The 144,179-nt window shown below is 39.0% G+C and overlaps 2 pseudogenes; both read right to left on the reverse strand.

The window, feature by feature from the left end:
- Window positions 1–1,120: 1,120 nt before the first annotated feature.
- Window positions 1,121–1,784, reverse strand: LOC119544853 (annotated as a pseudogene).
- A 31,121-nt stretch (window positions 1,785–32,905) lies between these two features.
- On the reverse strand, window positions 32,906–72,902 carry LOC119543853 (annotated as a pseudogene).
- Window positions 72,903–144,179: the final 71,277 nt, after the last annotated feature.

The following is a 144,179-nucleotide window of genomic DNA, read 5'->3' on the forward strand; positions in this document are numbered from 1 at the left end:
TCCACAATTCTGTCTTTTGGATTTTATGTATCATATCTTATTTTTTCTCTCTCTCTCTTTTTACTCTTACTGATAGTCTTCATTTACATACTCTTCTCCAAACCTCTCTCTCCTCTCTTTTCTTATCTACCTGTAGGGCTCCCTTTAGTATTTCTTGTAGAGCAAGTCTTTGTTCACAAACTCTCTCAGTGTCTTTCTGAAAATATTATAAACTCTCCCTCATTTTTTTCTAGTTTTAGCAAAGGATTTTATTTGCTAATACCCAAAAAAGTAAAATTCAGAAAATAGTCACTTACTACAAGAACAGTTCTATAATAAAATATTTAAAATCATCCTTTCCTTTCTTCCCAAGGTGTGCTCTTTTATGTATATCACATTTTAGAGCAGAGTGATGCACAGAAATAGTGTGAGGAACACATGGCACTTGTTACAGGAGCTCCAACTTTCTGATACAACTTTTTTTTCCTGTTGCTTCCCCTTTTGATAGAAATTTATTGCAAAATTTTCTTTTCTTTATAGCAAATATTTTAAAAATCCCTCCTCCCACTTTCCCACTTAGGCTGGAAAAGTACAGAATTGAAAAGTCCCCCCCCCAACCCCACCACCAGCTGAGGCTAAAACACTGAATGTTGAAGAATATCTGGGTTTCTCTACGTCCTTGGCTTATACACTTAGGCATTCACAGAGAAAGTTGAATTTCAAGTTCTGTTACTTCCCAAAATGGCTAACAGAAGAGAGGATTTGATTAGGACAGCTGAAAAGCTGAGCCATCCTATGATGGAGCAAAACAGGCCTTTTCAACCATCAGTGATACTTACACTTGTTGATCACAAGCCCTGAAATGAGATTCCAGCCCTGAATAGAAAATATACTCAGAAATAGCCAGCAGAGTGCTGAGATATAGGAACAGAACAGATAACTGGTGAAGGCACAAAGTAAAGAATCCCAGAATAATTTTAGTGCCATTTTCATTTAATACAGTATAGCAACTTAAAGACGTTGGCTGTGGTCACACTTGGATATGTTTATGGGATTGTTGCAGGAAAATATGATTGGCAGGTGGCAAATTCTGGCTCATTGTGCTAAGTGAGCAACTCCTGCACCAACTTCCTAGAGAGACTTAAGGCTGGGGAGTGTACTGGAGGTATTGCTTGCCAGATGGAGGTATTGTTTTGGTGAAGACTCCTTTAGGGAAAATTCTTTTGGCTTCCTCTTCAGGGCTGGTTGGAAGGACCATCACACTACCTCCATCCTTCCAATCAACTGGGGTAGCAACCCTCTTTTCTGCTGTCAGCTGGAGATAACTACTCTAAGAATCTCATCAAATTTCCTTCCAGGGGTAGCTGGAGAGAGGGTAGACAGCTTCAGTTTCTTATCAGGACCAAAAAGAAACACCACATGAGTCATGCCTTTTTATCTTTCTCTGCTGGGTCCAGCATTCCTAACAGGATGCCAAAGTCCTTATTCCTATCACCGATGACGGGAAAAGGTAACATTTCTGTGGGCTCACCACCACTGTAGTCATTGATATGCTTGTTTCAGGCAAAATGGTCTGCAACACTGTCTATTAAGAGGACAATCAGGTTAACATTCCTCTTGGCAAATTCCGGTGCCAGCTTTGCAGCTTTGCAAGGCTCCGCGGTGTATACTGGGGTAAAGTCCTGAGGGTGGGGGAAGAGAATGCCTCGTTAATCTCCCAGATAGTCATGGAAACTGATGTGATTGAAAGTGGTATTGGTCTCAAAATTGAGGGTCTCATCCTCGTGAAGCAGCCCTCCAGACATGGCAGCAGCAGTGATGTGGAAGGGTGAGAGGACACAGCTGTCATAGCCACCAGCCGGCTGGCTCTAGCAGAGCTCTCCCTCATTTTTGAAGGACAGTTTTGCCAGATATAGAACTCTTGGCTGGAAGTTTTTTTCTTTCAGTATCTTAAACGTATCATACCGCTGCCTTCTCGCATCCATGGTTTCTGCTGAGAAATCTCCACTTAGTCTTATTGAGTGTCCCTTGCATGTGATGGATCACTTTTCTCTTGCTGCTTTCAGAATTCTCTCTTTGTCTTTGACATTTGACAATCTGATTAATAAGTGTCTTGGAATAGGTCTATTTGGATTCATTCTGTTTGCGGTTTGCTGTCCTTCTTGGATCTAAAATTTTATGTCTTTCATAAGAGTTGGGAAATTTTTAGTGATTATTTCCTCCAATATTCTTTCTGTCTCTTTTCTCTTCTTGTCTCCTTCCAGGGCACCCATGACATGTATGTTGATGCACTTCATGTTGTCTCTCAATTCCCTGAGACCCTGCTCATATTTTTCCATTCTGTTCCCTATCCGATCTTTTATGTGTAGAATTTCAGATGTTCTGTACTGTAGTTCACTAATACTTTCTTCTGCTTCTTCAAATCTGCTGTTGTAAGTCTCTGTTGTGTTTTTAATCTCTTCTGTTGTGCCTTTAATTCCCATATGTTCTGCTATTTGTTTTTTCAAACTTTTCAGTTCTTCCTTGTGTTCACCCAATGTCTTCTTTATATCCTTCATCTCTTGTGCCACATCTTCCCTCAACTCATTGATTTGATTTTGAATTGATATAGCATGTTTGATCATCTTTAATTAGTTGTTTCAACTCCTGTATCTTGTTTGACAGTTGATTCCTTTTACTAGGCTATATCTTTGTTCTTCCTAATGTGACTCATAATTTTTTGTTGGTGTCTAGGCATCTGGTTTCCTATTAGTTTATTATCCAACCTATTCTAGACCTCTAGCATAGCTTCTGTTTAAGTGATCAGAATTTTTCAGCCCTTGTTATTCTCATTCTTGCCCTGCCTATATGGGACCTTTTTTTTTTTTTTTTTTGAGGAGGGTCTACCAGACATGATTGATGCCAATCAGATTTTCCCAGACCAGACAGGCCCAGGTCTCAGGAGGAGAGTGTAATCAGTATCAAGTTTCCCTGAGGATGAGTTACTGCAGGGGGCCAGTCTTTCCTGTGAAGCTTCTCAATTCTGTGCTTTTCCTATCCTTCCAAGCAGGTGGCACTTGTCATCCTGCAGCTCCCCACCACCATAAAGAGGTGCAGTGCCTTTAATTCTCAACAGACCCTGCCCCTTACTTGGGGCATGGTTGAAACAGAGGCTGAAGCAGAGGGTGGGCTTAAACTGTCTTTGCTCTCCTGGAGTCTGAATTTTCTGGAGGACAGCCACTTAATCTAGGCCCTGCTCCTCCCCTTTGTTTGGGGAAGATATGCCCTTTAGGGAATTATCTCCTTCATTTGACTTCTTACTTTGTCTCTCAGACCTATCTTAATTTCACCCTTGCCTGTGTCAGTGCTTATAATTGAAAATGCCTGAAGTGTTCTCTAATAAGCTACTTAGGATAGGTTTCAAAAAAGAAAAAAAAGAAGAAAAAAGAAATTTCCTTTTCAGAGCCAGTCCCCAGACCCTAGGATTCATTAGTCAATATTTGGGGTTGATACCTGGCTTTCTGTGTCCCTTTTCTTGGGGCACAGCCCTTTTCCAGTATACTGAGCTTGGCTGGCTCCAACAGCCTCTGATTTTTAAAATTTATTTAATTAATTTATTTATTTCTGTTAGCCGCACCTCCTCTCTGTTGGGAGAGATGTCAGGGTTCCTTTCCTGCTTGCTCCAGGTTTATCTATGCTTATAGCTTGTATTCAGTAGTCCAAACTTGTTAATTAAAACCACAGTTGGAGCTTGGTTGAGCTACTTTCCCTTGCTCCTAATAGAGACTGCTTCTTTTTTCCCACAGGGAAGTGACTCTAAACCAGCCTGCTGTACCAATGGGGGAGGAGTGCCAGCCTCCACAGTTTGGGGTTCTTTACTTACAGTTCTATGCTGTGGTTTTGGCCCTTCCACCCATTTCAGACTGGTGTATGATGTGTGTCCGGTCACAGATGTCCCCCAAACAGTTGTTCCAGGCAGTTCCTTACTATTTATAGCTGCTCTAGAGGACTAAATTCCACACCTCCCTATGCCACCATCTTGCCCTACTTCCAGTTCTGGCTTTTAAGACCTCCAAATGATTGGATGATAAGACTCCCTACATTTCTGAGGGCAATCTCCTTCATTGATCCCAGATACAGTCAACTGATTATAGGATCAAATCTCATCTTGAAGTATCTTCACTTTAACAAGCAGGCTACTGTTTGACAAAATCATTGGACATAAAAACCCAGCCAAGCTGACACATGAAATTAGCCATCACAGGGTGTATTCAAAATAAACACAGGTTCTATAGTTTTGGCTGCCTGGTGCACTGTTACATTATTCTGCTTTTGATAAGAGCATCCACTTTGTAGGGAAGATAGTCACCCTCCTTCCATACAATGACTGAGCCAAGCAGAGCCAAACAGAATCCGTCTATATCAGATGAAGCTTGGTTGATGAGAGATGGGCTCTCTCTTCCTTTTGGACCAGAAAGTTTAAAGTTGCAGATCCTGACCTCCATGAAACAAAAACCTTCTCAAAACAGGGATGAATAGTACCAAGAAGCAAAATGAAGTCAACCCAAGAAAAGAAACAAGAAGTTAAAAGGAAAGGAGGAGAAAGCCCAGAATGCAGTGCTTGTACTCCTAGATCTAGCAGGGTCTCAGATACAATCTTTGGATTTCCCAGTTATATGAGTGTATCACCCTCAACCCCTGCTTTTTTCCTAATAAGCCAGTTTATGATTAATTTTGTTACTGAAATCTCAGTCCTGGTTACCATCCCCACTACTTCCTCAAGTAGTCGTTCTCTCCAGTGAACACTGGTTTATGATTAATTTTGTTACTGAAATCTCAGTCCTGGTTACCATCCCCACTATTTCCTCAGGTAGTCTTTCTCTTCAGTGAACACTGGCAAAAATATAATGAATTAAAACAGAAAGTATTGCATTTTATTGTATGCTTAGTGCTTGATTTTATTTGGACTCTGAATGTATTTTGTCATTGGGGTATTTCATTTGCTATGTTGGCATCACTTTTATCATGCAGGCAAGAAATGACTAAATATTCTCAATATCATCAATGGTTGATTATCATACTAGTGCCCAGCAGGGTACAGAGCATGTTGAAAGAACTTTTACAATGTTTGTTGAATGAATGAGTGAAGGAGCAGTACATGCAGTGCAGTACTCATCAAAATGACCAGGAGCAGTGCCTGATTATCCCTGAGTAGCAGATTTCAGTTCCCTGACAGCCATGGAATTATTCAGACAAGCCAATGACATCATCCCATGGGAATCAGGGGGCACCCCACCCTGTTGCCTCTCACAGTCTCTGGTGGTTCACTCCATTCCTGAGTGTGACCCCTATGTGGCCTTGCATCACAATCAGTGTCCTCCTGCCCCAGGCTGTCAGTATATGTGACTAATAAACTGCTGTCAATCTCATCTGTCCAGTGTTGTGTGTTCACCCATTCCTAGAAACCTTGGACATGAATCCTTCCTTCACCAACTGGGTGAATAGGAGGCAATTAAAACACTGGGGCATAAGGAGTCATGTGGTGCCAGAAGATGTGGGGATAGTATATGTGGCACAATCCCAGCAAGGGCCATTCACACGATAGTCTACGTAAATGACACCTCCAGAGCAGAGCTTCACTGTGTTTGATGCTCGCTGGGGCTGTGTGACCAGGTAGTACTGGGACAGGTGATGGAAAGGAGGGAAAGAACACCAGGTTTCTGGCGCCAAGGCAGTAAGGCAGAGATGGCTTTTTGTGAGAAAATCTCACTGAGATCTGGGGCACTGAGGGCAAATTTTCCATACCTGTTCTTGCTGGTGATTGACCTGTTTGTCAACTCTGGACATATGCACAATCAGTAATTGCTAACTGCCAGGGAATTCCAAAACAAATACTTTAATTAACACATTAAAAACATTTAGATATGAAATCCTGTTTTCAGACTACATAAATGGAAAGCATCCAGATGCAATGGAGTCTCAAAACTAACCAGCTAACTAGCTAGCTAACTAAAACTTTCCTTACATGTACCACTACAGTGTAATGGCCAGTCTTCCAGAATTTTTTTTTTATTATTAAGATTTAGTCACACACCATACAAGCATCCAAAATATACAATCAATTGATCGCATTACCATCATATAGTTGTTCATTCATCACCCCGATCTATTTTTTTAACATTTTCCTTGTACCAGAAAAAAATGATAAGAATAAAAAAAAAATAGTGAAAAAGGAATATCCAAATCACCCCCACGCTCCCTCCCTATTTTTCCCTTAGTTTTTTGCCCCCATTTTTCTACCCATCCATCCATACACTGGATAAAGGGAGTGCGATCCACAAGGTTTTCAAAATCACACAGTCACCCCTTGTAAGCTACATTGTCATACAATTGTCTTTAGGAATCAAGGCCACTGGGTTGGAGTTTGACAGTTTCAGGTATTTCCTTCTAGCTATTCCAATGCATTAAAACCTAAACAGTGCTATCTATATAGTGTGTAAGAATGTCCACCAGACTGACCACTCAACTCCATTTGGAATCTCTCAGCCCGTGAATCTTTATTTAGTTTCATTTCACATCCCCCTTTTGGTCAAGAAGATCTTCTCAATCCCACAATGCCAGGTCCAGATTCATTCCTGGGAGTCATATCCTGTGTTGCCAGGGAGATTTACACCCCTGGGAGTGAGATCCCACATAGGGAGGAGGGCAATGAGTTCACTTGCTGATGTGGCTTAGCTAGAGAGAGAGAGAGCCACATCTGAGCAACAAAGAGGTACTCAGGGGGAGACTCTTAGGCACAATTATAAGCAGGCCTAGCTTCTCCTTTGCAGTACCTAGCTTCACAAGGGCAAGTCCTGTGATAGAGGGTTTGGCACATCAACCCGCCAGTCCTCAAAGTTTGTGAGAACATCAGCAATGATCCAGGTGAGGAAGCTCAACATCTGTGCCTTTTCCCCCTGCTTCTCAAGGCGGCTCTGCATATCTTTTTTTTTTTTCATTTTTTTTTTAAATTAACTTTATCAAAAAATTAAAAAAAAGAGGCAATAAAAAACCCTTTCAAACAAAACCAAAACAAAGGAATAAGAAGAATCAAATATCCTAGAATAATTACAGTACTTCCAGCATGTTCCTATTCTACCCCAAGAAAATATAGACTACATCCTAGGAAAGGAATAAGAAAAACAGATAACCTAAGATAACTACATTTCTGTGATCTTGTTCCTACCATATCCACCAGAAATTAACAAACCATAGTCATTCCTGAGCATTCCCAAAACATTAAATTTACCCACTATAACTTATCTGTTCTTATTAGATTCATTCCCCCTTCACTAATTGCTATCTATTACTAGGTCCCCTACATTCTACATTATTAACCATTTATTTTACATTTTTCAATGTTCACATTAGTGGTAACATATAGTACTTCTCTTTTTGTGCCTGGCTTATTTTGCTCAGCATTATTTCGTCAAGGTTCATCCATGTAGCCATATGTTTCACGACATCATTCCTTTTTACTGCCACGTAGTATTCCATCATGTGTATATACCACATTTTATTTATCCACTCATCTGTTGAAGGACATTTGGGCTGTTTCCATCTCTTGGCAATTGTGAATAATGCTGCTATGAACACTGGCATGCAGATACCTGTTCATGTCACTGCTTTCAGATCTTCCAGGTATATACCGAGAAGTGCAATTGCTGGATTGAAGGGTAACTCTATATCTAGCTTTCTAAGGAATTGCCAGACTGCCTTCCAGAGTGGCTGAACCATTATATAGTCCCACCAACAATGAATAAGAGTTCCAATTTCTCCACATCCTCTCCAGCATTTGTAGTTACTGTTTGTTTAATGGCAGCCATTCTAATTGGTGTGAGATGGTATCTCATTGTGGTCTTAATTTGCATCTCCCTGATAGCTAGTGAAGCTGAACATTTTTCATGTGTTTTTTGGCCATTTGTATTTCCTCTTCAGAGAAATGTCTTTTCATATCTTTTGCCCATTTTATAATGGGGCTTTCTGTACTATTGTCGTTGCGTTGTAGGATTTCTTTATATATGCAAGGTATTAGTGTTTTGTCAGATACATAGCTTGCAAAAATGTTTTCCCATTGAGTTGGCTGCCTCTTCACCTTTTTGACAAATTCCTTTGAGGTACAGAAGGTTTTAAATTTGAGGAGTTCTCATTTATCTATTTGTTCTTTTGTTGCTTGTGTTTTGGGTGTAAAGGCTAGGAAGTGACCTCCTAATAGAAGGCCTTGAAGATGTTTCCCTACATTATATTTAGGAGTTTTATGGTACTGTCTCTTATGTTGATGCCTTTAATCCATTTTGAATTAATTTTTGTGCAGAGTGTGAGGTAGGGGTCATCTTTCATTGTTTTGGATATGGATATCAAACTCTCCCAGCCCCATTTGTTGAGAAGACTGTTATGTCCCAGTTCAGTGGTTTTGGGGGCTCCCAGAAACGTCTTGAATTATTATTTCCTGTATTTTTTTATTGAGAATGTATTTTCACATTTTACATTCAACATTTTGGTATATTATGATGAGACCATTTTATTACATCTCACTTCCCAGGCAAAAAAAGATCATAATAAAACCCACATGTGCTTCCCGAATGTTACGTAACTTTCCAGGCAATAAGCAGAGTAAAATATGCAATCTTAAGCTTCCTCTATCCTGAAATCAATTTTCCTGATAGATGTCTTCTATGAAAGAGCTTTTAAACAGTCATATATCAATTTAGCATGAAAACAACAACAGTATTTTACTTTTCTACTGGGTTTCCAAAGACTTGCAATGGTGATTTAATGAGAAAATCCAAGTTCTCTTTGTTCCATAAAACCAAAGATCTCCCAGAGGATGTTGTCCACTCATGGATTCAGAGCAAAGTTAATTCTTAGGCCCATTTTCTGTAAGGTTTCAAATGTACTTTACTTCTTCAATAACGCCATATTTTAGGGCAATAAATTTCCCTCTCAGCACCGCCTTTGCTGCATCCCATAAGTTTTGATAAGTTGTGTTTTCATTGTCATTTGCCTCGAGGTATTTACTAATTTCTCTTGTAATTTCTTCCTTTACCCACTGGTTTTCTAAGAGGGTGTTGTTTAGCCTCCATATGTTTGTGAATTTTATGACCTTCTGCCTTTTATTTATTTCCAACTTCATTCCATTGTGGCCTGAGAAAGTGTTTTGTATAATATCAATATTTTTAAATTTGTTGAGACTTGTTTTGTGACCCAACATGTGGTCTATCCTTGAGAATGTTCCATGAGCACTTGAGAAAAAAGTGTATCCTGCTGTTGTTGGATGTAGTGTTCTATAAATGTCTGTCAAGTCTAGTTCATTTATCGTACAATTCAACATCTCTGTTTCTTTAGTGATCCTCTGTCTAGATGTTCTATCCATTGATGAGAGTGGTGTATTGAAGTCTCCAACTATTATTGTAGAGGTATCTATTTCTCCTTTCAGTGATCGCATGAATTTTGGGGCATTCTGGTTTGGTGCATAAATATTTATGACTGTTACGTTTTCTTGATGAATTGACCCTTTTATTAATATATAGTGTCCTTCTTTGTCTCTTTTAATTGTTTTGCTTTTGAAGTCTAACTTGTCTGATATCAATATAGCTACTCCCACTTTTTTCTGGTTGTTGTTTGCATGAAATACCTTTTTCCAACCTTTCACTTTCAGTCTATGTTTGTCCTTGTGTCTAACGTGAGTTTCTTGTAGACAGCATATAGATGGGTCCTGTTTTTTAATCCATTCTGCCAGTCTGTGTCTTTTTATTGGGGAGTTTAATCCATTTACATTTAGTGTTATTACTGTAAGTGCAGTACTTTCTACTACCATTTTGTTTTTTGGAATTTATATGTCATATCTTATTTTTTCCTCTCCTTTTACCTTTCCTGATAATCTTCATTTGTGCACTCTTCTCCAACTCTCTCTCTCCTGTCTTTTCCTATCAGCCTGTAGCACTCCCTTTAATATTTCTTGTAGTGCCGGTCTCTTATTCACAAACTCTCTCAGTGTCTGTTTGTCTGAAAATGTTTTAATCTCTCCCTCATTTTTGAAGGAAAGTTTTGCTGGATATAGAATTCTTGGTTGGCAGTTTTTTCTCTTTCAGTATCTTAAATATATCATGCCACTGTCTTCTTGCCTCCATGGTTTCTGCAGAGAAATCTGTACATAGTCTTATTGACTTTCCCTTGTACGTGATGGATTGCTTTTCTCTTGCTGCTTTCAGAATCCTCTCTTTGTCTTTGACATTGGACAATCTGACCAGTAAGTGTCTTGGAGTAGGTCTATTGGGATCTATTCTATTTGGGGTACGTTGTACTTCTTGAATCTCTAATTTTCTGTCTTTTATAAGAGTTGGGAAATTTTCAGTGAATATGTCTTCTATTACTCTTTCTGCCCCCTTTCCCCTCTCTTCTCCTTCTGGGATACCCCCTTTCCCCTCTCTTCTCCTTCTGGGATACCCATAACACATATATTTGTGCGTTTCATGTTGTCACTCAGCTCCCTAAGTCCCTGCTCATATTTTTCCATTTTTTTCACCATCTGTTCTTTTGTGTGTATGAATTCGAATGACGTGTCTTCCAGTTCACTGATCCTTTCTTCTGCCTGTTCAAATCTACTGTTGTGTCCCTCCATTGTGTTGTTCATCTCCTCTATTGTGGCCTTCATTCCCATGAGTTCTGCCATTTGTTTTTTTAAGTTTATGAATTCTTCTTTATGGTCAGCCAGTGTCTTCTTTATATCCTTCAGCTCTTTTGCTATATCTTCCTTCATTTCATCAAATTTATTTAGCATTAGTTGCCTCCACTCCTGTGTCTCAGCTGAGCTATCAGTTTGTTCCTTTGGCTGGTCCATGTTTTCGTGTTTCCTGGTATGGCTTGTTATCTTAAGTTGTCTAGGCATCTGATTCTCTTGATTAGTTTATTTTGGAGCTTGTTTTCTGTCTTTTACTTAGTGGTTTTCTTGTTGGTTGGCTTTGTTTTCTGGCCTCTGTTATTCAGTTCAACTTATTCTAGACCTCTAACTTAGGTTCTATTTAGTTGATCGGAATTTTTCCCCTCTTGTTTTTTCTGTTTCTTGCTCTGCCTCTATGTAACCTTTTTGTGAGTGGGTCTCCTCAGATATGGTCGACCCTAGTCAGATTTTCCCAGTCTAGTGAGGCCCAGGTCTCATTGGGAGGGTATGGAGTTTTCCTGAGAATGAGACCCTCCTATGAGGCCTTTAGAATTGGTGCTTTTCCTCTCCCATCCAGCAGGTGGCGCTGGCCAGCCCACAGCTCCCCCACCAGTGTAAGGAGGTGTGGAGCCTTTAGTTCTCCTGGTGACTCTGATCCTGTCGGGGGCGTGGCTGACTGAAGCTGGAATCTGAATTCCAGCCCCTGGGGTCTGAATTCCCAGAAGGAGGACTGCCAGTTGAGCTGGGCCTCCCTCCACTCTCCCAATCATCAGAATTCCAGTTGTCTCTCAGGGGCACTATTCCCTTCTCCTCTCTCCTCTTTGGGGCCTCTCCAGGTAGATTCCTTGGTCAGCCTGAGTTGCCAATTAAAGATGGGGGTGGAGGCCTTCAGTAGTGAATACGGAACTCAAAGACGCTGTGGGTACTCTTGTCTCCCCTCAAGCCCAGCCTAGTCCCTCAACCTGGGCTTTCCAATAGAAAATAACCACATATATTACTTTTAGATTTAAAAAAAAAAAAAAAAAAAGTAGAAAAGAAATCAAGAAAAAGAAAAAAGGAAAAAAAAAAAAAAAGAGTCTCTTTTAAATGCTTTTCCCCAGCCTGGAAGTTTTGTCAGTGTCAGAATAGAGCATTTAAAGATATGCTTTGGGCTATTGTCTGATAATCACTCTCCAACCGCTTCAGTTCCACCCCTGCCGGGGGCTATTGAAATGCAAAAAGATAAGGGATCAGGGAGAAGCCAGAAGGGACAAACTGTAAGGGAAAAAAAATGGCTTTTTTGGAGTCTGGGAATGGGTGCCCGCTTTTACGTGCCCCCACTTCTTGGAGCCCAGCCCTTCTTTAGCACCCCAGCTCCCAAAGTTAGTTAATTAATTTGTTAATTAATTCTGCAGTTGAGGCTGGGTTGAGCCTCCCTTCTTGCCCTCAGCAGATTGCTGTTTTTTGTTTTCTTTCCCCCCCTTTCAGGGAGCTGGCAGCAAGACAGTCTGTGAGGTCTGGGTGGGGAGGGGCGCCAGACCCCTGGTCCGGGGAACTTACAATGTTCGCTGCGATCTCAGCTTTTCCTCCAATTCCAAACTTGTGTCCAATGTGTGACTGGTTACTGGAGACCCCGAAAACACTGTTTCATATAGTTCTTGGGTAATTGCCAGCTGCTCTAGGGGAGAGACGAAATTCTGCTCCTCACCACTCTGCCATCTTGCCCCGCCTCTCCAATAATGCCATATTTTAATGGGTACACAATGCTTTCATTTGTCATCAATTATGAGTTGATTTAAAAATGATTCAGTGTCACACCACCCAGCATGATTACTGATCTCTCCATTCCTCTGGGGTGACTCTGCCAATAAGAGAACTAATAAGGCTGCTGCAGGATCCAGATAGACCTTGGCTCTGACAATGTCTCAGACATGCTCAACCACTGGGGCTGTCATTAAACTTTGCTAACCCTCAGCTTTCTCAACTGTACAGTGGGGATAAGAATGACTCCACCATAGGATTGTGTATGGCTTAATTTAGTTCCTAAAAGGATATATTAAATTCTAATCTCTACTACCTCTGAATGTGAATTTATTTGGAAATAGGGTCATTACAAACGGAATTAGGCAAATTAAAGCAAGGTCCCTTGGAGTAGGTGGACCCTTAATCCAGTATGACTTGGACACAGACAGACAGACGGGAGAATACGGGGTTGATGAGAGGAGGCCATGGGCTGCCAGCCACTGCCAGAAGCCAGGAGAGAAGCACGGAATAGATTTTCCCTTCACTTCAAAGGAAGCCCAGCCCCTTCTGACACCTTGATTTTGGACTTCTGGCCACCAGAACCTTGAGACACTACATTTTTTGTTTTGTTTTAAGCAATCCATTTTGTGGTATGTTGTTATGGCAACCCTAGGAAACTAAGACAGATTGTTACTAGATTTAGAAATATAAAATCTTAATGCAGTGTCTGGCATATATGTTATTATTGTTATTAGGTCATGTAATGGTGTTTTATCTATTTATGACTCAATTACAAACATAATACACTTATAATCCAGATATTGAGCCCTTTTGGATGTATCTTGGTGTCCCAAATCCTGTTCTCTTTAGAATATATGTTGGAGATTTGGGTATTTTAGGAGAGTAACTGGTAGCATCTCTCTCTGCTGCTTCCAAGTACTGAACAATTCAGTAGAGGATCCAAGAGACACACAGCTGGAGATAAAGCTACCAGGGATGAATTGGACCAGTGACCAAATGATTCCCCAATGCTTCACCACTGGGCAGACCACCCACCTTTGTAGGCACAACTGCCTCAGAAGCAAGCCAAGGATGGAATGAGAAAGGAAACATTTATTCCCAAATTCACCCATAAATGAAGTGACTCCTTAATAAAGACTGCTTCTAAGGGTTGTTGTGAAGGCAAAAAACTAACATAGTAGAGCGCCCAGCATAAATAACTCCTCAAAACATGGTATCTATTTTCATTAGTGTGCATTTTGCCCTACAAAGCTCATAATTATCCATAATCTACTGATTTCTGAGGAAACTGGAAAAATTAATGTATTTTCCACAGAGATTTCCAGCACAAACTCAGGATGTTCTTTAATAGCATTTAGCACACTGGAACTCAACAAGCAAACACCAATATAAGATTTAGAAAGACGTACATAGCCAACTTCCAGTACTTTAGTCTTAATTTTAGAAGTTGTTACTAAAAAGAAACTAAGAATTATTCTAGATAAAATTGCTCCCAATTGTTGTTTGGAATAGGCTGATTTTGTACTTTTAATTGAGGCTAATAATGCTTTCTGTTTTTTGTTTGTGTTCCTAATGAGCACATCTGCCTAGATTTTCCTTGAGTGATACACAACAAATAATTTTAGAAAGAAGGATAGCTGTGATTCTAGGTCTAGTAGATATAGGATAATACTCTATGATAGTCTGAGCAATAATGGGAGGGAAAGCTGTGACCCCAAATATGGTGGAAGTAGAAAGAAGGTGAATTAACCAGAGATTCCTGACAAGTAAATACCTTGACCCTTGTTCTCTTTCTCTTCCTGAAGTCCAGGCTTTTTAATGTTAATCTTGAATCTGGTAAATGATTTGTAGGTTGCTTTAATGAATTTGCTTATGAAAAAAAAAAAGACATATACCTTGCATTCTGAACACGTTCCTGTTTAAGGCCAAAGATAGTATTTATTTTACCTTTGCAAATTCAAACAGTTTAATTAGTGTGCAATTGTTTCTTTCCAATTCTTATGCTTTTAATTTGAGAATTTAGTTTATCTGCCTGGGTGTGTGTTTTACTAGATATAGAGATTTATGTTTTTCATCAGTTTAGAAAATTTGAATCCATTATTTCTTCAAATATGGCCTCCCTTTTCTCTCCTCATTCTCATCTTTTGAAACTCCACTTAGATAAATCTATGCCTTTCTTTTGCTATCCTTCATATCACTTAAGGTTTTATTCACATTTTCCATTTTACTGTGATGCAGTCTTTGTGATGTCAGACATGTCTTCTAGTTCACTAAATTCTTTTCAACTCTTTCAAAATTGCTATTTAATCCACCTATTGATTTTTTTAATTCATGAATTACATTTTTATTTCACAAAGACCCTATTTTGGAATAAATCTTCCTATTTATTCCTGATGATCTCTTGTTGCATGCTCATCTTTGAGACCAAGTCCTCTATTTCTTTAATAATTGTACACAAGGCTTTGATATTTTGCATATGGCAATTTCAATATCTGTAGTCCTTGGAGAAATAAGAATATCATGTTATATTTCTGCTGGCACTCATGCATAGGGACTTGCCTTCTTTGGTCCTTGTTGATATCTAATTGTGGACTCATTTCTTGGAAATTGGGGTAACTTTTCTTTAGGGAGGGTTTGCTTCTGCTTTGCCAATAGCCAAGTCATATCACCATAAAGCCTCTTTTTACCTCTCTCTTCATTGTGACTCCATGTGGGACACTCAGACCTTTGCTTAAGGCTCAGCTTCCAGCTCCCCGAACTGAGCTGCTGTTGGCATATTCCCTGAGGACAACCCTCCTCTCTCGGCTGCTCACTGCACCAGTTCTAGCTCCTCAATCCGGATCCAGATCACATTAAAAAAAATCGGGGTGAGGAAGTGAGGACGATGCTTTGGAGAATTCCCTCACCTCTTTTGTGACTATGTAGATCATCTATTTTCTGCCGTAAAATTGTCCCTCAATTCAGCCATAACAATGTTGATCACAAAAGCTCTACATGAGAATTATTTGGCCAAGTTTTGACTGAGAGATTTCTTCATAGTTCAGTGAGTATCAGGTTGTTCAGAAGACTATATTATAGAATAGTAATAATGATAATAAAATTTATTAAATGCTTACTCTATGCCAGGCACTATTCTAGGAACTTTACATTATAGTTAATTTTCCCAACAAGCCTATAAGGAAAGTGCAATTACTATCATTCCAATTGTAACAAGATGTATAAATTGATACAATATAAGATTACCTTGTAACATGGACTCTGTAAATGGAGAAGCCATGGTTCTAACCTGACTAATCTGACTCCAGAGCCAGCTTTCTTTAAATATTGTGACACATTGTCTCTCTAAGAATCAAGACAAGTAGTCAAATGGGTTTTATGGGATTCTTCATTGGAAAGAAGTATAAGTCCAGAGCTCAAGTGCATCCTTGAGCCCCAGGAGGCATGTGCTGGCTTCTTGGATGTGGCCACATTCAGGGCTTTCTGTGTGGCAGCCTCAAGTGGTGTATTGATTGTCTGGAGCTCCTCAAGTAACAGCCTTTGGTGTAATGCCAGTTTTCCTTTCCTGCTGGCAACCCCAGTCCCTCTCACTAGTGTAGGTTCTCTTACTAGCTTGTGTGAGGCTCACAAACATCATAATGTGTGTGACCACTTATTAAACAGTAAGAAATCAGTGGAGCACAGCAGGGAAAACCTTCCTTATTTTCCACATCTCTACATTAGGAAATCATGAATATGGTTGAATATTACCAGGTTTAGAACAGTTTTGTACTATTCCAGTCTTAAGTGTTCCCAACCAACCTCAGATATAATAATAATAATAATAATAATAATAATAATAATAATAATAATAATAATAAAATTTATTTAACACTAACTATGAGTGTATCAAGTTCTTCTGAGTATATTGCATATACTGGCTAACTTAATTCTCACCACCTTTGAAGCAGTTGCTATTGTTGTACTCATTTGACAAATGAGAAACTAAGGCCCAGAGAGGCTAAGATATTGGCCCAAGGTCAAAGAGCAAGAAATTGGCAAAGATCAAAAGTTGACCATGTCTCAACTGATTTTCTGATTTTCATAAACTGAGGGTGAAAGAACAAATTTATAAAGCTTCCTTGAGCTCAATTTGGAAGTATGAGTTAAAAGCTTTAAAATATCATCTGTTGTTTAACCTTCCAATTCCACTCTGTGGCCTTAACCTCAAGAAATACACAATTAAAGGTACTGTTTAAGAATTTACCAAATTCAAGGCTACTTTTCTCTTTAGTCTAGATATTTTTATTGGTTGTTTAAACAAAATGTGATGGAAATTTCAGAACACCAAGAGATGTAGACTGCTCAGTGGTTTTAGTCTTCCTTTATTCCTTGTGAAATGCAATGATGAACACTTTCAAGATTTTACCTGAACTGTTGTTAATATTCTTCCAAATGTAAGATACTTTAGTACTTTGCCAAGTATTAAACACTGGAGCACCCATGTGGAGGCATCTGTACAGTGGTTCCTATGGGAAGAAACACAAGGAGTGAGAATAGTGAGGTGGGTGGTGGAGGTGTGAAAGTCAGCACCTTTAATTACCTTCCCTGGATTTGAATCACAAATAATGGATCCAAGGTGACATCCTATAGTAGGCAGAATAGTGGGCCCCCAAGGATGTCCATGTCCTAATTTCTGAAACCTGTGAATGTGATATGTCACATGAAAGAGGGGAATTAAGTTTGGGATGGAATTAAGATTGCTAATCAGCTGACCTTGAAAATGGGGAGATCATCCTGGAGTGTCCAGGTGGGCCCAATGTAATCACAGTTGCCCTTAAAGGGAGGCAGAAAAGGAAGCCAGGGAGATGTGACATGGAAAGAACTTGCTCCACTATTGTTGACTTTGCAGATGGAGGAAGGAGGCCACAAGCCAAGGAATGTGGGCAACCTCCAGACTCTGGAAAAAGCAAGAAAAATGGATTTATATCTAGAGCCTTCAGAAGGAATGTAGCTCTTGTTGGCAATTTGATTTTACCCCACTGTTTTAGTTTCCTCAGCTGCTTAAAACAGAAACACATTGGCTTGAACACTGGAAATTTATTAGCTTACAGTTTGAGTCCGTGGAACTGTCCAGATCAAGGAATCAAGAAGGTAATGCTTTCTTCCCCCAAGTTGGCTGCTGGGGATGCTGGGCTCCTCTGCCACATGGCAAGGCACATGGCGGTATCTGCTGGTCTCTCCCTCCTTTCCAGGTTCATTGTTTTCAGCTTCTTGCTTCTGTGCTTTCTCTCTCTCTGTCTCTCTGTATTCATCCTGTTTATAAAGGACTCCAGAAAGAGAATTAAGACCCATCCTGGGCCATGCCTTAACTGAAGTAACCTCATCAAAAGTTTCTACTTACAATAGGTTTACACTTAGGGGAATGGATTAGCTTTAAGAATACGATTTTCTGGGGGTACATACAGTTCCAAATCACCATACCCACTGAGACCTATTTTGGATTTCTGCCCTCTAGAGTTGTAAGATCATAGATTTGTATGGTTTTAAGCCATTAAGTTTGTGGTAATTTGTTACAGCAGCAACAGGAAAGTAATGAACATCCAAGCAAGATTTGTGACATGGAAGGACATGTTTATACCTATTCATTATTAGAAACATAAAAAAAAAAAAAAAAGAAAAGATGATTGCTAAATGAGGGACTCTTAGCTGTCTAATAGGATGTTCTACGTTTTGTTACTGATATACAACTTATTTAAGGAAAAGGGCCCAGAGGTTGTCTACTAGTGAAGTAAAATCAACAGGTGTCTCTAGTCTCATGAGAAAGAAATTAAGAGACCTTAGGTTCACTGGAGGGGATTTTCCTAGGTCTTGGTCATGTGCACAATATTTAGCTACCAGCATCCATTTGCAATAGCAAAAACATGGAAACAACATAGACGTCTTAAAATAAGTAATTAGACAAATTACAAATTACTTTAAGTGCACAATTAAATGCTGGGTTCCTAATAAAATCATTGTGTAAAAATACATTTCTTGATGCGCAGTGCTAATCACTGGCCACTTTCCATTTTCCTATATATATATATATATATATATATATATATATTACACTGAGTAATGAAATTACAAAATAGTATTAGAGTATAAATTAACTTGATTAAAATATATATAGATGCATGGAAGAAGGTTTGAAAGTATATACACTAACTTGCTATGGTAGTATTCTCTGTGAGAGTGGGGTCGTAGATTTTTTATCTGGTTTATCTTTTTGCTTATCTCTATTTTCTGCTTCTTCTTGGTATCAGTCAGTGTTCAACTGAGAAACAGAACCAGTAGGAGATACATGTTAGGGGATTTATTTAAAAGAATCAGCTTTTATGATTATGGGAGCTGCCTAGGCAAGTCTGATATCCACAGAGCAGGCTATCAGAGCAGTCCCCAGGTAGAATTTCTTCTTCTGGAAGTCTCCATTATGCTCTTAAATCTTTTAACTGATTAAAACAGGATTACCTAGATTATTTAGGATGCTCTCCTTTACTTAGTCTGCTGATGATAGATTTAAAATACCTTCACAGCAACACCTGGATTAATTAGTGTTTGATTGAATAACTGGGACTGTAGCCTGACCAAGTTTGTGTTCGATTATCACATTCTTTTTTTTTCTTTCGCAAAAACTCATGTTACCTCTGTTATCTGTAAAAGATATAAAAAAGACAAAAACAAATGTCAAAGTCTACACAAAAAAGTTCCCAGGTGGGCAATCTCGACAGAGGATCTGGGCTCTCTTAGTATGTGCCCATAGTTAGGCAGTTCCAGTTCAGCTAAGACAAGACATGTAACCTCCTTGAGCCTGTTTCCTTATTTGTAAAATTGGGATATCCGAGAGAAAGAGAAGCTTGTCTTCTCATCAGTTCCTTCTTAAGCCCTGACCCTTTTATGGGTTGAAAAACTGTGGTAACAGCAGTAATAGCCTTGGTAGTAGCAGTAGTAATAACAAGAATAACAATGCTAATAACCAAGAGCAGGCACCATGTAGTGCATTTTGTATAATTGTCACATTTACTCCTCAATTTTATTTTTGCCTGGGTGTTTTTTACAAACAAAAAAACTACTCATTAGAGAGGCTCAGCAACTTGTCAAATGTTTAACAGTAGGTGGTGGCCAAGCTGAAATTCAAACATATCTGTTGGTCTCCATTTGTTTATTCATTTATTCAAACAATATTTATTGAGCAGCTACTCTGTACCAGTGCTATGACAGGCTCTGGAGAAAGAATAATGAGTAAAAAAAAAGGATATGGTTCTTTCTTGCACGAAAGGGCAACAGAAATTAATCAAATAATCGCAAATTTGGGCTCAGAAGGAAACACTATTTTACGAGGCCCTAGCAATGACTCCAGAGACCAAGATGTGAACTATGAATTGACGCTGACTGTTGGGAGTGTGAAGGAGTGGGGGGTGGTAGTATAGACAATGGAAAACCAAGTTTGAAGTCCCTGTGGTGGGGCATGGTGAGCTGCAGGAACTGAAAAGAAAAACTGTAAGGAGTTGGGGGGAAGGTTTCACAGGAGGCTTGAGTGACAGGTGGAGGCAGACCCACAAAACCTTGGAAGGATGTGTAGGTTGTTCGCCTCTAACCTGAACAGAGGGGAATAACTGAAGTAAATAAATGGAGGTGGGGAGGTTCGGTGGACAATACATTTTGTATGTTTCAAGGATCTTTTGCCTCTCATGGAAAGAAAGGATTGGAGGAGTCTCTTACGCAGCCACAGGGCTGCAGGGATACCTGTTGGGAGTCTGTTATGGTAGTTCAGGCAACAGATGATGGTGGCTTTGACTAGGTCATGATGGTGGAGAACGATTGAAGCCGATGGATTAGAGAAGTGTCTTGGATGTGAAACACCAGGCAGGATCTTTGGATGGACTGGATGTGGATATTTGAGGGAAATGGCAGGTGTCAAGGATGACTCCAGTTTTCTGACTTGGGAATGGATGGATCATTATGATTTCACAAGGTTTTCTGGCCACTTTTCCATTTTCCAATAATCATTGTAAATTTTGCCTCTCATATATAACCTCAGAATCGTTTATTTTAAACCAAAACTTTCTGTTCTGTTCTTGATGATTATTGAATATTTTCTTTGTGCATTATTAAAAAAGATTCTTTAGAGAACTGCAGACAGAGCCCAGAAAATGGATAGTCATGGAGAGCTCATATATCATTTCCAAAGTATTGCACCAGTACACTAATATCCATGGGATTAAAAAACATTTACATGTGGACTGTGCTTAATTTAATCACAGAAATCACACATATAAATCTTCAGACTTCCATATCCCCAGAATGGAAATAGACTATCTTGGTGGTTTAGCTTTAACTTCAAAATGTTAGTTCATATTTTGCAAAAATATCTTGGATTACGTGAGTTTCACTTCAATTCAAAATAAATTGAGTGCCTTCTGCATACCAAGAGGCACCTGACATCAGATTTTAGAGATCAGAAAGTTATACGAATTGGTTGAAAATATGGACCTTGGGCTAGATGTGGTTATTGAATCCTACTTTGACTACTTAAAACCTTTGATATTTTTTGTGATTTATTTAATCTACTTTGGCCTCAATTTTTTTATATGTAATACTGAAGATATCAATTATTCCTAGAAGAGATGTGAAGATTAAGTGAGAATGTATAAAATGCACAAATAGTAACTATAATAATAATAATTTTCTTGTATAGTAGTTATTAATATTATCACTGGGATCAATGATGGAAACAAGTATATATATACACACAGATAATGTCAAAATAATATGATAAATTATATTGAAAAATAAAAATTCAGCTATGCTATGGGGATGCAAGAGAGAGGTACTTGACCCAGGTTGGGGTAGGGAAAATGACACTTGAAATAAATACAGAAAGACATCAGGATGAACCTCAGTCTGAGATTTTCTTTTTTCCCTCAAGCCTTGGCCCACGCATCCTTTAGATGTGGCATGTGCCCCTGTGATGCACCTGCACAGATGTTGTGTGTGTGGACAAGTCATGTAGTGGGAAATGCAATGCACCTCTGTCTGGCTTCTAATCAGGGAGATGGTCTGAATGAACCAGTTCCTTTTTTATGGTTATAAAGGATGACATGAAATATAACCTATAAGAGGTTAAAATTACAGGACTAAATTCATGAATAGTGTTCAGTTTGATTTTCAATAAATAACTTTCAACATAACTGACTTCTAAATTCAAAAACCTTAGAATTTACAAGAGGATAAAGTTTTAGAGAGTGGATAGAATTTCAATTTTATTATTACAGGTGAGAAAATCCCAGTTCAGAGAAGTTAAGTCAGCCACCCCAAATGCAGTGTATCATTTGGGCTCATGTCTTATATCCTGCTCTGTGTCACTTACTCCTTTCCTTCCTTCACTATGATTATAATGATATCTTGCAAATATATCTCAGAGAGAGAAGATTTAAAATACTGTCAATTTTAATGTCGTTTTAAAAGTCAGTTTAAAACATTTTCAAAAATAGTAAATGCTTGTTAAAAACTTCAAACAACACAGAAGTATATAAAGTAATGGGAAATTTCTCATTCTCCCAGGAATTCTGTACCTTTGAAATGACAAGATTTAAACCAATTTTATGGTATTAGCTCAGCTTTTATAAGGAAAGGACACAGGCAGTGTGTTGGAAGTACTAGTAAAAAAATCATTGAAAATTTGGGGCATACAAAGAGTAAGATGAGTGTCCGTAACAAAAGAGCAATTAATTAGATGGAGATCATAAGTGTTTCTCCAAATACAGGGCTCAGACAGAGCTTGAGTTCTTTCTAGATGGTTAAATAATATCTGGAGCACAGATGGGACATTTTGGCTCCTTATGCATGTAAAATGGGATGTGTGCTTATAAGATGATCCCTTATGGCATGACAAAACATTTCTCTTTTTATATAGAACTTAGTTTTACGTTCAATAGCTCCTCAATCTTGAAATTTTAACCTCAGAAATCTACTCCATGAAATGTTTGGTTGAATAGGTTTTCATCAGCAGTTTGTTACTCACATTTACAGTTTATCAGCATAAAATAATGGGTTCAAAACATGGCATGCCCTTGAAGGCTTCACCTTGGAGTCAGCCAGACTTCATCCCTCTTATCCAGAGAAAACGGTTCCTTCTTCCTGCATATTTTTTGAATTTTCTTACTCCTCTTTGTTATCCCATTTTGGAATTCTCTCTCTTCTCCTTCATTCCAAAGATAATATATTCTACCTGAGGCAGACCAGCTTTACTCTGTGGAGTCTTTCCCATCTTCTACGGTACATGTGCTTTACTCTTTATTACAGTATTTGGGTTTATGGCCACTGAAATAGCTACTTCCAAGTATCGTTGTATATTGCTTAGAGACTCCATGTGGATAAATATTGTTGCTTTTCTATATTGTCTACACATAACAAGGTATTTTTCCATGCTAGATACATAATACATGATCACTAAGCACATATTGGCAGCACAGAATACTGATAGACATTCTTTAAAATGTTACCTGACACCTTCACATCTGCCTTCGTGATAAAAAACTAATTCACATCCTTCAACCAATTTGTTTTGCATATGCTAAACGATCTCTTAGATACCATCTCTCAACTTCTCCTAAATTTCACCCCTTAAAATGTATCCATTAGACTGCTTTTCTCTCCCTCTTGTGGTTTGGGGCTGTTAATCCATACCAAGATTCTATTTTCCAATATGTGGTTTTTTTTTCAAAACAATATAAAACACTATTATCATTCCCATTTTACATAGTCAAGAATTGAGAGGAAAGTGAAATATTTCATTTAAATTTCTTAAAAGAATTTCTGGTATTTAGAATGATTTGGACAGGGCAATATTTCAATGTTGATTTGTGCTGCACAAATAGATATTATTTGATAGTTTGTTTCCCTCTACATTTTTGACATGATGAAGCACATCACAAATCTGATTTTAAAACTATGACCATCAGCATCAATTCAGTGCATGTTTCTCCTCTAAATGGGACACCGGTGGTAACCCTTGTCTACTAGTTAGGAAAGTACTAAATCCTGTCTACAGTTATACATGAAATCAACACTAATTTTTCCCTATACCTGTAATTAATGTAATTACTATATATACCAACGCTACTCCTTGTCCTCACCTGAAACCTATGGTATTTTGACTTGGGCCCAGAAATTGGTGTTTTAATTAGTCCTCCAGGTGACTCTGATGTACTCTACCGTTTGCAAATCACTGGCCTATCCAGCGTCTAGTGCCCCTTTTTTATTGCTAATGGAAACTACTTTGTTCAGCAGCAACATGCTCAGGGAAGTTAGCTCCTTCCTCCAGGCGCTGGGATTAAATCGTGATTGGTCTAAGCGAGTCTTGGGACGCCTATTTATCTTTGTCAGTGATTGGTCTAGGGGAAATTATGGTAATTACTTCTGGCCAATGAGTTGCAAGAGGAAGCCCCGTGTTCTCTTGTGGAAAAGATTTGGTTCTAGGAGGAAAGAGCCATCCCTGTGAGGAAAAGGCTATTTTACCACCCACCAGTCATCTACTCCTTGTTTTCTTCTTGGATCCAGTTGTGTGATGTTTTGAACGGCAGCTGGGAAACTGCAGTTACAATGGCGAGGCTGAGAGAAATGCCGAAACACCAACTCAGTGACCTGATAGTGCAGAGCTCCTAAAGCAGACCTGGAAGCTGACTGTTCAAGAATTCTTGTTAAGTAAGTTATAAATCCTTATGGTTTAAGCCATAACTAGTCAGATGTTCTGTTATTTGCAGCCAGCACATCTTAATTGATACAAGCTGTTAATGCTGACACTTTGGCAGCCTTCTTACCAACTACAGTGGTTTAAAAGGGATTGCAAACTAAACCTAGCTTCATATATTCTCCAGCTCATGAATAATTATGAGGAAAGAATATCCAGATTTGGAGATCAATTTTAACATCCAATCTCCACTTTTCCTAATTGTGCTTTAGGGGCAGGGAATTGCAGAGGCTGTGGGAGAGCGGAGACGGTGGATTTTTGATGGCATTAGGAGAGTGGGGGAGAGAAGCAGGCCCATCTGGCCAGTGACCATAATGCATACCTCCCTTTTGGGGTGGAGAACATGGCTGGAACCCCGTAGGCAAGGGAGCAAGTAGATTGAGATGTGGTTGGAGAGAAAATTGATGAGTGTTTGTGAAGAATTGGGGGATTTTAAGTGGGGTGGGTACTGATGGAAGAGTTTTAAACAGGGATGAAACATATGTGTTATGGGAGAAGTGACTAAAATGTTACTAATTCTGTCTTGAGGGAATGGAGGAGGCACATTTTATTGTTTTACTTTATACTAATTACTGTTTTATTTAAGTTAGGTAACTCTTTTTGAGGCTCCAAAAATCACCCACATGTTCAGTGATTTGCTTGAAGGAACCAGGGGACTCAGCAAGAATTCATGCTCACATTTACAGTTTATCACGGCAACATAGAAATCACACCTGGCTGGACTAGTAGGGGAAAAATACAGGAGTCTGGAGAAACATGTGGTTTCTCCTTCCTGGGAGTGAGCACATTCTCCTGATAGCAGCAAAAATATGCTGATACATGTGTGAAGTTTCTGCCCAGGGAACCTTGTTTGACTCTGGTCATGAAGGCATTCTCTGCCTAAACTTACAAATTCCAGAATCCCAAAAGGAAAGCAGGTGTTGGCCATAAATCACATTATTTTCACAAACTGTCTAGGCACAGTGAAATAGCCTTATTGGTTAGAGAATATTTCAGGAGGCAAGTTTCCCAGGTCCCAGCCTAGGGCTAATCTTGCAAGCAGGGCTTTTTAAAGAGAGCCGCACTGGGCCTGCTATGTTAGTTCCTTTCTGCACAGTAGCTTACCATCTAAATAATAACATTATCCAGAGTTACTTGTATTCATTACTAATTTAATTGGCCAAAATATATCAAGTTTATTCTGTAATGATTTCAGGTTTATGTTAACCAACTGAATTACAACTTGTATACTATAGAAGAAATAACATTGGCAGAACTTCAGTTTCCCCCCCGGAGAATAGGAGTACTAAAATAGCAATAATATATTTAACTTTAGTAAATTATGTCACTTTGTTAGATTTTAAACTCATTTAAACAGGCATCAGTGTAAGGAGATGGGTTTGGGACTGTTTAAGAAGAGGATGAGAAAAAATAGAGGGATAATATGAAAGATGTAATGTAACTAAATGTCAGAACTTGAGGGAAAGTGTTAGAGAAGAATGAAGTGGTGACATTATGGAAACCAATACTGTATGTTTAAATTTGTAATTTTTTTTCAAGGAAATCTGGTTACTTTGAGGACTTAATCTCACATTTAAATTAGAAAGGGGTCCAGCATCTCCTCTTCTTTGTGTTTCTAGGGTGTGTTTAATTTTCAGAAATAATAAATGTACCTACCAGGCAGAGAATAGTTTTTTCCAAGTAGTTGCAAAATTAAATTCCTATAGTTCACCTTTCTAGACTGTGCATCCTGCTAGGACTAGGAGAATGTGGTATAATTTTTAGCCAAGGCCTAGAGTTTTTAGACCACAGATACTAAGGGAAAATTGTTTTTTCCCTCAATTCAATAAAGGAAAGACTATTACTCCCAGTTATCAACTGTGAGAATTATGACATATAACTCTCACTGCCTGGTTGAGTTTGAAATTGCATAGTGTGGTAATGTGGCCTAAACCCAAAATGCTTCTTAATGCATCTTTTTACACTGAATCTCAGAAAGAGTCCAATAGAGTTCTCAATTCCTCAATTAAAATATTCAACCTAAGATCTCATTGTCATGTCAAGTTTATAACAGATTAGGTACACAGACATGCACAAGACGCAGACACACAATATATGATCACCCCATCATCCACTTGGTAGTTGTTCATGAGGCAACAGTTTTGCTGTTATTTCACATTTTATCTGTAGCATGGTGTGCCAAGGGAGGTGGTAGCTGCTTTTTATATGTGCAGCTCTCCTTCAGTCCTCATCATAGCTCTAAGAAATAATACGTAACCTATTTTACCATTGAGAAAAATTAAAACTAGAGTGGTAGATGTGAAAAGTCCAAGGCCACTCAGTTATTAAGTGGAGGGGTTGGAACTGAGTCCTAATCTATCACAGTCCATAGTTCAAGCTTTTCATGACAGTGGCTGCGAACAGAGACTTGACATTTATATGTGTGAAACAGAATTTTTATTCAATGAAACACGAACACAACAATTAAAAATGACTTCAGAATAAGACAAGAAAAGGTACATTGTAAATCTCAGTCTTGGAAAATATGTCATGTTGAAGTGTTCTGTGTTGTCTTTCTATTCACTGTCACATTTTTCTCTCCTTTACTATCCCACTGTCCACCTGGTACCCATCCACGAGACAACAGCCCAGCACTGTTTTACTGTTGTTTCGCATTCAACAATGTAAGGGAGAGGGAGAGAGAGAGAGTCACGAGAACCCACATATTCTCATTTCACCTCTTTCGTGTTTTATTTTTTATTGAATTAATCTCCTTGGAATTGAAAATAGTCATTGGGTTCTCTGATATAAAAATGCTCTTAGGATGGTGGCAGTCAGCAGAATGAGGTAGGACTGAGGCTGTGAGGAGTTGATTCCATTACCCCACAGCAGGGGTCCTCAGTCTTTAGCATGCCTAGACACCTGCCTCCTTGTTGAAATGAATATTCAGGGGGTTTAGGACTAATGGTGTATCTAAGGATCTGCATTTCTGATTAGCAGTGACCAAGTCCAATGCAGATGATTAGGCTACACTTTGAGAAATAGCTCCCTAGGGCAAGTGGCTGTCAAATGTTAAAGGAGGGATTTTTAATCCAGACAGAAGGGTTGATAATCCCACTGAACTGTGGATGTTTGAACAGAGCTCACACTTTGGGAAGGGGCTAAGGGATCAACTGGATGTGCTGATATGTGCAACCTCAGTCTATATGCACCAAGATTTTTTAAACTGCTGGAGATGACATTCCTCCTGCTTGATAAGGAGTCCCTCCAGAATTGGGATATGAGAGAGCCATTAGGAGAGGAAAATGATGCAGAGGGTTATGAAAATCTTTGAGGAAGAGATCAAAGTAATTAATAACTGAAGTGAAGATATTCATTAGGCAGCTTTAATGTGCAGGCTGAAATGCCTGCTGGGAGAACATGGGGGCCAGTTTAGTAGCCTAAATAAACCATAATAGCATCATTCTACACAATTCTGTGGAAATTTAGTCTAAACTCTAATCCAGGGTTTTTCACCTATTACTTATTTTATGGGAATGCAAAACTATAATGTATATTCATGTTTTTAATTAATAAAGTATTTAATAAATTGCAGAGAACTTTTTTTGTCTCTGTAGAAATGTAAGATGGAATCCCCATCAGCTTCCAAAATAGTTGTACAGGAAAGCAGTTTTATTGGATATTCTTAAAAATCCTTTTGAGTTCTGGCTAATAGCAACACCTAGGGTAAAGATTAGCTTTTTTCATGACTTACCTTCTAAATGAAAATGTGGTAATGCTGTTCTCAAAATTTCAATTGCATTTTTATATATAATCTGAAATATTTCAGATTTGTCTAATTTTGAAGCACTGATTGACAAGGTACTTGTGTTACAAGAATGTCACTGGCTGAAAATTGCTGACAGAGACCATATTGTCAAAAAATAATGCCAGATTGTCTTAAATTCTGCCTAGCTGAAAGTCTTCTTTAAGACTTCCATTCTTTTGATTGTATTTTGCTAGTAGCCAAGTTAAAAAAAAAAAAAAAAGGCAAATCAAACATGACAATACCAAATAAAAGAAGTATGATTAGCTTCTTTTATAGGTGCTAATGACGTACTGTCTTTTATTTTTTTGGATGGATTGGGTATTAATTGTTAGAAATGAATACTTAGATTTTATTAGGATTTTTTTTTTCTAAGAAAATTTGGAAGCTCCAAATTCACATTAGTCTTCTAAGAAGAAACGACTTGGTTGGAAAGGGCTACCATAGAAAATTAAGGTACACTTCCTTTTTTTTTTAAATAGCTCTATTGAGGTATAATTGAAATAGATTACTTTGCATTTTCCAGCATTTTAAGTGAATGATATACAGAATATACTCTATTTTTGACCGGTTTCTTTTACGCAGCATAATTATTTTGAAATACATTCTTGTTGTTGCATGGGTCAATGGCCCATTCCTTTTTATCGTTGAGTATATTTTGGATATACCACACTTTGGTTACCCAGGTATTCACCTGTTGATGGACATTTGGGTTGTTTCAATTTTGGCTACTATACAAAAAGCTACAAAGAAAATTTGTGTGCAATTCTTTGTGTGGAAATATGTTTTCCTTTCTCATGCATAAAAACCTAGTAGTAGAATTGTTGGGTCATAAGGTACATATGTGGTTTAAATTTTTAAGAAATTGCCAAACTTTTCCTAAGTAATTGTACCATTTTAAATTTCCCTTGGAGTATATGAGAGTTACAGTTTCCCCATAGCCCTGCTAACACTTGGAATAGTTAGTATTTATAATTTTATTTAATCTAATAAGGAAGAAATAGTGTCTCATTTTGGATCAAATGAGCATTTCCTTAATGATTAATGTTTTGAGCATCATTTTATGTGCTTATTTGCCACTAGTAGATCTTCTTTGCTGAAGTGTCTGTTTAGATATTTTGCAGATTTATTTTTGTTCTGTTCTTTATCTTTTTATTGTTGAGTTGTATTTATTGTATTCTCTATACAAGTCCATTGTTGGATATTTGTTTTGCAAATATTTTCCCCAGTCTTTGGCTTACCTTTTATATATCATTACATTTTGAAGGCCAAATTTTTTTTTTTTTAGTGAATTTATTATTTTTGCTTTCCATGTCTTATTCCAAAATCTTTGCCAAACACAAGGGCACTAAGATACTCTTCTGTATTGTCTTCCAGAAGTTTTATGATTTTGTCTCTTTTCATTTAGGTCTATGACCTATTTCAACTAAATTTCTGTATATGTTATGAAGTAAGCACCAAGATATTTTTGCATGCTATTCAATTGTTCCAGCATCATTTGATAAATATATTATACTATCCTCATTGAATTATGTTGGAATCTTTGTAAAAAAATCAGTTGACCATGCATGTGGGTCTATTTCTGTACTCTCTGTTGGGTTGTATTTATATATTTGTTTATCTTTATACAAATACCACACTAGTCAGATTATTGTAGCTGTATAAGAAGTCTTTGAAGTAGATTAGATAGGCCTCCAACTTTATTCTACATTTTCAAAGCTGTGTGTCTAGTCTAGTTCTTTTGAATTGCCATATGAATTTAGAATTAACTATCAATTTCTACAAAAATGCCTACTTGCATTTTGATGGGCATTATATTGAATCTATAGATCAATGTAAAATTAGTGCATTAACAATATTGAATTTTCTGATCCATGAACATAATATATATCCTCATTTATTTAGGACCTTTTTAATTTCTCATAGCTATTTTTTTAATTCATTTTATTGAGATATATTCACATACCACGCAGTCATACAAAACAAATCGTACATTTGATTGTTCACAGTACCATTACGTAGTTGTACATTCATTACCAAAATCAATCCCCGACACCCTCATTACCACACACACAAAAATAACCAGAATAATAATTAAAGTGAAAAGGAGCAACTAAAGTAAAAAAGAACACTGGGTGCCCTTGTCTGTTTGTTTCCTTCCCCCACCTTTCCACTCATCCATCCACAAGCTAGACAAACGGGAGTGTGATCCCTATGTCCCCCCCCCCCAATCCCACTGTCCCCCCTCATAAGCCACATTTTTATACAATTGTCTTCAAGATTCATGGGTTCTGGGTTGTAGTTTGATAGTTTCAGGTATCCACCACCAGCTACCCCAATTCATTAGAACCTAAAAAAGGGTTGTCTAAAGTGTGCATAAGAGTGCCCACCAGAGTGACCTCTCGGCTCCTTTTGGAATCTCTCTGCCACTGAAGCTTATTTCATTTCCTTTCACATCCCCCTTTTGGTCAAGAAGATGTTCTCCATCCCACGGTGCCGGGTCTACATTCCTCCCCGGGAGTCATATTCCACGTTGCCAGGGAGATTCACTCCCCTGGGTGTCTGATCCCACGTAGAGGGGAGGGCAGTGATTTCACCTTTCAAGTTGGCTTTCATAGCTATTTTTTGTTCTTTTATTGTACAGGTCTTATGCATATTTTGCCAAATTTATTCCTAAATATTTTAATTTTTTGATGCTATTGTCAATATTGTTATTTAAATTTCAGTCTCTGAATATATGTAGTTTATAGAAATACATATGATTCTTGTGTATTGATTTAATATCCTGCAATGTGCCTAAACTTACAATTAATTTTTTGGTAGATTCTGTAGGATTTTATGCATAAACAATTATGCTATCTATAAATAAAGACTGCTAAATTTCTTCCTTTCCAATTCAGGTGAATTCTTTTTCCTTTCCTTGCTCTATTGTATTGGCTAGAGTTTCTACTCTATTGTTGAGTAGAAGTGGTGAGAGCAGACATTCTTGGCTTTTTAATAATTTTGAGGAGAAAGCATTTAGTCCTTCACTTTTAAGTATGGTGTTAGCTAGAATTTGGGAGTATATCATAGCCTGGAGGGAGCCCTAAGTGAGGTCTCAGCTGGCCAACACCTTGATTTCAGCTTTGTGAGGTGCTGAGCAAAGGACCCAGCTTACCCGTTCCAGACTCATGACCCATGGAAACTGTGAGATAATAAATTTGTGCTCTTTTAAGCCTCTAAGTCTGTGACAATTTCTTATGCAAGAATAGACAACTAATAAAACTTGTTAATATGGTGAATTATATTGAATGATTTTTTCAAATGTTAAGTCTACACCATTTAAAAGTATTTTAATATATCATGGCATCTAGTTTGTTAACATTTTCAAGAAATTTCGCGTATATGTTCATGTCAGTCTGTAGCTTTATTTTCTTGTAATATTTTTGCCTGATTTTCATATCAGATTAATACTGGTCTCACTGTATGATCTGGAAGTGTTCTCTCATGTTCTATTTTCTGGAAGAAATTTGTGTAGAAGGGTTTGGTATTGCTTCTTTATTAAATCTTTGGTAGAATTCATCAGTGAAATCATCTGGGACTTTAGGCTTTATTTGTGGGAAGGTTTGAAAGTACCAACTCAATAGAATATTTAGATTATATAGTTCTTTTTGAGTAAGTATTGCAATTTTTTTTTATTTCAAGGAACATGTCCATTTCACCTAAATCATGATATATTGGCATAAATATGTTCATAATTATTATTTTATTATGTGTAGGATCTTTAGTTATGAAATCTTGTATCACCGATACTGGTAATTTGAATGTTCTCTTTATTTTTCCTCATCAGTCTGGGTAGTGGCTTATCAATTTGATTGATCATTTCCATGTACAAGCTTTGGTTTTATCAATTTTTCTTTTATTTTAAATTGTAGTGACTTATGCTCTTTATTATTTCTTCTATTCCCCTTTGTGTTTAATTTTCTCTTTTTTCCTAGTTTCTTAAGATAAGGTTATTGACTTAAGAACATTTTTATTTTTTAATATAGACCTCTAATTTTATAAATTTCCCTCTAGGCATTGTAGTTGCATACCACAGATATTTTGTGTCCTGATTTTTGCATTCAGTTCAAAATGCTAAGTTCCTTTTCAGTTTCTTCTGTGATGCATGGGTTATTTGGAAGTGTGCTTTTAGTCTTTTGATTTCTGCTTCACTTTTATTGTAGTCCCAGAACATATTTAACATGCTTTCAATCTTTTTAAATTTATTGAGATTGATTTTATGGCCTAGAATATGGTCTACTTTGATAAATGTTCCAGGTAAACTTGAAAAGAATGCCTTGTTGGTTGGAGTAGTCTATAAATGTCAATTAGGTCAAGTTGGTTGGCGGTATTCAAGTATTCTATATCCTTACTAATTTTTTATTCTACTGGTTCTTTCAATTATTGAGAGAGGTGTGTTAATCTTGGACTATAATTGTAGATTTATCCCTTCAAGTCTAGTAGTTTGTGCTTCGTGTATTTTGGAGTACTGCAATTAGGTACATAAACATTTAGGATTATTATATGCTCATGATGGAATTTATTCTTTTATCATTATCTAATGACCATTTTTACCATAGTTGATATACTTTGCTCTGAAATCTGTTTTGGTACTAATTAATGTAGCCACTCCAGCTTTCTCTAGATTAGTGTTAAAATGGCATATCCCTTTCCATGCTTAAACATTTAACCTAGTTGTCTCTTTATATCTAAAATGGGTTTCTTGTAGGCAGTTGTTTTGTTCTTTTATCCAACCTGACAGTCTCTGCTTTTGAGTGTTTAGGACATTGCATCCAACGTCTATCTGTTACTGCATAATGTGTTATCCCAAAATTTAGAGGTTTAAAACAACAAATACATATTATCTCACAGTTTCCGTGGGGCAGGAATTTATGAGTGGCTCTGCTGAGTCGTTTTGGTGAAGTGTGTCTCATGAAATTGCATCAAAATTCCAGCTATGGCTGAAGACATCTGAAGGACTGCCTGGGGATGGGGCCTCTTCAGGTTCACTCATGTGGCTGTTGGCAAAAGGTCTCAGTTCCTCCCTAATGATGTCCTCAAAACCTGGTCGCTGGCTCCTTCCAGTGCAGGTCACCTGGGATAGAGAGAAAGCCAAAAGTTGCAGTGTCTTGTACAGCCTCATCACTTCTACTGGTCACCCAGAACAGTCCTAATTCAATGTGCAAGGAGACTACTCAAGGGCATGAATATCGGGGTTCATTGAAGGCCGCCTTGGAGACTGGCCTTAACAGTTGTTTACTTACTGTTCTGTATGGATGTTAAATTTCTCAGTAAGTAATGTATTTTTAAAAAATATATAGATTTAATTATTGATATGACAGTGTTTAAATTTACCATTATGCTATTTGTTTTTTATTTGTTTCATCTGTTCCTTGGTCCATTTTTTCCCACTTTTCTTGCCTTCTTTTAGTTTATTATCTTTTTATGATTCAATTTTGCCTCCTTTTATGACATTAATTATAACTTTTGTTTCTGTGATTTTTTTTTGTAGCGGTTGATTTAGGGTTTACTCATTTAGGGTTAAACATCTTTAACACATCAAAATTTACCTTTAGGTAACATTATATCACATTACATATGTTACATATAGTATTATATAACAGTTCGTGTATACATATAGTCTATAGTATAAGATACTTACAATAGTATGTTTCTGTTTCCTGTACTCCCACGTCTTTTGCTATGCTGTCATACATTTTATTTCTATAAATCTTATAAACAATATATCTTGATGTTTTCACTTTAATCAGTCAGATTTTCAAGAGAGTAAATATAAAGAGAAATAAACCTTTTATTTTTAACCATACATACTATTTCTAGTGCCCCTCATTCCTTTGTGAGGATGCATGTTTCTATTTGGTATTATTTTCCTTTTTCCTGAATGCCTACTTTTACCATTTTCTGTTGTGCAAGTCTAATGGTGATTAATTATTTTAGCTTTTGAATTTCTGAAAAAGTCTTCACACATTGGAGTAGTTTTCTTTGTTTCTTGTGGTCTGGGTTCATTAATCTTTTTGTATGTGTTTGTTTATAGTCTTCATCAAATTTAGAAAATTCTCAGCTGCTATTTCTTCAAATATTTTTTTCTGTTTGCTACACTTTCTCCTTTAGTTCAGTGATACTCATTGATTCATTTTGTATAATTTTTGTTTGCCCTGTGTTCATGTTTATTGATCGTTCCTTCTGCAGTGTCTAATCAGCTCTTAATTCCATCCACTGTATCTTTTATTCCAAGCACTATAGATTTTTTATCTAGGCATTGAATTTTCATCTTTTAAAAAATCATCTGTCAATGAACCCTATTTTAAGTGATGGTTAAAGTTAATAGTACAATTATGAGAATGCTCTTTCATGAATAATAACAAATGTACATCATTAATGCAAGGTGTTTATAATAGGGTGGTATATGGGAACTCTGTTTTATATATTTTATGCGTGATATTTCTGTAACCTGCAGCTTCTCTAACAAAAACATAATAATTAAAAACATCTATGTCTTTTTTTGTCTGCTTCTGGGAAGATGTATTAGATGTACTTTCCCCTATTCTGCCTATTCAGTAAATTAAAAATCCTGGGTAATGCATATAAACAAATGTAAGATTCTAAAGGTGGAGAGAAGAAGCAAGAATGGCTAAGGACCTCAAGACCTGAGGGAAGGCACAGTGGTTAGTTCCCTGGGTTTCCTTTGGTATCACATAGCCCCAACATGGAATCAAAGAAGCTAGCAACACAGAAATGCTAATAAGTGCAGAAAAAGAATCTACTCTCTCTAGCCAGCAGACCAGGAGAGGCAAAACCAGCAAGACATAAAACTTAAAAAAAAATTCCCTTCACTTTGACCACACACCACACCCACCCCCCCACCCCCTCCCCCCCCACACATATACAGGCAAAAACTGTGATCCCACCCTACCCAAAAGACCGAGTAGGGAGCTTAGATTTCCATTCTCAAGATCTATAACAAGGTGCCCAAAACCCCTTTCAGGGTGGTGTCAGACAAAGCCAATTAGGGAGCTGAGCCTTCCATTCCTGCCACCCAGTAATGATCTCCCTCTCCCACTGTGGGGCCGTGGGATAACCCTGACTTATTCCACAACCAGAGTTAATGAGTTGCCCCTCTAGCTCCCTTCTGGGATATTATAAGAGTCGGTGAGTCAGGACTTTCACCACCACACAATGGCAATGAGGCTACTGACACTGCAGTGTCAGTGGAGAACAAATGGGGAACCCAAGCCCTCCCAGAAATAATGAGGAACCCCCCCTTCCCTTGAGTGTCAGTGAAGCCTGAATGAAGACTCTGGACGTCTACCTCCAACTGACAGTAATGAAGCAATGTTCCTCCTTTCCTTGCTGAATAAGTGTCAGAATAAGCCAGTTAAAACAGCAGGTATAAGATACAGGGTCTCAATATAAAATGAAAATATCCAGGATTCAATTGAAAATTGCTCATTGTATCATGGCCCAGGAATTTCTTAAACTATATGATAAAAGGCAATCAATAGAGGTCAGCACTAAGATGACAGAGATGTTAGAAATAACTGACAAAAACAGAAATAAAATATAAAGCTGAACAAAAAGGTAATTTTAGAGTGGAAAAATACAATAACTAATGAGGATCTCAGTACACGGACTCAACAAAAGAATGGGGTACATAGGGAAAGACTCAGTGAACTGGAATATAGGACAAGATAAATTATTCACTTAGAACAACAAAAAATAGATACAAAAAAATGAGCAGAGCCCTAAGGACCTGTGGGATTATAAAAAAGATCTTATATTCATGTCATTGGAATTTCAGAAGGAGAGAAGAAAGTAAACAGGGGCTGAAAGAATTATTTGAAGAAATAATGAGTGAAAGTTTCCAATATTTGGCAAGAGATGTAAACCTACAAATTCAAGAAGATGGGTGAACATCAAACAGGATAAACAAAATAAATCTGTACCAAGAAAATAAACTTCTGGAAACTAGAAGACAACACAAAAAAATCATGAAAGTGTCTAGAGAACATATTACCTAATGGGAAAAACAATTCAAATGACAGTGGATTTCTCTTCAGAAACAGCGCTGGCCTAAGGAAGTGGCACAATATTTTTCAAGTACTGGAAGAAAAGGACTGTCAACCCAGAACCCTATACACACTGAAAATGTTCTTTAAGAATAAAAGGGGAATTAAGACATTCTCAAATAAAGAAAAACAAAGATTTGTTACTAGCAGACCTTACCTAAACAAAACAAACAAACAAACAAAAAACGGAAAGAAAATGATAAAATAAGGAAACTTCAAACACCAGAAGGGAAGAAAGAACAGAAAGAGTAAAATATGGGTAAATATAATAGGCTTTCCTTCTCCTCTTGAGTTTTCTAAATTATGTTTGGTTGAAGCAAAAACTATAACACTCTCTGATGTAGTTCTAAATGTATACAGAGGAAATTTTTAAGACAATTATATCATAAACAAGGAGGGTAAAGGAATAAAATAGAAGTAAGTGTTCTGCACTTCCCTTGAATTGGTATGTTCTAGTTTGCTAATGCTGCCGGAATGCAAAATACCAGAAATGGATTAGTTTTTATAAAGTGGGGTTATTTGGTTACATAGTTACAGTCCTAAGGCCATAAAGCGTCCAAGGTAATGCATCAAAAATCAGGTACCTTCACTGGAGGATGGCCAATGGTGTCCGGAAAACCTCTGTTAGCTGGGAAGGCACGTGGCTGGTGTCTGCTCCAGAGTTCTGGTTTCAAAATGGTTTCTAGAGAGGATGTTCCTCTCTAGACTGCAGTTCCTCAAAAGAGTTGCTCTTGGGGCGTTTTTTCCTCTCTTAGCTTCTCCGGAGCGAAAGTCTGCTTTCAGCGGATGTCTTCAAACTGTCTGACATCTGCAACTCCTCTCTCAGCTCCTGTGCATTCTTCAAATGTCCCTCTTGGCTGTAGCAAGCTCACTCCTTCTGTCTGAGCTTATATAGTGCTCCAGTAAACTAATCAAGGCCCATGCTGAATGGGTGGGGCCACACCTCCATGGAAATTATCCAATGAAAGATCTCGCCAACAGTTGAGTGATCATGTCTCCACGGAAACATCCAATCAAAAGTCTCCAACCCAATCAACACCAATACCTTTTTTTGCCCACACAAGACTGCGTCAAAGATAATGGCATTTTGGGGGGCATAATACATCCAAACCAGCACTTGGTAAAATGACAGTAGTAGACTATGATAAGCCGTGTATATACATTATAAAACCTACAGAACTACACAGAGAGATACACTAACAATGCTATAGATAAATCAAAATGGAATTCAAAAAACTCTTTGAAAAAATGCACAAGAAAGCAGGGAAAAGATATAAAGGAATGAAAAACAGAAAGCACAAATAGAAAACAAATAACAAAATGACAGACTTTACTGTAGCAAATAAATAATTATTTTCTATGTAAATGGTCTAAACAGCAAATGGTCTGTACAGTGGTAGGCAGAATAAAGTATGCCTCTGCCCCCCCCCCAAAAAAAAAACTTATCTACATTCTAATTCCCAGAACCTGTGACTATATTAGGTTACATAGTAAAGGAGAATTAAGGTTGTGGATCGAATTAAGGTTGCTAATCATCTGACATTAAAATAGATTATCCTGGATTATTCCAGTGGGCCCAGAGTAATCACAGGGGTCCTTAAAAGTGAAAGAGGGAGGCAGAAGTGGGGGAACCAGAGAGATGGCAGCCTAAGAAGGACTTATCTCAACAGTTATGGTTTTGGAGGTAGGGAAATGGAGCCATGAGCCAAGGGTAGCAGGCAGCCTCTAGGAACCGGAGAAGGCAAGGAAATGAACTCTTCCCTAGAGCCTCCAAAAACAACACAGCCCTGTTGACACCTTGATTTTAGCCCAGTGAAACACTTTTCAGATTTCTTAACTCCAGAACGATTAGTAGAGTAAATTTGTGTTGTTCGAAATGATTGAATTTGTAAGTATTTATGTTTCCAATAGAAAATATACACACCAATTAAAAGAAAGATTGGCAGAGTGGATTAGAAAACATTACCCACATATATGATACCTACCAGAAACACTCCAAATAGAATGATATAGATAGATTGAAAGGAAAAGGTATATGTCATGAAAAATTCAATCAAAAGAAAGCAGGAGTGGCTATAATAATAGTAGATAAAATGGACTCAGAGCAAAGAAAATTACCCTGGATAGAGAGGGATATTTAAAACTATAAAATGTCAATCCACCAGGAAGACATAGCAATCCTAACGTGTATGCACCAAAATACAGAGCTGAAGAACTGACAGAACTGAAAGAAGAAATAGACAAATCTACAGTTTTGGTTTGCGATTTCATCACCCCTCTCTGAACAATTGATGGAACAAGAACTAAACAATGTCCCCAATCAACAGAATTGAATTTACATTTATAGAACATGCCACCCAACAACAGCAGACTGTATCTTCTTTTCAAGTGCCCACAGAAGAAATAACAAGGTAGACCTGGTCCAAAAAACAAACGTCAAAAAATTTAAAACATTTGAAACTGAGTTATTCAACCCTTCAGAGGATATTCTTCAATCACAATTAGATTGAACTAGACAACAATAACTCGGCCCTTATTAAATCTAATTTTCTACTGTTTTCCATACCTGAATCCAACCAACTATATGTGATTGAAGAAAAACACATAGTCATTCTGATTGTTCTATCTTTAAATTCAAGACCACAAACTTGGAGTGGCCACCGCTGCTTCCAGGTAATCCTATAAATTTCTCTAGTCAACATCCTCTCCCAATGTGAGATAATTAATTTCACACTTTCTGCCTCCTTAAACTGCCAACATCTCCTTCTTCCCTGCTCCTCATTCTCGTATGAAAACATTGAATTTAATGTCACTGAGAAAAGATAACTCATCAGAAGAGAATTTCTTCATATTCCTATCACCACATAAACCAACATAACATGCGTCTCTACCATATGTTCTGTTTTTCTGCTGTCACCAAGGATGAAAATTTCAGGCTCCTTCCACTCATGCATGGATCTCATTCTTTCTGGCCAAAAAATGTGCTCTTCTCTTGCAATTGCCTGTATGTTCTACCACCCATTCAAATTTTATGTCTTTATTTGATGATTTGAATCAACATACATTCTGTGGTATCTTTCGTCCTAAAAATCAAACCAGAACAAAAACTTCCACAACTCCTGTTTCAGTTTCTCTTTTCATCTTTTGAGGAAAACTCCTTGAATACATTATATCTATACTCATGGTCTCTGCATTCTCGCCCTGGGAGAATCCCCAGAAAATGTGTTCACCTGTTCATAGGTTTATCCAAAGGTGAAGATTTTTTTTTTAATTCAGTTTTATTGAGATATATTCACATATACAGTCGTCTGTGATGTACAATCAACTGTTCACAGTACCATTATATAGTTGCGCATTTGTCACCCCAATCCATTTTTTGAACATTTTCCTTATACAAGAAAAAGTAAAAATAAGAATAAAAAATAAAAGTAAAAAAGAGCACCCAAATCATCCCACCCTACCCTATTTTTCATTTAGTTTTTGTCCCCATTTTTCTATTCATCCATCCATATAGTGGATAATGGGAGTGTGATCCACAAGGTCTCCACAATCACACTGTCACTCCTTGCAAGCTACATTGTTATACAATAGTCTTCAAGAGTCAAGACTACTGGGTTGCAGTTTGATAGTTTCAGATATTTACTTCTAGCTATTTGAATACCTTAAAACCTAAGAAAGGTTATCTATATAGTGCATAAGAATGCCCACCATAGTGACCTCTTGACTCCATTTGTAATCTCTTAGCCTCTGAAACTTTATTGTATTTCATTTTGCATCCCCCTTTTGGTCAAGATGTTCTCAATCCCACCATGTCAGGTCCAGATTCATTCCCGGGAGTCATATCCTGCATTGCCAGGGAGATTTACACCCCTGGGAGTCAGGTCCCATGTAGTGGGGAGGGCAATGAGTTCACCTGCCAAGGTGGCTTAGTTAGAGAGAGAGGGCCACACCTGAGCAACAAAAAGGTGTGAGTTCTCTGTCTTTCCATGTGATTTCCCCATTGTCACAATTCCCTTAGGGATAGTTGGTGTTGAAGTAGTTGTTAGCACTTTTAGAATCTGACAGTAGGGAGTTGTTTGGTATGTATTCCTTTTGTCTTTGCTTGGATATTTATATTTGTGGTTTGCAGTCATCTCTGTGTGGTTTGTTTTTTTTTTTCTTGGCAAGCCATCCAGGTTTGGGGATGGACTCCAGGAATTCTGTGAGTCCCCACTTGACAAGTCACTCAGCATCAACACACAAAATGAAGGGCCCAAGGTGGTAATGCTATAGGATGTGTTGTACTGACCCCATCAGGGAAAGTAAGTATAGGTCTAGGGAAGAAACAAGATTTAAAATGTAAGGAGCAGAACTAGTCTATGGAAAACTCTTCTAAATCTTAGAGTTCATGGATGAAGAAACTTGGTAGAGTTTTTCCTTATCTAGATTTGGCAACGATTCTCAAAATTTACATGGCATTTCTGTAAAGAAGTTGTGAGGCTAAATCAAAATATTAAATTATGAAGTAAAGCCATGACAAAAGAAAGACTGAATTATTTTTCTGTCCTTTTTATACAAATAATTTTACAAAATTGTGATATGAAGAGATTATCAAAAAATTTGACATTAAAAAATAGGAATAAAGTATTGTAAAGAGGATCAGTCAGTTAGCCAGCATCAGTTGGCCAGCTAACTAATAAATAATGTATTGTTTTTCTGGATTTTACGATGTTTGTAATACATGTTGGATTTTTCACATATGCAGTTTTGTTGTATCTTCTTATTTTCATTCTTAGAAACAGTTAACCTTCTAATCTACATTTGTATTTATAATTTTGAATTCTTTTTGTAAAGAGGACCTCCAAAATTGTATAATTGTTCAGCCCCAAAAAATGTGGATCTGCCTTTGGATATTGATTGTTGATTATTTAGAAGCCTGATTGTTTTTCTTTTTCTTTATTTTCTTTAGAGGATCCTGGGCCCATTCTTACATGGTGGTAGCAGTCTCTTAGCTCTTTTAATTCCTATCTCTCTTTTCATATATATATATGAAACTTCTCTGATCATACAGACAAGGGCTATAGTCATTTTTCCTGAATAGTTTGAGTTGTTTGAAGAAAGGTTTCAGTGAGTTTACTGTATGTTACAAATGCCTTTCCCTGCATGGAATACAGGCTATACTGAAAAAATTTTCATTATTTTGAATTTTTGATAAATTGAATTATATTATTTCATTGTGCAGTATTTTGTGATTAGAGATATGTTCTTTGGGAAAATGATTTGTTTCCGGGATAGTAAAAATCACTCCTGAGAAAATGTAATAAATGTCATAACAGCATAACTAAAGGAAAGCTGCATTGACTAAATGCGTCATAAAATATTAGTGCAGGGTAATAAGTGTTAATTTTTGTGACTGGTAATAGATTGAAGGTCATTCTCTCTGGTAGGCTGGCTTCCTGTTTAGCTATATTCGTGCACCGATCAGCTGCCATCCTTCCTACTGAATATACTCAGGGTGCAAACAGTGTTCCTCCCAAGTACCAGTTCTGATTCATGGATCAATGCCATCTGGAACATTGTGAGATGCTTGTAGAGCCCAGTGGGAAATAGCACTTTGATTTCTGAGCACCATCCCCCATGCCCAGGTAAGGCTGAGCCACCATCCATACCTTGTATTGGTCAACTCTGGATTATGACTACTCAGTGTACAGAATGAGGTTTGTATTTGTAAAGAGTCAGGATTTCATCTTGGACACAGTTGCATCCATTACCTCTAACACAGCCCTGCACTGAAGATGAGGTCAAAACCCAACTATTGAATAAATGTGTAACTGGCTTCATATGGTAGTGGACAGTGCCATATTGGAACAGATTTCTAAGACTCTGTTCAAATCTCACTTCCTTTATGACCTGTCTTGTCCACCACATTTAAAATTCCACCCTCCTCAGCATTCTCAACCCCCCTTAGATGTGCTCTGTTTTTTACATAGTACTTATCGCATTCTCACATAGTGTATTATTTACCAATTTGATATATTTACTTTCTGTAGCCCTATACTAATGGGCACATTTCACAAAAGCGAGAAGTTCTCATTGTTTTCTTCGCTGATACAGTCTCGGTGTTTATTATAGTGCTTGGTCAATAGTAAGCACCCCAAAAGCATTTATTAAATGAATGAATTAAGGACATCTAGTTTCACCCAGGAAGTCAAGCTGTAGGAGGGAAGAGAGAAGGTTCCATTCAACTTCCACAAATCCAAATTCAAATCAATTATTCCTCACTTTTCTGCTAAATAGCCAAACCCAACTTTCAGTTATGTGCAGTCCCCCTTTTACTCTGCCATATTGTAGCTTTGTGGATTTGTCAAATGTCCCATAATGAAATTGTCTTGTGTGGAGGGTGATATTTTCCTAAAATTTTCTTCGTGGGGAAACCACCCTGATTTTTAAAAAAACTCCTAAACTCAGAAATACCATCAAGAGATTTTACCATCTATCTTCTTGACCTTGCATAACATTTTTTTTTTTTTTTTTTTTTTAAGTTTTGTTTAGGAAAAAGTAAGTCAGACAGACAAAAACTAACCTTCCTGTTCATCTGCCTACTTCAGAAGTTGGGCTGAATATCCTGGTGGGACTCTTAGGGAGGCAGGCATTTTGGCCAGGATTCCCCAAGGAAGGTAGAGAAAAGGAACTTTTCAGGGAACTAATATTTTCTTATAGTAAATTTCACCACCTGAGAAGATGAGTAGAAGACTGTAAATTAAACCTTGAAACAGACAAATAAATGTATTTCTGACTTTGTAGTCTCTCCAGGAAGAGTGGTTCATTATAAGCAATTGACTCGCACCACTGTGGGGGCTGCCTAGAAATTTCAGTGACTGTGATGTTGAATTCTGGAGTCTGAACTCCTTGAATTCCTTATGCTGGAAACTAAGGAAGGAGTGGAGGGTATAGATTTGAGGCAGAATTCCTTTTGAGGCCTTGAACTCTCAGTTCTTCCTGTTAACACATCCAACTGATTTGATAAGGCCCACCCATATCATGAAGTGTTAAATAAGGTCAATAATTGTAGATGCTAAGCCTATCTATGAAATACCTCCTCAGTAACAACCAGGTCAGTGTTTGACCAACCTGCTAGACACCATAACCTAGTCAAGTTGGCACACAAAATTAGCTATCGCATGTCCGAAGTATTTAATATGTACAAATGAATTCAACCCGGATTGACCTTTAGATCTTATCCATAAACTGAAATACAGAATATTGAAATTCTGTAGTTTAAGCACTTGATCATTGTACTTCAGAGACATCAAGTATTAGTGATGGCTTTACAATGCTTTGCAGGATTTCATAATTAAGGATTTTTATAACAATGTAAGCATTGCTACCAACAGGAATCTTGGCTGCTGGACAGAATGACAGAATATTGATAGGTAGAGAGGATGGTTTCATTTCATAGTTGCTGTGATCAAATATGCCCCTCACCCCTCCACTCCCTCCCAGGGCTGAAGCCATCTCTGTCCTAGCATCTTTCCAATGATGACTCCCCCTCACTTTGACTGAAGCTGATTCTGGTCATTGCCTAAAACCCCAGCACATGCCATCTGTGATAACCTCCAGGAAAGACTAAGGGAGGAATGTTTTTTATTCCTGCCTGTGAATATGGTACTCAAGTTCAAGCTTTTATTATATCACTGAGGTGTTGAGAATCCAGTCCAGGGATCCGTCGGAATCATCTGGGGTCCTTGGAGAACACAGATTGACAGGCACAGCTGTGGGCTTATGGAACAGAATCTCTGGGGTGAGGGTGAGATGGGCAGGAAGGGTTTGTTTTTTATATGTGCTCCACCCAGATATTTTATGATATATTTCCATAGGTATCAAAATCATAAGAAATAATTGGGAAAAAAAGAGTTTGGCTTAATAATAAGCAGTAGGTTCAGTTGCTGCATTCCTTTCGTTTTTTTCATCTACACAAATATGAAAAGCTGTGCTATGGTTTCTGACATTTGTCTGATCTCACTTTTGGTACAAAGAACGAATTGCTTCTGTGAGTCTGTTTACACTGATGGGCTATCTTGTAGTTTCTGTATAAATCTTCAATAAAAAAAATTGTATTTAAATTGTCATATTTTTATAACTTAAATTGTCGTTTTTTTTTTTTTTTTTTTAACTTAAGAGCCCTTTGGGATTTCAAGCTATTTTGTAAAGATGTTGCAAATTCAGTGGCTTATGATACTTTTTTCCTCCCTCTTTTTTGGTGTTCACACTGAAAAATAAATCTCAGTATTTTCTACTTATGAATAATTCATCTGCAGTAAAAACATGCAAAAAGAAAAGCGTGTGCTGACATTTCCATAAGAAATAACCCCGTAACTTCCTGATTTGAAAGTCTTATAATATTAGCCTTGGAATTCTCCAGCATCTGGTTGTTTACAGGTTTAAGTACAATGGAACAGATTCTTAGCTGTTCATGTAATAAATCTTCCAAATTCAGAATGAAATGAAATATGTTTTTCAATTAAATGTTGTTTGTTGAATTTAGGATTCATCTTTGCTGAGAAAAAGAAGCTGTTCTGGTTAGTTAATAGCACCTGTTTCTGAAATGTGGATTCATGGTGTTGAGATAGAGGATAGTGGCCTTTAATCCACTTTTCCAGATTGGTTCAAGCCTCACTTCAATAAAGAATAGAAGGCCCGATGGGGGTAAAAAAGTTTTTTTAGTAGTGCTTGCTCTGAGAGAAATTATAAAGCGGGCAAAATTTGATTCTGGTACTGCCAGCTGCTCTTTTTCAGGAGCAATTTCTCCCATCTAGGCAGCCTTAAGCTGTGGGACAGGCTTCGAGAACTGATGCTTGCTTCTCTGCCTCAATGAGAAACGGATCTGGCATTCATTTGTATCTTTGATTGAATTTCATTCAATAGGTGTTTGTCTTTTTTTTCTTTTTTAAACTCCAAGGGTCATTTATTCTGTACTCATGTTGAATTATGAAAATAAAGAAAAGAAAAAGGGAAAAGATTCAGCAGTCATAAATTGTTTCCATGTAGCAGGAAGCTAGGATTGGAGCTAATATTTTGGTTAGGAGGTTTTTCCCCTCTAGAATTCCTTTGAAGGCATCTGTTTGCATTTGTGCCTTTTGTGTTTTAAGTATCCAAATCCACACTTAATAGAATATAGCATAACTGTCCGGGAGGATTGGACATAGGAGCACATTGTTTATGTAAAATTATTGAAATTACAGAGGGACTCTCGGTAATTACCTTCCATCTCATTTCAGCAGCCAGAATTTATGAGGTGGTATAAGAGAGCGTCCCCACAATGCTTCCAGCAAAGAATTTTAAAAGGCAAATCCGAAGATGAAGATTTTCTTTTTGCTTGGAAAGAGCACATTTGCTCTTTATTAAAATGAGCTGAAGGCCTAATGAGTTTCTGAGCCTGATATTTAATGTGCAGTTTTCCTGCCCTTCCTCCTGGCAGATATGAAAGCACTGACAGATCCAGTGGCCTGCATTATCCCTGCTGGCTAGTCAAATATGCAGATGTCAGAAAGCCAGCCAGCCCTTTTCCATTGGCAGGCCTGCACTTTAATCACACAGATTTAAATACAGAGTAAGCAAGAGAAAGCGGTTAATTATCAAGAGGGGTGGGCAGCCACCTCTCTTTTGGGGCCCCATCTCCTCCACCTTTGACCACAAAGGAAGAAGGACTGGACACAATACCCACCCCACCCCTCCTTAAACTTCAGTATTATAATTGGTTCCGTTATTATTATATAACAAAGAGCTGGGTATTGTATAGGGCACTGTTAATCCTTTTCAGTATACTCCTTTCTCAGCATTAGAGAGATATGGTTGATTTCACAGTAATGCATATTTTGATCTGTGGAAATTAGATGTTATGTGAATATAATTTGCATTTCAACATCAGGTACATTCACATCTCTTGGCCTCATGTATTTATGTAACAGCTCAAAGACAGAGCACTTGCTTAATGTCTACAATAGGTCAGAATATTGAGCAAATTCACTACTTAGGGTTGTTTGTATCTTTTTTCTCCAGCTCTGTGCAGGGTTATTACTAAGATGATTATAATCATCAACTTTAAGTTAATTATGAGTAAAAGATTTATTTGATTTGAAACATATTGATTATTCTAATTGCACATACACTTGAAGGGCTAAGGTTTTATTAGACAAAATTTAGAAAATACATTCCTTTAGTTGTACAGTAGCTGTGTAGCTTAGAAGCAAGTCACTTCCATGTGTTTTCTCATCTGTAAAAGATTAAAATAGGTGATCTCTAAGTTCACTTGCACACACGATTCTTACTGTATTCACGACTACAAACCAGGTTCTATGCATACTTTTTTCAGTAACTATCCATCAACCACATTATGAAATATATAGTGAAGCTGTTTCATGCAATATGTAGCCTTGACAACAATTCTGTGAAGTGGGTATTTTATCCTCATATTATCCAGAGGATTAAAAATTACACAAAATGATGCAGTTCATGATTGTCAAAAATGCTTCAAATCCAGATGTGTGTGTGTTTTGTATGTGCTTTAAACTTTGAGACCACTAAGCTAAATGTGTCTTTTTCCCAAGGGCTTATCATGGACATAGTGTGCCTTGAACTTCATGTAAAACAAAGTCCCTAGTCTCAGGGATTTTGTATTCTAGTTGAAGAGAGAAGACCGACAAATATTAAAAAACGTTAGATAAAATTTAAAGACGGTGATGCAGATGGTTCCAAAGTGACCAGGTGTCAAATAAATAGGGGAGACAATACCTGCCATAGATTCTTGTGTGTGGAAAGAGCAGGAGGAGTTTGAGGGGGACTGAGTAGAACTCTATAAAGATTGGGCCAGAGGTTCTAGGCTCATTGGAGAGGAAGGAGAGGGGCTCTTTATTCCTCCTGGCAGGGACTAAACCTCTGCATTCAACATTTTCTCAGTCTGGACGTGTGACTTTGGGTTAAAGAAGGCCTAGTACTTGACCATGGTTTTTTTTTCTTTTTCCCCCAGATTTTTATTAAAAAATATCTTCTTCATCTTGGAAATTAAGAATATGCCATAAAAGGTTTACAAGTTAAGGGGCTTTTGTGGTGCTGGCCCTGTATTGCAGTGCATGAAAACGATTGCCTCGTCTCTGTGGTGATATTAGGGGCATGGAAGTGAAGGACCAGGGAGTAAGTCCATCCCAGTAGAGGGCCTCCCCTTTTAGATCATATTCCGTGACCCCTAAAGTGAAATTCACAGAGAAGCCACACCTATATATGTAGTATGTGGCTGAATCTAGATCAGGTTTACAGCCTTGATGACTTCAGTGAGTTGGGATTCATTCAGATGCTTCTTTATTGTTTGAATTGTTAAAACAATTATTGTCTGAATTGTCAAAATATTCATGTGATGCTTTTATAATGCCAGTGACTGATATTTTAAATATGTTTTGCTGCACCCTACTGAATCTATTGAACGTCGTATTTCTGAATGCTTATAAATATGGATCAAAGGAGTTTGACATCCATTCTCATTTAGAAAATTCCAGGTAGCATAAAAAGAATAAGAAGAAAACTTGTATGTAAGTTACCCATGGCTAGTTAGCTTAATTGGTGAGAAAATAGAGTCCCTGCCAGCAGGAGATGAGTATAATCCCTTAGTGACCCTTTAGTTATGATCAGTGTCAAGGACTCAAGCTGCCTGTCCAGACAAATCAGGTACGTCATTGTTCTTAATGGGAATGAAGTGACAAAGTATGGCTTGTTCAGTGGAATCCAAATCAACCATGGAGAAAAAGAACTCTCTGCACATTAGGGATGGGGAATCAGTAATTGCTTCATACATGAAGGGAAACAGGATCTTACTATGGCACAATTTATTTTTGAAATATTTCTTCACTAAATAAGGTTGTCACCCATTTTTTCTGTTTTTTTTTTTTTTTTAAATTGTGAACTTTAACATATATACATAACAGTGATAACTTTCAAAGTACAATTTTACAAGTTAAAAAGCACATTTCAAAGAATGTCATGGGTCACAGTTCCACAACTTCAACCATTTCCATTATTGTAAAATATAACATGCATATTAAAGGTGTCATTTCTTGATGTACAGCTCAACAAGCAGTCATATAGGTAATTTCAAAAATTGTTATGGATTACAGTTCCACAGTTTCAGTTCTTTCCTTATTATGCTGTACAAGGTATACATAGAAAGGTGAAGAGCTTCAAGACACAATTCAATGAGCAGCTATAGAACAAATCCAAAGAATACTATAGGCTACAGTTCCACCATGTCATTTACCTCCTTCCAGCCATTCCAACACCCCAGCATCCAAAAATATATATTTATAATTATATCAAGTTTCATTATTCATAGACCTTTGTTAAATCTTATCTTGTTTGTTGCTACCCCTTCCTCTCACTTAAATCTTTTTCCATCTTCAAGGGTGTCTAGGCAGTGAGCACCGTAATTCCTTCGTATTGAAAGGGGGTGTTGACAGTATGGGGAAGCGGCCGCATCTGATAGTTGATCTTAAAGATGCTGTTGCCTCTGGGTTTTAGGACTTATCTGGCATAGGAACACTCTGGTGGATTTAAGTTTCTGAAAGATAAAACTTAGTGAGTGAGTATAGAATCTCAGGTAGGGACCTAGGTATTTGGGGACTATGTTTGGTAAGGGCATGGCATACTGTGGCCAATTGGGATATCTAGCTGGAGGTTGCATAAGAGAAACCTCCTGGATAGCCTCTCAACTCTATTTGGGATCTCTCAGCCACTGTGACCTTAGCTTGTTACCTTTCTTTTTTCCCCCTTTGGTCAAGTAGGCATTTTCAACCCCTCACTGCCAGGGCCAGGCTCATTCCTGGGAATCATGTCCCATGTTGCCAGTGAGATATCACCCATTTTTATAAATTATTTGGCCTACTAAGTACTACTAAAATTATTAGAAAAGTTTTTGACCAACGTAATTTTCGCGGAATGAACCACATAAAATAGGCAGATTTTTAGAAACACTTCCCTGAGTCTCTTCTCATATATTTTCCAGACTAGATGAAGGTAGATTTTATTTTAAAAATTTATTTTGAAATATTTTCAAACTTACATGAGAGTTACAAAAATAGTACAAACTCCATACAGAGAACTCCACCATATCCCTGTATTCCCAGATGCCCAGATCAATGTATTTTAACATTTTGCCACGTTTGCCATATCATTCTATCAATCTATCTATCCATCCATCCTCTCTATCTGTACATCTGTCCATCCATCCTCCTTTCTATTAATACATTTCTGAACACTTGATAGTAGGTTGTATACATCATGCACCTTGAACCCTTAATTCTGCCATTTTCATCTGCTAAGAACAAGGATATTCACTTATTCACTACTGATACTCTCTTTGTGTTCATCTGTTGTTTTCCTTGATATCTTTAGTTCTTGGTCCATGTTTTCTTTTAGCTCTTTGAGCATATTTAGGACCATTATTTTAAATTCTTTGGTCTGTTCCTCCTTATTGATGGTTTCTAATGTGTTAATCTTCTCCTTCACCTGGATCATTACTTCCAGTTTCTTTGTATGTTTTGTAATTTTTTGTTGAAATACAGACATTTTGATATTTTAATGTATTATTGCTAGAATTTAAACTCTAAGGTGTTTTTTCCTTAAGCTTGTATCCAGCTAGTGTTATGACAGAGCTTTCCTTGAATGCCAGGAACTAACAATTAAAAGAAAGAAAGAAAGAAAAAAAAACCCAACTTTCCCATTCTTGCAGATTGACCTGTGGGATTACTGATTTTCAGGGTTTATTCATACAATGAGTTTAGAGAATACCTCAAGGTCAAAGCATAGGGGCCTCCGTGATCGTTTCTGCACATGTGTCTTGTTTTAGGCATGCTTGTGTGGCCCTAGGAATTCCCTTTTAACACCAATCAGATGCCCCCTCTTCCCTAGCATACAGTTTCCTTATGGTTCTGGGCACAGCTCTGTATATTCTACAGCTAGCAGTTCCTTTCCCAGCCCTTAGTCCTATTACTCCCTCACTCTACAGACCTCAAAGGGTTTTGTGTCTTGCTCCCATTGTTACAGTCATTTTAAACTACTAACATGCCTTTAAATAACATCAAGAAATTTCCTGGCTCCTGTAGGAAGTCTTTTGAAGGCAAAAATCAGACAGAAAAATTCATACCCATAGCTAAGATTCTTTTTTTAAATCTTTTTGTTTGTTTGGATGATTCCAAGTCACTTATGTTCTATTGATTTAACACAATTAAAGGCAGCGGAGAATAGAGGGACTATGTGAGAGAGTAGAAGGGCATTATTGTTTTTCTTTTCACAGTTGTTATTTTCTCACAATAGGTAACAATTATTTTTTAACCATTCCTATTATATCCAGGTGTCTCAATCTGGATGGGGATGGGTAAGCAAACTTCTGAACTGAATAATAGTTAATGCTCAGAAAACTCAAGATCTTGAAAGACTTAAAGACAGACAGTGAAAATATTGGTTATCATATCATTCTTCTTTCTTCTGATGGACCCAACACAGTTCCTGTTAGGTCCTCATTTGTCTATTTTTATCAAGTTCCTTTTATTGTAGTGTAACCATTGGTGACATAGGACTTATTGTACAAAATGCCAGATAAGCCCAACATTTGGATGCTCTGTGGATTTGTTATTAATGGAATTAAGAACTGTGCAGAACTCTTTGAGATTCTCTTGTTAAGGAGTTTAATTTTATAGTAAAAAGCAGAGGAACGATAGATCTCCTCAGGGCCCAGCTTCCCATGCTGCCTCCCTAATGAATTACATATAATGAATAAATATGGGCTAGAACCAGGAAAACACCAGGGTATTTTCTTTATCACCTACTTACTGTTACTGTTTCCCAGACGATAAACTCAAATCTACTTATACCAATTATATTCAGTTGGTAATAAAAGCTAATATGTACATAATAAAAATAATAAAAGCTAAAATTAAATGAAGATCACACAATCAAAGGCTGAGTGCTGTGTACAGAGGTTTTAATTCCAAGCCCAGAACTCAACTTAGCACTGGGGAGGTGGTTCAATCCAAGACAGAGTCTAGGCTCTGAGGATGATGTTCACGCAGGAGAAATAAAGTACGTCTTTTAAAGCAAAATTTCATGAACTTCCCATATTAGGAAGGCAAAGTCTCTGAGCTTCTGATTGGCTGGTGATCTCTGGGCTGGCTGAAGATGGTTTGCTGTGATCAGGGGGAGCTACGTGGGGTTATGGTGACCAGTGGCCTCTGTTGCATTCGTGTCATGTCCTAGCCAAAATTATGGGGCCCTGTCAGGTTTTGTACAGGTGTCAGCAGGTGAGGGGGCCAGGTCAAGGTTGGTGAAGGCTGACAACGTGCCAGGTACCACTCGAAAAGCTTTGTGGATATCTAATCAGTTAATCCTCATCAAACCAATGGAATAGCACATTTATTAATCCTCATCTGTAAAATGAGGAAACTGAGGCACAGAAAGGTTCAGAAACTTGCCCAGGATCCCCCTCCTGGTAAGTGGAAGGCCTGGATTTTAACCAAAATTTGTCTGACTCCAGACTCTGGGCTCTTATAGTCTATGCTGCCTACAAATAGGAATAATAAATTCAATTTTTAACATTTATATATATAGCTTATTTATTCTTTATTGCGTGGAGAGGAAGAGAATGAAAAAAAGGCAAGGCTTTTTTTTTTTTTTTTTGAGAAGGTCAGAAAGCAAAGCTTCTTGAAGCCTGTGGAAGAGTTTTCTCCCTCCTTCCTACCCCACCGCACTCCCTTTCCCATCTTTTTCTTCCTCTTTCTCCTTTTCTTTTTTTCTCCTTGATAAGTTATCTTGGGAAAACCACAAAAGGTGATTTCTTGACATGATGAAGTTTAAGTATCATAGGGACAGAATGCTCAGGTTATATTTTAAATTATTATTGGTTCAGAGATCCTCGTGAGCAGTTTATTCCACTTCATAGGGAAACACATGACAGACGACAGGTCCACTTTCCCCTTAGGGAACAGGGTGAGGTTGAAATGTACAGACTCAGCGGAGATCTGGTGACAGATGGAATGTTTCAGGCAGCAGTTGCCGTACACGGTCCTCTGTGTGCTCCTCCATCTGTCAGCACACCAAGTGTGTTACTATTTTGGGATTCAATTTCTCCATTTTTGGAATAATTTGCAGGCTTGTCCTTAAGGTTAAAATGAAATCTGTAACTCACTGGGACTTTTCCTATTTGCCTCTTATTTCTTCTTTTTTTTTTCCACTGGAAGTATAATTGGGGTAGGGAGATGATTGTACATTTCGGGGTTGGGAGTGTGCTTGGAGAGTATGATGGAGTGTTAAAATCTGACACTGACACAAAATAAAAGTAATTAAAAGGAGGACTGAGGATACCATGCCTTTTGGTGGGAACGTGAAGATTGGAGAATATAATCTGATAATAATCCATGGGTAGAAAAGCCCAGATTCAAAGCAAAACTGTCCATTTTCACTGCATCTATCAAGTCACTGTGGATCTAATTACTAGACTTAGAAGGAATATTAAAATATTGTATTCATACCCAAATGAAAAATGAAATTTTTTTTTTCTTCACAGTTGAAGTACCTAGAGTTTAGGTCAGCCGTAATTTTTTTTCAGTATAAAGTGAGAAAAGAATGTTTTGCTTGTGCCTCTGGTCTTCTACAGAAGTGGAAGCTTTTTATGCATAGGATAGAGAGTTCAAAGGATAGTATATTTTGTGCCCCCTTCAAGGTAATATCTATAAAATGTTGCCTCATGTTTGACAGATAAAAAACTCAAGTGAGTTTCCTCTTTTGAATTAACAAAGAAAAACAAAAGGCTATGATAAAAACAAAGGAAGTGAATGTTAGATAATGAGTGCTTTGAATGGATCTTTTGGACCAAGATGTCTTGGATACAGGCGTCTAGACTCACAAAACATTCATTGTGAAGACCGTATATTTCTGACAAGTAGCCATGGGGCTCCCCAAAGTAAAGAAGGTCTACCTGCTGTGATGTCCAAGAATACTGTGTTTTCCTCACCCTTTCTTGTGCTCCTCTCACCCTGTCTTCTTTCTACTGCTTTTCTAAATCCGTCCTACACAGTCTCTGAATTCAAACCCTCTCTATCTTAAGTTTCTCTTCCTTCTGTTTCTAAACTACGTTCTTTGCAGTGGCCAGTCAGGGACTTCTAGTATAATGACTTACTGTGCCAGCTGGGGAAGAAGATACTGAGATGGTATTAGGAGTGTGAGAGGTTTATTGGGAGTAAGCCTGTGAAAGATAATGGGGGAAGGAAGCAAGACTGGGCAGGGAAACCCTTTGTACTATGAAAGGAAAGAGGGGAGGAAGCAGGTGTGGGAAAGGAGACTCGCAGGCCGTGATGCAGATCTCAGACAGCAGAAGGGGGAGTCAGAGCAAGATCGTGTTGGAGGAGTCCTGCGTTGGGCAGAAATGGCCTGGCTCTCGAACCCTTGCTATGCTCAGTCTTTGGCTGGGGTTTCCCCAGGAAGAGCATGATGTCATTCGCTCAGAAGCTTTGGTGCCTCCAGAAGCTGCTGCAACTAGAAGTTCTCAGCTAAGTGCCCATCTTGCAGCTGAATGGCAAGTTCATTTTTTTTTTAACTTTTTATTTTGAAATAAATTCAAACTTATAGGACAGTTGCAAAAATAATACAAACCCCGTGCACAGAACTCCAGCATACCCCAGCCTCCCTCCACTGATACCCAGATCTATCAACTTTAACATTTTGTCACTTTACCATTTCTTTCTTTTCCTCCCTCCCCTCCTCCCTCCCTATCTGTCATCCATCATCTATTGCTGTCTTCTGAACATATGAGAGCAAGTTGCACACATCCTTGAATAAATAATATAATTCACATATACATTTCCTATGAACAAGAATATTCATTTATGTAATCACATTAAGTGTAGTTGAGAAATTCAAGAAATTTAACATTGATATAAAGCTTGCATTCTATATTTCATTTTTTTCTTATGTCCCAATTGTGAACTTTTGAACCTTTTCTCTTCTATTCTTTGATCTCATCCAGGATCATCTATGGCATTTAATTGTCATTATCTATTTAGACTGTCTTTTTTTTCAATGATGTAAACATATACACAGCCTAAAGCTTCCCATTCCAACCCCTCCCAAGCATTCCATTTAGTGGGATTAATCACATTCACAATGTTGCAATGCCATCACCTTCCCACCATCCATTACTAGAAGTTTCCCTTCACCCCAAACAGAAACCCTACACTCATTTCTTAATAACTCCCCATTGCCCCTTCCCCCACTTCTCATAACCCATACTCTACTTTTTATCTTTATGATCATATTCTCTGATTCTTTCTTTGTGTTTACTGTGGGGCTTAAATTTAACATCCTAAATCTATAAGAATCTTGTTTTCTTTGATACCAACTTAACTTCAATATGACACATAAACTATGTTCCTATACTCCCTCATTCCCCCACCTTTATGTAGTTCTTGTCAAAAGTTACATATTTTACATTGAGTACAAAACCACTGATTTATCATTACAGTTTATGTATTTTAGATCCTACAGGAAGTAAATAGTGGAGTTACAAATCAAAAATACAGTAGTATTGGTGTTTATATTTACCATGTGATCTTTACTGGAAATCTTTATTTCTTCATGTGGTTTCAGTCAATTGTTTAGTGTCCCTTCCTTTCAGCCTGCACAATTCCCTTTAGCATTTCTTATAGGACTGATCTACTGGTGATGAAGTCCCTCAGCTTTTGATTATCTAGGAATGTTTTCATTTCCCCCTCATTTTTACCCTCCAAGTGTTTGTGAATTTTCTAAGTCTCTGATGGTTATTGACTTCTAATTGTATTCCATTGTGGTCAGAAAATTGAATTAAATAATTTCAATTTTTTTTTATATTTATTGAGGCTTTTTTTGTGTCCCAGCATATGGTCTATTCTGGAGAAAGTTCCATGATCACTAGAGAAGAATGTGTATCCTACTGATTTCGGATGTAATGTTCTATATATGTCTGTTAAATACAATTCATTTATCAGATTGTTTAGTTTATCAGTTTCCTTATTGGTCTTCTGTCTGGTTGACCTATCTATAGGAGAGAGTGATGTGTTGAAGTCTCCCACAATTATTGTGGAACCATCCATTGCTTCCTTTAGTTTTGCTAGCATTGGTCTCATGTATTTTGTGGCACCATGATTGGGTGCATAAACATTTATGATTGTTATTTCTTCTTGTTGAATTGCCCCTTTTATTAGTATGTAGTGGCTTTCTTTGACTCTCATAACATCCTTGCATTTAAAGTCTATTTTAACTGAGATTACTATTGCTACTTCTGCTTTCTTTTGGCTGTAGCTTGCATGAAATATTTTTTCCATCCTTTCACTTTCAATTTCTTTGTGTCCCTGTGTCTACGATGAGTCTCTTGCATGCAACATATTGATGGTTCATATTTTTTCATCCATTCTGCCAATCTATATCTTTTAATTGGGGAGTTTAATCCATTTACCTTCAACGTTATTACTGTGAAGGCATTTCTTGAATCAGCCATCCTATTCTTTGGTTTATATTTGTTGGATATATTTTTTCTGTCTCTCTCTTACTGTCCTTTAATGAACCAATATTGAATCTCTTTAGTACTGAACCTTTCTCTATATCTCATTCTCCTTTCTTTGTTTCTCTGTCAGTAGGGCTCCCTTCAGTATCTGAAGTAGGGCAGGTCTTTTATTAGCAAAATCTCTCAGCATTTGTTTGTCTGTGAAAAATTTAAGCTCTCCCTCAAATTTGAAGGAGAGCTTTGCTGGATAAAGTATTCTTGGTGGGAATTTTTATCTCTCAGAATTTTAAATGTCATGCCACTGCCTTCTCACCTCCAAGGTGGCCGCTGAGTAGTCACTACTTAGTATTATGTTGTTTCCTTTGTATGTGGTGAATTGCTTTACTGTTGCTGCTTTCAGAACGTGCTCCTTCTCTTCAGTATTTGACAGTCTGATCAGAATGTATCTTGGAGTGGGTTTATTTGGATTTATTCTATTTGGAGTTCACTGGGCATTTATGCTTTTTGTATTTATATTGTGTAGAATGTTTGGGAAGCTTTCCCCCCAAATTTCTTTGAATACTCTTTCTAGACCTTTACCCTTCTCTTCCCCTTCTGGGACACCAATGAGTCTTATATTTGGATGTTTTATTTTATCTATCACATCCCTGAGATCCATTTTGATTTTTTCAATTTTTTTCTCCATTCTTTCTTTTGTTCTTTCATTTTCCGTTCTGTTGTCCTCCAGGTCACTGATTCGTTGTTCAGCTTCCTCTAGTCTTGTACTATGAGTATCCAGAATCTTTTTAATTTGGTCAACAGTTTCTTTTATTTCCATAAGATCATCTATTTTTTTATTTACTCTTGCAATTTCTTCTTTATTTTCTTCTAGGGTCTTCTTCATGTCTTTTATATCCTGTGCCATGCTCTTCTTCATGTCCTTTATATCCTGTATCACGCTCTCTTTGTTTGTCTTTAGTTCTTTGATTAGTTGCTCCAAGTACTGTGTCTCCTCTGATATTTTGATTTGGGTGTTTGGGTTATCCATATCATCTGTTTTTTTCATATGCTTTAAAATTTTCTGTTGTTTTTGGCCTCTTGGCATTTGCTTTACTTGATGGAGTTCTTTTAGGATATGTAGAATTATTCAAAGACTAATCTCTAATTTGTCAGATCTACAGCTTGGTGGCATATATTTTCTCTAACCAGCAGATGGCATCCGCAAGTCACCTATTCCTCTCAAGTTAGTTTTCCCCCACTTTGTCTTTGTGGTGTGTGGGGGTCTGATTCTTGTGGGGTCCAATTGGTGCACCAAGTTTGGGTGTGTTGTTGGTGCTGTCCACCCTGAATGTGGGGCTTGTGTCTGAGCGGTTCGGGAGGGAGGGCAGCTTTAATAATCAAATCTCCCAAGTGTTCCTGGAGATTTAAGGCTGTTGCAAGAATCTAAACGTTCATTTCAGTCTCGCTACAGATTGTCTCTGCCGCTGACCCACAAGTCCTTGGTATTGGCTTATGGTCCCTGGCATTTCCAGGTGGGTCCCTCTTCCAAGCTGTGCCCTTCCAGGGCCTCTGCTGAGGGAAGGCTGTGCTACGTCACAAGTGCACGCCGTGCCTCAAGGGAAGCCCTGGGCTGTCGGGCCGTGTAGGTGCGTTCCTAGCCTGCTGTAAGGATGGCTGAATGGGGCATGTTAATTTCCCCCTTTTCACACAGCTCTGTCTTCCCAGCTACAGGACAGTTAACTGTGGGTGCACAAAAGGCTATTGTCTGCACCTGATATTGTGGCATATGCGTGTGTTGCTGGAGACACTTCCTGTCACACTGGGTTTTTTGGCGTGGCTCTGGGCTGCAGCACCTGCACCAGGCAGGAGTGTTCCCAGCCCACTGGGAAGATGGCTGCAAGACGCATGGTTTTTTTCCCTTTTCGGCTCACCTCTGCCTTCCTCGCTCTGAGACAGTTAGCAGCGGGTGTGTGAAAGGCTATCTTCCACACCAGATATTGAGGTGTTCGCACAGCCCGTTCCTGCTGCGCTTCATTGTGCGGTTCTCGCTGCCGTATCTGCAGCTGCTTTTGGATTTTTTTTAAAAAGAACTAGTCTGCCTCCAAACACCAACCCATGGTTTCCCCACACCATAGCATGGCTGCTGGATACTCAGCAAGCTTACTCACTCGTTTCAGAATGCAGACTCCCAGTTTTACCAAGTGCATGGTCCCTGTGGATTTAGCAGACCTTGTCAATCTGGTGCATCGCTGGAATTGGTGTTCCGAGTCACTTTCTGGCTTTTATCTAGTATTTTTCAGAGATTTTTTTTGCCCTGTCTCTCCTAGTCGCCATCTTAGGTTCTCTGCAAATTCTTTTTTGAAAGGAGATCCTAAAGGCCCTTCCAGGTTGGCATACTTGTAACCTGCTTGTGGTTCTTCTGAATTATTATTTGCGTCTCTTGTGACTATTCAAATTACCAGGTGAGATAGGCTGAATAATGACCCCCATAGATATCGATATCCTAGCCCCTTAAACCTGTGAATATGTTACCTTATATGGCAAAAGTTACTTTGCAAATATGATTAATTTAAGGATGTTGAGATAGGGAGATTATCCTGGATTATCCTGGTGGGATCCTCATAAGAGGGAGGCAGGAGTGGCAGTCAAAGAAAGAGATGTGAAGACAGAAGCAGAGGTTGGAGTGAGATGGGGAAGGAGCCACAAGCTAAGGAATGCGGGAGGTCTCTAAAAGCTGGAAAAAGCAAGGAAAGGGATTATTCCATAGAACCTCAAGAAGGAACCAGTCCTATCGACACCTTGATTTTAGGACTTCTGACCTTAAGAACCGTGAGATAACACATTTGTGTTGTTTTAATCTACTATTTGTGGTTGTGCCGGTTTGAAATGGTTCTGTACCCCAGGAAAGACTATTTTATTTAATGTAGCCTTGTGGGGAGCAGACTTATGGGTGGGATCTTTTGATTAGGTTGTTTCCATGGAGATGGGACCCATCCAATTGTGGGTGAAACCTTTTGATTAGATTATTTCCATGGAGGTGTGACCCTGCACCATTCAGGGTGGGTCTTGATTAGTTTACTGGATTTCTTAAGAGAGCTCAAGGGCCAAAACAGATGCTTGGAGATGCAGACAGAAAGACGTTTGGAGATGCTAAGCTGATTGATGAAGTCCAGAGTTTGCCCCGGAGAAGGTAAGAGAGGACCCCTGGATGCTTAAGAGAAATGCCCTGGGAGAATAAGCAAGGATGCACAGGACCTGAGAGAGAGAAGCTAAGAGAGACAGAAGCCCAGAGATATTTTGGAGAAGGCCACTTTGAAACTAGAACCCAGGAGCAAAGGACCAGGCGCCAGCCACGTGCCTTCCCAGCTGACAGAGGTGTTCTGCATGCCATTGGCCTTTCTTCAGTGAAGTTTTCCTCCTGATGAAGCCTTAGAACTATAAATTTGTAACTTAATAAATCCCCTTTATAAAAGCCAATCCATTTCTGATATTTTGCATAATGGCATCTTTAGCAGACTGGAACAGTGGTGTTTCATTACAGCATTAAGAGGAAACTAATTCACCAGGTATTTATGATTTGTCTTATAACCAATTTATAGCATTTGTGAAGGCAGACACCACCATTTACTTATCCATTCAGCACAGATATATTGAGCACTTACTTTGGCATCAAGCATTATCTGTGGTCCTGGGATTATTTAGATCATTTACATGATGTTATTTTATACTAATATAGTTGGATTTAAGTCTAAAATCTTAGTATTTATTGTCTATTTTTCCCATCTGTTCTTTGTACTTACCCTCCTTGTCATATATTTGACTTTTCATACTTTATAGTTATTGCAGATAACAATAATAATAAAATATATTAGGCATTTTATTGGTATTGTGAATCATTTACATTCATTCATATTACTTAAATATTTACCATTAATGGTGCTTTTCAGTCCCTGTGGAAATTCCACATTTCCTTATGGGATCATTTTCCTTAAGCCTTGAACAACTGTCTTCAATATTTCTTGTAATGCATGTCTTCAGGAGAAATTATTGATCATAGTTTTTTTTTTTTTTTCCTGTCTGAACATCTCTACTTCCCCTTTATTTCTGAGGCATGTATTCCTTTGGTATAGAATCCTAGGCTGGCAGGTCTCCTCCCCCACCTCAGTACTTTGAAAATGCCATTCCATTTTCTTCTGGATTACAACATTTCTTTTGAAAAGTCATCCATTAGTTTTACTATTACAACTTTGAAGATATGTTGGCCTTCACCCCCCCCCATCCATGGATGCTTTTAAAATTTTCAATCTGTATTTAATTTTCAGCTATTATACTATGATATATCTAATTTCTTTGTGTGTACAGTGCTTGGGATTTACTGAGCTTATTGAATTTGTGGGTTGTTATAAATCAGATTTGGGAAATTCTCAGGCATCAGTTATTTATATATTGCTTCTATCCAATCTCTCCTGTTCTTTTGGCTCCAGTTACTTGTATGCTGAAACTTTTGATCTTTTTCCTGCAGCGTATGCTGTGGTATGTGTCTTGGTTTCCTGGCTGCTATGACAAATACCACACAGTGGATTGGCTTAACCAATGGGAATTTATTGTCTCAGAGTTTTAGAGGCTAGAATGCTTCTTTCCCTCTGGGGTCAGTAGCATTCTGGTGGGCTGGCAATCCTTGGGGTTCCTTGGATTTTCTGTCATACGTTGTTGTCCTCTCCTTTTTCTTGTTGGTTCCAGCTCACATCCAGCTTCCAGATCTTCCCTGATGCTTTCCTCTCCTAACGCCTCCAGTTGTAGGATTAGACCCATCCTGATTGAAAGATGGATTTTCTTCTGGAGTGTATAGCTCATTCTACCGCGTAGTGCTACCCAGATACTCCCTTCAAGACAGTGTGAAATCATTCTTAGTGTCAGGGAGTGGCTGCTGATTGTTCACGGTTGAATGCCTCCACAGAAAATGTCATCATTTAAAGGCAGCCTCCTCACCTGTATTTATATCCCCCTTAAGCAGCGAACACTTTCTATGACTGGTAAATGTAGAGGAACAAATCCAGCATCCCTACCTCAATTCCAGGCATCCCTGGGGGACCATCCCAGATGTAGATGCTGGGATTGGCTGAAGCCTCTTTTGCCACTGCACTGTAGTTCAACTTCTCCCCCGTTATAGTCGGTGTTCAAAGAACACTGTTCAATAAACCACCTTCATGCAAAGCTCAGAGTTTGTTTTTTATGAGTGTGTTTGCATTCTTTATTATTATTAAATTTTGAATTATTTTTTTTCTTTTTTCTTCAGTTTGGATTTTTCCGTTGGCCTGTTTCAAATTCAAGTTCAGTAACCACATCTTCTGCTCTGTCCAGTTTTCTGTTACATCCATTCAATGAGTTCTTTATTTCCAGTATTGTATTTCACAGTTCTGGAGTATCCATGTGATTATCTTTATAGATTCTAATTCTCTGTTGAAAATTGCCATCTTTTAAATACATTTTGTACATTTTTTCCTCTATTTAGATATTGATCATAGTCATTTGAAAGTTTCTGGCTGCTAATCCAATACCTGGATAATATCTGGGTTTTTCTTCAGTTGATTTCATCTATGATAATTAGTCACATTTTCTTCCTCTTCTTACAGCTGTTCATGTTTTATTACATGCCAGAAATTGTGAGTAATATGTTACATATCCTGTTTTAAATGATGCTAAGCTTTGTTCTACAAGAGAGTTAAATTACTGGTGATCTGTGGAGGCTTGGCTTTAGGTTTCTTTGGTCTATTTTCGTTTTGCCTTTACCCCTGCTGGGTCACGGCCCTTACTCCTAGGGCTTGGCCTACTATGTGGGAGTCGCAACTGAAAGCCCAGGATGTTCCCCCGAGTCTCTCCACTTCAGCCATACCCAGACCCAGCATCTCCCAACATGTTAGGACTTCTGGAACCCACGTTCACCTCCCACCTTCTCAGTGGTTGTTCTCTGCTAAGCCTTCCAGAGTTGTGCCCTGTGTCATGTGCAGGTTTTAAGTCAGCCCCAGAACTGGTAAATTAGGGATCAGATAGTCAGGTCTCCTCTTCTGTGGGTTCCACTTCTCTAGTACTGTGAGCCCAATTTCCAAGTGCCTTGCAACTTAAACTCACTGCTGTTCTCTACCTGTGATCTGTTTCCCTGCACCATCGTTTTGAAAAGCATCCTGAGTGACAAAGCCAGGGTGAATGTGGGTACATCTCACATGCATCCCTTCTCTCATAGACCTTAGTGTTTGCTTTCCAATGCCTTTTCTCGGTATACGGAGATATACATATATGTATCTCTTTATCTCTATCTCTATCTCTATCTCTATCTCTATCTCTATATCTGTGTGTCTCTATATATTTATATCTATTCATATACACACAGAGAGAGACCATATATAAATGTATATTTCAAGCAGATATAGTTATTTATAGCAGAATGGTCAGATATCAGCTATTTTATCATGGCCAGAAAGAAAGCCCTATTATGTCTGGCTTTATTTTATTATTCCATTTTTGTCTTGTTTGCACAAGTCTGTGTAACTATGTTCATGATATAGCTATAAGGTTTTATGTTTACTGTCTTAATGTTTTAAAAACTACACAAGCAAAGTGCAGCAGCTTACATTGCCATACTAAAGATAATATGCTTCTTTTTATGCAGCGTAAGATTTCATTTTTTAATGCACCTTCATCTTCCTCTTGGCTTTAGCCGAGTGTGTGAGCAGCTTTTTGACATGAGTTGATCTTAAACAGGATCTCACCTCTATAGTCCCTTGTATTTGGTTTGAATCTGAAATAGGGCTTTACGTATACTGCTGTTGAATTTCACCTAATTAATATTGTGTCAAGTTTCCCTAAGACAGAACATTCTTAAAGTTTAGGCTCCCAGACGCTGAAAGGGAACTTGCTAATAATTGATAAATAACACCATTAATTCACATTTTAAACCAAAATGTAGTTTATCAGTCCAACACGGGATTAATTTGAGCAATAGTAACTGAAATTAAGCTACTTATAAAGGGATACAGAGTCATCATTAGCACTAAAACATGCCATTCACTATTTTAACAAGTGCTATTTCTGTCTGAGTGTAAGATAGTCAAATACCTGACTGAAAACACTCAGAATAGACAGCAGAACAGGGGTGAGACAATTAGTGACTGCAAACCGTTAAAGTAATTTAGTGCAAAGATGAAATTACCTCTGTTGATCATTAGAATATGTTAGAACAATTTGGATCTATTGTCTCTTTTAGCAACATAATTCTGTCCCTTATTATGGAGCAAGTAAATGGTCACTTAAAGAGCACAATTTGATGACGATGAATGCTATTAGTGTTAAAAGTTATTAAATTAATAAATCATCATTTGATGTCTAATATCTGCAAGGCGCTGATGTGTATTTCTATAGGAAGAATTAAGGTGATGTTGAAAAGCAAGAGGATGAAGAAAAATACAGAGACTTTCTGTCTTACAGGTATATAAGTTATGCTTGGAGAAAGTCATTGTTATCCTCTCCATTTAAAAAATAAATTACTTAAAAATGAAATTCTATTTTCTGCAGAACCACAAAACTTGTTTTTAATTAGCAACTGCTTTAGATTGTACATAGAGATTAGATTAAAATAGAGCACTGTGTATATGACTTCTTCCTCTCTAAAAATGTTAGAAAAATATAATTTAAAAAATGTTACAATGAAAGTGGTAAACAAAAAAATAATGTCAATTATTCCTTGCCAGGTAAATTGAGGTAGTTAATGTCTACATTTTTCAGAAGAGGAAACTGAGTCTCAGGGCACACAGAGCTAGGATTTAAAACCAACTCTGAATGACTGAAAAGCCTGGGTTTTAACTGCAAGGTGCCACTTTTTTAGTGGCAGGACTTTTCCATTCTCTACCCACTGAGTAATTTCTTCAACCCATGTAACCTCCTGCTTTTTATAGTCATTTCAAGGCTTAGCTTGTCTCAGGGAACATTGCATAATAAGAATAAAAATGAAAACCAATAAACTTATTTTAAAGGAAACTACAGTCTATTTTCTTCCTAGGTGGCAGTTTTCTTTTTAACTGCTAATTAATTTGGTAAATCTTGTGACATACTGTCCAAATCCACACTAGAAAAGTCTTCTTTTTTGCAAATAGGTTGCAAAAGCTGTAGATTTTGCTTCCTGCACAAAATAAGCTCACTTTAAAGTAAGTACTATCTGTCATAGATTTTATTTTTTTTTAAATTCAGTTTTATTGAAATATATTCACATACCATACAATCATCCATGGTATACAATAAACTGTTCACAGTATGATCATATAGTTATGCATTCATCACCACAATCTATTTCTGAACATTTTCCTTACATCAGAAAGAATCAGAATAAGAAAAAAAAATAAAGGTAAAAAAAGAACACCCAAACCACCCCCTCATCCCACCCTATTTGTCATTTTTTTTTTTGTTCCCATTTTTCTATTCATCCATCCATACAGTAGATAAAGGGAGTGTGATCCCCAGCTTTTCACAATCACACTGTCACCCCTTGTAATCTGCATTATTATACAGTCATCTTCAGGAGTCCAGACTACTGGGTTGGAGTTTGCTAGTTTCAGGTATTTACTTCTAGCTATTCTAATACATTAAAACCTAAGAGGTGTTATCTATATAGTGCATAAGAATGTCTATCAGAGTGACCTCTCGACTCTATTTGAAATCTCTCAGCCACTGAAATTATTTCATCTCATTTTGCATCCCCCTTTTGGTCAAGAAGATATTCTCAATCCCATGATGCTGAGTCCAGATTCATCTCCGGGAGTAATATCCTGCATTGCCAGGGAGATTTACACCCCTGGGAGTTGGGTCCCACGTAGTGGGGAGGGCAGTGAGTTCACCTGCCAAGGTGGCTCAGTTAGAGAGAGAGAGGGCCACATCTGAGCAACAACGAGGTACTTAGGGGGAGACTCTTAGGCACAATTACATGCAAGTTTAGCCTCTCCTTTGCAGTAGTAAGCTTCATAAGGGCAAGTCCCACGATAGAGGGCTCGGCACATCAAACCGCCAGTCCCAATGTTGGTGACAACATCAACAGCAGTCCAGGTGAGGAAGTCCAACACTTCTGCACCTTTCCCCAGCTCCTCGGGCGGAGGGGTAGGGGGGCTGTAAATATATTTTGTATTCTCTGCCCAAATTACTTTGGGATGTGTCATAGATTTTATTAAATTGTTGTGGCTGATAGCAGTTTCCAAAGTAGACTCCACAGTTACCATCCCACATGCTCTTCAGTGATGTTACCTTGTTACTTCCCCATCAGGAGATGGTTTACTTCTTTACTCCCTTGAATCTGGCCAGCCCAATAATTTCTTTGAGCAATACAATTGAGTAAAATGATACCAAGCAGGCTCTTAACAGGCCTGGCAGCTTCTGCTCCCTACCTCTTAAATGATACCTCTTGGAACCCATCTCCCATGCTTTCAGAAGCCCAAGATGCATGAAGAGACCCACGTGTAGGTGGTCAACAGCTCCAGCTAAGCTCCCAGGAAATATCCAGCAAAAGCTGCTAGCCAGGTGATGAGCCGTCTTGGACATGCAGCCTAGTAAAGCTTTCAGATGATGACAGCCTTACCTGATACCTGACTGCAACTGCATAAAACAAAGATACCCAACAGAGCCACCCTGCTGAGTCAACCCACAGAAACATGCCAGATAATAATAAATTGTCATGTTAACCCCCTAAGTTTGAAGATGGTCTATTAAATAGGCATGCATAACCAGAGCAACCATAAAGATATTTTTATTTTTTGTCCTATAACCCCAAGTGGTATTTGAATAACCCCAAGTACTTTTTATAAGGCACATTTATATAAAAAGCCTAATTTTCAAAGCAGTAGCATGAAGTGAGTTACTGTTTTATCTTTACCCAATAATGGGGAAAATAGATATAGAGAAGCAATATGGCTTAACCAAACTCTCAAACAAATAGTAAATAATTATATGCTAAATTTACCTAGGACTGATGTCATCTCCAGTTTCCTTAGGCTTTGTGACCTCAGGATACAGCCAGAGTTCCTAGATACTCAGAATTTGAGAAAGGACATTTTAAGAGGTGATGTAATCTCAATTATACTCTTCACTTTAGTTGTTTTCATGCCCTACCCTAGTATTTGTCTTTATCATAAATATCAGTCAAGATACTTCTTATCCATTTGTGAATTTTCTAGGAGCACTGGCTAGCAGGTGAAATCTAGGAAATCTGTGTGAAATCTGTGTTTTAGTCCCAGTGCTGTAAGATAACCTTTTGATATTTTTGTTTTGAATTCTTCCCCTTTCCATCTTTACTGATGCCTATTTAGTTCCAGCCCTCTCTATTGTTCACCTGAGCTATTATAAAAGCCTCCTGACTGAATATAGCCTTGCACCTCAAACACATAATTGCTATGAACACCAGAAACATCTTTCCAAAATCGAAGTTTAGTATGCCATGTATATTCATCTTCTCCTCCAACTTCAACATAATGAATACCTCTAAGGGGTCCTGCTGTTTATATGGCTTTAATCCAGATTTTTTACTGTGGCATAGAACAGTGGTTCTTAATCCTCATGGACCTGTTGGCAGTTTGGTAGATACCATGGATCCCTTCCAAGAATAATACTTTTAGATTCAGAAAAATTACAAAGATTTGCAAGTTAATATTTAATTATCCTTGCTGGAATTTGGTTACTGTTGTACATACAGTTTCATGCCTTTCTCTGCTTTCCTGGAAATAATGGTTCTTGTTTCTGACATTAGTTGCAGTTTTCTTGTGAAATTATATTTTAAATGTGCATTACTTTCACAGAATAAGTTGCTTCAGGTGACCATGTGGTAAGAACTACCCATCCTGAGCTGGGTCCTATCCAACCCACCAAATCATAAAGTTGTGCAGGCCCAGCAGCAGTCCATCCAAAGATAGAAGTGGCACCCATAGGGTCAGGCCTGAGCAAGTCAGAGGGCACAAGCAAGCTTTACGACCAGGTAGCCTTACCTCCCATGTTACCTACCACTGTTGTGTCAATGCCCCTTCCTGAGTTCACACTTACACCCACAACTGATGTCCCTTATGACCACTTGCTATAGAAGGAAAGTGGCCACGCTTAGTTTATGAGTGGTTCTGCTTGTTACATGACTGCAAGCCAAAAATGGATGGCTGCTGAATTACAGCCCTAATCAAGGATGTCCCTGAAAGCCTTTGTTCAGAACTTTGGACCCAGTGTTCAAAACTGTAGACAAAGTTCCTGGTCTTACAATCTGTGGGGGAAAAACAAGTGACCTGGACTATGATAATATACATTCTCATAGGCAGTAGCAAAAATTGAGAGATTGGGAATGAAGATATCTGGGGAAATACAAATGGACATAGGGAAGTAGGCACAAAGTGTGAGGATCTTTTTATTGAATGTTTCCACACATCAGAGAATGTAAACCAGAAAAGATAAACAAAATAACCAAGTAGACAGGATAAACTGGCCAGTGACATCATCCAGTCTCTGCCATTGGTGATCTCAGTGCTAGCTCAGTGGGCTTTTAGACAGAGTAGACACAGTAGCAAGGGTTTAAGTTGTCATGAGCACAACAATTTGAGCTCCCTCTCACCAAGACTGCTGTATGTTTGACCTGCCCCAACAAAGACCTGTTCTGAACTCCCATTTTTCAAGGAGATAAACAAGTCACTTAGTGGCAAGTTGACAACATTGGACACCTTTCTAAGTGAAAGGGGAAGACATTCATCTTGATTAGAAACAATATATCATCTGTATATGGGTTTGCTTTTCCTTCCCTTAAGGCCTCAGCACATCTATCAGAGGGATAACAGTTTTTGATCCACCAAGGATTGCATATTTACAGAAAAGGTGATATGACTGTAGTTACTTGACCTTGGCATACACTAGTTCTAGCATGTACTGTAACTGCTAGAACGTGCCATACTGGTAGATTGATGGTTTGGTCTTCTGAAGGGAGAGTTGAGCTACCATGAGGTGGTAGATGATACCATGGAAGTCTGGGGCACCATCTTCCAAGATATAGTATATACATTAAATTAATCTAAAATTAAATTAACTGTGATCCCAGTAAATAGAATATATGGTGTGAGAATCAAGGGATGGAAATAGGAGTCACCCCAATACTAATTAGCAATTTATTTCCTCTCATCTCTAAATATGTACTTTATTGTTCTGTTCATTTCTCCTTTACCAACTAGTATGGTGCTAAGCTTTTACAGCAAAGGGCACTGGAGAGAAGTTGCAGGAGGAAGGGTTTTCTCTTTGTTGTTCTGGTGTACTTTTCTCTCTTCTTATCCCTGTGGCTCTCAGCTGGCATGCAGGACACCATTGGTGCACACTCCAGGAGAGTATCAGTAGCACCTTTGAAGTGGCCCCCAAGTGAGGTTTGCTGGTATGCGGTTAGATTTCAGTGAGATTAGCAGCATCCCCTGGTAGGTACCAAGAAATTCCACTGGTGTGTAAGTGGGCTTCTCAGTGAGTTCAGAATCTCACTCTCAGTGAGTCTCAAAGATGGCCCAGCAGGTTGTATCCAGAGAGTTCTGACAATACCCAAGCCATCTTTCTAGGAGGTTCAGTAGTATTCTTGCAGATAACTTCCCAATAGTTCTACCAACACCCCAGCTGGCTTCTCAGCAAGCCTTTCAGGCTCCCAAGTGGCGTCTGCCCAGTAAATTGCAGTGACTTCCCTATGGGTGACTTCCTTGTAAGTTCCACTAGAATCACAGAATATGACCACCTGCCAAATGTTATAGGCCTCCCATTGGGCAATAGCCTCTTTGCCAGCCTTGGTCTGTGTCACCTCAGTGAACTTCCCTACTATCCAGTTGTCTAAATCTGTACCCTCTCCAATGAGCTCTGAGTCTCAGTCTTGGTATGGATGCCTTCTTCCAAATTCCTTCCTTCCTTTGGTATTCTGCTTAAATTCTTGCTTCAGTGATAGTTATGGTGGCTTCTCCCTTATGCTTGGAATTTTGCATTTTTAGTTTCCTTTGCCTCTTGGTAGTTAATATCCTGTTACCAGTTAATATTTCTTTCCCTGTTCAAATAACTGTGGGTTTTGTCTCCTCCTGACACTCTTTGAATGGAAGTGTTACTGAAATTGGTCACTGGAAGTGGTCCTGCGTCAGAGACCCACAGAGATGGTATTTGAGGTTGATTTGGTTGTGCCCTTGGGTTCAAGTGGGAAATGGATGCTAGCAATCCATCGTATGCAGTGGTATTGCAATTACTCAATTTCCTGTGACTGATTTTGATTAATTTTCCATTGAAGCAAGTGTTTTGGGAGCCTAAGTGGCTGCTGCCCTTGCCCATTAGGGCAGTAAGGATAATTACAGGGATTGTGGTGTATTATGAATTCTCCTGACAACGTAAAGCACTTACATGCAAAAATGAGCTTGGTTTTTTAACTCTTAGCTCGAATTATGGTCTGAGACTAGCGCTTCCATGAAGCCCTAAAATTGTCTCTCATTTTTTATAGCAGCAGACATAATGTTGTTGGAAATCAAACACCAAATGTAATTGTCTGGAATTACAGACAGTAATAATTAGCCTTGCTAATTATTACAGACAATAATCAATAATTGGTCTTGCTAATTATTCCATGTGAAAGTTACGACACTGGGAATGAATGTGATCTGCAAACTTGGAATGGTAGCTTTCAGTTAGTCTCAGGTGAAACTGACAATCTTGAATTCCAAAGTCACCTTGGGCCTTTGTTGCCAAGAAATAGAAACCTCCATGTCTGAGTAGTTGAGCTTTCCTTTGCTTGAAAATCATGTGGTAACCTCACCTGGGTATTACTAGGATAATACCTTGAAAGGAGATGTTCATTCTCCAAGACATTCCACAGCCACATCCTTTTGCCATTGGAACCATGACTAGGATCAAACCTTAGCATGTTCCACTATGACCCAGGAGGAAATGTAACTGCAAGACTTTGCTGATATATATTGGCAAAACATGGAAGACGTGGAAATAGATTATGAAAGAGTTAGATTAAGAAGGAAGAGTTTAACACTGGGTTGAACTGAATGCATTGCAGGTTTAGTTCTTAGCTTGTATAGGTGGTAGTGGCTCTATCAGATTAATTGGTTGGTTAATTGAAACTTGGACTCTGTAATGGCCTATGTTTAATGTTGAGATGTCATAGCTTCTCTGGTATGATCTGGAAGAAGTAATCCAAACACTTAAGGAGATAGGGATGCTGGAGTGTAGGAAGGCCCAGAACACAGTCCATTTACCAGAGCACTGGGAAATATAGTAATGAGGGGAAACTTGGATCCTTGAAATTCTCTCTGTTTTCTCTCCTTTCTAGGCCATGTGTGACTGTCAAGGCATCCACCATTGAGATAGACTCTCTAATTTCAGTGAGATCTCAGTGTAGTAGAAGTTAAGTAGCAGCACTTAACTCTCAAAGCAGGCACATCAGCCATAAAGGATAGAAGAGCATAGTGATAGTCAGAATAATCTGGCATGCAGGGATCGTTGGGAAGGGCTAATTGATCGTAGTGATCTTAGGAAAGAAATAGACATACTATTGTGTGATTGTTTATGTAACAGAAAAATTTCTAGGTCTGGTAGTCAAAAATCTGACTTGAGTCACCATAGTGGACATTTGCAACCTCTCATCCAGTTTCAAGACTAACTCAAGTGTTCACAGACCCATAGCAACTTGATGGGAAGGGAAGCTCAGTTAACCAAAGCTGCATTGGTTTGCAGTAAGGAAAAAATCCTCCAGCATTGCAACAAGTACATATCCTCAAGTTTCCTATATGTATTCCCCAGAAGGTCTGTGGTCATTTACTGTGGTTACTGTGCATTGAATAAAAGTAAATGCTCAGATTTGGGGGATTACTAGATACTGATTCTGAATTAACAGTAATTCTTTGGGACCAAAAATACCAGTGTGATTCAGTGGTTGTAGTGGGGGCTTACAGTCATGAGATGAAGATAAAATCTTACCTCAGGTCTGAATCACGGTTGGCCCCATTTCCCCCTGCGTACATCCTATTGTCATTTCCACTGTTCCTGATTAGATAATTGGAATAGACTTAGTAACTGGCAGAAAACCCATTTTGGCTCTCTGGTCTCTGAGGGTAGAGCCATTATGGTCAGAGGGGCCAAGTGTAAGCTCTTGAAAACTTTCTTTCCTTATGAAGTTACAAATTCCTTAATAGGAATTTCAGTGATCATTGCTACCATCAAAGACAGGAAAAAAAGCAGAAGTGGTGACATGTATCACATCCTCCTTTAAGTCACTTGCTTGGCCTATGCAGAAGTAGTGTTAGCAAATGACTGTGGGCTGTTGGAATGTTAATCAGGTGGTGACCAACTGCAGCAGTGTTTTGAGACGTTGTTTCTTTACTGGACCAAAATAACATGACCCTGACACTTATGATGGAGCTATCTGATGTTTTCCGTGCCAGTTTGCTTTTACTTGGCAGGGCCAGTGGTACACCATCATAGTCTTGCCTCAGGACTACATCCATTCCCCTGTATCAGCTATAATAGAGATCAGAGTTCAGCAAACTTTTTCTAAAGGGCCAGATAGTAAATATTTTAGACTTAGTGGGTCAAGAAACAAAAGTAATGCTATTTTGTACTTACTTACAGTACCATTTAAAATGTAACCATTTAAAACTGCAAAAACCATTCTTAGCTTGCAAGCTATGAAACAAAACAAAACAAAACAAAAAAACTAACAACAATAAAAAGCAACAACAAAGATCAGGCAGCTTACTGGGTAGCAGGTTTGTCAACTTTGCCTTTAGACTACAGAGATCTTAATCATTTTGACATTCCACAGAGTATCTCACTGCACCATTACATTGACAACATTGTGCTGATTGGATCTGCTGAGCATAAAATAGCAATTACGAATTACAAATAGCCTTTGTAAATCACTTTCCATTGAGGGAAAGGGACATATACCCCACAAAAAATTCAGAATCTAATATGTCAGTGAAATGTCTGGGTTTCAATTGTATAGAGATATCAGATAGGTTTAGTAGGCTTTGGGGATTTTAGAGGCAACATGTTTTACATTTACCAATATACAGTCACCTGTAAAAGTGCCAATTTTGAGTGGTTCCAGATCAAGAGAAGGCGCTGCAAAAAAATTTGGGATGAGCTGTACCAGACCTTGACCCACAAAAAGTGTGAAATAATCAATATGCACTGTACTATTGCCCACAGAAAGTGTAACTAATGTATGTTTTTTAAAGATCATATAAATTAACACTGGTTATTTATTAATCCCCATATTTATCCATTTACAAAACTTGACAGGCTTCAAAAAGTATACTAAACAGTAACATTTTCACCTTTTATTGAGGCAAGTTTGTGAAAATAATTTACTACAACCAGATGGTTTCATGAACTTTTAGCTTACAAGGTTTTTTTACATAAGAAACATGAAAAAAATGTGTTTTATAAAAAGCCGCTTCAACGCCAGAAAAGAGTAATGGAAGATTTTGAATCCAGTTTACTTTTTTAAAGGATGCTCTTTCCGTATCTCAAATTCCAAGCGCTATTCATCATCTTTAAAAACAGGTTTGTTTAAATGCTGAATCTTAATAAGGAAACAGACATTCCAGTAAAATCCAAAGGTTGCAGGGCTGGGTTGGGGATGGAAAGAGATACATTTCATTATTTGATAGCAATCATTGTAACAATTTTTTGAAAACTAGAAGACCAATAGTATATACCTTAACCACATCAACCCAGCTCCATGCTCAAGGAATTTCCCCTTTGTAACCTGTTTTGTCTGTCAGCTTACATTTCTGGGTGTTTGAAAGTTGTTTTTTTTCCTTTTTCTTTTTTTTTTTTTTTTTCTTTTTTCTTTCTTGATGGAGCTGTATTAGGAATTTCAACTGAGATGATATTGCTTATGGATGTTGTAAAATTAATGGTATGATGATTCTTCATGAACTGTTTTTTATTGCCTTTGGCATATTCAAAAATGCGTATGTCTTAGCAGTTCCAAGATCATCTTCAACTACTTCCTGTAACTTGGCTAATATACTCTGCTTTACAGCTGATGATATGGTGGTGTTAAAAAAAGCATTCATAGATTTAAGTGGAGGTGTTTGGGGATATGTTTCTGTCCAAGAAATCTCTTTGATTAAGAAGAAGGCTTTGGGATCACCATTTTCATCTATCCTGTATTGAAATGAAACCGGACTTAATTCCTGGAAACTTTCATCTCTTTCATAGATTGAATGTAATGCTTCAAGTTCCATCTCCTGGTCCTTGTTGGCACTGATTGCGCCGGCCATGGGATGCCTTCAGATGGATAGCACTTGGGACTAAGAAGAGAAAGAGAGGGCAGTGGTCCTTCTGTGCCCCTAGCTGTGGCCACACCCTTTGCACCTGCAGCTGAGTCACACATGTCCCCAGCCCTTGGGTAGCGAGGATCTGCCTGCAGTGGGCTGTGAATATATGTTGTTTTAAGCCTCTACACTTGTGGTATTTTTCTGAGCAGCAATAGATAACTAATACATTGTGCAGACCCACCTATAAACTAGTTTTGATTTTTTTTTTACTGTAGCTGACTGATTAGAGTTGATAGGTATGGATTGAGAGAGAAGGGACAGTGAAATAGGAATTGGTATTGAGAGAGTCTGAGCCATGTATTCTTACCTTCCAGACCTGCCTGATCTTAGTGGATGAGAGTGCTGCTGCACAGGCCCAAACTTACGACTAGATTAGTCAGACAATACCCAGTTTGTCAGTCCATCACCACCTAGTGTCCCATGCATAGGAATTCAGTCTCCACCAAGACCCAGTAGCAAGCCAGAAGCTGTAATGCAAAATATAGTTATCATAGAGGAGGACATAGTCTTGCCCCCCCAAAATCAATGAGGTCTACATTGTGAGTGTCCTGCTGTTGCATGCCAGGGACTTCATTCTGGGTCCCAACTGGCTGTAGACATTGAATATCATTAGAGCTGCTGAATTATGATGACCAAATAGTAGTGAAACGTGCAGTGTTTGCTCAACTAATCCATGATCAAAGTGGCAGGGATGGCAGAGGCTGACCTGACTGACGCCACTGCTAAGTGCTTAATTTTCCAATAGCAGAGACCAATGCAAAGTCCCTGATGTGGCACCGTGCCCTTGCAGGACCAACCAGCCTCCTGTCATGATGGAGTAGGCAGGTGTGTCAATTTATCCTCACTGGAATAGATGCACATTCTGGGTGTAGATTTGTGTTTCTACTGTAATGTTTCCAAAAGCACCACCGTCGGTGGACTCCTGGAATGTCTTCCCAACCATCATGAACTGCCCAGAAATGCTTCTGATCAATAAAATTATTTCAAAGCAAAAGAAGTACAGTAATGGGCACAAGAATGAACAGGTCTTGTCATGTGTTCCAAGACCTAGCAGCAGCTGGCCTAGTTGACAGGTAGAAATCGTACTGAAAACTTAGAGTGCTAGTTGGTTTACGATATCCTTAAAAGATGGGGTTTTACCTTAAATGATGGCACATATATTCTGAATTAGAGACCATTATATGGTGCTGTCTCCAACAAAACCAGGATATATAACTCCAAGAATCATTAAGGGATGGGAGTGGAGAAGACTCCTCTTATTATTACATTTAACAACTTACTAGCAGAATTTTTGCTTCTTGTGCAGGAAACTTTGAACTCTATTAGTTTGCAAGTATTAATCCTTAAGTGAAATTCTTCCATCATTCTGGGGTACATAACAGCTTCAAACTACCACACCAACCTTCCCAGAGATCCACTTAAAGAATTTGTTTCCTACCCTTGTGATATTGCAGGTTTAGTTGTCCTTGTTTTCAGAGCTCTAATGATTTCACCAGGTAACATGGTAAGGATTTCATTAAATTATAAACAGCAGCTGTCACTTGGTTTCTTTGAGATCTGTTTCCTGAGAGATCAGGGGGCACAGAATGATTGCATTGAGTTGTCCCACCTGTTCTTTATTACCTTTTCCATTCTTTCTGTGATTTTTAAAATTAAGTGAATACTATTTGTGATTCAGTTGTACCCCACCATTAGCTTATTAGCTACAATTCTTTGTTGTGTTAATTTAATGGTTGCTTTAGGGTTTATAATGTACACCTTTCATTTATTATACACAGTCTACCTTCAAGCAGTATTTACCACTTCATGTGTACTGTAAGAACTTTGCAATAGCCCATTTCTCCCCTTCTGACCTTTGTGTTTTCACTTTCATATATTTTACTTATGCATATATTGTGAACTTCATGTATTTTATTTTACTGTCAACAATCAATTATATTTTAAATAGAGTAAAATAACACAATTTCTTATACTTTTCCTTCTTTTATGTAGCTCTGGATTTCTGTCTGGATTCATTTTTCATATGCATGAAGGGCTTTCTCTAACTGCAGGTGTGCTGGTGATGAATTCTTTCAGAATGTTTCAGAACATTTGTTTTTTGCCAGCTGGCATCATGGTAAACTTTGTCACTACTCAGTGTGCAAGAAATGCTGCAGGAGGATAGGGCTTCTCTTCCTGGCTGATGTGCCTTCCTTTCTCCTTGCTCCAGTGGTGCTCGTTTAGTGTGAAGGACACCCAGTGGTGCTTGCCTTCTGGCAAGTTTCAAGGCACCCATACAGGCAGCTTCTCAGTGACTTAAACTAGTGCTGTAGCTGGCTTCCTAGTGAGTTTTCAGGTACCTGGCAAGTTCTGTTGGTACTCCAGCTTGTGGTTTCCTTCTTCCCAGCCTTGGTCATTGCCACCAGAGCAAAATTCTCTTCCATTCAGTGGGCCATATCCGTGCCAGCTCAAATGAAATCTAAATCCTGGTCATGGGCAGAGGACACCTCCATATTTTTTTCCTTTTTTGGGTACTCTGCCTCAGTCCAACATGTAGTGACCACTCCCTGTATCTGCTATTCCTATGTTATTTAGAGTTCTCTTTAGTCCTGTTCAAATTACTGTGTGGTTTCATTGCCTGTCTGGTCCCCAACTGATGAATTCCACTTACTATCTGTTTTGGTTTGCTAAAGCGGATGAAATGCAATGTATCAGAAATGGGTTGGCTTTTACAATGGGGATTTATTAACTACAATTTACAATTCTTAGGCCATGAAAATGTCCCAGCTTAAGGCATCAACAGGACGATACCTGAACTCTGAAGACAGACTACCAGCATCTAGAACGTCTCGGACACATGAGAAGGCACATGGCTTCTGCTGGTCCTTCTCTCCTGGGTTTTGTTGCTTTCAGCTTCTGGCTTCAGTGACTTCCTCTCTAAGCTTTTGTGGGTGTGTCCTTGTCTCTCCGCTTCTCTGTGGCTTTTTCCATATGCTTCTCTCATTTTCATCTCTTCTTTCTGTATGTGTTTTATCCTCTTGTAAAGGACTCCAGCAAGAGGATCAAGACCCACCCTGAATGAGGTGGGTCATATCTCAACTGAAGTAACCTAATCAAAAGGCCTTTTCCGGGGTACATAACAGCTTCAAACTACCACACCAACCTTCCCAGAGATCCACTTAAAGAATTTGTTTCCTACCCTTGTAATTCTAAGATATTGCAGGTTTAGTTGTCCTTGTTCTCAGAGCTCTAATGATTTCACCAGGTAACATGGTAAGGGTTTCATTAAATTATAAACAGCAGCTGTCACTTGGTTTCTTTGAGATCTGTTTCCTGAGAGATCAGGGGGCACAGAAAGCAGAAACTTTTAGGTACTTAAGTGATGCTCCACTCGGACATCTCTTATTACTTCCCTGCCAGATGTTGATGGTGAATATTGACAGGTAAGGCATCCTGATCAGAGGCTCGTCCCCTTTAGGCATTAATGGTTGAGTCCCCCCACCTAGTAAGCCACCTAGACCAGCGGAAGTACTAGCTGAGGTTGAGGAGAACCTAGAATGGGCTGCAGAAGAGGCAGTAGATTGGTATTAGCTGAAACACCAGGATCACTCTCATTCCTGTTGTAATTTTCTCCAGGGAAAGAAGCTAACTAAAACCCTGGGTGAGGTGAAGGAAGAAAGTGTGGGGCACTAGTGAATGCCATTCTGTGCTGTCCAGATCTCCTTCCTGGGACGGAGGCACTCCTTCCCTTAGCTGCCGGCAGTGTTGCCTGCTGGTGGCTCACAGCTAATTCTCTCCGCAGAAACTACCCATGGCCTAAGGGGGCTGCCTCATCCATAGTTATCCCTCTTTCTAAGGGCAGCCCACATGCAAGGGCTGGCCCCTTATGTAAATTCAGTACAACTCTGAGGCCATCTAGTTACCAGTCTCCCCTTGTGATGAGCTGAAGTGCAGTATAACTTCTACCTCTTTATGATTCTGATTTCATCATTTCTTCACAGGTGATTTTCCTCTGAGCACTCACCTATAACTTTCTTCATGAAAAATGTCTATTTTGAGACGTTTCTTGGAAAACCTGATCTAAGACACAACCTAACTGGACTCTATCTTCCAAACATCTCTGACCTCCTCAAAGCCTTCTGAAAATTATAAGAAATGTTTCAAATGACAGTCTATATCTTTAAGATTTTCCCTGAGCATTCTCTGTACCTTCTTGCTCTAATTAAAACTTGGCAGTTCCTTTAGGACACTATTTTTTGGGAAGCTTTCTCAAGAGCTGTTTTTTGTTTTTTTCCTTCAACACCATTTCCAGAGATCCTGGAGATGAGGGTGGTATCTTACTCATTCCACATTGTTATTTCCAAGAACGCTTTTCCTCCCTCCTCCCTCAAAATAAAATTAAGAAAAAGAAAAAAAATCTTAATTACTTTGAAGTAGATGGCTTAATAAATGGCTGCCTGTCACTTTCACTTATAGCAGTTGTCTACCAATTCTATAGTATCTCCATCTCATTTGTTGAAATTCGGAGCCCCTGGTATCACTGCCTTTCTTTTCACTACTAGTATTGTATATGAATATAAAAGATCTACCCAGTGGTCTAGCTTCTCAGACCTGGTTACCATCATATTTTCAAATGGTCATATATAGGGCCATCATAACCATGTCAAAAATCTCTATTTTGGGCAACATACTTTTTTTTTTCTTTTTTTTTACCATATCCAGTCCGTCAACTCACTCCATTATTTCTAGTTAAACTGTTTTTTGACCCATCAACCATCCAATCCACAAACTCCTTCATTTGTCCCACTGCCTGCCCCCTCCCACATAAACTCACTTCGTTCCTTAAGCGGCTTAGATTTCATTGTTCAGCATTATGACCAGTCTCTTGAAATCACTCCCAACTCCATTGCCCCCGTATCTCTCTTTATATTATCCAAGTGACAAGATCTTCTCCCTGAATAAATTCAACTCTGATTATTGTGCCTATGTTTAAGGAAGACCAGAAGTCTGATGTCTTCCAGCCTATGGAGGGTGAGGAATCAGTCATGGAAAGGAAGATGCTGCCAGGAAGACAGAATGAACACCAGGAGATTGCATTCCATGCAAAGAACTTCCCGCTAGTTTGTGTCTCTGACTGGACTTTTCAGGAACACTGGTTCTGGAACATTCATCCTAAACAAAATGTTTAAAGTGTAAGGAGTAATTAGTTGTGCCAAATGCTCTTGAAAATTTAAGAAGTGTGAATGATGAGAATTAATTGTCTGGTTAGTTCCACCTCTCTAGCCAAATTCTCTGTGTCGCAACTGCCAACCTGGGAAGAATGGCTCTGCCCCCAGCACGGTGCCTGTCCTTGTGTGGCACAGAGTCTTCTTTCCTAGTGCTAAAATCATCGTTTAGTGGAGTAAAGAAAAGGAAAGTGGGAGTCAAAGGGTGATGTGAGTGGTGGGGGAGTTGCAGGAGTGAAGCGATAAAGAGGTAACAGGAGAGCTTGTAGAGAGAGTATCAGAAACTGTGAAGAGGCAGAGATAAGAAAAAGAGAGAGGGATTGGAGCAGAAATCAATCAGGGAGGGTGAAACTGCTGACCAATGTTGAAATGATGATATTGCACCAATAAAAACACTGGTGCTTTCTGCTTAAATTGCCACTAGATATTGGATTACTGGAGACCCGTACTGAAGTCACCTGCACGGCTGACGTGAGGCCTTAGCACTCTAGATTAATTTTAATTGATTGTTTATTTGTTCTTTGTAAGAAGGAAGTGTTTAGAGTATCTCAAAAAAATAGGTGTTATAGAGTAACATAACCCCAAATTCTTTATGTTCATAAAGAATCTAAGAGATTCACTTCCCTTTTCTTCTTATTTTTCTCCTATCACTTAATTTTATAATTCAAACAGGTTAAGTGATGCTCTGAGCATGGAAGTGGGCTGGTTAACTCCATCCCCTCTACTACGTTAATCAAGCTTCATGTGGTTGGTTAGCTGAGTAGACAAGAACTAAGAGTCCTTGACAAAAGGCTTCATTTCTATGGAGACTTGTACTGAATATCCAGACCCCTTCTTTGTGGATGACATACTCATTGCCATCCTCCTCCACCTTCTAGAAATATCTGGTGCTGACCACAGCTCCATCCTTCACTGGGAATTTCCCTCAGCTACAGGAAAGTATCTCCACCAGGGTTATACCCACTTTCAAGGTGTGTATGTGGGATCGTCTGCTAATGACTGGATGATGCTAACATACAAACTTCCAGTCTCATTTTCCTAATTTGTGACAACACTGAAGATTCATCCCAGCTTCTGAACTCCCTGTAGAACTGGTTAAGGTCTTAGCTGCAAGAACAGTGGAAGTTAGCTTTGCCCTCTGCCCAGTCTTACCATGCTCACTTCCTTGTATATGTCATTTCAGAGCAACCCTCAATAAATCTCCCGCACACAGTTCTTATCTCAGAGTCTGTTTCTGGGACACCCAGTATAAGGTTACATGATCACAAACTACCTATAAAAGCTTGGCTATTTTTCATGAGAAAACTGGGGGAGATTCAAACCTATCATCTCCCGTGGAAATATTCCTCCAAAGTCAGGCAGGTCATTGAGCATGTTTCTTGGATAAGTAATGTAGAAAATAACTTCTACCTGCACAAAAACATAAGACAGGTGTCATTAATAATCACAGGTATTTTTAGTCATTATTACTAAACTATATTTGTTTGACAGCAAAGAAATGTGGAAAAGAAATCTTAAATTGTTGGTGTGGCAAATGTAAATGAAGATTCCAACACCTACTGAAACTTTCCAACATAGAAACAGCAGAAAATAAATTGCTATTTTAGATTTAAATCCATATGTTGGGCAAACTAAGGAAGAAGTTGTGAAGTAGCAAGTTTAATGTGTAGTGAGATAAAAGACTGAGAATTGGGAAAAGGCTAGGTTCAATAATCCTTTGCTAGATTCCCAGGGCCTCATCATTTACTGCCATATTGGTTGATTCTGTTGTTCTTGTTATTACTTACAAAAAAGTTACTTTTACTTCTTAAATGGTTGTTTCTCAGCTGAGCAACTTGTACAAAAGGGATGTCCCTTTGCGTGTGTGAACTGCAGGTTCTCAGATGTGAGCTCTCTATGGCATTCCAAGGGGTCCATTTGAGGTCAGGAGTGATATGCACACTGTACTCATAAATTCCAACTTACGCACAATCTTGTTGGTTTGCTCATGAGTTTGACCTCCGTGCAACTGAACCAGGAGACCAACTCCCAAATCTCTTAAGTGAAAGAACAAGGCAGGATCCCAAGTCTAATTTCTTACTGGAAGTAGAGTTCAAATAACCAGAGTAGTGCTAATGACTTCACAAAGGCCTATCTCATTTGATCCCCCAAACAACCCCATTTGAGATAAATATTTAAGGAGTTTGAGGTTCTGGAATGTAATTTGACTGGGTTATTGTAGTAAGGGTGGAACCATAATTTGGAACCATAGGCTATTTTATTATCCATTCTCAAAAAATACTTGAGTTTGCTCCTTTCCTATTGAGTTTGGATTTTGTTTTATGAGCAGTTGAGAACCTATGAACCTTCAGAGTAAGAAGTTAAAGCAATAAGTATTGTGCTTCAGGAGTACTGTTCTTCCTAAAGTACGTAGATGATTGGAGGCGGGAAGGAGGTTGGTAAAGTTACTGTAGTCATTCACATGTAAGGTAAAGAGGCTCTGATTATTATGTTTCTAAGAATAGAGATTAGAAGATGGGCAGGAGAGATATTTCAGAGTAACGATGGTATGAATCACCTGATTACATGGTGAACAAGGCAAGGGGAGCTGTGAGGATGGTACACAGTCAGAGATGGGAAACACAATTACCAATATATTTATTACTCTTTAAACAGTTCTAGACTGTTGGAGGTTACTCTTATGCAAGCTCCAACTAGATATCCCAAATGGCCATAGTATGCCAAGCCCTAACCAACAGTAGTTCCAGAATACCTAATTCCCTACCTGAGACTCAGCAAAAGTTTCACTCACTTAATATATTTTTCAGAAAAAGTTCCTTCCCATGACTTTCTCTGACTACTTCTGAAGTTCTTCTGCTTATCAAGGATTCCAAAAACTTAAATCCACCTCAAATGGACCCCTTGGAATGCCATAGAGAGCTCACATCTGAGAACCTGCAGTTCACACACGCAAAGGGACATCCCTTTTGTACAAGTTGCTCAGCTGAGAAACAACCATTTAAGAAGTAAAAGTAACTTTTTTGTAAGTAATAACAAGAACAACAGAATCAACCAATATGGCAGTAAATTAATTAAATTAAAATGTATTAAAAATAATTAACTTAAAAGTATAACAGTCAAATGGCAGTGACCTGGCTAAATTAAATTAAATCACCAGGCTATAATGAAACCTGATATTGATCTGGTAAATGATTGAGCTATCATCCGGGAAATTAGATGACATAGATTTAAATGCCACCAGAGCCCTCTGAAATCTAATATAGAAATCCAGAATTTAGAGTACTAGAGACAAAATTCCCATTTTTTTTTTTTTGACAAACAAGAAGGGGCTTAAATTAAATCAATAATTTAAAAAATAAAAAGATATGCTATTTATTGTAATTGGCTCAGTTTTCAAAAACCTATATCAAATATTTAAAAATTGAGCAGATTCCCCATATAAAACTCTACATTTCTGGATTTCCTTCAAGAATTTGGGAGATTGGGCTCTATTGGGTGTCTTAGATTCCTACTGCCATGACAAATATCACACAATGGATTGACTTAAACGGTAGAATTTTATTGTCTAACAGTTTTGGGAGGCAAGAAGGCTTGCTTCCTCCCACAGTTAGTAGCATTCTGGTGGGATGGTAATCCCCTTGGGTTCCTTGGCTTTCCCTTCACTTGGGGATGTCCTCTTCTTTCTTTTCTGTGTTCCCACTGACTTCCCGCTCCTTCCCATAACTTTCTCTGGCTACTTCTAAAGTTCTTCTGCTTATCAAAGATTCCAGAAATCAGATTAAGGCCTACCCTCATTCAGCTGGGCCACACCTTAACCAAAATGACATCATCAAGAGCTCCTATTTCCAATGGAGTGTTCCCTGTTAGGTCTAGTTTGTGTATGGTGGTATTCAAGTTTTCAATTTCCTTTTTGCTCTTCTTTCCGGTTCTATCATTTATTGAAGGTAGACTACTGAGGCCTCCAAATATTATTGTTGAAATAGCTATTTCTCTTTTCAATTCTGTCAGTTTTTGCTTCTTGTATTTTAGGAATGTGTTGTAAGGTGCATGTATATTTATAATTGTTACAGCTTCATGATGGATTGACCATCTTGTTTTTATAAAATGGCTTTCTTTGTCTCTAGTAACATTTTTTTTTTTCTTAAAGTCTATTTTGTCTGATGTTAATATAGCCCCTGCAGCTCTCTTTTGGTTACTATTTGCATGATTCATTTTTTCTGTGCTTTTACAATCACCTCATTTGTGTCTTTGAATCTAAAGTCTGTCTCTTATAGACAGCATATAATTGGATTAGGTGTTTTATTTTATAATCCATTGGTTCAATCTCTGCCTTTTAACTGGAGTGTTTAATCTATTTATATTTAATGTAATCAATGATAAGGTAAAATTTATGGCTGTCAATTTGCAATTTGTTTTATAAATGTTTTATGTCTTTTTTTTCCTCTGTTCCTCCATCATTGTCTTCTTTAGAGTAAGAGACATTTTCTTATGTTCTATTTTAATTTTGTCATTTCTTTTACCACATTTTAAAAGTTATTTTCTTCCTGGTTGCCCTGGGGATTACAATTAGCATCTTAACTTATTGCATTTTTCTTTCAAATACTAGTTTTCTGCCACCTTCTATGCAATAACATTTTAATAATTTTTGGAATGAATTTCTGCCAGAGGTCCTGGTTCTGTAACTAGTGGTTGATATTAAAGCATTTCTTATCATAGCAGAGAACCCTTGAAAGCCAATTCTTCTGTGTCTTTCTAGAAGCTGTTCCTAAAAACTACGCTTAGTGGATACTCTTTCAACCCTTCCAGTGGTTTTGTGTGCCACTTAATTATTACTAAAACAATCCTATCCTGCTTAAACTAGCTACAGTTGTTGTTGTATAAGCAGAAGTCCATTGTGTTACAGCATGACTTTAAAGTTATGACCGCAGAATCAATGTCATGAGAGATATGTTAAAGATATCAAGAAAATAACTAAAAGGATAGAGCCTAGCCAATAAAGAATATGAAAAGAATACATAATTAAATCACCTAATGAAGAGAATAGTTGAAGGAATTTTCCACATCAGTCGGAGGTCACAAATTTCTGGTTATGATGTAGCTTGAATAAGAAGGCAGGTTGCAGAACAGCTCCCTCTGGAGGATCTACATCAAATCCCCTGTACTCATAATTAGTATAGAAGCAAGGATGAGTGTGGCCATCAGAATCACTAGATAAATATCCTGAAACCTCACTTACATGTTTAAAATATATGGCCATTAAATACACTTAGCCAATTAAGATAGCAACCACAAGTTGTTAGAATCGGTAATCTTGATTCATTTGAAATGATAACAGTGCTTGTTTAGTGGGTGAGAAGATGTCAAACCATTAAAATATTTGAAGTCTATAGCGTTAATAATTCTGTACTAAGTTTAGGAATAATTTGCATATATTTGGCATTTAAAATGGTTAAGGTAATGTGGCCTAACAAAATGTCTAATAGATTAGCTTGATAGTTTGAGTGTCAACTCTAACACAAATTGAAAAATAGTCACATTTATTTGAAAGGTATAAAGAGTCACACTAAATTTGCAAATGATATTGGCATGGTAGGAGAATCTGAGTTTACAATTCCTTTAATTTTTGTGATTTAAGGTTGTTTTTAAATAATGAACTACTTTGAGCTTGAGTGTAATTAATTAAGTTATGGTGGGACCAATTAATTAAGGGAGTTCAATTTAATTTGTTAAGTATTAATCAAGGTGACTCTTGAAAATGTCAAAATTTACTGGATTCAGAAATAGAATATTACTTGTGCAATATACTTCAGGCTCAAGGCAAACTAAATTTTTGCATTTGTAACATAAATAAATTGCATTTTTGTTTAAAATCCCAAATACAACTCAACAGTCTTTTTTGTGTAGAAAAGATTACATGTGGCCATACAGAACTTGCCTCAAACTTGAATGGTTTATAATACAAAATTCTATGCACACTGAGAAAACTATGCAGTTGTAAAATTGTCCTGTAGAACAGCTTATATTACCATCAAAACAAATTTAGGATAGAGGCTGAAAATCATATAGTCTCCAGTTTTTAATGTTAGTGCAATAAAAATAAATTATTTATCTGTATTATATAACACATATTTTAAACTAGCAATATGTTTCCTCTGTTTTAAATATTATTTCAATATTTTTGGTTAATTCATTTACTCAGTAAGCATCTATTAAATACTTGATGGGTGAGTAGGCTGAAGACAAAAACATTAGGCAGTCATCCTCAATATGAGATTGATTTTGATAAGAGTATTGGCAGTTTGCTGGGTGCCTTCTGCTTTTAGGGGTCTTAGAGGGGTTGCAGTTTCTTTCAGGATCTCAGCAGATTCTGGCTTTAACCTGTTTTAACTATTAATCCCGTTCTGCTAGCCACGGGAGGAGGATTTCTGAGTGAGTGTTCCTGTGTCTACCCCACTTTGTGAAGTTTAAGAAGCATCCACCGGAGGAGGCTGAGCCAGGAATGATAGTCAAAGAATTTAACAATTGGTGTGGCTTGGTTTGGGCACTGACCAATCACAACGTAGCCAGCCTTCTTGCTAGAGCTGACTTTCTAGGTCCCCTACTAGATTAGACATTAACTCTTTAGTTGCTGGATTATGGGGAGATCCTGGGGAAGTGACAGGGGTGACCGGGGTCATGATGGGACTCTTGGAGGTTTGGGGAAAATGCTATTTGCAAGTCATTGCAAACTTTAAATATTTTAACAGCAGACAGGTTAATACCATTGTGTTCTGACTGAATTGCAGCTCTAGGTAGGCTGTTGCCATGGATTTCTAACTATCTCCAACTTTCTTAAGAGAGATTCTACCACATGGCAGGAAGGTGAAATGACATACATTCCTGTTTGAGAAATAATATTACTCATATTAATCAGCAAAATGATGCCTTGACCTCAGAAACAACTTTTCCCTGTTATTATGCTTAAGAGGCTTTTATTTTATTTTCCTCCAACATTGGGTATGTGAGCCTTACAGGAGAGCCTGACAAGCTTTGCTTTTAATGGCTCCTCTCTCTGATATGTGGAAGGAGGTGCCAGTGTGCATTAAACTCCTTTATTCCACCACTTTCCACTTACTGGGGTTAGAGTCATAGAGATGTATAATCAGGTGTAAAAAATGGCATTGATATGAGGTTAGAGTTTCAAGCTGATGGCTATCATTAATGGCAAGTGTGATTTTTACTTCATTTTAAAATTTATTTTCAATTTACATGCTGTAAATTTATATTTTTAATGTAGGGTTTTGTGAGTTTTAACAAAAGTCATGTAACCACCATCACAATCAAAATATAGTTCCTACAAATTAGAAAACAGCCTCATGCCGTCCCTTTGTAATGAAACCTTAATCCTACCCCTTGCCTCTGACAATCATCCATTCGTTCTTCATCAGTAGAGTTTTTACTTTTCCGGAATGTCACATACATGTAATTATACACATCCGTGGTGTTGTGTGTACTAATAGTTTGTCCCTTTAATGCTGAAGAGTGATCCCTTGTATGAATGTACTGAACTTTGTTTATCCACTAACCCACTGAAAGACATCTGGATTGTTTCCAGTTTGGGGTAATTATAAATAATGCTAAAAACACTTGCATACAACTTTTTTGTATACATATGTTTTCATTTCTTTACGATAAATACCTAAGAAAAAAATTTCCGAGAAATATATAAACATAGACTGATAAATTTGCCAGTGTTTTTCTAAATGAGTATGACTTTGTATTCTAACAGCAAAGTATGAGTATTCCAGATGCTTGCCCACACTTGTTATTGTCATTTTATTTTATTTTATTTTTTTTTGCCAGTCTATTAAGTTTAAACTGGCATCTCATTGGGATTTTAAATCAACTTCATTTCAAACTCAGCATAGTCAAAACTAAACTGTTTGTTCCTTTCTTCCAAATATTTCCCCCAAACTCTTCTCCTGAGCCTTTTGAGTCCTCATTCACACTATCCACAATGTCTGTATTTTTACTAATTTTCTGTTAAAGATAATTTAGTTTTTTTTTCTAATATGCTACTCAGAATTCTTCTGATTTATGTCCTCTGCTTGGTTCCAAAGCCAATGTCAAGTATTTAGGTATTTATTGTGTCATAACTCCATTCGTGGTATCAAAATCTATATTAGTTATCTATTGCTGCATTAAGAAGTATCCCAAAACTTAGTATCTTGAAACAACATTTATTATCTCACAGTTCTTATAGGTTAAGAATCCAGGCAAACTTACCTTGGTCCTCTGTCAGGGTCTCCCACAGGCTGCAGGGGAGGTGTCAGCTAGAGCTGCAGTCGTCTCAGTGCTATTCTAGGGAAGGATCCAATTCCAGTGCATTCTCTTGAATATTGGAGGAATTCAGCTCCTCATGGGCTGTTGGACTAAGGGTCTCGGTAACTTGCCAGCTGTTGGCTAGAGATCACTGTGTATTCCCTGTCACATATACTCTCTAAAGGAAAGCTCACAGCATGGCAGCTTGCTTCATTATAGCAGGCAAGCACAAAGAGCCAGGGAGAGAAAAAGTATGCAAGCAAGAGGGAAAGTCATAATCCTTGATAATCTAATCTCAAAAATGGTATTACATCACAGTTGCTGTATTCCATTTGCTAGAAACAAGTCGCTAAGTCCAGCTCCCACTGAAGGGAAGGAATTGTACAAGGTGTGGATGCCAGGAGGCAGGAATCTTGGGGAACATTTTAAAAACCTGCCTCACAGTAGTAAATGGCAGAGCCAGGATTACAGTTCAGGCAAAATGTCTCTAGAGTTCAGGCCTTAGCCATTACCCAATTTGGCCTTTCTGTTCCAAACTATTGTAAAAATTTAAATTTTCTTCTGTGCTCAGTGAAGCATATAGTATCAATTAAAATAATGTGCTTTGACCATTATCAATCCAAAAACTACAGTTTTAACATCAAATTTAAGAGGTTGAAAGGGGGCCTTAATATGTAATCAGTGGAGAGAACATGAGAAACACAGCCATATCTCTGCAAAATATACACTTTTAATCTACTATGTGATGGTGGGTATTCTAGTTTGCTAATGCTGTGGAATGCAAAACACCAGAGATGGATTGGCTTTTATAAAAAGGGGGTTTATTTAGTTGCTCAGTTACAGTCTTAAGGCCATAAAGTGTCCAAGGTAACACGTCAGTAATTGGGTACCTTCACTGGAGGATGGCCAATGGTGTCCGGAAAACCTCTGTTAGCTGGGAAGGCACGTGGCTGGCGTCTGCTCCAAAGTTCTGGTTTCAAAATGGCTTTCTCCCAGGACGTTCCTCTCTAGCAAGCTTGCTCCTCTTCAAAATGTCACTCACAGCTGCACTGAGTTCCTTCTCTTTGAGTCAGCTCATTTATATGGCTCCACTGATCAAGGCCCACCCTGAATGGGTGGGGCCATGCCTCCATGGGAATATTTCATCAGAGTCATCACCCACAGCTGGGTGGGGCACATTCCAAGCAAATCTAATCAGCACCAAAACATCTGCCCCACAAGACTACATCAAAGATAGTGGCTTTTGGGGGACATAATATATTCAAACTGGCACAGTGGGTGCTTCTGTCAATTTCTGTCACAGATCCTTTGAAAATCTGACAAAATTATAGATGCTGACAAAAAAAAATCACATTCCCATGCACACTTTGCCATAGAACACTAAGGGCTTGTAGACTTCTTGATGTCGCTTCAAGGAGCCTGTGTCCTGTTTAAGCATCCCTGCCTTGAGGACTTCATATCCATGCAACCTTGTTCATACCATTAGTGAAACTCTTGCTATATTCTCACAGCTTCACAACCCTATCCCTCATCCATAAAACCTTCCATTAACACCTGTTCTCAACCTCACATTCCATGTAGGATTAGTCACTTTGTTCATATAGGGTAGTTCAAATATAGAGCACATGCTGTATTCTATTATAATTAGCTCTGTAAATATAGCATCTTGCAAGACTCAGAGATCTCAGAAAACTGATGCTTACTAATTATATCCCTAGTTTCCAGCATTCAACCTGGCACACTGTAGGGAAGGGATGATATTTGATGAACAAATCAGTTCATGCATAGCAATGGATTTTCATGCTTTAACTATATTGAATGGAATCCTCTCTTGGGATAAAAAGTAAAATCTAAAGTAAATTATTACTTTCAATATGGATGATAGTCATGTCATAAATTTAGTGTGATGCCCCTCATGGCCAGCTAACTGGCCAAGTAACCTCAGGACCAGGATGCTTAAGCAACCCCAAATCTTACATGATGGCAGTATGATGTGAGATTATTAATTGACCTCTAAGGTCCTTTCCTGCCCTTATTTAGATTCATTTACACAAACATATTTTTGGTAAAGGGCCAAAAGCAAATGTTTTAGGCTCCGTGAGTCAACAGGACACACGTTCTGCCCTTGTAATGTGAATGCAACCACAGACACTATGTATCAGTGCTGTGTTCACTGTGAATACAGACAAGATTTGGCCCATGGGCTGTATTTTGCCAACCCTTGTTTTATTATAACAAAAGTAATAGGGTACCATTCATGCACCACACATGTCTTACTTAATGGGAGGCAAAACATGTAAAACATAATTCCTTGTTTCCAGTCCCTTGCCATCAAATTGGGAGAAATTAACCCTATATCACATATGGAAGAGTTTACAATAATACAAGATGACAACTCATGAATGCAAAACTTGTTATTTTTCTCTGGAACCAGATATCAAGAAATGACTCATTAAACCAACCACATTCAGCACCATGGTCAGAAGTGAGCTGACAGTAGATCCTTAATACAATATTCATGTGAAAAGGCCAGCACTTTTTAATGAAATTGTATTGTAGGTGACTTTATCTGTTGTGATTTAAAAATATATCCACAAATTCCTTGACGCTTCTCTCTTCAAAAGGTTGAAACTGATTGCAGTCTCTTTGAATGTGTGTCAGACTTAGTGACTCACTTCTACTGAATGGGAAGTGGGAGAGGTGATGCTGTGTGATTTACAGGACTAAACAGTAAAAAAAAACATGGCTACCATCTGGCTTTCTCATTCTTGGGTTCAACAGAAGCCAATTGCCATGTCATGAGGATACTTGTGGAGAAATCCAAATGAGGAAGAACAGAGGCCTCCCACAAACACACCCAGAATGCTCTCAACAGCCTTAAGAGTTAACTTGGAATTGGATCTCCAATCCCAAATGGTCAGATGACTGCAGGACATGCTGTTTGCAACTTTGTGAGAGATCCTGAGCCAGAAGTGTCCAGCTACACCACTCCTGAGTTCCTGATCCACAAAACCTCTGAGGATAATACATATCTATTGTTTTTTAAAGCCACTAAGTTTGGGGATGATTTGTTACACAGCAATAGATAACTGACATGATTATCTCAAGTATTCCTCAAACAAAAAATTCCAAACCTGTTGCAAAGAGAGTTTCTGACTAGAAGAGTTCAGCTGGTTTCGGATGAATGCTTATTCTGCCACAATTTTGACTGCTCTTTATTGTTGGTAGTGGTTAAGAGAATAGGATTTGGCTTTCCATGATCCTGGCTCTAAATACCAGCAGTGCCACTTACTAGTCACATGACATTGGGCAAAATGTAAAATATTATAACATGAATAGCCAATATTTACTGAGCAATGGATATTCTTTTCAGTTCTATGCATAAATTAGCTCATTTAATCCTCATAACAAGCCTACGAAGTCATCTTTACTGTTAGCCATAGAAAGATACAGTAATTCGCCTGGAGTGGTACAATTGGAACTGGAAATTGAAGCATGTCAAGTACGCACAGCAAGGCAAGGTCAAGACCAAGACCTGATTGATTTGTCTGGTAAAGATACAACACTTGAGACAGGTTATTGCTCACATATTGAAAGGATGAGCAGCCAAAGATGCCACGTCCCTGTGTCCTTGTCCCATACATGCAAAAGAATGACACCAAAATAAAAAACTGGAACCAGATGGTACTGCAAGGTGCACTGTAAAACACCCCATTGCTTAGATGATGGATGATAGATAGGGAGGGAGGGAAAGAAAGAAATGGTGGTGGGACAGGATGTTAAAGTTAGTGGATCAGGGTATCGGAGGAGGTAGGTCGGGGTTTGCTGGAGTTCTGTGTATGGGATTTGTATTGTTTTTGCAACTGTTCCTGTAAGTTTGAATTTATTTCAAAATGAAATTAAAAAAACAAAAACAAAAACACCCCATTGCTGAAGAACCAATTCTGTGCTGCAGCTACGTAAGCTTCTGGTCTGCAGCTGTATCTTGAGGGAGCTGGGCAGAAGAGCCCATGCTCATCAAAACCAGAAGGTGACGACAGACTGCTTGGGACAGGCTCCCTGGGGAGAGGGGGAGGCAAGAGGGGGATGGCCTCAGGCAGCTCCTCACAAGCCCCCTGTGCTCGATCACAGGATCTTCTGCCAAGACTCAGAAGAGCTGCGCGTCAAGCCTTTGTCTGCCTGACCTATGCACCAGGGCCACCGGGCATCAAGGTGGTGCTGCTTCTCTTCAAGACCTTTTGGTTCCGGAAGCTGCACTCTTAGTCATGACTCCAACTGTAACTTTTTAGCCTTAGTGTATAAAATATCTCAAATGACAATTAAAAAATTTCCTATTTCATGGAATTACATCGAAAATAAGGTGACATAATTTCTATGAAATTAATTCTCTAGTGTCTGACATATAGTTAGTACCTAGGAGAGATGTTTATTATTTTCTTTAAAAAAAATAGTATGTATTATCCCAGAATATTTTTGGGAAATGGTAAAGTAAATAGAAAATTTGGGGCTACCTTCAAAGCAGGTATCAAAATTCCTTCTGATCTGAATCAAAATGAAAAAGATTCAGTCAATTTTAATGGCAATTTTTTCTTATTGTATTATAGTTTTTATAAAAGGATTGTTATGCATGATGTTTATGGCAACTGGCAAAGAGAACATTTAATTCTTAACCATGCTATATCCATGGGTTTAATGTAATGTCTTATATTTATTTTGCAGTTTTGCTTTCAAACTATTTCCCATTTTAACCTCAAAATCAATGAGTTATTTTGTATCACCATCAAGCAGCATATTAAATGTTCACCATGTAAACCTTTGAATTTAAAATATAATTGTGAACACACTCTTAGAACATTGCCTCAGATGATTACAAGTGTGGCCTTTGTTCACAGTCCTTCATTCAGGTGTTTTATGTTATGGACACTACTTAATGGATTTTCAAGGTGAAACTTGAAATAAATTAACTGTAATAAAACTGTATTTGTTTTAAACTAGAAGGGAGATGATTTCTAAATGAGCCATTAGCTAGGGTCACGAAACCATAATTTTGAAAACCTATGCTTTAGCTGTACTACTGCCTTTGTCAAGAAAAGAAGGAGAAAATTATACAGTGTTACTGCAAATGGGTTCAGATTTTATATATTTGTTAACTGTCATATTTCCGAAGAATCAGTGATTGAGAAAATCAATGTAGTCTTTACTCTGTCTTAGTCTTTACACATCATACCTGTATTCATACACATATACAAACATTTATATTCATATGCATTCTAAATACATTACAATATTTAGTGTAACTGTAAATGTATGTATGAAAACAATATCATATGTCATTATTGTTAAAAAAGACGCTGAAACTAAAATCCTATCTACAGATCCATGCTGAGAAAGTAGACAAAGTCCCAGAGCAAAGCAAGGTCACCTTTACTTAGCTTTATGCCTGTTTTTTCTTCATTAAATCAATAGAAATAAATGTAAACTGCATACATTCTAGATAACAGTTTTGTATTTAATGTATAAAAACAATGAAATATTGCTTAATAAAAAATCTGTTTCACAGATAAGCTAATATTAGATGGTTTAATAGTAATGCCTTTTATACTTTATTGATGTTTGATATTATTTGAATAGGAGGTCCATAATTAAAAAAATTTTCAGTGTTAAAATATTTCTAGACCATAATTGGCATGTTGAAAGGCACTTGGCATTTTAAACCTGGAGATTCCTAAAAGAGTATGGTGAATGATGTCAGTCTAGGCATAGGAAATTTTGTTTCTTAAATATGGCATAATGCAGACATAATATTATATTCTTTGGCTTTTTTCAAATCTGGATTTTTATGATAAATTACTACTACGTAATTCTACCATTTTTCTTGAAGTGTAAGTTCATGTGCTGGTGTCAGCTTCCTCTGAGATATGTTGTATTTAACATCATCTTGGAATATGAAAGTGTTGTGGCAATAATTTCTTTGAGCTGCCGCGAAAAGTGAAAAGTCAGGAGGGATTCAAGCTGAGTGTTTATGTGCGGACACAGTCTCTTAAGTGCTAAACCATAGGATGGGAGAGAAATACCAATGAGAATTTTTTTCCAGCAGATGTGGGAGTGTGATTATATATCTTTGCCCTTGGAAAAGAATTAAAACAAAATAGAGTTAACCATGGCTAAGAGATTTAAAATAGAATCAGGAGGTCATTCTGGAAGTCACTCTTCCATAGGGCTCAGCCAGATATCACAAACTGCCAGAGTATGTAAAGCTTCAAGCAGCAATGTTCCTCAAAACCCCAAGGACGTCTGGACTATAAAATTAGCCTGAAGGACAATTAGAATACCCCAGATATTCACCAACCTCAAACAACTTGTCTAACCTTCTTTTCCTTTAAAAACTTATGCCTGTAAATGCCAAGATGGAACACAATTTGGGTTTCTACCTGAATCTCGGCTTCCCTAATTGTGAGTCTAAGACTCCAAATAAATGTCTTTGTTGCCTTGCAGCTTTATTTATTATTTCTGAGTTGACACCCTTTATGGTACAAACTAGCATCCCATATGCCTAGATTTGCTGGATGTTTTCTTTTAACTGGATTAATTAATAATATTCATATTATTAATCGTTACTACTTACAGAGTACTTACTGTCTATCAGGTACCATGCTACACAATTCACATTTGTTGCTGCTTTAACATGTTATAATTCCGCAAGGCAAGTACTCTTATTCTCCTGGTTTCACAGGAAATCAAACTCAGCAGTCTACCCCATAGCTTGTACTCTTAAACAATTTACATACCACCTATTGATATAAATCATTTTGTTAACTCATCTTATTTCTGCTCATTTTAGCAAACCAATTATCTCTGCTTTAATCAGGACAGATGGTAGAAAGAATAGGAATTCTAAAACCAATTCAACTGAGCCATGCTACCCAATATTATTTATTTTGTGTATACTAATCAATTAATTACATAAGTTTTTTTTATTTTTTATTCACAGTACAATCATCCACAGTGTACAGTTGTTCACTGTACCATCATATAGTTGTGCATTCATCACCACAATCAATTTTTGAACATTTTCATTACTACAAAAAAAAGAATAAAAATAAAAGTAAAATAGAACACCCAAAACATCCCATCTCCCCCATCCCCCCAGTAATCATTTAATTTTTGTCTCCATTTTTCTACTCATCCGTCCATACAGTGTATAAAGGGAGTGTGAACCACAAGGTTTTCACAATCACACAGTCACAACGTGTAAGCTATATAGTTATACAATTGTCTTCAAGAATGAAGGCTACTGGGTTGCAGTTCAGTAGTTTCAGATATTTCATTCTAGCTATTCCAATACACTAAAAACTAAAAAGGGATATCTATATAATGCATAAGAACAACCTCCAGAATGACCTCTTGACTCCATTTAAAATATGTTAGCCACTGAAACTTTATTTTATTTCATTTCTCTTCCCCCTCTTGGTCCAAGAAGGCTTCCTCAATCCCATGATGCCCAATCCAAGTTCATCCCCGGGAGTCATGTCCCATGTTGCCAGGGAGATTTACACCCCTGGGAGTCATGTAGGAGGAAGGGCAGTGAGTTTACCTTCAGAGTTCGCTTAGAGAGAGAGAGGCCATATCTGAGCCATGAAAGAGGCTCTCTGGGGGAGACATTAGGCGTAACTGTAAATAGGCTTAGCCTCTCCTTCACAGTAACAAGCTTCTTAAGGGCAAGCCCCAAGATCGAGGGCTCAGCCTTCTAAGTTGGTAGTCCACAATGCTTATGAAAATATCAGTAAAAAGTTTAATATTACCACATTTCTACCCAGTCCCTCAAGGGGGCTTTGCAAATGCATTTTTATTCTCTGCCCAAAGTACTTTGGGATGTATTGGGATTTCCCATTAACCTGTAGAAACCATCCAGATCTCACTCCCTATTCAAAGTTCCATGTAATTATGTTGTTTGAATAAACTGACCGTACAAGTTAAATTACATAGTGTGCTACAGAAAATATAGATTTTGCACCAAATAAATGTGTCTTCTTTTGGTCTCCCACACAAGCTGAAGTTTTAAAACACCATCAATATCATCCTTTGCTCTTTAGTCTAATTTGCTTTGGTCCTAACCAGATCAGCTTCATTCATATCTCTAATTGAAGTCTGAACTCTTTTTCAGCTTTTTAAATAGTTGCTGCATGTGGTAATACTGACATCATAGCTGCCGAACTCTAGCTCTAAGTCTCAGGTGTCACACAGATACCCAAAGTTCCAGGGACCTACCACGTTATACACAAAGAGCTCAGCATCTCAGAATTTAGAGATAACCATTACAACTCAGGAATAGATGTGACTGCTGTAAGAGCTTACAATTTAGGGACCTTTACAATAAGCCTTCCCATGATAATGTATGTTCTCAGATTTAATTCTCAGAGTTTGCATGATATAGTTAGTCCAGATTAGTGAGGCAATATAATTTTGTCTTTTTGTTTTTGGCTTATTTCACTCAAAATGCTGTCTTCAAGGCCATTCACCTAGTTGCATACCTCATGATTTCATTCCTTCTTGGCAGTCCTTCAATATTCTATAACATGATACACCAAAGTTCACCATTCCATTCATCAATCGAAATTACATCATGAATTTTAATTAATTATTTGCATTGAATCATCATGAGCATTTTGTGCAGAGAAATAATCCGAAGTGCACCACAATTTTTTTTAAAACTTTACATTTTGATTCTGCTTTTATTTGTAGTCTACAAGTAAATTATAAGGGTTCTTAGGCTAAAAGTTTATATGGAAAATGATAGGTCCTCTTTAATTTATTTTGATAAAGTTTTATTGTGTTCTCCAAAGGCTTTGTGTATTTTTTGTTGGATTTATACTTAGGTAGCTTTTAAAATATTTAAATTGCATATTTTAAAAATTGCATGTTATTTTTGTATATTGATCTTTACTATGCCATGTATGCTAAGCTCCCTCTTTTCTCACATAGACTATTTTACTGTATGATACAAAAATATGAGTTTGTAAAATGACTTCCAATATCAGTCCAGCATCAGAGTTCATTCCTTACATTCCCCTTTTACTTTGTTGTAACTCTCTCTCACAAGGGAGAAAACCAGCTCTCATTATCTACAATACACTTACTTATTCCTTCAACCCTAGTGTAAGTATAAAGAAGTTTCGGAATTCTAACTCATACCCTCTTAGAAACAAATAATGAAGTAGAGAATACATTGTGTGCTTTTATTTTTATCTTTAACCTTTTGATATCTAGCCAAAGCATTGTTTTGCAAAGGTACTTAGGCCAACTCATTTCTTCCTTACCATTTTAGAGTGGTCATGTCACTCATTTGTAATACAATTAGGCTTATCAGTCACATTCTGCAAATCATCTTGGGTTCCCTTGATATCCTGGTTGACTTTAAAATTTTCAGGAGTAAAACTCACACTGTGGTATATGGTTCTATAGATTCTGAAAAATTTATAGTTGTGAATCTATAGCACAGTGCCATATGGAACAGTTGTACTGTCTTGCAAATTCTGTTTTGCTGCCCTTTATAATCCATCCTTTCCTGCAACTCTAATCCTGCCTACTACTGATCAGTTTTACATCCCTGTCTTATTGCCTTTTCTATAATGTCACATAAATGAAAAATTACAGTGTCTGGCCTTTTGGGTCTGGCTTCTTTCACTTAGCAAAATGTGTTTAAGATCTACCCATGTTGTTTCATTTTATTGTTGAACAATATTCCATAGTATGACAATGCCACAGTTTATTTATTCACCTGTGAAGACATCTGGTTTGTTTCTAGTTTTTAGTGACTAAGAATAAAGCATCTATAAATATTAACATCGAGGTATTTATTAAAATAAGTTTTTATTTCCTTGGGTAAAAACTTAGGAAAGGGTCTGCCAGGTCATATGTAAACATATATTTAAATTTATAAGAAATTATGTAAATGTTTGCTAAAGCCACAGAATCATTTTGCATTCCAGTTGTTTCTCATTCTCACCAAAACATGGCATCATCAAGGGTTTTTGTTTTCATTTCTGTTTTCTATTCTAATAGGTAAGTGGTGGCATCTCACTGTGTTTTAAATTTGATTTTCCTTTATCAAATGAACAATGTATTTATTCCTTTAAATATGAATAAATTATTCATTTATTCATTTAAAAATGTTCATTTAATGTCTGGTAAAAAACTTTTCCAAATTTTTGCCAGTTTTTAATTGTTTTTTTTTTTTTCTACTTAGTGAGTTGTGAGAATTCTTTATACATTCTGGATCCAAATCCTTTGTCACATAGGTGATTTGCAAATATTTTCTCTCTGTTGTGGCTTGTCTTTTCATTCTCCTAACAATGTCTATTGCAGAATAATCTTTTTAATTTGGATAAAGCCCAATTTATCAATATTTTTCTCTGGATCATGCTTTTGGTATCATATCTAAAAACATTTTTCCAAATGCATGCCCACATAAGTTTTCTGCTATGCTTATATGTTTTATAATTTTACATTTTATACTTAGGTCAAGCCCCATTTTTAGTTATTTTTTAATAAGGTTTGAAGTAGATTTTTGTTTTCTGCGTATTAAAACAAATACCCTAAAGTAGATTGGCTTAAACAACATGAATTTATGGGCTCAAGGTTTTGAGGCTAGGAGAACTCCTAAGTTGAGAGGCGTCAGCAAGGCTATGATTTTCCCCAGAAGACTTGTCATTGTGGGGCTGGTTTCTGGTGATCCTTGGTCCTTGGCTTTTCTGCCACATAGCAATGCACATGGTGGCATCTTCTCCTTTTTTTTCCAGGTCCTGTTGACTTCCACCTTCTGGCTGCTCCTCTGCAGCTCTATCTACTGGGTCTCCAGTACCAGGATTAAGATCCATCCTGCTTCAGTTGGACCACACTTACCAAAGGGTCCTATTTACAAGGGTTCACACACAGAGGAATGGATTTAAGTTTAAGAACATGCTTTTCTGGGTCTGTATCTCCAAATTTGTTCTGAGGTTGTTTTTGTGTATGGATGTCCAATTGTTCTACTATCAGTTTTTGAAAAGATTATCCTTTCTCCATACAACTTCCTTTGCACCTTCATAAAACTCGGTTGACAATATTTGTATGGGTTTACATTTGACCATCTTTCCCACTTGAGTCTTTCATATATTAATCCTTGTGTTTAGTTTCCTAGGCTGCTCAAGCAAATACCATGAAACGAATCAGGTTAAACAAATGGAATTTATTAGCTCACAGTTTTGAGGCTAAAAGAAAGTCCAAATCAAGATGTCACCAAAGCGATGCTTTCTTCCTGAAGACCAGTTCTGGAGCTGGCTGTTGGCGATTCTTGGCTCCTCTGTCACATGTCAAGGCATATGGTAGCCCTCCCTGGCCTCTGCATTCTTTTCCTTTGAATTTCAGCTTCTTGCTTCCATGGTTTTTTCTCTGTCCGAATTTCACTCCACTTATAAAGGACTCATAATAGAATTAAGGCCCATCCTGATTGAAATGGACCATACCTTGTTAACTGAAGTAACCTCATCAAAAGATTGTACTTACAGTGGGTTCATACCCACAAGAATGGATTAAATTTAGTGACATGATTTTCTGGGGTACATAGAGCTTCAAACCACTACACCTAGTTACTTTATATTCCCTCTCAGATATTTCCAACAATTGTTTTATATCTGGGTATAGTTCCATTGATTGCATTGCCTCTTGGGAATGTGTTTTATTCCTGCCTTTTTGTATACCTTTTGATTTGGGGGGAATATAAAGATATAAATAATTTTGATGTCTGTAAATAGGTATGTCTTTCTTTTAAGCCTTTAGTATGAGGGTTTGAGTTGATCTCATTAGGAATTGGACTGGGTTTGAAGTTTGTTGTTGCTATGTTTATTCTCCATGTACCACAGGCTTCAGATTCTTCTAGTGATTCCTTTTGTTTCAGTAGGGGATTTTTTATGCCACAGGATTTTTTTTTTTCTGAATGACTACGCTATCCTTAGCTTTAAGTCTTCCTTTTATATTATGTCTCAGAAAGGTTCTGTCTGTTATCAGAGTTTGTTATTCTATACTTGGTAGCCTGAAAGCCTGGTGTTGGAGTGATGGGATTTCTGTCTTTTTCTCAGTCTCAGACAGAGTCTCTGGGTATCCAGGGAGGGGCATTCTCAGTCATTTTGTCCTCCCCCCATCTGAGTTCTGAGTCCATCATGTATCCCTGACCCTTCCCCAGGGTTCAAGGTGATTTTCCCCATGTCTTCCCCACCAACTACAAAGGAAATTTACCAGCAGCCTAAGGTTGATGATTTTTTTACCTCTCCCCACACGGATTATGTATTTTGTTCTATAGGGGAAAAATAGATAAAGGATTCCAGTTTTCTTTCTCCTCTACCTCTGGCTGCTGCTCCCTTACCCTAGATGTAAACCATGAGGGAAATTTTCTCTGAGTCTTCCATTTTTTGTGTGTCATCACCCATTGGGTTTCATGGAGAAAAAAATCTTCAAGAGGATATGGAATTATACCATATTTGTGGCCTCCGGGGCTCCAATCTCTCTCACCAGTGCATACTTGCCCTGCAGAAATTCATCAGTCATCCTAGATGAACACTTCTGAACTGTGTCCTGTTGAGTCCTGCCTACGTAAGTCAGTGCTTCTAAATCGCCTCTCCCTGCAGGCCTTTGCCTCCCACTAGATTCTTGTCAGGCTGCTTGTCTTGTAACGCAGCACTGTGTTAAGTTCAAAAAAGTTGTGAACTAGTTATTTGACCAGGTTTTTTCATTGTATGTTTCAGAGAAATGCTCTTTCCAACTCACTGCATTTTTAATCAGAAATCAGAAGTCCTGATCCTGGCTTTTAGTTGTTGTTATTGTTGTAGTTATTGGATAGGTAGAATGTCAACTAATAATTTAAATTTCTTTGCAAAAAATAATGCTTTTCTGAAACTTGAAAAAAATGGAATGGTTTGCTCTAAACATTTATGTTTGTTAAGAATATTCGTACTTATTTCTTTGCAACCATCACTCTCAAGCTAATAATCATAGTCTACTTTTAAACACCATTACATATTTCTGAATATGAATAAACATATATATTATAGAAATAGAAATGGGGAATTCTATCCATTGCTGAGATGAATCTCTTTAATTAAGCAGAAGTCAATGGAAAATAAGATTTGAATTAGGTACAACATTTTCTAGGTAAGCAATTTTTATATTAGGAAGGATTTGGACCATAAGCTTGCTATATTACCTTTGAGTTTTGAAATTCTATGATTCTTTAAAAGATGTCTTGATAATATGACTTCTCCTGGAAGAAAACTATTTGTGTTTGAGTTGAGATGTGTCTTAGCAACTGATCAAGTTGGTTCTTGGTTGAAATACTTTTTACAAAAAAATTTTAGAAAAAGACACTTATTTAAAACAAAACAAAGAGAATAGGAGACTGAACAAAGCATATAGATAAGAGAACAGGTTTTCACATGATATTTTACAAAATATCTCTCACATGCAGTACAACAGGCTAAACATCCATTCTGTACACATATACAGAGCACTATTTCCCAGGCTCTGGGGATAGTATGTCTGGACCCTGAAGATACTTTGAAGAATGGGACCAAGTTCTTATCCTGAAGTCTACTGGGGAAAATTGACTATGAACAACAAAATACTATAATTTTACATATTATGATGAAGTTTGCAGAAGCCATTAAGGGTACACAGAGGAGAGACACTCAATAGCACTGGAAGAACTTGGTGACATGATTCATGAGGAGGTTGTGCGTGAGCTGAATCTTCATAAGCTGGCAGGGTTTCTCCGGTCAAAATAAAGCTGTAAAGATCATTCCAGAGCATGAAAATGTCAGAGTGCAAGTCTTAGATGCTTGAGCACAATTTATGTTCAGGGAAATGAGAATCATTGAATATGGCTGAAACATTGAGTAAGCATTGTAAGAGATGGGAGAAACAGGCTGGGGTTCAGATTGAGTGACTAGGTAGGAATAGGGAGAGCAGAGAGAGGAGTGAGTTTGGAAAAGGATATTGTGCATTCATCTTTGGTTGTGTTGAGTATGAGGCATCTATAGGGCATCCAGGTGATAAGATGTGGGGGCAATATTAAATCCTTGAATGGAGCTTAGGAGTGAGAGATGTGATAGAGATGCAACCTGTGTTTGAAAGTATGAATGGAATTGTCCAGAGAAACTGCTCCATGGGGGTAATGTGAACACTGTGAGTGAGAAATAAATGGTTATTAGAATAGCAGGAAATAAGGCAGTGTATTTGTTTCCTATTGCTGCACAACAAATTACCGCAAACTTAGTGGCATAAAGTAGCACACATTTATCATCTCACAGTTTCCATGTTTCAGGGTTGGGGCACAGCAACGATAGGTATTCTGCTCCAGGTTTCTTAGGTTGCGGTCAGGGTGTCAATCAGGGCTGCAGGCTTATCTGAAGCTCAGGATCCTCTCCTGAGCCCTTTCCTCATGAATGCAGACAAAATTCTCAAACAAAATATTAGCAATTAGAATTCAGTCATATATAAAAAGAATCAAACACTATGACCACATGGGGTCTATTCCTGAGATGCAAGCCTGCTTCAGTATTTGAAAATCAATGTAGCTTTTCATATTAACAGAAGAAAAATCACATGCAGATATAAATTGATGCAGAAAAAGCATTAGATATGCGGCACCCATTCATAGGAATGGGAATAGAGAGGAACTAAAACATAGGAATAGGAATAGAGAGGATCTAAAACAGGAGTAGGAGCAAAGAGCATCTACTTTAACATGATAAATAGCATCTACAGAAATCCTACAGCTAACATTTTAATGGTAAAAGACTGAATGTGTTCCTCCTAAGATCAAGAACAAGGCAAGAATGTTTGCTCCCACCACTTTTTTTCAACATAGTCCTGGAAGTTCTAGCTGGTGCAATTAGGCAAGAAAGAAAAGGAAAAAAAAAAAAAGAAAGAAAGGCATACAGTTAGGAAGGAAAGAAAGAAAATTGTTCCTATTTTCAGAATATGTAGTTGGCTAATGGAAAATCCAAGGGAATCTACAAAACTGACTCCTAGAACTAAGAAATGAATTTGGCCATGTTGCAGGATACAAATCAACATATAACTATCAATTGAATTTCTTTATAGTAGCAAAGTGTACAGGGGTACTAAAATTAAAAATGCAATACCATTTACAATTACTCAATAAAAAGAAAAACTTAGGTGTAAATCTAACAAACTATGTATAAAATATGTATGCTGAAAATGATGGAACTCTTATGAAAGAAATCAGAGGTCTAAATAAATGGAGAGACATACCGTGTTAATGGATTGGAAAACTCAATATAGTAAAAATGTACTTTTTTTCCTGTAATTTTCCCCAAGTTGGCATACAGGTTTAATGAAATTCCTGCCAACAATCCCAGAAAAAAATTTGTAGAAAGCAAAGGAACTAGAATAACTAAAACAGTTTTTTGTTAGAGAAGTTGTAGGTTAACAGAAAAATCATACCAAAAGTAGAGTTCCCGTACCCCCCCATCAGTTTTCCCTATTATTAATACTTTTCATTAATATGGTATTTTGTTACAATTGATGAAACAATATAATTATAGTTATATTATTATCTGTGGTTCATAGTTTAATTAGGGCTCGCTGTCAAAAACAGTTTTGAAAGGAAGAATAAATTGGGAGGAATCAAGCTACCTTATTTCAAGATTTATTATATAGATACAGTAATCAAAATTTTTTGGTAGTGGTGTAGGGATAGACACATACATCAGTGGATCAGAATGGAGAACCCAGAAGCAGATGCACAAAACTTTCTACAAAAGTTCAGAAACAGTTCAGTGGGAGATGGCGAGGCTTTTCAAATGGTGTCGGAGCAATTGAACAACCATAGACAAAAAAAGTGAAATAGACGTAAGTCTCACATCTCATGAAAAAATTAACTCAAAATGGATCCCATACTTAAACATAAAACATAAAACTGTGATACTTACAAAATAATAAAGAAAAAGTCTTTAGGATTTAGGGCTAAGCAAAGAGTTTAGACCTGACACTAAAAAGCATGGTCCTTAAAATGAAAAAAAAAAAAAAAAAATCAGACTCTATTGAAATTAAAATCTTGGGTCTGTGAAAGATCCTGTTAAGAGAATGAAAAGATAAGCTGCAGACTTGGAGAAAATATTGGCAAGGCAAAGGGCTAGAGTCTAGGATATATAATGAACTTAAGTTCATAGAGAAACCTGTACATGAATGTTGATAGCATCTATTTACAGTAGCCAAAACTGTAAGCAAGCCAGATATCCTTCAGTGAACAAATGCCTAAACAAAATGTGGTGTATCAATACTATGGAATATTACTCAGCAATAAAATAGAATGAACTATTGATACACATGGTAATCTGGATGAATCTCCAGAGAATTATGCTGAGTTAAAGAAAAAGCCTATCCCTTTTGACACCCTATTGCTGTATGTAACGTTCTTGAAATGACAAAAGAACAGAAATGGAGAACAGAGAGCTGTTGCCAGGAATTACGGAGGGAGTAAGGTTGGGAGTGAAGAGTGTGTGACTATAAAAGGACAACATAAGGGAGGGATCTTTGTGTAGATGGAAATGTTCTGTGTTTTGACTGTATAGACATATCCAATATTCCAGCTTTAATATTTTACTATAGTTTTGCAAGATGTTACCATGTTACCCTCGGGGGCAACCAAGCAAAGGGTATGCAGGATTTCTTGTATTATTTCCCACAATTGCACATGAATCTACAATTATTTCAAAATAAAAGCTGCAGTTTAAAAAAGGAATATCAATTTCATTCTCAAATGCATAACTTTCTGAAGCAGAATTGCAATGCTTTTTATTGTAACCTTTTTATGTGTTCTTATATGTATTGTTTGAAAAATTGAAATTGTCAGTGTAAAGACAGAATCAGCTGTTCCACATTAAATAATACTAATGTATCATGAAATTTTGTATTGGAACCTGAATCAGGAAAATTGCTTTATGGGTCATTATTGCGACAAGTAGCAAAATTTGAATATGTAGTGTATATTAGATAATAGAATTGTGCCAATATTAAACTCACTGAAGTTGATATTTGTATTGTAGTTGTAGGAGAAAATCGTGTTGTTCTTAGGAAAGTTATGCTGTATTATTTAAGGGCAAAGTAATATAATCACAGCATACACTTGCAGCAAGGATGACGATAACCATACTACTAATATTAATGCTAATAAATATATTATTCACACAGGTGCATGCATCTGTGCTTACAATCCCCATCCCCCACATATATATATGAACACACACACACACATGGAAAGAGAAGGGTGGAGGTTGAAGTGTCATGGCAACAGCATTTAGGTAAATTTAAAACACATACAAATATTCATTTTAGTGTTTCTGCAAATTTAGGTTCACATTTTTAATAATAAAAATGACATTCTCTTGCCATTTTTTCTGTAAGACTTAACTTTCTCTTTCTTACATCCTAAAAATTCCCTAAATCTGTGATTTTTAAAACTGTACATAATGACCCCATTAATGGGTTGTGAAAACAGTTTATCGGTCTGCAACTGACATTTTAATAAATGAATGGAGTAAAACAGAATAGAAAACAATAAAGGGAAAGTGCCCTTAGTATAAATAGGAGGCTTTCTTTTTTTTTTTTCCTGTTTTTTTTTTTGTTGTTGTTGTTCACCTTTTGATTTTTGGGGAGTTGTGATTATGCTGTGTAGTAAAATGTATTTCTAGCCATGGACTCTAATTAGAGAAATTACACTGCGCATGGTGATTTTATATTCACAGAAGTACATGCTTAAGCAAATTGCTTTAAGCCTTTTGCAATGAGCCCTTAATATTAGAAAGTAATTAGAGCCCATTAACAGAGGGATAGCAGGGTAGTTCTCTGACTTATTCTCCTGTCACCGATTGCAGTCCTTAAGCCATCCACCTTGAGGGGCAGTCAGGAGGCCTTCTTCCCTCGTACGCAGCTCACCCCCACTGCTACTCCAGAGTGTCCACACAAACAGTTTCCTCCCTCTTTGTTCCTTGAGAAACTCTCGGAGATGGTTCACTGTCCAACTCACATGTGTCTCAGTTTCTTGATCCCCACTTGTCCCACTCATTCTGTTTCAACTTCTTTGGACCCGGAGGACCTGGAAGTTGATGTTGGGGGAGTAGAAAACAAAGGGAAACATGTCTCACGTGTCTGACAAAAAGTTTGACATCTAATTTACCTTTGGCCTTTGACATTGCTGAGTGAGACCTTTGCCACTTACTAGTGATATGAGACTAAATCAGCCTTTATTTCTTTTTCTCCACCTTCTGATTTTTCCTGTTAATCCAACAGCTCAAAGTTCTGCCCACTGGGAGGATTTCCCTTCACTGCTGTCCTTCAAGGATATCCCAGAAAGGGCTGTAATGCTACAGCTGTCCACTTTTGGGTGTTACCTGTGTATTGTGCAGAACCATCAGTAAACCAGCCTGAGTTTGCCTCAGTCAACTGATTATAGGGAACTCCCCCAAGAAGCCATAACTGCAGGCTGTGAAAGAGAAGGTAATATGGCAGGAGAGGGGCCATGGACATTCGGACCACTTCTTATGTAAGTTACTTGAGCTTTCAGGGCCTGCTAGAGCCTGATCCCATATATATTCATCTGATGAGGAAGTGCTGTTGTGTATGCCCTTTGGCTAGGTGGGTCAGACAGCACCCAGTGCATGATGGCAACTCAGGTTTCATGGGAACTTGGTGGCCCATGGTTAAGCATTCAGTCTACTAAGGCCCAGTTGCAGCCAAAAATTGTTTCTCAAAAGGAGAGTAGTTATCTGCAGAGGATGTCAGTGCTTTGCTTTAAAATCCTATGAGTCTGAAATGTGTTTCTCACATAGGGGTCTGCAAAGGGCTCCAAATAGCTTCTCTCTTTGCCACTGAACTTTCCAGCCCCATTGATCTGCTGGATCGTATGGCCCAAGTGGCAAAGCAGCTTACACAGCAGCCCGGACATGTTGCAGAGCCTCCTCTTGTTCTGCCCACTCAAAACTAGCATTTCTTTGGGTCAGTCTTTATATCTCACCCTTTGGAGACTATTGGGACTTCAGTCTAGTTATCACTTTGAAATTAAAGGGGGATTGTGGGGGTAGGGCATGAAAAGAATTAGCAACGTCCTGCAAGCCAACTACCTCAGTGAAGGCTAATCTGGTGAAACAGGGTTAATTTCTTCAGACATGGATGTAAGGGCCTTTCCTCAGGGGAGGCAGTTACATGTTTATTGGGCACAGCAGGTTTAATCTCTTCAAGTGGAGATAGTATGGCTTGATCATCAGGGAAGACCATTACTGGTTTATCTGGCAAAGAAGACTCAGCACATGCGGGACACTGTTATCGAGTTCTGACTTGGCGGGCCTGGGCCAGGGGAACTGATCAGCCCCTAGGAAAGGTAGTGGGGCACGGGTGGTTGCGCCCTCCACGGCCCCCCGGGCCTGAGAAAGTGGAGCCGAATGCAGGCCCCATTTCCTCACCCCAAAGTAAAAACCATTGGGGAGGGCTTGCCGGAGAAAACTGCCCCCTTTACCTTGCCCACCCACTCCCCGTTACCGGAGCAACTCCCGCCCCTTTTCAATCAACCTCTGCGCCCTCTCAGAACCAATCCAAGCCTTTAACCCTTACAGCTATCCCGCCCTCTAAATGCCCGATATAAGCTTGTACTCTCCCCTAATAAACTCTCTTGGTTTTCATCATCCTAAAAGAAACGTGTCCCGCCTGTTCCTTTCTCGCCGCCCTCCATACTTGCACGCCTCCCGCCGGGGACCTGGCCAAGTCCCCCGCCTCGCCCTCGCCTCCGGGAAAGAGCCCCCGCCGCCGGTACCCTCGGAGCAATCCTGGGAGCCTAGGATTTAGCAACCGGCCGCCACCCTCCCCCAGACGAATCAACTGCGACCGCAACTGGCGCCCAACGTGGGGCACCTGGAATTAAAGGTCCTCTCCACGCAGCGGTCCAGTGGAACCGCCCGCTCGCCCGGACGCCTCTCCAGCTTCCCTTCTCCTCGCCTGCAAAGTAAGGGCCGCCTCTCCCTCGCCGCCCCGCGGAGCCGCCTCTCCCTCGCCGCTCCGCGCCCAGGCCGCTCTTCCTTTCCCGTTCTTCCTATATCCCCCCCATTCCTCCTAACACTCTTCCTCCAGTAGCTTTCCCTCTTCCCCTCCATTACTTTGCTGTGGTCCTCTGTGTCTTTGTTTCATTGTTTAGCGCGGTGTGCCTCTTTGCAACTGCCCCCCCAAACTGCTCTCGCTACTAGAGGGTCCTGCCTTCTATTCTCACCGTCTCTTTCAGCCTCGCGGCCACGATTTACCTCATTTTCTTTACTCAATAATCAACCCCCCTTTTTTCTCTTTTCTCACTCCGCTATGGGTAATCGTCTATCTGCACGCCAAGCACCCCAAGTTCGCGCTCTGGCGGGTCTCCTAGACACACATCGCTGTAAAGTGTCTGTCCGGCAGCTGCAGGTATACTGGGACCTCCTGCTGCCCTTTAACCCATGGCTCACCACTTGCCATCTTTGGGACCCTGTTACTTATGATCGCCTTATTGATCGGGTCACCAACGCCATGGAACATGAGAGCAAGCGCTTCCCTCCCGGCTTGCTCCCCACCTTAATAACCGTCCGCTCCTGCCTTCAAGGCTCCCTCCCCCCTGATCGAGGCCCCATTAAATCCAAGGAGGCCCTATCAACCCAGCCAACAGATTCAGACAGCGATACTAATGTAGACCACGATTCAGACACAGAATCCTTAGTCGAGCAAATTAACAACGCACTCGAAATCGCCCCCCCAAAAACAAAGCAATACTAAGCCTCGCCAAGATGGCGAACTTCCTCCTTCTTCTTCCATCGAGGGGAGGAAGTGCTCCGGCGATGACGTCAGCCCTAAGCTGGGCCGGAAACCGCAAGTGCTTTACCCCGCCCTTTCACAGGGCGGAGTTAGTCCGCCATCTTATGCCTTGGGCCCCGCCCTTTCACAGGACGGAGCTAGTCCACCATCTTATGCCTTAGCCACTCCCACCGCGCCGCCGTCTTGCGACACTTGGGGCCTCCCACTCCCGCCTCCCCCTCCGGCGAGCTCCCCCTCGGAGCCGCTACCGGCAGCTGCCGCCGCTCCTCCCACCCCGCCGACTAACAACCCCTGGCTGCCTTCTACACCTCAAGGCAACCCTTGGGGCAACGCTCCCCCTACCCCCACTCCCGCGCCAAGCCCTCTACAAGCGCGTCCTCCTTTCTCTCGTGCCTTTCACTGCTTTCCTCTTAACCTTACCCCCACACCACAGAAACCGTATGACTGGTATCCCATTGACTCTAATACTATTAAGCAGCTTCGCAGGGCCGTCAAGGAGGACGGGTTGGGTAGCCCATACGCTTCCCAAATACTGCAGGATCTCGGCATGGACTTTTGCATCCCCCAAGACTGGGCCTCGCTTGCCCGTTCCATTCTTAACCCCGGCCAGTTTATTGATTGGCGTGCTCACTTCCAGGCGGAAGCAGCTAAGCAAAGTGAGCAAGACGCAGCCACTGGAGTCTATCATCCCCCCGAAGCCTATTTAGGCACGGGAGCATTTCTAAATGCGTCTGCTTATATTAATGTCCCTGCCACCTTCTGGACTATCCTCAGAGGCATCGCCTTACGCGCGTTTGCCAACTGCTCTGCCTGTCGACCTGACAGCTTTACCAAGCTCCTCCAGGAGCCAAACGAACCTTTCGCCACCTTCGTATCCAGAGTCGAAGAAACCTGCGCTAGAAAAGTTAGCAACCCCCAAGCCCAGCTAGCTCTCACCCGAGAACTCATTCTAGAAGGGGCTAACCCCCCCTGTAAGCAAGCCATTCTCCCCTTGAGGGAAAAAAGTCTAGATGACTGGGTTCTCGCCTGCAGCGCCTTTGACCCAGCTGCCGCGTCCCTAGCCCAGGCTGTCTCTAGCGCTGTCACTGCCGCCTTAGCCGCCACCACTGGTTGTTTTAAGTGCGGGCAGAGCGGTCATTTTGCACGGGAGTGCCCCAATGCAGAAATCAGCCGCCCGCCTTTCATGCAGCGCAATGGGCGCCCCCCTCCCACTCCCTGCCCACGCTGCCAGCGTGGCTATCACTGGGCGCGCGATTGCAAGAGCAGCCCCAGAGATCTTAGCAAGAATAGCTTAAAAAACCTCTGCTATCCTTGGTGCCCTGACGGCAGTCAGCGCCAAGGCACTGAGCAAGCTTTAAACTCCAAGCGGGGCAAGCCTCAGCCCCGCCCCTAAGAGGCAGCGTGCCGGCCGGTTCTAATAAAACTAATCATTTCACCGGCAGTAAAACGCTTCTCTGGACAGTCCCTATCACTCCAGAAAAGCCTACTCGTAAGTTAAGAATAGAGGGGCAATGGTACACGGGCACGCTCGATTCAGGGGCAGAGGTCTCTTGCATGCCCGCTCAGTATGCCACCATGTGCATGGTTCTCGATGGTCCCTCAGTAGTGGGAGCCACTGGTACCTCCACCTCTCTTCAGGCCATAGGGCCCATTAAGTGGGAGGATGAAGAGGGCCACTCAGGCACCTTCCGCCTGTTATTTCTACACACCATAGACCAAATTTTATGGGGCCGTGACATCCTCGCCGCCTCTGGGGCAGTGCTTACCACGCAGCCCCCCCAATAATGTGCGCCACTGCTCGTTTAACACCTCCAGCGCCCGTTCCTCTGCAGTGGGATACTGAGGAACCTATATGGGTGGAGCAGTGGCCCCTTCCCACGCATAAATTAGTAACACTCCAAGCCCTTGTCCAAGAACAATTGGACGCTGGCCACATAGAGCCTTCTACTAGTCCCTATAATTCGCCAGTGTTTGTTATTCATAAAAAAGCCACAGGGAAATTTAGGCTCCTCAATGATCTGCGGGAAATCAATAAGCATATTCTTCCCATGGGTTCCCCGCAGCCTGGCCTCCCCCGTCCGGTAGCCATCCCGGCCCACTATCATGTAGCCACCATTGACATCAAAGACTGTTTCTTTTCCATCCCGCTACATGAGCGAGACCGCCCGCGCTTTGCCTTTACAGTTCCCGTCCCCAATCACGCGGGCGCGGCTAGCAGGTACCAATGGAAAGTCCTCCCTCAAGGGATGCGTAACAGTCCGGCCATCTGCCAAATGTATGTTAATCACGCAGTGGCCCCCCTGCGAAAGCGGGCCATGCTCATCCATTACATGGATGACATCTTGGTGGCCTCTGAGGACGCCGAGGCGCTTCCTCTAATCCTCAAAGACCTCACCACTAATTTAGCTGACCTCGGCCTTATGGTTCAGCCCAATAAAGTTCAAATTGTGCCACCATTAGCCTTCTTAGGGTTTAGTATTGATAAAACCATTGCCCCGTCCGCTCCCCAGCTGGACATACCGGATCGGGTCACTATCACTGAGCTTCAACAGCTCTGCGGTCAGATCAATTGGCTCCGCTCTGCGTTGCCGATCACCACCGCCCAGCTCCAACCACTCTTTATGCTGCTGAGTGTCCCTGAAGCCCCGCCGCTAGCAATCTCCCGGCGCATTAAGCTCACCCAGGAGGCAAAGGAAGCCATTGCCGCAATTAACAAGGCACTCGCCGCCTGCTGTCTCAACAGGTTCAGCACTAAAGAGGGCAATCTTATAGCACTCATCCTTCCTACGCCCGGCACACCCATGGGCTGCTTGTGGCAGGAAGGCCCTCTACTTTGGGTGCACCCTGCTAAAAGCCGGCTTAGAAAAATTTGCCCCGCAGTGCGGCTCTGGATCAGCCTAGCTTCAGATCTAGTCACCCTGGCTGTTCATGTATTCGGAGAGCCGCCAGAAAAAATTGTTTGGCCCCTAGACGCAGGCCAAACCCGCCTGCTTATACGTGATAACCCGGACATGCAAATCCTTTTAGAAGGATTTCATGGAGAATTCAGCTGCCACTATCCTAGCCATCGGCTGTTACAGGGACTCGCCAAGCTTCCCTTCCGCAGCCCCTTCCATCCTTTCCCCTCCTCTGCACCCATCCCGGGTGCCACTACCGTCTTTACTGACGCCTCCAAAACCCGTTTCGCCTTCCTCTCTTATTCGCAGGACCATCCGGAACCCCGCCTATTCAGCTATGTCAACCTTCATTCAGTCCAAGTGGGGGAAATTCTGGCAGTGTCATACGCGCTAAACGCCCACTGCAACCACCCAGTAAACATTTTCACTGACAGCCTCTACACGTATCAGGTCTGCCGAGTCCTCGCATTTTCCACCTTTTTCCCCGGAAACTCGGCCATCGATAAAGCACTTTCTGACCTCAGAAGCATCTTAGAGCATAGACAGGATCCTTGGTTCGTTAGCCACATTCGTAGTCACTCAGGCCTTCCGGGGCCCTTGGCTAATGGCAATAGTATAGTAGACCAAGCGGTCTCAGCTCAGACTACCCAAGCTATGCTAACTCACACAGCGGCCCCTCTGGGGGACGCTGTTAACCAGGCCAAGTTATTGCATTCCAGGTTTCACTTTTCGGCTACGTCATTGCATCATTTATGTGGCCTCCCCCTAGATACCTGTAAACATCTTGTCCGCAATTGTGCAACTTGTGCGCCCTTTGCGCCGCTTGGCCCCTTGCAACCTCAGGGAGTCAACCCACGAGGCCTAAAACCCAATTCTAGATGGCAAATGGATGTAACTCACGTTCCGTCCTTTGGGCGCCTCAAGTATGTACATGTAATGATTGACACCTTCTCGGCCATGTGTTATGCAGTCCCCCTCGCCGGGGAAACGGCCAAACACTGTATCAAGGCCCTAAGACAGGGAATTCTCTTCATGGGAGTCCCCTGGGACATAAAAACGGACAATGGCCCTGCCTATCGCAGTGCCTCCTTTGCGGCCTTTCTTCAGTTATATAACATCACCCATCATTTCGGCATCCCCTATAATCCACAGGGGCAAGCCATTGTGGAAGCAGTCCATCGCCGCTTAAAAACACAAGTTGAAAAAGAGAGGGCAATGCTCCCCCAGGCAACTCCAGGGGACCTTATCATAGCAGCCCTTATTCACCTTAATCTACTCACATTCAATAAGGAAGGGCTTTCGCCCCTACATAAACATTGGGGGCCCTCGTATAGGCCCACCCAGGCCCTGATGGTATACTGGAAGGACCCAGAAAATAATGTCTGGAAGGGTCCCTCCCCACTCCTCGCCCAGGGGCGCGGGTTTGCTTGTGTTTTCCCAGATAATGCAGCACAACCAATCTGGATCCCGGGAAAAGCAATCCGACCCGCCACCAGCAGCCAAACGGCTAACAAGACGAGAACGCCGCCGTCTCCGCAGCCTGACATACCAGATGACAACCTTACAACTGGACCAGGAAGGCCGTCCGAGAGCACCCCCGGAGAGGCCTGAAAACTCGCAAGAGGAAAGACAAGAAATCGTCCAAATCATGCGCCTATACAGACAGGCAAAAGCCAGCCCCCTACACCTCCATAACCCCCACCCAAGCATTGCTTCCCTTCTAATGGTCATGCTTACCCTCGCCTCTTCCACCCAGGCCAACTCACTACACCAACCTTTTAACTGGACAGTCCATATCATGGGGGGGATAGAGAAGGACCTCCTCTATAATGTTACAGCCGAGGCTCCTTCGTTTACTGCCAGCATTTGTGATTTGGTTCAACTCACAGGTTTATACAACAATAATTGGTTACGAAATCAATGTCAAGGCGGCCTCGTTTCTGGTTATTACATATGTCCCTCCACAGGCAAAGGCTGTGCTGACCCCTCGCATTTTTATTGCCCCTCCTGGGGGTGTGAAACAATGGCCTACGGGTGGTCTGAAGCTCCCAATAGAGATCAGCACCTCCAAGTGTCATGGACAAAGCCAAATTGGCGCAATATAACCCTTAAGGTAAAAAACCCCGGCGAGGACAATTGGCTTGGTGGCCGCACATATGGCCTCCGCCTCTACATGGAGGGCTATGATTGGGGTGGTCTCTTCTCTATACAAAAGAGACACCCCACTACCACCGATCTGAGCGGCGTTGGCCCCAACAAAGTCCTTAACCCCCTTAATCCACGGCCCTCCAGCCGCACCTCAGCTGCAAACAATGCATTACCAACCCCACCACCCCGACCTCCTCTACCCACCTCTCGCTACTCCTCTCGCTACTCCTCTCCCCTCCTCGGCCTTATCCAAGCGGCCTTCACCTCAGTGAATTCCTCCAACCCCAATCTTACCTCCTCTTGTTGGCTTTGCCTCTCCACTTCCTCCCCCCTGTATGAGCCAGTTGCCTCCAACCTCTCCTTTTCAGAAAACGCAGAGGACAGCCCCTCGGAATGTAATTGGAATACCTCTGCCGTCCCCCTAACCTTTCATTCAGTCTCCTTTACAGGAAAGTGCATCCGCCCTCGCTCCAGTAACTCTCCCAGCCTCACTGCCTGTGCCAGCTACTCATCTCCCAGCAGCTCTGCCAAATTTCTCATTCCTCATAACTCCTCCCAATGGCTCTGCTCCTCTACAGGACTTACCCCCTGCCTTAACGTGCAAACCCTCAATACAACTAATGAAACTTGCCTCCTAATTGTCCTTATCCCTAGGGTCCTATACCACAGCGAGGAAGACTTCTTCCTCCGCCTGGAAACAACTGCAGCTTCTGCCCCACTGCAAAAGCGAGAGCCCATCACCGTCCTCACGATTGCCTCCCTCCTAGGTCTTGCAGGCGCTGGCACCGGAATCGCTGCATTAGCCAGTCAAGGCTCCGCCCTAACTCACCTCCGGGCGGCTGTTGACGAGGACATTCGTCACCTACAAAACGCTATTTCCCATCTTAAAAATTCTGTCAATTCCCTCTCTGAGGTCGTGCTCCAAAACCGCCGAGGTCTCGACCTTCTCCTCCTCAAAGAAGGAGGCCTCTGCGCCGCCCTAGGAGAAGAGTGCTGTGTATATGCCAATTCCACAGGGCTCGCCGAGGACAGCCTAAAAAAGGTCCGAGAGGGACTGGAACAACGCAAAAAAGACCGTGAAGCCACCAGCTATTGGTCCCACATCTTTACCCCCCTCCTCCCATACCTCCTCCCTCTCATCGGCCCCCTACTAATGATTATTCTAGCTCTCACCCTAGGGCCCTGCATTATCCGCAAAATTGTTCAGCTTGCTAAGAACCAAGCCAATGCTGTCTTTTCATCATTTGTGCAAGTCCAGTATCAACAACTTGCCTCCACTGAAGAAGCTGACCCTCCGCAGCGTCGCCACCCTCGTCCATCCCGCAAGCAGCGAGGCCCCTCTCGAACGCCCGGGCGCCACACCAACATCGAGCTCCAGCCTCTCTAACTACCATCTACCCCTATCCCTTCCCCCACCTCCCCTTTCCCTCATCCCTTGGCGGATCTCTCCGGTAAGCTTCTTCCTCTAATTAGAAAAGAAGGGGGAAATGCGGGACACTGTTATCGAGTTCTGACTTGGCGGGCCTGGGCCAGGGGAACTGATCAGCCCCTAGGAAAGGTAGTGGGGCACGGGTGGTTGCGCCCTCCACGGCCCCCCGGGCCTGAGAAAGTGGAGCCGAATGCAGGCCCCATTTCCTCACCCCAAAGTAAAAACCATTGGGGAGGGCTTGCCGGAGAAAACCGCCCCCTTTACCTTGCCCACCCACTCCCTGTTACCGGAGCAACTCCCGCCCCTTTTCAATCAACCTCTGCGCCCTCTCAGAACCAATCCAAGCCTTTAACCCTTACAGCTACCCCGCCCTCTAAATGCCCGATATAAGCTTGTACTCTCCCCTAATAAACTCTCTTGGTTTTCATCATCCTAAAAGAAACGTGTCCCGCCTGTTCCTTTCTCACCGCCCTCCATACTTGCACGCCTCCCGCCGGGGACCTGGCCAAGTCCCCCGCCTCGCCCTCGCCTCCGGGAAAGAGCCCCCGCCGCCGGTACCCTCGTAGCAATCCTGGGAGCCTAGGATTTAGCAACCGGCCGCCACCCTCCCCCAGACGAATCAACTGCGACCGCAAGCACAATCTAGGGTTTCGGTGTCCTCACCATCATCATTATCATCTCATATGTCCCCATTCCAATTTTCAGGATCCCATTCCTTCCCAGTCACATGCCCTCACTTTAACAGCAGGTGGTCTACAAAGTTGGGAATTCAGTTTACGTGGTAATTCAGCCACTCATACCATGAAACTCTGGCTTTCAGTAATCTCAAGTCTGCAGCTACAAGAAATAAGTTTCTTTCACATCCTTTATGTAGTGCTTGAGCTAGGAGTTTGAAGCCTTGAGCTCATCTGTGTCTTTAACAATTATAACCAATGTATTCAGGAACAACCAGCCAACATCACACTTTTCAACTCCACAAAACTCTGTGAAGTTATCAAATACATTGTCACCCAGAGCTTTCCTCTTATAAGCACTTGAGTAGCAGTATCCAATGGTGATATTTTGTGTATCTCTGTTGCCACCTCATGCCATAGACTAGCAGTGCCATCTTGTTAATTGGAAATAAAGGCATTAGTGCTTCGATTCTAATCAGCATAGAGAGCGAATTCCAGAAAACCCAGAACCAACTAAGAAAACTTATGCTTAAGATTCTGTTTCTCAAGAACTGCTCTTGGTACCAAAATCTGTCAGAGTTGTCCAGAGAAATAGAACTGACAGGAGACAGACAAATAAGCATAAATACATATGTATGTAAGATATAAAAAAATGTAAAATATTTATTTTAGAAATTGGCTCATGTGATCATGAGAATGAGCAAGTCTGAATTCCGTAGGGCAGGCCACAAGTTGGGAACTCTGGTGAAGTCTGCTAGAGAAGCTGTCTGGCTGAAATACAGATAGAAATTCTTCTATTTCTAATTCTCCCTTTAAGGGCTTCAACTTATTGGATGAGATGTCTCTCACTGCTGAAGACAAATTGCTTTGTTGATTGCAAATGTAATAAGCCATGGATGCAATCAACTGACTCATGATTTAAACCCACAAAATACCCTCCCAGTAACAATCAGGCCAGTGCTTGCTTGACCAAAGAACTGGACAATATAACCTAGTCAAGTTGACACTTGACATACTTGGTATGTTCAAATGCCTAATAAGGGATTTTGGAAGATGGAGAACTCATTCTGAATCATTCCAATAATAATTGGTTTAGCTTTTATCCTGTTGTGCTTTTTTTTTCATTTATTTTATTCACTCAAGTACCCCAACATTTGGCTTTTCCACTCCTCTGTATGACTCCTACTGGTGTAACTAAGGTTTATTGTTCCCCATTAGTACAACTTAGAGATCATTATCATATATTTGTGTTTGTGTTTGAAGCTCAATTTTTTTTTTTTTAATATCTCTAGGTATCATGATAACAAGATATTACATGAGGGTTTAGGAAGTTCACATTTATTTCAACAGTGTAAAGTTCAATACATACAATCACCTTTTAAAGACTTTCACATTATATTTGATTTTCTTGTTTTATGACATGCTCAAGAACACAGAGTAATACTGCAAAAATTAGAGTCAATTTGGATGGGCGTGGCCGTTAGTGCATTTTGAATTTTGGTTGTTCTTGGGGGAAAATAACTGGTAATTTATCTTAATTTTGAGTAATTCTGATATATTCAGAGGAAATAACATATCAAGGTTCAGAACTGTTAAGCAATCATTTATATGACATATGCAGAGTGAGTTTTTCATTTGAAAAAATGGTAGTCATGTAAATAGCAATTTCCAATAATGATACTGCCCAGGATTATGATATTTTGCACAATAGTTAATGTGGTTGGATAAGTTATTTTGTGTTTTATTAAATGCCAACTGAATTGCTTTTTATTAATATGAAATGCCCTCTTCCCCATGAGTCTCTATGCAATATCCAACTGATAATTTAGGCAGTTTCAGACACTGAATAAGGTTTTCCTCCTGTGAAAATTGTGTTTAAAATGTGGATTCAGTTTTTATACTTGTTTATCTAAAATACTGGAAAGCAACCTGTGGATATTAAAAGCTTTTGAAGAAATAAAAAGAAGGGCAGAAAAATGTTGATTTTAAGAAATCCTTTTATTTTTCAAACCAGTGAAATTTTTTATTTTTCTTCATTTTAGTGTTTTTTCTCTACTTTTTCTTTTAGAAAAAGCTATCTTAATAATAATAATAAAAAAAAAGCTTTGGAATTTTAAATGTGTTTCAAACATACTGGGTAAGATAAAAAACTTTATATAAAAGTCATTTTGGTTTCAACGTTCTTAAAATTTTGTTCCCAGTTAAAAGAAATTGAATAAATTTAGAACTTTATTTTCTCTGCATTTTAAAAAGAAATCCATGCCCATTATTTTCCTAAAATAAACATGAGAAACAGCTTAATCTTTCATCAAACAAGGTGACACATATAACCACAATCTACAGTCTATGAAGGAGAACTTCAAAGCTTGCAGGCAACTGTCTTCCATGAAAAACAGGTAACACTTGATCTTGAGTGGATAATTCTCTAACTGTACCACTTCACTGATCAATTCAACTGCATAATTTAAATTTGGTTTTAATGTTTTTTTCTTTTTTAAAATTCATTTTTTACCAGAGCAATTGTTGATTTATAGAAACATTTGTACAGGAAGCACAAGGTGCGATGTAACTCCTTCTCACACACACGGTTTTCCCCATTATTAGCAACCTGCACCACCATGGTATCTTTGCTACAATTTATGGCACAATATTATCGTAGCTATGCTCTTAACTCTAGTACATGCTTTACGTTGTTTTGTACAGTATTAGAGGTTTGTGTGTGTGTGTGTGTGTGTGTGTGGTAACTTATATACAACCTAAAATATCTCTTTTTTCCCTTTTAGAATATACACTTCAATGGATAATTAGATACACAAAGTTGTGCCTCCATCCCCATCATCCATTGCCAAAACCCTTCCTTCAACCCAAACAGAAACTCCATGCCAATTAAGTATTAACTCTCCATTCCTTTCCTCCATGTGACCCTGGTAACATTTTTGCATTGCATCTAGTTTCTGACTTCATGAATATGCTTCTTCTGCTCATATCATATAAGGGAAATCATACAGTATTTGTCCCTCTGTGTTTGTCTTATTTCATTCAACATGATGTCTTCAGAGTTCACCCATGTTGTAGCATGTATCAGAGTTCATTCAAAATGTAATCTGTGGCATATATATATACCACATTTTGTTTATCCATTCGTCTGTAGATAGACTGATGGGTTGCTTCCATCTTTTGGCAGTTACGCATAATGCCACTGTGAACATTGATGTGAAAATTGTCTGTTCAACTCCATGTTTTCAAATTGGGTACATATACTTAGAAGTGGGATTGCCAGGTCATTTGTTAATTCTATATTTAACTTTCTGAGGAATCACTATATTGTTTTCTACAGTGTACGAATGTTCACATCCTCTCCAGTACTTGTTATTGTCCATTTCTTTAAATGGTAGCCAGTCTAGTGGGTGTAAGGTGGTATCTCATTGTGGTTTTGGTTTATTTCCCTTATGGCTAATGACCTTGAACATCTTCTCATGTGCCTATTGGTTATTTGTATATTTTCTTTGGAGAAACGTCTATTCAAGTTTTTTGGCTTTTTTTTTTTTTTTTTTACATGGGTTGTGTGGCTTTTTGTTGTTGAGTTGTACATGTTCTTTATAAATTCTGGATATTAAACCTTTAACAGCTATATGGTCTCCAAATATTTTCTCCAATTATGTACGTTGTGCTTTTACTTTCTGATAAAGACCTTTGGTGCACAAACGTTTTTAATTTTTATGTAGTCCCATTTATCTGTTTTTTTCTTTTGTTGTTCGTATTCTTGGTGGAAAGTCTAAGAAACTACTGTGTAACCCAAAGTCCTGAAGATATTTCCCTGTATTTTCTTCTAGAACTTTTTTAGTTTTAGTTCTTCTATTTATGTTTCTCCTCCATTTTGAGTTAATTTTTGTATATCATGTGAAGTACGGTCCACCTTCTATCTTTTACATATGGCCTTCCGGTTCTTCCAGCACCATTTATTGAAGGGACTGTGTTTTCCCACTGATGGGACTTGGCAAATTTGTCAAATTGACCAAGATGCAAAGGTTTACTTCTCAACTCTCAGTGAGAGTCCATTGGTCTATATGTCTGTCCCTTGTGCCAGTATTATACTGTATTTATTACTGTAGCTTTGTAATACGTTTTAAAATCAGGAAGTGTGAGGCCTCCAACGTTGTTCCCGTTTTCCAAGATGGTTTTGGCAATTAGGAGCTGCTTACCTTCCATATGAATTTGCTAACTGGTTTTTCTATTTCTGCAAAGAAGTCTGTTAGAATGTTGACTGGAATTGTTGAATCTTTTTATCACTTTGGTAAGAATTGATATCTTAACAGTATTTTGTCTTTCAATCCATGAAGGCGGAATAATGTCCTTCCATTTATTTAGATTTCCTTTGATTTCTTTCAGCAGTGTTTTATAGTTTTCCATGTACAAATCCTTTACATCCTTGGTTAAATTTATTCCAATAAAAATGCATAACAGTTTATTCCTAGATATTTCTTTTAGTTGTTATTGTAAATGGATTTTCTTCTTGATTTTCTCCTAAGATTGTTCAGTACTAGTGTATAGAAACACCAACATGATTTTTGTGCATTGACCTTGTAACCTGCCACTTTGTTAAACTTGTTTATTAGCTCTATAGCTTTTGTGTGGATTTTTCATGATTCTCTATGTAAAAGATCATGTCATCTGCAAACAGGGAAAGTTTCATTTCTTTTTTTTTCCTCTACTTAGATACCTTTTATTTCTTTTTCTTGCCTAATTGCTCTGACTAGAACTTCCAGTACAATGTTGAATAAGAGTGGTAACAATGAGCATCTTTATCTTGTTACTGGCCTTAGGGATGTAAAAATATCTAGATACATAAGATATGTAAAAGATGAAGCATAGGACTGTACAACACAGTGAACCCTATTATGTTAGACTATAGTTAGAACAATTATAACAATGTTCTTTCACAAATTATAACAAATGTACCACACTAATGCAAGGTGTTAATAATAATAATGGGGAAAATAATGGGGGAAAATAATGGGGAAAAATACACCCTAATGTAAACTATGGACAATAGTTAATAGTACAATTATAATATTCTTTCATCAGTTTTAATGAAGGTACCATACTAAGGCAAAATGTTAATAATTGTGGGAGTGGTATATATAGGAACACTATTTTTTTAATTAAATTCAGTTTTATTGAGTTATATTCATATACCATACAGTCATCCATGGTGTAAAATCAACTGTTCACAGTACCATCTTATAGTTGTGCATTCATCACCCCAATCTATTTTTGAACATTTTCCTTACACCAGAAAGAATCAGAATCAGAATAAAAATTAAAAGTAAAAAAGAACACCCAAATCATCCCCTCCATCCCACTGTATTTTTCATTTAGTTTTTGTCCCCATTTTTCTACTCATCCATCTATACACTGGATAAAGGGAGTGCGATCCACAAGGTTTTCACAATCACACCCCTTGTAAGCTACACTGTTATACAATCATCTTCAAGAGTCAAAGCTACCGGGTTGGAGTTTGATAGTTTCTAGCTATTCTAATACATGAAAACCTAAAAAGGGTTATCTATATAGTGCATAAGAATGTCCACCAGAGTGACCCCTCGACTCCATTTGTAATCTCTCAGCCACTGAAGCTTTATTTCGTTTCATTTCACATCCCCCTTTTGGTCAAGAAGATGTTCCCAATCCCATGATGCTGAGTCCAGATTCATCCCTGGGAGTCATATCCTGTGTTGCCAGGGAGATTTACACCCCTGGGAGTCAGGTCTCACGTAGGGGGAAACACTGTATTTTTTACATGATTTTTTTTTTTCTGTAAGCCTACTTCTCTAAGTTAAAAAAAAAAAAATTATTGAGACGTGTTTTTTGGCCTACCCTGTGGTTTATCTTGTAGAATGATCTTTGTGCACTTGCGAAGAATGTATATTGTGTTTTGGGGGGTGCGATATTCTATATATATGTGTTAGGTGGAGTTCATTTGCCATTTTCTTCAAGTTCTAATGATCTTCTGTCTAGATGCCCTATCTGTTGATTAAAGGGGTATACTGAAGTCTCCAACCATTTTTGTAGAGGCATCTATTTGTCCATTCAGTTTGGTCAATGTTTTCCTCATATATGTTGGGGCACTTCGTTTAGGTGTATAAATGTTTATGATTGTTATTTATTCTTGCTGTATTTGTCCTTTTATTAATATGTAATGTCCTTCTTTGTCCCTGGTAACAGTCTTTTTTTTCTGGTATTAACACAGCTACTTCAGCTCTCTTTTGGTTACTATTTTCATGGAGCATTTTTCTCCATCCTTTCACTTTCAACCTATTTGTGTCTTTGGTTCTAAGGTGAGTCTCTTGTAAACAACAGATAGTTGGTTCATACTTGTTATTCATTCTGCCAATCTGTGTAATTTTATTGGGAAGTTTAATTCACTTATATTCAGTGTTATTTCTGATAAGGCAGTACTTCAGCCTTTTTGTCCTTTTTTATTCATCTTATACCTTTTCTTTTGTGTATAGCTGATCTTTTTTTAATGTAACTGATTGATCCCTTTCTCATTTCTGGTTCTGTATGTATTTTAAATACTGTCTTTGTAGTTATCCTGGGGTTTGTATTAAACAACCTTAATCTATAACCTACTACTTTGAAAAGATAGCTTAACTTCAATAGCATACACATTCTCTGCCCCCATATCCCTCCATTTCCACTCTTTATGTTGTTTTTGTCACATATTACCTCTTTATATTTTGTGTTTCCGTAACATGGAAATATGATTATTACTTGTTCAATTGTATTCTAAATATTATAGGAAATAAAGAGTAGAGTGATATATTGAGGATACAGCAGTACTGGGTTTTACATTTGCCAATGTAATTACCTTTACTGGAGATTTTCACTTCTTCACACTGCTCCAAGCCACTATTTCTTGTCCTTTCCTTTCAATCTGAAGAACTCCTTTAGCATTTATTGTAGGGTGGCAAATTCTCTCAGTTTTTATTTATCTGTGAATGTCTTAAACACTGCCTCATTTCTGAAGGACAACTTTGCAGGTAAAGAATTTGGGGCTGGCAACTTTTCTCTTTCAGTATTTTAAATATGTCATACCACTGCCTTCTTGCCTCCATGGTTTTTGATGAAAAATCAGCACTTGTTCTATTGAGGATCCCTTGTATGTGCTGAATCAGTTTTCTCTTGCTACTTTCACAGTTCTCTCTTTATCTTTGGCTTTTGACATTTGATTAGTATGTGTCTTGGAGTAGGTCTAGTAGAATTTATCTTGTTTGGAGTGTGTTGCACTTTTTGGACATGTATATTTATATCTTTCTAAGAGTTGGGAAACTTTGGGCTATTATTTCCTCAGATATTCCTTCTGCCCCTTTTCCCTTCTCTTCTCTTTCTGGGACTTCCATAATGTATATGTTGGTATGCTTCATGCTGTTACACAAGTCTCTTAGGAACTCACTTTTTTGAAATTCTTTTCTCAATATTTTCTTCCAACTGTATTTTGATTGTCCTGTCTTCTAGTTCACCTATTCTTTCTTATGCCTCTTCAGATCTGCTATTTTATGCCTCTAGTGTATTTTTATTGTTCTGATATGTTCTTTTTTAGAATTCTAATTCTTCTTTTTTGTTCACACCTTGTCTTCTTAGTATCTTTTAGCTCTATATCCATATTTAGTTTATTTCTCTCTATATTTTCCTTTAGCTCTTTGAATTGTTTTAGGGGATATTTTTGAACTTCTTTGATTAGTTGTCCCAATGTCTGTGTCAACTCTGAAGTTTTAATTTTTTCTCTTGATTGAGCCATAGTCTTGTTATTTTCTGTGATTTTCCACTGATATCTCGGCATTTGATTTTTTAATGTGCTAACTCTGGAAGTCAGGTTGTTTCTTTTGTAGATTGTATATGCATTAAGGCTCTTCTTTGATGCTTGATCCAGCTTATACTGAACCTTTAGAGAAGAACATCTTTAAAAATTCAGATTTTCTCAGGTCTTTTGCACTGTCTCTTGCCCTGGGCATCCTCTGGAACTTTTAAGATTACCCTATTATGTGTAACTGCTTCACTTCCAGAAGATTTCTTTTCCTTTGATACTCTTCCTGGAGTCCTGGGCTGTTCTGTTCTTTTTTTTTTCTTTTTTTTTTTTTTACGCAACTTCTCCCCCTACTCTCAGCAGTTATGATTTACTCAGTTGCTTTCCCATGCTCAGCGCTGCCTTTTCACAACAGCTTTCAGTGCTCTTTTCACCCTTCCTCATAGCAGTTCAGTTTTCATCTTTTACCTGCATGACATTCCTGTTTCTGGTAACTTCATATTTGATTTGGGTATCCTGCCCCAGGGTGCCAGGTAAGGTTAGTATTAAAAAATGGCTCTGTGATCACTGACCACAGCAGGAGGTACCTGGGCTTGAGTGCTGCCACTGTGTGATTATTAAACTGCACAGAGCAGAGTGTGGGAGAGGGGTCTGGTCTGGCAGATCTCTTACCTTCTTTTTTGGTGGGTGATTTTTTTCCCCTTTGATTCAGCATTGGTGGAGTCTTTCTCTATTCTCTATTTCCCTCCAGCATTCCAAGCAAATGGAATGTGTCCTTTTATTTTTATTTAGTTGTCTCTAAGGGGAAACTTTCCCAGGGATGCTTTACACCACATCTTGATGACTGGTTTTAATCTGTTTTGAAGGGAAGTTTTCTCTCAGTATATATGCCATTGTTTCTATAGAGGACTCTAATTTTCTAGATAGTTTAAGATGTCAGAATGTCTTGATATACAAAGCTTTAAATTACCTACCTTCCTTTCATACAATATTCACCATTATAATGTGTCTATATATTATAGCATTTTTTCATGAATCAAGTCAGAGAGTCACTCTCTTTCAGTCCTTACTTTTACTAATGGTGATTTCAGTTCTGTTCTACATTCCTTGACTGCATGATTATAAATGACATCATTTACTATACTGTATCTTTTATAACTGAACGAATTTCCTATTTATACCATATACAATTTTTGCTCAAAAGTATGCATTTAGAGTTCTGCTAGAGCAAAGTGGTTTATCTACCACCCAAATTAACTGCTTTGCCCAAAATGGTTTCCTTAGTATTAAATAATGTGTTTTAACAAATTTCTTGGAGTCGTAGAGTTAACTCTGCCATTTGATGGAGATTGTTTAATATCAGATTGAATAGGGTGATTAAAGAATTCTATGTATATCTTCCTGTTACTTAAAGATTAGTGTTTTCATAAAATGGTGGTAAATGTAACAAAACAGTCTCACAGATTCCCTGGTATTAAGGAGTACTAAATGATTATTACTTGAAACAAAGCATGATCATGCAAAGTAGGTCCAGTTTTCCTCTCTCCTATGCCTCCTATCTCAACATAGTTCCAATACAATGGAAAACATTATAAATAAATCACAATTTATTTAAATTTCATGACCATTATTTCCTTTATAAAATTCTGTTGTCTTAAAATAGTGAACATTTGCTCATTTCCTTCCTTTATTCAGTCTTTGGTATTTTTAATCATAAAACATACAAAAACACTGAACAGGGAAAAAAAGATTTAAGAACATCTTAAGATTTTGCATTTTAGGAGATATTCATTGTGTTTCCTCCAGAAAAAAAGGCCAAAATTAAAATAATTGTACAAAAATTATACCAATTAAAGAGTAGCCAAGTGTAATATTGCCAAGGGCTTAATGTACATCTATGATTAAAACTGCAGTTCTTTTTAACTTTGGAATAGCTACAAGCAGTGTTAATTTGAGTGGGTTTCTCAAGGTTGAGAACAGTCATTGCCATTTCTAAAAGATTGTTCATTTGTTGAGTAAATTGTAACTTTATTTCCCACAGCCACTGGCAATTTCTGCCACTAGAAATAACAACTGGGCACTTACCATCCAATAAAAACCCAGAGCAACAGGCAGGAAGGTCAAGTTTCAAGAGGACACTAGTGCTGCATGGCTGTTTGACCATATCACCCCCCAGACTGGATGTTGCTATTAGCCAAATTTCCAAATTCTTTCTGCACACCCATCTTTTCTCTTATACATTCCATCTATCCTAATTTCCACATTCTTGCTTCCTATTATGTTCTTAACATTCTTTTTGCCACTTCTTACAGGAGTATGATGGTTAAAAAGATGGACCCTAGAGTTAGGATGCTTGTTTCAAATTTTTGCCCACCCACTTACTTGGGCAAGCTGTTAACATCTCTATGCCCCAGTATTCTAGTTTGCTAATGCTGCTGGGATGCAAAACACCAGAAATGGATCGGCTTTTGTAAAGGGGGTTTATTTGGTTACAAAGTTACAGTCTTAAGGCCATAAAGTGTCCAGGTTAAGTCATCAGCAATCTTGGGTACCTTCGCTGGAGGATGGCCAATGGTGTCTGGAAAACCTCTGTTAGCTGGGAAGGCATGTGGCTGGCATCTGCTGTAAAGTTCTGGTTTCAAAGTGGCTTTCTCCCAGGACATTCCTCTCTAGGCTACAGTTCCTCAAAAATGTCACTCTCAGTTGCTCTTAGGGTGTTTGTCCACTCTCAGCTTCTCCAGAGCAAGAGTCTGCTTTCACCGGCCATCTTCAAACTGTCTCTTATCTGTAGCTAGTCTCTCAGCTTCTGTGCATTCTTCAAAGTGTCCCTCTTGGCTATAGCTCCTCTTCAAAATGTCACTCTCAGCTGCACTGAGTTTCTTCTGTTTATATGGCTCCAGTGATTTAATTTAGACCCACCCTGAATGGGTGGGGTAACACCCCCATGGAAATTATCCAATCAGAGTCATCACCCACAGTTGGGTGGGGTGCATCTCCATGGAAACACTCAAAGAATTACAATCTAATCAACACTGATACCTCTGCCCACACAAGATTACATCAAAGATAATGGAGTTTTGGGGGACATAATACATTCAAACCCGCACACCCAGCATCCTCATTCCTCAGTTAAAAATGGTACCTTCCCCATGAATCTTGTAGGAATTATTACGTGAGTTAATATGGGTGAAGTTCTTAGATTGGTGCCTGGCACATCATAAGTACTATATAAGCATTCTTTTTCTTAAATACAGTTTTTCTTATGAATTTTGTTCCAGTTTGCTGAAGCTGCTATTATTCAAAATACTAGAAATGGATTGGCTTTTATAAAGGGTATTTATTAGGTTACAAATTTACACTTCTAAGGCCACAAACATGTCCAAACTAATGCATCAACAAGAGGATAACTTCGCTGAGGAAAGGCCGATGACATCCGAAACACCTCTGTCAGCTGGGAAGGCACGTGGCTGGCATTTGCTGGTCCTTTGCTCCCGGGTTGTGTTTCAAAATGGCTTTCACCAAAATGTCTCTGGGCTCCTGTCTTTGCACCTTTCCATCAGCTCTTGTGTGTCTTTGCTTCTTTCTCCCAGGGCCTTTCTCTCTAAGCATCTGGGGTCCTTTCTTAGCTTTTCTGGGGCAAACTCTGGGCTTAGCATCTCTAAACATCCTTCTTTCTGCATCTCCAGTCATCAGCATCTGTGCTGGCACTTGAGCTCTCTTAAGTACTCCAGTGAACCAATTAAGACCCACCCTAAATGGGCAGGGTACACACCTCCAAGGAAATAATTTAATCAAAGGTCTCACCCACAGTTTGGTGAGTCACATACCCATGGAAACACTCAGTCAAAAGGTTTCACCCTAATGAAAAGTCTAGTAAGTCTGCCCCCACAAGACTGCATTAAGGAACACAGCTTTTATGGGGGATTAATAGATTCAAACCAGTGCATTCTACCTCTCAGACCCCAGAAAGACATGTTCTTTCCAAATGCAAAAATAATCATTCCATCACAATATAGATAAGTACAAACTGTTATCAAAATCAGTTACAGATATGGTTTGTCCTAAGGCAACATTCCCCTCTGGCTGTGGACCCATGAAACTCAAAATAATTTATCTGCTTCCAGTATACAAAGGAGGGACAATCATGGGATAAACATTCCCATTGCCATAGGGAGAAACTGAAAGAAACATGGGGGTCATGGGACTGAAACAGTTCTGAAAACCAGCAAGGCAAACTTCAACAGATTTCAAAGTCTGAAAGTCATTTATAGAGTGATGTTTTATCCTTGGGGCTTGACAGAGCGGCAGTCCCAGCCTTCCCAAAGGCTTATGCAGTGGCCTTTTTCTCTCAGAATGCTGGGGTGATTGCTCCAGAATATCCATGAATTGGGGAGACTACCTTCTTCTTAACCCCACCCTCCTCAAGCATCAGGGTCACCTGGACTCTATGTCTGTGGGGCAAAGGCTCTCCCCTCTCTGAACAGTGGGGTGGTAGCCAGGCTCTCCCTATCTCTGGGAATGTGCTCCATCCTCTCTGAGGCCTGGGGTGGAAGCACTCTTCCTGAGCATTGAGGTAGAAGGCCCACCCTCTGCCTCCAGGGCAAATTCACTCTTTCTACATGCATGGGTGTGTCTGCTCTTCTGGCCTGAGACTTCTTGGCTCTAGACCTAAGCGTCCATGGTTCTGTCTCTGAACTCATCCTTCTGTTGATTTGTTGCTTCTCCATTCCCTCCAGTCCAGACTGGCAGTGGTTCCATCTATATAGAACTCACAAAAAATTTGTTGGCTTGTGTGCTGATTTGGATGTATTATGTCCCCCCAAATGCCATTATCTTTGATGCAGTTTTGTGTGGGTAGGAAATGTATTGGTGTTGATTGGGTTGCAGACTTTTGATTGGATGTTTGCATGGAGATGTGAGCACTGAACGGTGTGTGAGATCTTTCAATGGATGATTTCCATGGAGGTGTGGCCCCGCCCATTCAGCATGGACCTTGATTAGTTCACTGGAGCCTTATATAAGCTCAGATAGAAGGAGCGAGCTTGCTACAGCCAAGAGGGACACTTTGAAGAATGCATAGGAGCTGCAGCTTACAGAGACATTTTGGAGACAGCCTTTGAAAGCAGACTTTTGCTCTGGAGAAGCTAAGAGAGGACAAATGCCCCAAGAGCAACTGAAAGTGACATTTTGGAGAGAAGCTGAAGCCTAGAGAGGAACATCCTGGGAGAAAGCCATTTTGAAACCAGAACTCCAGAGCAGATGCCAGCCATGTGCCCTCCCAGCTAACAGAAGTTTTCAGGACACTCTTGGCCATTGTCCATTGAAGGTACCCAATTGTTGATGCACTACCTTGGACACTTTATGGCCTTAAGACTGTAACTATGTAAGCAAATAAACCCCCTTTTATAAAAGGCAATCCATTTCTGGTGTTTTGCATTCCGGCAGCATTAGCAAACCAGTACAGCTTGGCATGCAGCATACAGGGGTCAGAACCATCAGACTATAGGACTTTCCACAAATCCTTTCTGTATAACTCCATCTCCAATCCTGTCTTATACTGAAATGCTGGCTGGTTCCAGGTTTCATTAAATTCTCACATGGTACACTATCCTCTGGGGTCCCACTTTCTGGAGGCACAGAATTTTCCAGACCATCAGTTTCTGTTTTTTTTGTACCCAAGAGTTCAGTTCTCAGCTTATCTCTTTCCTCTTGCATTTTACTGTAAGCTGCAAGGAGAAGCCAGGCTGCATTTTCCACTTTCAGTTTGGTGATCTTTTCAGCTAAGTATTCCAGCTGGTAGCTTTCAAATTCTATCTTCCATCTGACACCAGAACTCAATTTTGCCAGATTCTCTGCTACTTTAAGACGAGGATCACCTTTCTTCCAGTTGACAAGGACACATTCATACTTTCTAAGACCTCATCAGAAGTAACTTTAGAGTCCATATTTCTGCCAACAGTCTCTTCAAAGCAGTCTAGGCCTTTTCTATCAAGCTTCTCACAATTGTTCCAGAATCTTCCCCTTATCCATTTAAAAAGTGATTCCAACATGTTTGGTATTTGCAAACTCAGCAGCGCACCACTTCTCTTGGTACCAAAATCTCTTCCATTTTGCTGAAGCTGCTGTTATGCAAAATACCAGAAATGGGTTGGCTTTTACAAAGGGGATTTATTAGGTTACAAATTTACACTTCTAAGACCATAAAAGTGTCCAAACTAATGCATCAACAAGAGGATAACTTTACTGAGGAAAGGCCAATGGCATCTGGAACACCTCTGTCAGCCAGGAAAGCATGTGGCTGATATCTGCTGGTCCTTTGCTCCCAGGTTGTGTTTCAAAATGGCTTTCACCAATATATCTCTGGGCTTCTGTCTTTACACCTCTCTCTCAGCTCCTGTGTGTCCTTACTTCTTTCTCCCAGGGCCTTTCTCTCAAAGCACCTGGGGGTCCTCTTAGCTTCTCCGGGGCTTCTCCCTTCTCTGGGCTTCATCTCCTAACTTGGCATCTCCAGATGTCCTTCTGTCTGCATCACCAGGCATCTCTAAGTGTCAGCATCTGTGTCAGCTCTTGAGCTTTCTTAAGTACTCCAGTGAACTAATCAAGACCTACCCTGAATGGGGAGGGTCCACACCTCCATGGAAATAATTTAACCAAGGGTTTCAGCCATATTTTGGTAAGTCACATTTCCATGGAAATGCTCGATCACAAGATTTCACCCTAATCAAAAGCCTAGTAAGTCTGCCCCCACAAAACTGCATTAAAAAACATGGCTCTTAACCAGAAACAACTAGTAAATAATCCAGAATAACTGCGGGGGGAAAAACGAGACCATCCACTCATTATACACCAACCTGAATTGGGAGGAATGCCTGAGAACACAGCATAAAATCTGTAAGTAAAACCTGCAGAACCAGGTTGGGAGACCCCCTCCCCCATAGCCCGAGCTGCAGAGCCACGTGGTGCCACAGAGAAGCTCTCTCCCAGCAAGCGAATACAGCTCAGCTGAGCTCCAACTGGGGTTTTAAGTAGCGAGAGTGAACTGCTCACTACAGGTACGCATCCCCAAAAAACAGACAGAGGCTTTGGGTGACGACTGACCTGGGAGAGCCGGAGGGTCGCCTTGGACTGGGTCTGAAGGGGACTATCTGTTTCTTTTTTGGCTCAGTGGAGAAAGCCCCAGTCATTTTCACTTTCCAGGGCTGTGACTCTGGGAAGGGTGGAGACACCACAAGCAGAGAGTGAGACCATTGAAATGCTAATGACCTCCACCTGAGGGGTCTCTCTTCTCTAGGAGGAAAGGGGTGGGGCCCTTTCCATTCAGAACCAGACCTCAGAGCCTGGGGGAACACGGCCATACCTCCTCACACCAGTCAAGAATTATAGGCTAATAGGCGTCACCTGCTGGGCAGAAAAGCACAGTGACCTGAGGCATCAAAGGGTGGAGCAATTTTCTAAGACACACCCACGGGGAAACCAGATACTGAATATTTCTTCCCTCTGGGACCTGACCCTGTCCTGGTCTGGGAAAACCTGATTTGGATAACCAAGGAAACCATGCCTAGACAACAGAAAATTACAACCTACACTAAGAAAAACAAAGTTATGGCCCAGTCAAAGGAACAAACGTACACTTCAACTGAGATACAGGAATTTAAACGACTAATGCTAAATCAATTCAAAAAGTTTAGAGAAGATATTGCAAAAGAGATAGAGGCTGTAAAGGAAGCACTGGACATGTATACGGCAGAAATTAAAAGTTCAAAAAACCTACTAGTAGAATCTATGGAAATGAAAGGCACAACACAAGAGATGAAAGACACAATGGAAACATACAACAGCAGATCTCAAGAGGCAGAAGAAAACACTCAGGAACTGGAGAACAAAACACCTGAAAGCCTACACGCAAAGGAGCAGATGGAGAAAAGAATGAAAAAATATGAGCAACGTCTCCGGGAACTCAAGGATGAAACAAAGTACAATAATGTACGTATCATTGGTGTCCCAGAAGGAGAAGAGAAGGGAAAGGGGGCAGAAGCAATGATAGAGGAAATAATTAATGAAAATTTCCCATCTCTTATGAAAGACATAAAATTACAGATCCAAGAAGCGCAGCGTACTCCAAACAGAAGAGATCTGAATAGGCCTACGCCAAGACACTTAATAATCAGATTATCAAATGTCAAAGACAAAGAGAGAATCCTGAAAGCAGCAAGAGAAAAGCAATCCATCACATACAAAGGAAGCTTAATAAGACTATGTGCAGATCTCTCAGCAGAAACAATTGAGGGGGGTTGGTTAGGATAGGGGAGGTTTAGAGTTTCCTTTTCTTTTTTTCTTTTTTCATCTTTCACTTTATTGCTTGTCTGGAGTAATGAAAAGTTTCTAAAACTTGAACAAAAATTAAGTGTGATGGATGCACAGCTGTATGAGGGTACCCAGGGGCAAGTGATTGTACACTTTGGATCTTTGGATAATTGTATGGTATCTGAACAATCTCAATAAAAATGAAAAACAAAGAAAAAAAACACAGCATAGAATATTTTCGGAACAATTGGCAAAACTTGAGCATGGACTAGATATTAAATAATAGCTTCAAAGTTCAATTTTCCTGAATTTGATGATTGTATTGTGATTATATAAGAGAAAGTGGTAAGGATACATGCTGGAATGTTTAGGGGTAAAAGGACATGGTTTCTGTAACCTACTCTCAAATGTATTTTCAAAAAGTAATACATAAAAATCACATATCCACATGTATGCACACTGATACATGCAGAGAACTAGCAAATGTGACAAAAATGTTAACATTTGGTAAATCTGGGTAAAGATTTGCAATTCTTCTGTATTTGAAATTACTTAAAAATTAAAAACCATAAAATGTTAGAAGAAACAGATATAATAAACCTTTACTAGATTTGTGGCCTCCAAAAAAAAAAAAAACAAAAAAAAAAACATGGCTCTTGTGGGGGACATAAAAAAGTGTTTTTTCATGGATTGGCTCTAACTGAAGCCTATCTTTTCCTGGCTGATACAACTTCCAACTCACATCCTAGACAAGTTTAGTGATACTAATGTTTACTAGAGAAGACCAAGACCTCCAGTGCTGTTATAAAAATTTGAACACAAATGTTTTAAAGCTGAGTGTGGACTGTCTAGTGTGCCATTATCTTTATCATTAGATTGGAATCTGTATTAATGGGGGGCAATGGAGTTATGGGTGGTGCAATGTCTGTGTGACACTGTTGGTCACATGCCTTCTGGCTTTCTCTGAGTGAAGGACAATATCTGAGTGGTTTCCACCAAATCTTAGGCAGCATCCTCCTCTACCCTTACCCACAGGGATCTTTTGGTATTGGGAGTTGTGTGTTCATTGATGGTATATTTTTCAGTCTATTTGTTCCTATCTCAGCATGAGGGTATAGGAGAGAAATCACAAAATAGCATATCTTATTTTAAAAGGAAAGTCCAGACATTCTGAATGCATAATAAGTAGGAACATTGATAGAATGACCTGATTTATCAGCTTGAGATACAAATGGTGTCTCTCTTTTTAATTCAAATTAATGTCTTAATCCACTGTCTCTCCATGTTAACAGGCTTTTCAATTTTTCTATTTTTGGGTCTCCAAGAATGAATCAAGAATCCTGGATACTTATTAAATCTTTAGAGGCCTTTTCTTCTCTTGGGTTGGTGCACATATTTCAGAAGTCAAAGGTACTCTTTCATTGAGTTCGGATACCTCACAAACTCTACAAACCTTTGCTTTAGAACTGGCTGTCAGGATTGCAGTGAGGAGAAGGGAAGTCTTTCAGGGACTCTCTTCTCATGGCTGTAGCTATTTTGGAAGTGTGATCTCTTGATGGAGGTAGTTAAGGAACTTACATGACCTGGACTAAGTCCCCTGCCTTGCTAGCACCAGCACTAGAGTAGAAATCAACCTATTCTCTGAATTTCATTTTCAATCAGGGTTCTTCATGCTTAACATCAGGTCTTCAGCTTCAGATTACACTTACATGCTGTTGATTTTGTATCTGAAGCCCATTCTTAGCCTCCTCTAACTGGGTATAAAAGGGTTTTCCTCTTCAGGCATGCAATGAGCCAAGCCAGCCCTCTACCAGCATTGATCCAGAACCCCTTTACAGATGATGAGGAAATATCTAGATCATCTCTTAAATTATGCCAACCAGGTTACTACTCCAGTCATCCACTTTCACATATGAGGACATATTAGGGTGTTTTAAAAGTTTTTATGGGGAACAGTGAACATTCTTACACATATGTATTTGCATACCTTTCCAGTTAATTTTTTGAATGAACCTTAGAAATTCTCTTATGGAAGCAAAGATGAAATAGTTTAAAGACTTTGGTGCATATTTACAGGGGGCTTTTCAATTTTTTTTACATAGTACCCTGCTATCAACATTGTTTGAAAGACTTAATTCATATCAAATTATTAATTGTATTATAAAGCATCTTGCAGTTTTCAAAGTATTTTCACATACAATAATCTCCAATACCAATCTTGTGAGCAATCTCATGAAGCTGGCAATATCATTTCTATTTACAAATAATAGCAATGAAATTTAGGAGATTTAACTATTACAATGATAATTGGTTGAGGTGTGATTTAAACCCACAATATATTTACCCATTCATGCATTCTTTCATTCATTACGCATTTGTTGAGTACCCTTTATGGGTCAGACACTGTGCATGGAGCTGGGTTATTCCCATTAGATGGAAGATAAGGTCTCTTCTGTCTTCGAGTCTACATTTTAGGGGAGAAGCAGACATTTATTTTCTAAACCATTAATATGAAAATATTTAAAAATAAGAAATGTTGAGATTGTGGTAGGTACATATTGGAAATATACTGTACAATGAGAAAATATAATGGAGGAATTGTAATCTAGTGAGGGGGCATCAGCATGGCATAAAGGATATGCATGTAGAGGGGACTGTGAGAAGCCCATGGTGCTTGGGCTTAGGGATTAAGAGGCTGTGTGGCTTGAGATGAAGCTAGGGAGGTAGAGACTCGACTGTCTAGAGCCTCTCCAGTTGTTAATGGTGAGACACTAGTTTTTGTTTTTTATTTTGTTTTAATTTTTAATTTTTCATGGTTCAATACTTTAAAAAAATAAAATAATGAATTATGAAAAACATGAAATGTAGAAAGGGAAATACATAAAAGTACAAGTCCCAATTTACTTTTAGTTTCATCAGAACTAAAATTCCTCTGTGAATTTGCTTTGAAAGCAACTAGATGCTTTGCTCACCAGTCTGCACTCATCTGTCTCCCTGCAGAGCAGTTATCATCACTGGTACTGACTGGAAACAACAAATGTAGCAGCTCTGCCTTAGGCCATGGCTTTACCTTAACACAGCAGAGTTGTTGATGGGTTTTAAGCACTTGGGTAACATTATCAGGAGTTTTGAAATGATTGTTCTGGCTGTGGCATGAACAGATTAGAGTGGGAGAAAGTGTGTTTGGGTGGATGAAATAGGAGGTCATTTCATAGTGCACAGTGATGATGAGAGCTTGGACCAGTGTGGTAAGAAGAATTTCTAATATCCACATGCTTCCTGGGATGTCCCACCCTGCTCCCCAGAGCCAGTGCATATGATGAGATATCCTTGCCGTGATTGTGTTACATTATATGGCATGGATAACCTTATTAAGATTTAGGGTGTTTCTTATGTTTTTATTGGAAACAATCTTAAATTATCCAGGTGGATCTGATTGAATCTCATGGTCCCTTCAAAGCAGAGAGCTTTCTTCAGCTGTTTGTAGAAGGAAATGTCAGAGAGATTAGAAAGAAAAGGGTCTGAGGCACCATTGCTGGCTTGAAGATGGAGGGGGCCATATGATAGGGAATGATGGTGGTTTCCAGAAACTGAGAGCAGTTCTCAGCTGACAGCCAGCAAGGAACTGGGAACTTCAGCACTTCCACTGCAGGGAACTAAATTCTTCGACTGCTAGGAATGAGCTTGTAAGGGGACCCTGATCTCCAGGTGACAATACACCTGGCTGACACCTTGATTTCAGCATGAGAGCCCAGCCACTCCGTGCCAGTCTTCTGACTTATAGAAGTATTTTAAGCTGCTAAGTTTGTGTTAATTTCTTATGTAGCTATGGAAGTGTCTCTGGCTTGTGTAACTCAATGGATGGTGGTTCCATTCACTGAGACAGAACATGCTGGAAGAGGATCAAGTTTTGGGAAAAAGGTTGTGATTTCCTTTTTTGGGCCACATTTGTTTTAAAGTAACTGAGAGGAGCTGCCAGGCATTTATAGACCTGGAACACAAAAAGTATATGCATTTATAGACCTGGAACACAAAAAGTATATGAGCTAGCAATATAAATGTCTGAGTTATCTGTATAGAAGTGGCAATTTAGAGCCCTGGATTAGGAAAATATGGAGTAAATAGAAAAGTGCATCCAGAATAAAACATATGCAGCTGGAACAGCCTGTGAGATGGGAAGAAAGACAGGGGAGTGTTAGATCATGGGGACTGTATGCATTTCCTACTGCTGCTATAACAAATTATCACAAACTGTAGTGGCTAAAAACAAGACGAATGTATTATCTTATGCTTCTGTTGGCTAGAAGCCTGGCACAGGTCACACTGAGCTCAAATCAAGGCATCGTGGATTGCTTTCCTTTCGACTCTGGGTAGAATCTGCTTCCTTGCCTTTCCCAGCTTCTAGAAGCCACCTGCAGTCCTTGGCTTGTGGTCCCATCCCTCCGTCTTCAAAGCCAGCAGCATTGGGTTAAGTCTCTTTCATGCTACCATTGTTCTGGTCCTCCGTCTTTTACTTGTAAGGACCCTTGTAATTGCATTAGCCCCCTCCCCCACACCCAGATAATCTGGGATATTCTCCTCATGTTAAGTTTGCCTTAATTTCCCCCTACAACCTTAATTCCCTTTTGCCATGTAACACAACATATTAACAGGTCCTGAGGAAGAGGATATGGATATTTTTGGGCGGCATAATTCTACCTTCCACAGCAGTTAAGGATTTGTCTACAGGATGTGAGAGCTGGTTGGAAAAGTGCCAGAGGTGAAAGTAATATTTCAGTGGGTGTGGAAGTGAGAAATAGAGTGACTAGAAAAACCTTGAGAAGGGGGGCTGTGAAGGAAGGAAAGGAAGTAGAGAGTAGCGGTGGGCAGGCTGGGATCTACCAAGAGTTTATTGTTTGGGAAAACATGAAAATGTTTAATGGCTACTGCAAAGGATTCAGTTAGGAGAAGTCTATACCACAAAGAGAGGGAATGTTCTTTATATTAATGTTCCTGTAAAGACTAGTAGGGGACTGAGCTTCCACAGGCATTTTCCTCTATGATAAATGGAAGACATGAGAGTGTGATGGGTATATATGCAGATATATGTATGTTTATTAGCAGAAATCTGAATTGTTCACATTTTATGGCCTCTTCTTCCACTGTAAATGCCTATCAGAAAAGGAAAATTGAGTTTGCAAATTGGGAACACAATAATTAAAAATAAACACAGCACGTAACAATCATATTTCCCTAGTGCTGGAAAAGTTCTGTCTGCTAAGTACAAATTTCCACCTCAGTCTGTGCATAAACCAGAAAGCTCCCCATTGAGGCCACATTATATGCCCCATCTAAGTTTATTGGATACTTGATAATATTTGGGAAACAGAAACCATTTCCCACTAGTGCTCTCATTTTAAAACACTTTGGACTTTTGACTGAATAACTGACTAAACAGCAGTTTGTGAAATGAATGATGTAACCAAGTGATTTTTAATGGAATCTCAGAAGATTTTGAGAAAAAGAAAATGTACTACTAATGGGAACAAACATGGGAGAAGAATAAATAAATGCAAATTTTTCACATCTCGAGCCCAATTCATTCAAAACTAAGAGTCAGAGCACCCATTAAGACCCAGGACTCAAGACAATCAGTGAATCTGTTCTTTTGCATCCAGTGAGTCTAAGGTAGCAAGAAATGCAGGCTGACCTCCTTGCTCTATAAACAGGACAGGCATCCTACATGCGCCAGTTAGAGGAGACGCTGCTCAGCAGAGGACTCTAGACAGGTTTACCAGATAAAATACAGGGCTTCCAGTTAAATTTTAATTTCAGTAAACAGTGAATAATTTTTAGTATAAGTATTTATCAATATTTCATGGAGCATACTTACACTAAAAATATTTGCTATTTATCAGAAATTCAAATATAAATTTAATTGGCATGTCCCTTATTTTTATTTGCAATATCTGGCAAAGATAGCTCTAGTAAAAATTCAGATATCTGCTATCTGTATAGGATAAACATACTTTGTAGGAAGACACACCTAGGTTCACAGTCTGAAAAATAATAGTTGAGCCATTTTCAGACAAGAGAGGAAGTTTCTGCATATCCTTAAAAATCCAAGCTACTGGTGTTTCTAGGATATTTCACTGGTTTATGGGGGATAATCAGTATTATATTTATAATTTAAATAAGGCTTAAACTGTTATTCTGGGAAAATACTTATGGTTGCTACATGTATGTGGGCCATGGGTATCTTTGATGTCTTTTCAGATAAGATTTCAGAGTAATTTTCCATGGGTTTTTGTTTTGACATAATAAATATTTCTTTAGGGAGACTGGTGACACATTTTATATGTTCATCAATCCATCCATGTGTTGGCCACATAAAAGTAGAATCTTTTCAAGCAGGCTACATTCCAAGTGATTTTTAGAAAGCAATAGCCACTTAGCAGAGTCAACACCACCAAGGATTATGATCAGCTTGAATGCCGACTCCTTGAAATTTACCAGTATTTATTTATGCATTCATGAATTCAGTGAATATTGCTGAATAACTACACGGTACTAAGCAGATAAAACAGTGATGCAATCTATATTAGAGGGACTAACAAGATTATGTTTGAGAGATGCCAACCTAAAGTAAGTTCCAGATGTCTGCAAGGCAGAGAAATTAAATAAGTTGACATGATGGAAAGACTGTGGGTGGCTGCTCTAGACTTGGTGGCCAGGGATGGCTGATCTCAGGGGATGGTTTTTAAGGGGAAGTTCTTAATTTCATATTGCAAAGACCAGGAAGAAAGTGGCTGGTGAGATGAAAACAGAGTGAGTGAGGAGCCAATGCTGCTGAGCAGAGCAAAGTCTGGGGAGCTTGTTGGAAGATAAGGTTAGAGAGACCCTGCTGGGTTTTCTAAGTCAGAGTGAGTGATGGGCTCGGGTTTATTCTCATCTCTCTGGGAGACCTCTGGGGTGCTTTACTCAGGGGAATAACATGAGAGTGTCTGATTGTAAGAAAAGAAGGTGAAAACATGTCTTTTTTAGAATGAATTGCCATGGCTTCTTACCAACTATATTCTGTGTCATAATAAAATGATTCTGATCTGACAATAAGCCAAAAGATAGAACATATCCAAATAAAATTAATAAACATAGCTATAAATCAGAAAAATGAGGAGAAATGTGGCAAAGAAGTTACAACAAGCATATTAGCTACCATGACAAATGAGAAAGGAGTAACTTTCTTAGTAAAAATACTTATGATCTCATATTGGTCAACAATAAAGAAACCCAATAAAATGATTACAGAATTGTTAACTCATAAATAGATATACACTGATGTTGCTATTGAATTGTTTTAAAGCATATTTCCATTTCTAATTTATTGGTTAAATAAATACTACTACTATATATTAAGTCTGAGTTTTTGAATTTTAATGTAAAATGCTACTGATTTTCAGATATTCCTAATAATTAAAGTCCTCATTTCCACATATTTGAAGAAAAATAATGCGTATTTTTCATAGTCATTTTAGAAAATATCCAAATGTTCAAGTTTTGGGCTGATAGCTGATAAGCAACATTTTATTTCTAATGGAAGGATTTTTTAGATTGTTAATGAGGAAGTGAAAATAGAAATTTGTAGGGAAAATCTATATATAACTTGTATGGTTATACAGAATTGAAGTCCTAAAATATACCTGAGTCTGCTAGAATAGTGAAAGCTAAGCCACAGTGAGAAGAAACAGACCTAAATAGGAGTGACTTTGACATCCCTCCACAGCTATCACAGATGCTAGGCTGTGTGTGTGTGTGCATGTGTGTGTGTGTTGCATGGCAATGGGAGAGATATGTCAAAAATGCAAAGTGATGATTATTTCAAACCCCATATTTTCCTGTAGTAGTGAGATGATTGCCTTTTTTTAACATGCAATTTTATTGAGATATATTCACGTACCATACAATCATCCAAAGTATAAGTCATTTCTTCACAGTATCATCATATAGTTGTGCATTCATGACCTTTATCAATCTTTCAGCATTTTCTATACTCCAAAAAATAAAAATAAGAATAAGAATAAAAATAAAAGTAAAAAAGAACACCTGAAACGTCTCATACCCCTCCTTCCTCCCTATTATTCATTTACTTTCTGTCCCATTTTCTACTCATCTGTCTGTACAATGGATAAAGGGAGTGTGAGCCACAAGGTTTTCACAATCACATGACCACACCATTTAAGCTATATAGTTATATGATCATCTTCAAGAATAAAGGATACTGGGTTTCAGTTCAGTGGTTTCAGGTATTTCCTTCTAGCTATTTGAATACACTAAAAACTAAAAAGGAATAACTATATAATGCATAAGAATAACTTCCAGAAAGACCTTTCTACTCCATTTGACATCTCTTAGCCACTGAAACTTTATTTTGTTTCATTTCCCTTCCCCATTTTGGTCAAGAAAGCTTTCTCAGTCCCACGGTGCTGAGTCCAGGCTCATCATCTAGAGTCATGTCTCATGTTGCCAGAGAGATTTACGCTTCTGGAAGTCATATGCCATCTAAGGGTGAGGGCAGTGAATTTACCTGCAGAGTTGGCTTAGAGAGAGAGGCCACATCTAAGCAACAAAAGAGGTTCTCTGGGGCTCAGCTTACTAAAGTGGTAGTTCCCAGTGCTTGCAAGAATTTCAGGAATTCCCCAGGTGGGGAAGTTTAATATTACCACATTTTTCCCCAACTCCTCAGTGGGGCTTTGCAAATACTTTTTATTCTTTGCCCAAATTACTCTGGGATGTTTTGGAGCCTCACGCCAACTTGTACAAACCAACCAGATCTCACCCCTTATACAAGGTTATGTGTAATTATTGTGTTTGGATAAACTGACATACAAGTTAAATTAAATGGTGTGCTACAGAAAATATTGATTTTGCACCAAATAAATATGTCTTCCTTTGGTCTCACATAGAAGTTAAAGTTTAAAATACAGTCAGTATCATCCTTTACCTTTTAGTCTGATTTACCTTAGCTCAACCAAGTCCATTTAGTTCATATCTCTAATTGAAGTCTGATCTCTTTTTCAGTTTTTTTAACGTTTGCTGTATGGAGTAATGCTGACATTCATAGCTGCTGAACTCTGGCTCCAAGTCTCAGGTGTCACACAGATAACTGAAGTTACAGGGATGGACCAGGTTATACACAAAGAGCCCAGCATCTCAGAATTTAGAAATAATGGTTACAACTCATAAATGAATGTGACTGCTGTAAGAGCTTACAATCTAGGGACCCTTACAATAAGCCTCCCCCTGATAACCTGTGCTCTCAGACTCAGTTCTCAGAGTTTGCACATTATGGTTTGTCCATATTAGTGAGGCATTATAATGCTTGTCTTTTTGATTCTGGCTTACTTCACTCAACATACTGTCCTCAAGGTCCATTCACCTGATTGCTTACCTCACAACTTCATTCCTTCTTGCCACCACTCAATATTCCACTGTATGTATACACTGTAGTACACCATTCTATTTATCAGTTGATGTACCTTTAGGCCACCTCCATGCATTGAAAATTGTGGATACTGCCACCATAAACACTGGTGTGCAGATGTCCCTGCTCTCCATTCTTCCAAGTATAGAAATCTGCGCATAGACTTATAGAGCTCCTGTGAGACCTCTAGACTCTGTGTTTTCCTCTCCTGCCCAGCAGGTGGTTCTTGTCAGCCTGCAGCTCCCCATAAAGAGGTGCAGTGACTTTATTCTCAGCAGACTTTGTCCCTGCCAGGGGCAGAGGGTGAATCAGAAGACAAGCTTAAGTTGTTTCTGTTTTTTTTTTTTTTTTTTTTTCTTTTCCTCTAGGCCCTGGGGTCTTGATTCGCTGAGGGAGGCAGCAACTTGAGCTGGCCTATGCCCCCCCCCCCCCAATTTCTTAGGGAAAATAAGGCCTTTAGGGAAATATCTCATTCACTTGACTTCTTCCTTTGTGTCTCTAACTATATTAACTCCACCCTTTCCTGAGTCAGCAGTGACAAATGAAAAATGCCTGAGGCTTTCTCTAATGAGCTGCTTAGAATGAGAGAAAAAAAAAAAGAAACAAGAAAGAAATCCCCTTTTCAGAGCCAGTTCCCAGCCCCCCAGTTTCACTGGTTGACTGGAGTTGGTACCCAGTTCTGTGTGCCCCTTTTCTTGGGACACAGCCCTTTTCAAGTATTCTGAGCTCAGCTGACTCTAAAAGACTCTGTTTTTATTTATTATTATTATTATTTCTTCTGTCAGTCCCAACTCCTCTCTTCCTGGAGAGACCTCAGGGTACCTTTCCTGCCTTCTCCAGGTTTATCTGTGCTCATAGCTTGTATTCAGTAGCCAAAATTTGTTAATTAAAACTGCAGTTGGTGCTTGGTTGAGCTACCTTCCCTTGCTCCTCACAGAGATCGCTACTTTTTTCCCACAGGGAAGTATTCCAGATCAGCCTGCTGTGCCAGTAGGGGAGGGATACCAGCTCTGCAGTTTGGGGAGCTTATAATTCTATGCTGTGATCTCCGCCATTCCACATGTTCCGGACTGGTTTATGATGTGTGTCTGGCCATAGATGTCCCCCAAACAGTTGTTCCAGACTGTTTGCTAGTTTTTCCTGGCTATTTGCTAGTTGCTCTAGGGGACTAACTAAATTCCATACTTCCCTATGTAGCCATCTTGCCCCACCCTTGATTGCCTTTTAATTTGTTGCTGAATGTATTCAGAAAGCAACTTATAAATGAGAGATGTGAGATCCATGGAGAAGGCATGCAATTTTTAATTAAGTGAACAAAACCAAATTGTTTTAAAAATGACTTGAGATTTTGGAAAAGGAGCTCTCTGTAGTGTCGTAACCTCCTCCTGCCTTATATCACACTTGTAAACCATTCCCTGGAGAATATCTGTGACATGAATTTTGGTCTTCCAATTTACTTTTTAAAAAAAAAAAAGTCTTATGGAGATTAGTTGGAAGATTTATTATAAAAAAACATTTAGCACCCAGAAATTTCTGCCTAAATTTCATAAATTAAGGTTACAAGTGATTGACTGTCAATCTTGATATTCAAACAAGAATTCCCCTAAACTGGAAAACTGTCCATGTGATTCCTATCTTGCCATCAGTGATATTTTAAATGGTTTCCTAATCTAAAATATATCCCGCTTCATAACAGAAGCTTTTCCCTCTCATACTGTATGAATGGTCTTGAACAGTCCTTAAAGCTTTTCAATGGGAACAATTTCCAAAGTAATACAAAAAGAAATTCACTTTCTCAATGTTTGCTAAGTAAAATAGAAACAATGAACTGCAAATTTTGTTGAGTTCTTGATCGTCTGGCAAATCAAGACAAAGCACAAAGGGTATGTTAGTTGCTGAACAAATGAGCTAATTTATCTTGTGTACAAAAAAGCAGATTATTGTCAGAGAGGGCAAGTCTTTTACAGTTACAATCCTGCAAAAAGGACAGCATAATTGCACTGCAATATCCCTCAATCAGATCGTATCATTGCTTAGAAAGCTGGAGGTTGCTTTTCAGACTCTAATGACTTTCTTTCTTATCAACTGTGAGTCATGTCTTTCATCTCTGTAATTAAGGCCTCTGATATGCATGGCCGTCAATAGAGTTGAGATAATGAAACAAATCAGGACAAATATCCTGTTGTAGAAGTTAGAGGAAAAACGACAAACGCTGATCTCTTTTTCACCAACTTGTGCATATGAAAAAAATATGTTCTCCTAGAAACACTCAGCTACAAATGTGATATTATTGGCAAAGTCAAAATATTGTCCATTTTTTGGACATATTGTGTATTAAATTAATCAAAAACAATGGTACATTCCTATATTTGAAGATCTTTGTTGACTTCAAACATAGAAGTTAAATATGCACTGGGATATAAGCCTACTCTTTTCATGATGAAATAATTTAATATTTGCAAAGGCTTCTATGTTTAATATCTTTCATTAGATGAAAGTGTATGCATAGAAACCTTGCTATTGATATATTTATTTTATTCATCCACTGCCTCTATGTGCTAGAGACTGTGATGGACATTATATGAGATTTCTAATCCTCAACATAACTTTACAAGGTAAGTAAGCGCTATTATTCCCATTCTACATATGAGGAAACAAAAAAATAAGTGACTCTCCAAAGAAAAACAGTAGGTACATAGCAGAGCTGGTCTTTAAATGAAGTATAGAGGGGGGAGGTGACGGTTAGGATAATGTTTTGTTAGCATCAGTGTTGTTAAGACAACGATGAGGAAAGATTCAAAGGAGCATAGGAAAAGAGGTCAAAATGTAAGTCCTCTGAAGAAAGTAGTCAATGGGTGGCTCCTTTTTAGGGGCTGGTTTCCCTTACCAAACAAAGCCAGAGTCCTCAATCCTAACTGCCATAGAAACGGCTCTGTATTTATATCTACTCAAACATGGGTTTCTCTTATTCCAGAGGCCACTCATTTTTCCCCCTTCAGTCACAGGTAATTGGGCCCATAGAGTCAGCCTAACCTTGGTTTTATTTTTGGCTATTTATTTGCATATAGACTATGCTTGAAATCATGCTAAACAACTACTCGGAGATTTATACCTGATAAAAATGAATAGTTTCTGGTTTGAGGGTCTCAGGGAAAATATGAATAAGCAATATATACTTCAGTCCATAGAACTTATGATATCTATTTTATTTGCTCACAAGTTTTAAGAAATTGGTTCTTGGTATTTCAACCATGTTCTGAATAAGTGAGGTTGCCAGAGAGTTGAGTTTTATGGACCCCATTCCATGGAGCCTGGTGCTGATGTGAGGCCAAACATCATGGCTTCAGTTCTCATATCTGTGGGCTGGTTTCCACCTAAGCAAAAGCTCGGACCCGCAGTCAACAGATTATAGTTCTAGTGCTGGCTTGTTGCATAGCAAATAAGCTCAGTATTTTTGCTGAGGGCTTGTGCCAGTTTGGATGTATTATGTCCCCCAAAACACCATGTTCTTTAATGCAGTCTTGTAGGGGCAGATGTATTAGTGTTGGTTAGGTTGGCATCTTTGGATTAGGCTGTTTCCATGGAGATATGGACCACCCAACTGTGGGTAATACCGTTTATTACATTATTTCCATGGAGGAGTGGCCCCACCCATTCAGCATGGGTCTGAATTAGTTTACTGGAGCACTATAAAAGCTCAGACAGAAGGAGCTCAGTGTTGCAGCTTAGAGAGACATTTTTCGAGACAACCATTGAAAGCAGACTTTTGCTGATGCTTTGGAGATACTAGCCCAGCGTTTGCCCTAAGAAGCTAAACCTAGAGACATTTTGGAGAATGCCATTTTGAAACATAACCTGGGAGCAAGCAGATGTCAGCCACATGCCTTCCAAGCTAACAGAGGTTTTCCAGATGCCAATGGCCTTTCTCCAGTGAAGGTATACTTGCGTTGATACCTTAATTTAGACATTTTCATGGCCTTCAGACTATAAATTTGTAACCAAAGAAATCTGCTTTATAAAAGCCAACCCATTTCTGGCATTTTGCATAATGGTAGCATTAGCAAACTGGAACAGGGCTTTTTATAGTAGTATAGTAATATACTATAGTAGTTTATC

This window comes from Choloepus didactylus, chromosome 9, assembly GCF_015220235.1.
Source record: "Choloepus didactylus isolate mChoDid1 chromosome 9, mChoDid1.pri, whole genome shotgun sequence".
Taxonomy (NCBI): Eukaryota; Metazoa; Chordata; class Mammalia; order Pilosa; family Megalonychidae; genus Choloepus; species Choloepus didactylus.